The sequence below is a fragment of the Salvelinus alpinus genome, chromosome 33 (assembly GCF_045679555.1).
Source record: "Salvelinus alpinus chromosome 33, SLU_Salpinus.1, whole genome shotgun sequence".
Lineage (NCBI taxonomy): Eukaryota > Metazoa > Chordata > Actinopteri > Salmoniformes > Salmonidae > Salvelinus > Salvelinus alpinus.
In genome coordinates, this window is record NC_092118.1 from 30,172,464 (window position 1) to 30,316,642 (window position 144,179).

The window sequence follows — 144,179 nt, forward strand, 5'->3', positions numbered from 1 at the left end:
GTAAGGTCTATTACAGCTGTTGTATTCGGCGCATGTGACAAATACGATTTGATAGGGAACAGAACGATCCTCATAGCTCTGTGCTGTACAGAGGGAGCATACTTCAATTCACACAGGATACCAGATAAGACAGGAGAATTACACCAGATATAACAGACTGACCCTAGCCCGCCGGCACATAGACTATTGCAGCATAAATACTGGAGGCTGAGACAGGGGTGGGTCGGGGGACACTATGGCCCCGTCCGACGATACCCCTGGACAGGGCCAACCAGGCAGGATATAACCCCACCCACTTTGCCAAAGCACAGCCACCACACCACTAAAGGGATATCAACAGTCTACAAAATTACTACCCTGAGACAAGGCTGAGTATAGCCCACAAAGATCTCCCCCACCGCATGAGCCCGAGGGAGAGCAAAACCGGACAGGAAGATCACATCTGTGACTCAACCCTCCTAAGGACGGCATGGAAGAGCACTAGTAAGGCAGTGACTCAGCCCCCTTAATAGGGTCAGAGGCAGAGAATCCCGGTGGAGAGGGCAGCCGGCCAGGCAGAGACAGCCTTCGCATCCCTGAGCCAGATTACACTCAACCATATGACCTACTGAAGAGATGAGTCTTCAGTAATGACTTAAAGGTTGAGACCGAGTCTGCGTCTCTCACATGGATAAAAATTGAGCTCTATAGGAGAAAGCCCTGCCTCCAGCTGTTTGTTTAGAAATTCTAGGGACAATAAGGAGGCTTGGGCCTTGTGACCGTAGCGTACGTGTACATATGTACCGCAGGACCAAATCGGAGAGCTAGGTAGGAACAAGCGTTGAAACCTTGAAATCAGCCCTAGCCTTAACAGGAAGCCAGTGTAGAGAGACTGGGGTAATGGAGTAATATGATCAAATATTTTGGTTCTAGTCAGGATTCTAGCAGCCGTGTTTTGCACTAACTGAAGTTATTTAGTCCATTATCCGGGTAGCCGGAGAGCAGAGCATTGCAGTAGTCTAATCTAGAAGTGGCAAAAGCATGGATTAGCTTTCCTGCATCAGTTTTGAGCAAAAAGTTTCAGATTTTTGCAATGTTACAAAGATGGAAAAAAAGCTGTCCTTGAAATATTATTGATATGTTTGTCAAAAGAGAGATCAGGGTTCAGAGTAAGGCAGAGGTGCTTCACAGTTTTATTTGAGACGACTGTACAACCATCAAGATTAATTGTCAGATTCAACATTCAATATCCTTGTTTCTTTGGACCTAGAACTAGCATATCTGTTTTGTCAGAGTTTAAAAGTTTTAAAAAATGCTGCCATCCACTTCCTTATTTTGGAAACACAGGCTTCCATGGTAGGTATTTTTTGGGCTTTACCATGTTTAATCGAAATGTACAGCTGTGTGTCATCCATATAGCAGTGAAAGACGACATGTTTCAGAATGACATCACCAAGAGGTAGAATATATAGTCAAAACAATAGTGGTCCTAAAACGGAACCTTGAGGAACGCCTAAACGTAAAATGATTTGTCAGAGGACAAACCATCCACAGAGACGAACTGATATCTTTCCAACAGATAAGAACTTGTCCGTGTAGACCATTTAGGGTTTCTAGTCTCTCCAAAAGAATGTGGTGATCGATGGTGTCAAAAACAGCACTAAGGTCTAGGAGCACAGAACAGATGCAGAGCCTTGATCTGACGCTATTAAAAGGTGATTTACCACCTTGACGAGTGCAGTCTCAGTGCTATGATGGTGTCTAAAACCAGACTGAAGCATTTCATATACATTATTTGTCTTCAGGGAGGCAGTGAGTTGCTGCGCAACAGATTTTTCAAAAAAGAGTTAGAGGAACGGGAGATCGTTTTTTACATTTTCCTGGTCAAGGTTTGGGTTTTTCATTGCTGCCACTTTAAGTGAGTTTGGATGAGTCTACAGTACACAAGACAGATGGATGGATGAGTCTACAGTACACAAGACAGATCTCTTACAGACCTCCGCTAAGTCTTCAGTAGTGAAAACTAGATAAGCTAAGGGAGCAGGTCTCCCCAGACAGATGGTAGTTGAGGGGGAAGGGACTTTAACAAGGCAAAGACATTGAGCGCATTGAACCGATTGGGAATTTAAACCGGTTTGTCAGCGCAGTTCAATACCTTGTTAGCCCTCTGAGCTAAAGCCTATAGGCATTCAACATGATTCTTACACTACTCATGAGAACACGCTATCTCCGTCTGTCTCTGATATGGCTAAGTGATTTCACACTGCATTTATCATTTGTTATTGTATTTCAAGCCGTACAACCCGCTGAAAGGCACCATACATACATGTACAAATCTAACAATAATGATATCCCCCACCTGCAGGATTCAGTGTAAGCTAAGCCTACAGGTACAATGTTAGTTGGCCTGGTCAGGGGGGGGACTTGGTCAGGCCAGCTCATCATTTAGACACACTGCCTGTAGACAGATCACACTGTGCTCTGAGGAAGCTGAACACTTCCTCATTCATCATGCTATCATCCCCGCACCCTCCCCCCCATCCTCGCCCGCCCGGTCTGACTCTCTCCCATTGCCAACGTTGCCTAAATGATGGATGAGGTGAACATCCACAAGCCTTACTCTCTCGTCAAAGGCCAAAAGACACAGAAAGAGAGTTCATGCCCAGGCAATGGGTCACTTTTTATTGCTGGCATTTATGTAAGTCAAGGTCTACACTACGTAGCTGCAGAACCTTTGTAAGGGGCTTTTCTGAAGGAAATTATATGCTGCTAGGTCCCACTTGACAGTAAGTGCCCTTAATACCTATGTGTTTTCATGGTAGTTACTATGGCAACTCATTCTTACACACTGTAATACTTTTAGGGTGAGATGTTCAGCCATCATTTTCAGTTTATCTACAAATCTAATGCACATGAAAAATGTCATATGAAATGTCAAAGGGAAATTACACAAACTGAAAATAGATACAGGGTCGTTCCATTTGACTTCAATCGCTTTTTGACCTTACCCTTTTTGATGAGAACCAAACTTTCCATACGCATTATATACATATTTTTACCTATGGTAGTGGTGGTCAAAAGTTACTTTTTACACCTGAATAGCAAAACATTTAGGAGATAGAGGTGCTAAAAGTGGACCCATTTTGCATACTCCACCCCACTATGAGACATCCATGTCACGTCGTGTATGTAGGTGGCAGGGAAGTCAAGCGCAGGAGAATTAAACTTGGTATAAACGGAGTATTTTAATAACTTAAAACATAAACTCCAAAACCAAAGTCCAAAATAAAATGAATGTGGGTACAAGAACCCGTCGCACACCAATCCATAGAACATGAACATAACAATAAACAATCTCTGACAAGGACATGAGGGGAAACAGAGGGTTAAATACACAACAATTAATGAATGGGATTGGAACCAGGTGTGTAAGAAGACCAGACAAAACCAATGGAAAATGAAACGTAGATCATTGATGGCTAGAAGACCGGTGACGTCGATCGCCGAGCACCGCCCGAACAAGGAGAGGCATCGACTTCGGCAGAAGTCGTGACACTTCATCACTAGAACATATAAACGGTTGAGGTTGATATCATTTAAAACCTTACAAACAGGGTCGTCTAATTATTGTATAATTTCTAGATTTATTTGTATTTAGAAAAATGATGTAATTCTTTAATTTATCCATAATTTATCTAAAAATGCGTAAACTCTTATTTATTTATTTATTTTGACATATATTGTAGCTTTGACTCAATTTTACATCATCTGAGGTGTTTGTGTTGTGTCCTCCATCAGATGAGATAATCTGAGGTGTTTGTGTTGTGTCCTCCATCAGATGAGATAATCTGAGGTGTTTGTGTTGTGTCCTCCATCAGATGAGATAATCTGAGGTGTTTGTGTTGTGTCCTCCATCAAATGAGATAATCTGAGGTGTTTGTGTTGTGTCCTCCATAAATTGAGACAATCTGAGGTGTTTGTGTTGTGTCCTCCATAAATTTAGATAATCTGAGGTGTTTGTGTTGTGTCCCCCATCAGATGAGATAATCTGAGGTGTTTGTGTTGTGTCCTCCATCAGATGAGATAATCTGAGGTGTTTGTGTTGTGTCCTCCATCAAATGAGATAATCTGAGGTGTTTGTGTTGTGTCCTCCATAAATTGAGACAATCTGAGGTGTTTGTGTTGTGTCCTCCATAAATTTAGATAATCTGAGGTGTTTGTGTTGTGTCCCCCATCAGATGAGATAATCTGAGGTGTTTGTGTCGTGTCCTCCATAAATTGAGACAATCTGAGGTGTTTGTGTTGAGTCCTCCATCAATTGAGATAATCTGAGGTGTTTGTGTTGTGTCCTCCATCAGATGAGATAATCTGAGGTGTTTGTGTTGTGTCCTCCATCAGATGAGATAATCTGAGGTGTTTGTGTTGTGTCCTCCATCAGTTGAGATAATCTGAGGTGTTTGTGTTGTGTCCTCCATCAGATGAGATAATCTGAGGTGTTTGTGTTGTGTCCTCCATCAGATGAGATAATCTGAGGTGTTTGTGTTGTGTCCTCCATCAGATGAGATAATCTGAGGTGTTTGTGTTGTGTCCTCCAAAAAATTTAGATAATCTGAGGTGTTTGTGTTGTGTCCCCCATCAGATGAGATAATCTGAGGTATTTGTGTTGTGTCCTCCATCAAATGAGATAATCTGAGGTATTTGTGTTGTGTCCTCCATCAATTGAGATAATCTGAGGTGTTTGTGTTGTGTCCTCCATCAAATGAGATAATCTGAGGTGTTTGTGTTGTGTCCTCCATCAATTGAGATAATCTGAGGTGTTTGTGTTGTGTCCTCCATCAGATGAGATAATCTGAGGTATTTGTGTTGTGTCCTCCATCAGATGAGATAATCTGAGGTGTTTGTGTTGTGTCCTCCATCAGTTGAGATAATCTGAGGTGTTTGTGTTGTGTCCTCCATCAGTTGAGATAATCTGAGGTGTTTGTGTTGTGTCCTCCATCAGATGAGATAATCTGAGGTGTTTGTGTTGTGTCCTCCATCAGTTGAGATAATCTGAGGTGTTTGTGTTGTGTCCTCCATCAGTTGAGATAATCTGAGGTGTTTGTGTTGTGTCCTCCATCAATTGAGATAATCTGAGGTGTTTGTGTTGTGTCCTCCATCAGTTGAGATAATCTGAGGTGTTTGTGTTGTGTCCTCCATCAGATGAGATAATCTGAGTTGTTTGTGTCGTGTCCTCCATCAAATGAGACCCAGAATGCTCTAGAATACAGGCCGGGTGTCATGTCAGTCATAGAAATATAATTCCTAGGATGGACATATCAAATCAAAATCAAATGAAATTGTATTTGTCACGTACGTCGCATACACAACGGGTGTAAACTTGACCGTGAAATTCTTGCTTAAGAGCCCTTCCCAACGCTGCAGAGTTAAAGAAATTATAATACAAATAAAAATAGTAACAAAAGAGGAAAATATTACACAAAAATGGAGCTACTGTATATACAGGAAGTACAAGTACCAGATCACTGTGCAGCTATATACAGGAAGTACCAGTACCAGACCACTGTGGAGCTATATACAGGAAGTACCAGTACCAGACCACTGTGGAGCTATATACAGGAAGTACCAGTACCAGATCAATGTGAAGCTATATACAGCAAGTACCAGTACCAGATCATAGTGTAGCTATATACAGGAAGTACCAGTACCAGACCACTGTGGAGCTATATACAGGGAGTACCAGTACCAGACCACTGTGGAGCTATATACAGGGAGTACCAGTACCAGATCAATGTGAAGCTATATACAGGAAGTACCAGTACCAGATCAATGTGGAGCTATATACAGGGACTACCAGTACCAGATCAATGTGCAGCTATATACAGGGAGTACCAGTACCAGATCAATGTGAAGCTATATACAGGAAGTACCAGTACCAGATCAATGTGGAGCTATATACAGGGAGTACCAGTACCAGATCAATGTGAAGCTATATACAGGAAGTACCAGTACCAGATCAATGTGGAGCTATATACAGGGAGTACCAGTACCAGATCAATTTGAAGCTATATACAGGGGGTACAGTGCATTTGGAAAGTATTCAGACCCCTTGACTTTTTCCACATTTTGTTACATTACAGCCCTATTCTAAAATGTATTAAATGTTTTTTTCCCCATCATCAATCTACAATACCCCATAATGACAAGGAATGTACAGGTTTTTAGAAATGGAAATATCACATTCACATAAGTATTCAGACCCTTTACTCAGTACTTTGTTGAAGCACCTTTTGCAGCGATTACTGCCTTGAGTCTTCTTGGGAATGACGCTACAATCTTGGCACACCTGTATTTGGGGAATTTCTCCCATTCTTCTCTGCAGATCCTCTCAATCTCTGTCAGGTTGGATGGGGAGCGTTGCTGCACAGCTATTTTCAGGTCTCTCCAGAGATGTTCGATCGGGTTCAAGTCCGGGCTCTAGCTGGGCCACTCAAGGACATTCAGAGACTCGTCCCGAAGCCACTCCAGGGTTGTCTTGGCTGTGTGCTTAGGGTCGTTGTCCTGTTGAAAGTTGAGCTGTTCTTGCCATAATATGGACTTTTACCAAATAGGGCTATCTTCTGTATACCGCCCCTACCTTGTCACAACACAACTGATTGGCTCAAACGCATTAAGAAGGAAAGAAATTCCACAAATTAACTTTTAGATGTGTAGATGTGTCCAAACTTTTGACTGGTACTGTACATGAAGGCAGGGTAAAGTGACTAGGCATCAGGATAGTTAATAATAAGAGTAAACTAAAGAACAGAGTAGCAGCAGCATATGATGAGTGTGAAGGTGTGTGTGTGTGTGTGTGTGTGTGTGTGTGTGTGTGTGTGTGTGTGTGTGTGTGTGTGTGTGTGTGTGTGTGTGTGTGTGTGTGTGTGTGTGTGTGTGTGTGTGTGTGTGTGTGTGTGTGTGTGTGTGTGTGTGTGTGTGTGTGTGTGGGGGGGTGTGGGTGTGGGTGTGGGTGTGGGTGTGGGTGTGTGTGTGTGTGTTTGTGTGTGGACCATGTCCTTAGTGATGTGGACGCCAAGGAACTTGAAGCTCCCTTCAGACCACTTCAATTTAGCTGGAACATCATTGACATTTAAATTGAATTGACATTTTTACTTTCAATTACTACTACAAAGATGGCCGCCGGTCCACCCAGCATCAAATGTCAACTTAAATAGGATGTCTACTCTATTATCTACAGTTGTGATTTCAATAGGTTTCCAATGGAAGATTGGCAGTCTAATGTAAAACCAATATTAGGAAGGTATTGATATTGATGTTCTTAGTCAAGACAACATTCTCTGACGTGTGGACCTCCAACCATCTTCGTGCCATCATTTGAAAGTTGACATTTCAATTATATAGCTGTTTTAGTACATTTATCAGCCAAAACATGACACCCAGCCTGTATTCAAGAGTATGCTGTGTCTCAACCGATGGTGGGCACAACACAAACACCTCAAATGATGTAAAATAGGGTCAAAGCTACAACATATGTGTGGGGGAAAAAATGTACTTTGCGTTTAAAAAAAAAAGATTCTGTTAAACTTTAAAATAAATATTGTTTGACAAACCTGTTTGTAAGGTTTTAAATGATATCAACCTCAACCGTTTATATTTTCTAGTGATGAAAACATGGATGTCAAAATGGGTCAACTTTGAGCACCTCTATCTCCTAAATGTTTTGTCATTTATGTCCAAAAATATACTTTCTGATCACTTCTACCACGGGCAAATATATATTGAACATTTGGTGGAAATCAAAAGGAGGGCAGTCAAAAAGTGATTGAAATCAATGGAATGAGCCTGTAATAGACAACACTGCAACACTGTCTGTCTCTACACTGTAATTACACTGCCTTTGTACCTGCCAGGTAAATACTCAAGTATTAGGGACATTTGTTAGTTAAAGTGGGACTCCTCTATGTTTTAATAGTGAACAGCTAAGAGTTTTATCAGATCATGTTTCCCATCACTCCAAGCTGAGTAATGACTGTGAAGAGTACTGTCCATCAACCAGTACTCTGAACTCTATCTTTATTCATTGACTTCTGACTTAACATGAAGGTAGCTTGAAATGTTCTCATTTAGCGGTGTTGAAAGGCCACTTCAATGAGAAATGACTCATTGTTTACAGTTGTTCACCCAGAAGCATGTGTCTGGACTGCTGCATTTGTTTTTGGAGTGAGACAGTTTTTTTTGTCAGGTTCATAATTTTAACTTAAAGATGGAATCCGCATTTGAGGAAACAGCAGCATGTTCGCCCCGGCGCCTTTGTTCAAGTTTTTGTTTTGATGATGTAACGGAGGAGAAACGGAGGAGAGGTACGTGATAAGCATGGTTACATACTCTGCTGTTCTATCGAGCGTGCAGTGATGTCCGAGGGGGGAAACTGTTTGTTGTCTCAGTAACTTATTTGTTGTTGTAATATCCCAAACGGACGTGCGGTTCCAACAAATAAGGATTGTAGCTGTAAGCAGCCGAAACAGCTATTATATGTAGTCAAATATTATATTATATTATATGTAGTCAAATTTTGAAGTGGTCAGATCTATCTGCAGTAAGCTATTCATTTTACAGTAAGCAAACCCAGCAGCAGCAGTTAACATTTCATCTTCATGTGTCAAACAGAGGTTGTCTAACTAAGTCTTTGACACAGTCGATGAGCAGCGGCCTCTGACACTAGTCCTGACACTAGCCAACTAGCCCTGACATTAGCCCACTATCCCTGACACTAGCCCTGACACTAGCCCACTAGCCCTGACATTAGCCAACTAGCCCTGACACTAGCCCACTATCCCTGACATTAGCCCTGACACTAGCCCACTAGCCCTGACACTAGCCCTGACACTAGTCCTGACACTAGCCCACTAGCCCTGATTTTAGCCCACTAGCCCTTTCATTAGCCAAGTAGCCCTTTCATTAGCCAAGTAGCCCTGACACTAGCCCACTAGCCCTGACGTTAGCCCACTAGCCCTGACACTAGCCCACTAGCCCTGACACTAGCCCTGACATTAGCCAACTAGTCTTGACCTTAGCCCACTAGCCCTGTCATTAGCCAACTAGTCTTGACCTTAGCCCACTAGCCCTGTCATTAACCCACTAGCCCTGACACTAGCCTTGACATTAGCCACTAGCCCTGAGACTAGCCCAACCTATCCACAGCATGGTTCTCTCCATACCGTTTGCATGAATTTTGTTTAATTCATTTTCTACTTCTATTTAGCCAGGGAGTCTTACCCATCAGCTAACTGAATAATATGAGCTCCACCTTTCCAGCTTGCAAATTTACTTAATTATCATAAGAGCCAAGCGAGTGGCATCCGTCCATTTTGGGCATTTGTGGCATCAGTCCATATGACAAGATAATGGTATGGGTGGAGATGTGAGGTATGAAGCCAAATATATGATCTCTCTGCAAATAGGCAGCAATGAATGGATGATAGTCTAGGTATGAATGGATGATAGTCTAGGTATGAATGGATGATAGTCTAGGTATGAATGGATGATAGTCTAGGTATGAATGGATGATAGTCTAGGTATGAACGGATGATAGTCTAGGTATGAACGGATGATAGTCTAGGTATGAATGGATGATAGTCTAGGTATGAACGGATGATAGTCTAGGTATGAATGGATGATAGTCTAGGTATGAATGGATGATAGTCTAGGTATGAATGGATGATAGTCTAGGTATGAACGGATGATAGTCTAGGTATGAACGGATGATAGTCTAGGTATGAACGGATGATAGTCTAGGTATGAACGGATGATAGTCTAGGTATGAATGGATGATAGTCTAGGTATGAACGGATGATAGTCTAGGTATGAATGGATGATAGTCTAGGTATTGAAACTACAGCTTTACAACACCAGTTGCATTGTCCCCTGGAGTATCTGTAAACAGTTGTGTTCCTCAGCAACAATCTAGTGGAATCAATGAGACCAGATTCAAGGCCAAATGCTAAAACTGTATCTAAAAATACAGTCTCAAAGAGAAAGCCAACGGTATGAACGGTGTTGGTTATTAACACCGACTGTTTCAGTGTGCTTTTTGTGCTACACCAACTATAAGACTTCACATCCCTCTAGTGCTTCTGTGCCGGCCTTCTTGTTGATTTCACGATTTTGTGCTGATCCGCGTATTGATTGGCTGGTCCCGGGAGCAGCAGAGGCAGGCAGGTTGGTGGGCGCGTGGGCGTTTTATGATCTGTCCTCATCCTCTTTCCATCCTGTAAAGTGCTTAACAACAATCAATCTTTACTCCGCTCTTCAGAGATAGTGTTGGCTGTGAGGGCTGGTATTGATCAACAAAGTCTCCAGGTAATCTTTACTCAAAATACAAACTTCACCTTTTCCCTGACTGAGGAGAAAGCAATGTAAAAAGAGCTGCATAACAATCCGATGCAATAATATGTACAAGACCTCCATATTCTACCACCATCTCTGGTTAGGTCCTCTTAGTGGAGTATCAGACCTCGACCACCTGTAAGAGTCAAGGCCTGTATCATCACTCTACCAACAATAAGCAACGCTATCAACAGAGTGTTAGGCCTTCAAGGTGAAATGCTGATTTCAGATCAGTAGTGAGATGACCTTTCTTTGTTGCCTCCCTTTGTTTTCCTCTCCTTTGTGTTGAATAAAGGTCAAAGTTCAGTTCAGTAGTGAGATGACCTTTCTTTGTTCCGTACCTTTGTTTTCCACTGCTCTGTGTTGAAGAGAGGTCAAAGTTCAGTTCAGTAGTGAGATGACCTTTCTTTGTTGCCTCCCTTTGTTTTCCTCTCCTTTGTGTTGAATAAAGGTCAAAGTTCAGTTCAGTAGTGAGATGACCTTTCTTTGTTCCCTCCCTTTATTTTCCTCTCCTTTGTGTTGAATAAAGGTCAAAGTTCAGTTCAGTAGTGAGATGACCTTTCTTTTTTCCGTACCTTTGTTTTCCACTGCTCTGTGTTGAAGAGAGGTCAAAGAACAGAGATCATTGCTAGATGAAACCTGACAGACAGGACGAGTCCATTCCGGGTTCAGGAAGGCCTTGGGGTGACAGCCACTGACAGACGTCGGGATAAGTGTCAGGTCTAACGGAGACCTGCTTTTCTTCTGTTTGACATCCTCCACCAAACTGACAGGAATGCTGAGGTCGTCCTATAACTTGTCATCCTCCACCAAACTGACAGGAATGCTGAGGTCGTCCTATAACTTGTCATCTTCCACCAAACTGACAGGAACGCTAAGGTCATCCTATAACTTGTCATCCTCCACCAAACTGACAGGAATGCTGAGGTCGTCCTATAACTTGTCATCCTCCACCAAACTGACAGGAATGCTGAGGTCGTCCTATAACTTGTCATCCTCCACCAAACTGACAGGAACGCTGAGGTCATCCTATAACTTGTCATCCTCCACCAAACTGACAGGAACGCTGAGGTCATCCTATAACTTGTCATCTTCCACCAAACTGACAGGAACGCTGAGGTCGTCCTATAACTTGTCATCCTCCACCAAACTGACAGGAACGCTGAGGTCGTCCTATAACTTGTCATCCTCCACCAAACTGACAGGAACGCTGAGGTCGTCCTATAACTTGTCATCCTCCACCAAACTGACAGGAACGCTGAGGTCGTCCTATAACTTGTCATCCTCCACCAAACTGACAGGAACGCTGAGGTCGTCCTATAACTTGTCATCCTCCACCAAACTGACAGGAACGCTGAGGTCGTCCTATAACTTCCCTCCTCTGTCATCACGGCCCTGAAGCATGAACACTCATCTTCACCGCTCTGTCGTTTGATTTTGCGTGCAGCAAGTTCAAGTAGGATGGCAATGGAATGAAACTGGAGGAACTTAGCCAGAGGTGGGCGAAACATGCCAACCCAAATCACAGAAGTAGTACAACTCATAGTGTACAACAGGGAGAGCCTCTCTTCTTCTTCTCTCTCTTCATGTTTATGCTAATGAGCCTCATTACCATGCTTTGTAGAAATCTGGGGCTGTACTGGAAGTCATGTGATCAGCACTCAGTACAGTTTTTGGAGGTCATTCAAATCCAATGGGGATCCAGTGCAATTAATCAAAATAATGTATTCGGGAAAAACAACGCAGTAGGACAGCAAAGTTCACCGTCGATGGGAGGTGGAGTGTATTTGACGGCGCGCCAGGTATCCATATTGGCATGGAGACAGAGGGAGTTTTGGATAATTCTTCATGTACATTGTTTGACTTCTCCTTGCCTATCCCAGAGAGGCCAAGAGAAGAGTAAAACAATTCAGATGCTGGAATACTTAATCTTAAAGAGTATTTTCATGTTGTCTGGATATTGCCTGTGTGTTGAAGAGTGAAGTGATTGAGTGGAAAATATGTAGAAAGCACAGGATGTTGGGTCATTGAATGAGGGCCTGGGGTGTCTTTGTGAGTTACAGCGGCTGTCATGTAGTCTGGCTGACACGAGCTCTCAAAGTCTTCTTGCTGTGTAGTCACGTGGGTCGGGCGTCAGTCAGGCTAGATGTCATGAAGCTTAGTGCAAATAATGATAAGGATTCTGTTTAGGAATAACAAGCAAATGAGGATAAGAATTCTGTGTAGGAATAACAAGTAAATGATGATAAGGATTCTGTTTATGAATAACAAACAAATTATAATGATTCTGTTGAGGAATAACAAGTAAATGATAATAAGGATTCTGTTGAGGAATAACAAGCAAATGAGAGCTATTTAACCTTTTTTTTACTGATATGCTCAAGAAAGACGCAAGCTGAAGGATGACACGTGCTCAATGATGACAAGGTGCTTTACATCCAATATGTGGGTTTTGTATAGGACAAGGGCCTCAGCCTGAAGTATCGGTGTGTTCAGTGGAACAGGAAACTGGAGAGTGAATAAGTGTCTACCCATCAAGTCAGTTTAATTCCTACTTAATTGCCAATAAGTCATGTTTGATTATTAAATATACAGTGGGGAGAACAAGTATTTGATACACTGCCGATTTTGCAGGTTTTCCTACTTACAAAGCATGTAGAGGTCTGTAATTTTTATCATAGGTACACTTCAACTATGAGAGACGGAATCTAAAACAAAAATCCAGAAAATCACATTGTATGATTTTTAAGTAATTAATTTGCATTTTATTGCATGACATAAGTATTTGATACATCAGAAAAGCAGAACTTAATATTTGGTACAGAAACCTTTGTTTGCAATTACAGAGATCATACGTTTCCTGTAGTTCTTGACTAGGTTTGCACACACTGCAGCAGGGATTTTGGCCCACTCCTCCCTACAGATCTTCTCCAGATCCTTCAGGTTTCGGGGCTGTCGCTGGGCAATACGGACTTTCAGCTCCCTCCAAAGATTTTCTATTGGGTTCAGGTCTGGAGACTGGCTAGGCCACTCCAGGACCTTGAGATGCTTCTTACGGAGCCACTCCTTAGTTGCCCTGGCTGTGTGTTTTGGGTCGTTGTCATGCTGGAAGACCCAGCCACGACCCATCTTCAATGCTCTTACTGAGGGAAGGAGGTTGTTGGCCAAGATCTCGCGATACATGGCCCCATCCATCCTCCCCTCAATACGGTGCAGTCGTCCTGTCCCCTTTGCAGAAAAACATCCCCAAAGAATGATGTTTCCACCTCCATGCTTCACGGTTGGGATGGTGTTCTTGGGGTTGTACTCATCCTTCTTCTTCCTCCAAACACGGCGAGTGGAGTTTAGACCAAAAAGCTCTATTTTTGTCTCATCAGACCACATGACCTTCTCCCATTCCTCCTCTGGATCATCCAGATGGTCATTCGCAAACTTCAGACGGGCCTGGACATGCGCTGGCTTGAGCAGGGGGACCTTGCGTGCGCTGCAGGATTTTAATCCATGACGGCGTAGTGTGTTACTAATGGTTTTCTTTGAGACTGTGGTCCCAACTCTCTTCAGGTCATTGACCAGGTCCTTCCCGTGTAGTTCTGGGCTGATCCCTCACCTTCCTCATGATCATTGATGCCCCACGAGGTGAGATCTTGCATGGAGCCCCAGACCGAGGGTGATTGACCGTCATCTTGAACTTCTTCCATTTTCTAATAATTGCGCCAACAGTTGTTGCCTTCTCACCAAGCTGCTTGCCTATTGTCCTGTAGCCCGTCCCAGCCTTGTGCAGGTCTACAATTTTATCCCTGATGTCCTTACACAGCTCTCTGGTCTTGGCCATTGTGGAGAGTTTGGAGTCTGTTTGATTGAGTGTGTGGACAGGTGTCTTTTATACAGGTAACAAGTTCAAACAGGTGCAGTTAATACAGGTAATGAGTGGAGAACAGGAGGGCTTCTTAAAGAAAAACTAACAGGTCTGTGAGAGCCGGAATTCTTACTGGTTGGTAGGTGATCAAATACTTATGTCATGCAATAAAATGCAAATTAATTACTTAAAAATCATACAATGTGATTTTCTGGATTTTTGTTTTAGATTCAGTCTCTCACAGTTGATGTGTACCTATGATAAAAATTACAGACCTCTACATGCTTTGTAAGTAGGAAAACCTGCAAAATCGGCAGTGTATCAAATACTTGTTCTCCCCACTGTATATCCTCTATTAAGGCCACAGCTGAAATGGTAAAGTAAATGAAAGGGTAAATATGCTATTATGTTTCTACTTTTATACTAAGGCTGTAAAACGACTAAAACATATTGAGTTCATTGCATGATTTGCTCTGATTATCGGGATTAATCTCAAATTCAGAATTTGCTCGAATTGAGCTGTAATTTTAAGATTTTTTTTATACAGAAAAAGCATTATAAGAATATTGACGTCTTGATTTTGTCCAAACTCAAGTAACGGTTCGCAAAATCTAGTAAATTTATAAAGCACCCTTTCTTTAACTTCAATGTCAACTTGTTTTGATAATGCATGGTGTTTTACCTGTAATGAGTATGTACTGTATTATGGATGTTTTCAGTGTATTCTGAATGCTTTCAGACAATGTGACGAATCACGATATAGAAAGAATTGTGCACTAAAATGACAAAAAGTGAATTTAAATTGACTGATGAACTCTTGACAGCCCTACGTTATACACTACTGGTCAGTGGATTCAACTGCTTTGTCCTGTAGACTCATAGATTACACTTAATGAGTTTTTCTGTTATCTTTCTGGGTTTTGCATCCTTTCAAACCACTAAATAGTTTAAAACCACCACAAACTCTGACAGAAATAGGCATCGCCCTACTTCAGGGACATGGAGGCGCAGACACTCTCCACATTACCTGGGACATGGTAATAGCGCCGCATCGCTCCTCCCTCCTAAGAGAATTTAGCCCAGATGTGACAGGCATACTCTGCAGTTGTGTTGAAAGGCTCGGGTTCGTCTTCTGCTGGGACTCAGGGAGAGGAGTTGATGCCGACTCAGCCTTTAGTCTCTGCATGGGCCTCATCTTATGGATCTCTTATGTTGGGGGTGGCCACTTAATATTCAATCAAGGCTGGGAGAACAAGTGCATTGGGGGTAGCCATCTTAATAATTGAAGGACAGCCTTGGTACAGTAGCTATGGAAAATCCTTGGAAGTTTTTTTTTTTCTGGCTCTTGAAGTTTGTCCCAGAAAGCTGTGAGACTTGTTTTTTCAAGACAGCTGATCCCAAACTCCCTATAGGCAGATATAGAAAGAGATGAAGGAGGAAGAAACAGACAATGCATTGGCCAACAGCAAATGCAGTGTGACCGTGCAGGGGCTGTGGGCCAAACTGAAGGAGATTACCCAACGGAAGGCATCTTTCCTCAGGGATTTGTTAACACTTTAACTTGCCGCTTTCCTCCGTGTCCTTCCATTTATTTTGGCAGTTTACTGCTTCAGGTATTTAAAGGTTCTGAAAATTACAGTTGGCTAACTTCCAGGAAGTTTGAAAAGACAGGCTGAGTGGGCGGGGAGCTTATATTCATGAGCTCGCCTTGACTGACAGCTCTTTGAAAACACCTATTTCAAGCAACTTGGATGCAGTGAGCAGTGTTACACTTAAATCATCTCAAGTTAATTTGGTGAAACACAAAGCAACTCAAACAACATTAAAATTGCATCAATGATATCCATTTTGTTTTTAATGAATCTCCCATTTGGCAGGTCTCTTGTGACGCGGTTCACAGCACCACTGACTGATGTGTTGACTTGACATCTGCGTCTGCGTTTTGAATAACCCATCGCCCCTTTTGTTCCACGCTGGCTGAAGACCTAGCTAGCCAGCAACATGCTAACACCAGACGCAGATGAAAGGGGTGACATATAAATATATTTGCCATAGATGAATAGGGTAAACTTTGAATTATATTTGCTGACAACCTACAGTAACATTTGGGAACCCGTAGAGTTGCTGTCTATCCATATATACCACGCCCCTCTGCAGGCATGCCTTCTCCGATATTGGTTACAAGGCAGTACTTATTTAAATTAGGTAAGAGAATCACGTTACCATTGGTGTATTAAAATGAGCGTTAAGGTGATGTCACCTTGTCCCCTTAGTAATGAATCCAAGTTTTTGACATGGTGGAGACGACCAGTAACTTTATGATCAAACTTTATCAATGTAGAAGCAACAGTCATTTTTCATACTTTGGTCATCATACTTCGATCTGTTTTCATCAAAATATCATCAATTTCATCAAAGACTGTTCATGACCTTTTAACATGGTCATGATGTAACAGGCTTGTCATAGCGTCGAATGAACCACAGTTAATGATGAACTGACAAAGCAGATCCCCCCCCAAAATAAAAAGGTTGGGTGCTTGATGCCACGATGTGACCTAGAACACATTCCCATTTGGGTCCCAAACTAACGAAAACGTATTACATCTTTATAGAGCGTTCATAAAGTCTTCATAAGCACTACACAGATTATTTATACATACTTTAGAAGCAGTCACTGCCACTTGATAAAGCACATATAAGATCCATTAATGTAGGTTCTTTGGTACCCTAGCATGGATTTTGCCAAGACCCGTAAAGCCTCGTTAAAGCCGTATTAAAAGTTTTTTTTGTTTTTTAAATAGGAGCCAAATATTTCATGTTGGCTGTCATGTCAGGTGGAATTTCTATGGTGTTTAATTTGACCAAGTAACTAAATCAATGGAAGTATTCGGAGCAAAAACAGTTGACATGGAAGTAGCCTGTAGTTTTTATTACAGTGTTCTACTACAGTACTTAGGTGTATTCAGAAGAATACTTGCTGCAACTAATCACTTTTACAACGTCACATTTCATCCATCCCTCCCTTCAACCATCCCACTGATCGTTTTAGATTTATTTTCGGCTCTCAAAGACATCTCTCCGAATTTAAATTCATGTTTCATCAAAGCCTGCATAAAATGCTGATTATAGAAAATATATCAAAATGAATCCGCCGTGTCTGAAGATGAAAGTGTTCTAATCTTTCATGGTTATGTGACCATTACGTCATTAATGTTTTACATTAAAGGAAAGTACATACAATTATTACCACCTTAACATTGTTCTAAACACTTCTCTCCCGGCACGTGTTGATGAATCCAACTCACAGTATATTTATGACGTGTTGTGTAATCTAATCTAATACAATACTTGGTGAAATTAAATAGTGTTGGTTTGTGTGCTAGTTTTCAGCTTTTCCTTGTACGCCACCACTGAATCTAACCATTTAAACCGGTTGTGTGGACTCTTTGAAAAATGACATTGATCAGTAAGGCTAAGAAGAAAACATCATAATACTCTATCTAGTGCTTTAAGACTTTCCCTCTGTGTTGCTGGTACTCCCATAACTAGGCCTTCTATAAGATTGCCAGCCCTTTAATGTATTTTAATCTAACCATGCTGAGATCACGATCTCTTTCGCAGATGAGCCCTGCATCAACACATCAATAAACAATTAGTACACTATACATACCTATATAGACATAAATTACACAAAACACTAAAAGCAAAGCACAAGCATATATAACATCAGGCTTCTAGGCTCGGACTGGCTGCGCCTTAAACAGTCGCTGTCCACTGTCTTGCGGTGCTGAATTTCAAAATTCAGATTCCGTCGCTGTCCTTTTCAGTCGGTGCTGAATCGCCTGAACGCGTGTGCGTGTGCCCGCGCCTGCGCCTGTTTCTCTATGTGTTTGTGTCAGGTTACGATGATACATTTTCACTGCAACGATGAGCACCAAATGGTTTCTAGTGACAACGTAGAGCTGTTTTATATGTTGAATTGCATGTGGCCTAGACCAGAGCAATACATGTATTGTAAGTATGGCTCTGGCCTCTACTAGATCCATTCAACTCTACACAATACATTCAGTCAAACAGCCTACAGTCATTGCCGTCTCATTTCTATGAAGCTTCTCACAACGTGCCACTTGTCTGAGGTCACACCGGAATCGGACGTCCTGTTACACGCTCAGACATCCTTGTAAGTCACTGAAAAGGCAACTACCTATAATGTAAAAGGTGCAGATGCCGGTGATTAAATGACTTAAATGTAAATGTAAATTTAAAGACTACCGAAGCGTATCATTTTGATTAGGCAGGACACCCTGTGAAATGACGGATTATTGTCAATAGTTGAATTGAGAGGGGCAAACGCCTGTAGGTGGCAACCCTGCCTCATCAAGTAAACACACACACACACACACACACACACACACACACACACACACACACACACACACACACACACACACACACACACACACACACACACACACACACACACACACACACACACACACACACACACACACCATTCCCTCTGGCCTTTATGTGTTAATGCTATTGATCAGTCAATAATAATGAGTTCATAGAGATGTAACCCAAATGGAAGGTCGGTAGAATGAGACGATGGATTGTAGGCGAATACTAGAGAGGTTTCAGTCTTTAGCCTACCACACACACGGCAGTGGTATTTTTACATCGCTGAGCTCGGACCATGCAGTCTAATGAATTCCATGTGCTCCCTCCCTATTCGAGCCATGGACTGCAGCAAGCGCAAGAGCGATTAGAACCCAGTGGCTCCCCGGTGGATATGGAACACACGGAATGTTGATGGTGCTGATATTACACGGATCCCACAAATCCCCCTGACATCGCAAAAATTGTTATCAATAGTTACCCTTATGTTAACTAGGTAGCCTACCGGACTGCATCGAAAACCAGCTTCTGGTGGATATTTAGTAATTACAGAGCGCATATAGGCTACATTCCGCGCGCTCATATGCCATTGGTTTGCGTATTAGGCTCTGCGTTATTTCCCAGGGAATCAAGTTGATGGATTGGCTATGGATGCATTGAGTGGTTGTTTGACGAATCTGGATCAGAACCTTCGAATAAGAATGGCTGCGTCCTTTTGAGACATGTATGTATGTACACACCTCGACTGCATCCATGCATATACTTATATATTTTTTTGATTTTACGCTTGCTACATCGATCATGTTCGGGAATATTGCCTGGACATGTGACCCTCTATGGTAACTGACATTATACCTCTGCAAATCCTCCAGTAGGCTATCAGAGAGCTGCACCAATAAGGGATGAACATCAATCCAAATGTGGATAGTCCATTTCAATCTCGGGTTATGGCATTATTAACTGTGTACGCTCAAGAATAATTTCACAGAGAAATCCTATATAGGGCATCACGTTCAGTTCCACAGGAAAGGGCTATATGAAGAAATAGCCCCAGACTTATCGCTCTCTCACAAACTCGGCAGCATTTCCCCCCATCGGAATACAAAGTCAAAAGCTACCGGCACCCCGCGGGTTTTCTCTACTGTGGCCACAGGAATGGTGGATTCATCCCAATTTCATGCACCTCTTTTTGATCATTTGTAAGTTTTTTTATTGCGTTCGAGGTTCGTTTTCTTACGTTTTTGATTCTGCTGCTGCCGATGTAGACTACGTGTGGTTGCCTCGAATCCTTTCACATGGGTGAGGATTGTGCATCGGTCTTCCAGCCAATCCAATCGGATACCTTGGCCCTGGTGTGTTTGATTTTTTTGCTTCATTTTGAGCACAATCCCACATCTTCGAGAAAATGCGTAAGTCTGTTTTATTTGATTTATTCACCTCTTATATCTACATTAAGTTAGGCACTTTAATCTGTCTTATCCATCTCGGCTACTCTACACGACAGAGTGGTCATTTGGGTGTTCAACACGACACCGTTTTCCGCTATGGACTAATGTCGCTATAATGTCGCTATAATGTCGCTTTAGGCTACATGTACAATAGTTGATGTTAATTCACATTTTTTTAAGACACAATTAAACCATGTGAAGCTCTCTCTCGCGCGCGCGCGCGCGTGTGTATATGTGCATGTGTGTTTAAGAGAGAGAGAGGGAGAGAGAGAGAGAGAGAGAGAGAGAGAGAGAGAGAGAGAGAGAGAGAGAGAGTCCGAAAGAGACATAGTAAGTAGTTAGATAAATATATACGTAATAATAGGCTTTATTTATTTAATGATGGGGTATGGCCTAAACCGTTTGGTGAGACAGTGTGTTTAGGTAGATTCGGGATTCTGTAGATCCCTGTATAGCCATTATACCAATGTTGCTAGATACGTCATATGGTCATTCATATTCAGCTCAGGTGTGGTTCGTCATGCCGCTTAGTAATGACACATTTACAGCACGGGGGCCACCAGATTGACCCACCAAATTCCTCAGGTGAGTTCTACAATAGGGTTTCATAGATTTTGGATGTTTTGAGTAATATTTATCAACTGACTAGGCCCCCCAATTAGCTTTTATCCACTAACTCTGTATCCGTGCATGTTAAATCCACCGTGATATTTATGACGTTCAAAGCAATTGACTCGAGCGGAGTGTCAGCCCACATGAGACTGCTTGTGTCTCAACCCCAGTGCTCTTCCTGTGGCACAGCTGCTAATGGAATGTGATGGAGGTGCATTAGTGTTGATTTCCCCCAATCGGATTCCCGAGCACTGTTGACCAGAAGGGAGCATGATGTCTAACCAGGAGTTATGTCATTTGGTGCTGATTCAGATTCTAACTAGTGGGTGTTATATTATAGCTGCGGTGCCTCAACGGGGCGTCACGCTTGGGTGAGTTAATACAGTTCCGGTGTTGATGTGAGCTGTCCATTGGAAGGCGGTGCTGAAAATCCTACCCGCGTTAGGTTACTGGAGGGCGATACCTTGTTAGGCCTCCTATATAGATTTACCCGAGCATGAAAGCATATTACTCAGAACATGAAAGCACATTTCTTTAGATAGTAATACTGTGTTGATGTAAGTTTCTCCATTATAAATAACCATGAACCTGTCGGCCATGTTCATTAGCAGGTTTTAAGGCAACTGTGCATTGGGAAAACATGAATGTTCAAATTGGCATGGACTTTCATTTCAATGGTTTCTCACTGGAAACATTGTTTCTTCCGAAACATTCATTCAAATATGCATGAAGTATATTATCTCTTCACATGTTGTTGCATATTCAACATTTGCCAAAAGACCAGCAGCTCAAGAAGAATGATATTTACTCTTTGGCTTATGCTGGAAATTGGAAACCCCTATCATGTTTTGCCAAAGGCACACATTACCTTAAATCCCATTTATATTTCTTTCAATAATGGCATGTCTGCTATATGCGTAATATACCACTTTAAATTAGTCATGTTTAACTAATCACTATGATGTAAGCTGTTTGGTCTTCTGCTTGTATTACTTCAACCTGAAACTGACTGTTACTATGCCACAGCACTGAATATGTTTAGCAGTGCAGATCATGGAAGCAGATTGCACTCATGGTGTGAAGTGGCACGTCTGTTGGGTCCTGTGAGCATGGAATCAATACAATGTTACATTTCACAGTCTAATGCCTTGATTTATCGACTTAGATCACAGTCTGAGTTTCTCACTGACTTCTGGCCTAAAGCATCTTCAAATATATGAAGTATCAAGGTCTGGCTTGAATGACTTGCCAAGAGTTTGGTTTGGATGACATAGAAGTTCATATAAATGTTGTGTGATGTTCTTATTTCTCAAAAGCGTTCTCATGTCGAGCTGAGTTGGTATTCCACACCGCCTGTGGCCTAGATCACATGATATTCATTTAGAGAAATGTCCAAGCCTCAATCCTAAATGAGTCAGAAAGATTGATAGCATCTAATAATGTGGTGCCAATCTTCCCCATTCATTTGTTATTGAAAGGATGAACTTTCTCTTAAAGGTCATTCATAAACATTGGGCTAACATCAGTGTCCTCCAGTGGAGGCTTGTGAAGATCTTGGTCAGCATTGTTCAGTGAATAATACTGTAGATTACATGGGGGGGCTATATTCACACTGGGGGGGGGGGGGGGGTTAAATTCACACTGGGGGGGCTGTGTCAGAATGTAACTATTACCTACAGTTTACTGAAGGTATTTTTACAGTATTGTACTAACAATACTGCATGCTGTTTAGAAAAATATATGCACTAAGTACAATATGACCATGCTATGTCTCATTCATACTGAGGAGTTGAACTAAGAGGAAGTGGACACATGGGCCTCCACTGCCTCATACTTCTACTGTAGTTGATACACTGCCTCATACTTCTACTGTAGTCGATACACTGCCTCATACTTCTACTGTAGTCGATACACTGCCTCATACTTCTACTGTAGTCGATACACTGCCTCATACTTCTACTGTAGTCGATACACTGCCTCATACTTCTACTGTAGTCGATACACTGCATCATACTTCTACTGTAGTTGATACACTGCCTCATACTTCAAATGTAGTCGATACACTGCCTCATACTTCTACTGTAGTCGATACACTGCCTCATACTTCTACTGTAGTCGATACACTGCCTCATACTTCTACTGTAGTCGATACACTGCCTCATACTTCTACTGTAGTCGATACACTGCATCATACTTCTACTGTAGTCGATACACTGCATCATACTTCTACTGTAGTTGATACACTGCCTCATACTTCAAATGTAGTCCATACACTGCCTCATACTTCAAATGTAGTCCATACACTGCCTCATACTTCTATTGTAGTTGATACACTGCCTCATACTTCTAATGTAGTTGATACACTGCCTCATACTTCGAATGTAGTCGATACACTGCCTCATACTTCAAATATAGTCGATACACTGCCTCATACTTCTACTGTAGTTGATACACTGCCTCATACTTCTAATGTAGTTGATACACTGCCTCATATTCTACTGTAGTTGATACACTGCCTCATACTTCTACTGTAGTTGATACACTGCCTCATATTCTACTGTAGTCCATACACTGCCTCATACTTCTACTGTAGTTGATACACTGCCTCATATTCTACTGTAGTCAATACACTGCCTCATATTCTACTGCAGTCCATACACTGCCTCATACTTCTGCTGCAGTTGATACACTGCCTCATATTCTACTGTAGTTGATACATTGACTGTTACTTTTATTGTAGTCGATGCATTGCCTCATGCTTGTACTATAGTCAATATACTGCCTCATACTTCTACTGTAGTCGATATACTGTCTCATACTTCTACTGTAGTCCATGCCTTTGAGATTATTAATTTATTTTTGTTTTCACATCATTTTAACATTCTGTCATAAAAAATGTCATTCATTCTGTCGTTAACTTCTTCGGGATCGATATCCCTTCCACAGGACGGTTGAGCTAACGTAGACTAATGGGATTAGCATAAGGTTGTAAGTAACAAGAACATTTCCTAGGACATAGACATATATGATATTGGCAGAAAGCTTAAATTCTTGTTAATCTAACTGCACTGTCCAATTTACAGTAGTATTACAGTGAAAGAATACCATGTTATTGTTTGAGGAGAGTGCACAATTTTCAACATGAAAAGTTATTAATAAACAAACTAGGCACATTTGGGCAGTCTTGATACAACATTTTGAACAGAATTGCAATGGTTCATTGGATCAGTCTAACACGTTGCGCATACACTGCTGCCATCTAGTGGCCAAAATCTAAATTGCACCTGGGCTGGAATAATACATTATGACCTTTCTCTTGAATTTCAAAGATGATGGTACAAAAAAATACAAAAGAACGTTTGGTTTTTTCTTTGTATTATCTTTTACCAGATCTATTGTGTTATATTCTCCTACATCTCTTTCACATTTCCACAAACTTCAAAGTGTTTCCTTTTAAATGATACCAAGAATATGCATATTCTTGCTTCAGGGCCTGAGCTACAGGCAGTTAGATTTGGGTATGTCATTTTAGGTGAAAATTGAAAAAAAAGGGGCGTAACAATTTTTTATGTTAAAAAAATAGTTTCCCTATCTCAAGAGGTTAAATAAAAATGACTATAGTAAGTGCCTATTAAGTGCCAAATAAAGTAACAGTGTTGACCGTAACAGAGTTGACGATTTCATCTTTAATCAGCCATAAATCCCACTGTGACAGGATGAATGGAAGCTTGTAACAAAAAAAGAAAGAAATTGTAGATTTTGTTTTGCCTGTCTGTCTATGAGTAATAGGGTTGCTGTGTTATGCTCGACCCATTCAGTTTGCCACCAGAAAATGGTGCTCACCAGGTTTTACACACCATTTGACTATTAGATGTTCAATATTTCTCTTGAAAAGAAATTATTTAAAAAGGAATAGTTTCACCATATTAAAACGAGAGTTCAGTTTACAGAACAGGGTTGACCTTAAAATGAGGGCCGGATTGTTGTTTTTAACCTTCAAATTAGTCACTAATCACATGAAATACAGTGAGCTCCAAAACTACTGGGGCAGTGACACATTTGTTGTTGTTTTGGCTCTGTACTCCACCACTTTGGATGATACAATATATGCTAACCTCCCCTGTTATTGTAATGGTGAGAGGTTAGCATGTCTTGGGGGTATGATTTAAAATGTTAACCTCCCCTGTTATTGTAATGGTGAGAGGTTAGCATGTCTTGGGGGTATGATTTAAAATGCTAACCTCCCCTGTTATTGTAATGGTGAGAGGTTAGCATATCTTGGGGGTATGATAAAAAATGCTAACCTCCCCTGTTATTGTAATGGTGAGAGGTTAGCATGTCTTGGGGGTATGATTTAAAATGCTAACCTCCCCTGTTATTGTAATGGTGAGAGGTTAGCATGTCTTGGGGGTATGATTTAAAAAGCTAACCTCCCCTGTTATTGTAATGGTGAGAGGTTAGCATGTCTTGGGGGTATGATTTAAAAAGCTAACCTCCCCTGTTATTGTAATGGTGAGAGGTTAGCATGTCTTGGGGGTATGATTTAAAAAGCTAACCTCCCCTGTAATTGTAATGGTGAGAGGTTAGCATGTCTTGGGGGTATGATTTAAAAAGCGAACCTCCCCTGTAATTGTAATGGTGAGAGGTTAGCATGTCTTGGGGTTATGATTTAAAAAGCTAACCTCCCCTGTAATTGTAATGGTGAGAGGTTAGCATGTCTTGGGGGTATGATTTAAAAAGCTGACCTCCCCTGTAATTGTAATGGTGAGAGGTTAGCATGTCTTGGGGGTATGATTTAAAAAGCTAACCTCCCCTGTTATTGTAATGGTGAGAGGTTAGCATGTCTTGGGGTTATGATTTAAAAAGCTAACCTCCCCTGTAATTGTAATGGTGAGAGGTTAGCATGTCTTGGGGTTATGATTTAAAAAGCTAACCTCCCCTGTAATTGTAATGGTGAGAGGTTAGCATGTCTTGGGGGTATGATTTAAAATGCTAACCTCCCCTGTTATTGTAATGGTGAGAGGTTAGCATGTCTTGGAGGCATGATATTTGTGCCTCTAACTTTCTCAATCATCATTATTCACGATTCATTCAGGACTATCCGTAATCATAGTAGCATCCACATTCATGTAGAAATGTTTAGAAACATGTTATATTCTTATTTACAATAAATGTGACTCCAAAATTACACAAAACATTATTTAACATTAATTTCTATTGGGCACAACATTTTCTGAAACCCAACCAAAACTAACAGTAAATGCATCCAACAAGTTTGTGGAGTGACAAGCTTGATGTAGTCAATGCATGCTAGGAATATGTGAACAAATTCAACATTTTTGACTACTTAAATACACATACTGTATAAGTGAATTTGTCCCAATACTTTTAGTCCCCTAAAATGGGGGAACTATGTACATAAAGTGCTGTAATTTCAAAACGGTTCCCCTGATATGGATGAAAATACCCTCAAATGAAAGCTGACAGTCTGCACAGTCATTGTACCATTTCAAATCCAAAGTGCTGGAGTACATAGACAAACCAAAACATGTCACGGTCCCAATACTTCTGGAGCTCACTGTAAATAATAATCTTCGGAAATTACTTTATCAAAGCAACAAAATAACTAGGCTTTACCATGATGGTGAAAACTTGGAGATATGTTATGGTTAAGTAGGTTACAATCTTTCTGGAAGTTACAGAGGGTGCATGGAGGGACATTTCAAAATGCAGAATTTTGCCACATTAGCAAGTCTTTATTCATATAAAAAAAGTCAGATTTATTAAATTCTCCATGTGGTGTTCATTAAAGGGCACTTAATTGAATATAACAGGCTTTTCAAATCCAACATTGGTGCACAATTTCTACTTAAAATATCAAAGGGATGCAAAGGGCATTCATTTAGTGGAACGACCCAGTAGAGAAAGTGCCTTTGGTTCCATCTTGCTCGAATAAAAGATCATACATTTTTTGAGCGTGTCAATCCTGCAACAATCAGCCCACTAACAGTGCCCATCCAGTGCATGTCCGGAATACAAGGTATCGTATCTGCCCCCTACAATTTGACAAGGCATATATTGACAATCTTTCTAAATGAATCATCTATATTCATCTTATAAAAATGGTGCATATGTTGATATAGCCATGCATGGTTACAGTATATGAGCCTTGCTGTCAGACAGCCACTGTTAGGGTCCTTTAATGTGAAAACAAACACTGCTGATTTCCATTGTTCCCCTCTAATCAGGAACAGATTTAGACCTGGGACACCAGGACACTAGGTGAGTGCAATTAATTATCAGGTAGATAAGACAACCAGCAGTACATCGGATCTCCAGGCTCGGATTTAAATACCTTTGACTTGGATAAACCTTTGGTGACTATATTGACTAGCCTGTTTAAACCACACTGGAATGCTGCAGTGTTCAGTGGTGTAACCAGGCTAGCAATTGACATGCATCACTCAAATGTCTCCCAACTCTGCTTCCAGTAGGCAGCTGCTGCCTGCTTCCATTGAGTGTTATACGACTGCAAGCCGAGGAAATAAAATGTTCATGAATGTTCATTTCTGACTGTCTTGGACTTTTGTCAATGGCAAAAATGCTGATCCATTTGTGCAGATCATTAACTTTTCTGTTGGACTCGTACTGTACAGAATTGATGTTGAATAATGTTTCAGTGGAGGGATCTACTGAAGAGAAATTCCACAGTGTGTGTGTGCGTGAGTGTGTGTCTGTGCATGTTTATGAGTGTCTGTGTATCTGTGTGTGTCTGTTTGTCTGTGTCCCTCCTTTCTAGTAAACAACGATCTCCCTCACCTTGTGTCTCCTGCTCAAACCCTAATCAACCGTTCTGTCCTTCTGAAGTGGGGCTTCCCCAATATCACAGAGCACTGACCCTGATTTAGCCCCTAACCTCCTGCCCATCCAGTCTTGGTGGATGGTTACTGAACCACCCTCCCCCTGATGAAACATATGTCTGTGTCTGGTCTGGAGACAGCTAGCCACATCTGGATGAAGTTGACTGCTTGTGAATGAGTTGGACCAACGTATCAGCCGGCCAGACCGATGCAACTCTTCTCAGTATTCCAGCCACTGTGGCAGTCAGGATCGTCATGGTTTCGTGCTCTTGAAAGAGGATTATTCAGCCAGTTCCGCAACCTGTCACTCTGCAATCCTGACATTTAAATCAAAGTTAGCATGCTAAACGTGAAGAAGCCAGGCCTGTCTCGTTGTCTGTGATGTTAGCTTTCTGTCTAATGTGGTTTAAACTTTACAGATGGCTTCTTATCCCAGAGAGGGACACAGTTCAGAGGGTTGTTGACAAGGACCGGAAAATACTATGGTAAAACTTTACGTAGAACCAACCGGTAGATTGTATGTCATAATGCGTTGAGACTTTTCACAGGAACGTAGTATATGAACCAGGATATAGAATGAGACTTTTCACAGGAACGTAGTATATGAACCAGGATATAGAATGAGACTTTTCACAGGAACGTAGTATATGAACCAGGATATAGAATGAGACTTTTCACAGGAACGTAGTATATGAACCAGGATATAGAATGAGACTTTTCACAGGAAAGTAGTATATGAACCAGGATATAGAATGAGACTTTTCACAGGAACGTAGTATATGAACCAGGATATAGAATGAGACTTTTCACAGGAACGTAGTATATGAACCAGGATATAGAATGAGACTTTTCACAGGAACGTAGTATATGAACCAGGATATAGAATGAGACTTTTCACAGGAACGTAGTATATGAACCAGGATATAGAATGAGACTTTCACAGGAACGTAGTATATGAACCAGGATATAGAATGAGACTTTTCACAGGAACGTAGTATATGAACCAGGGTATAGAATGAGACTTTTCATAGGAACGTAGTATATGAACCAGGCTATAGAATGAGACTTCTCATAGGAACGTAGTATATGAACCAGGATATAGAATGAGACTTTTCACAGGAACGTAGTATATGAACCAGGTTATAGAATGAGACTTCTCATAGGAACGTAGTATATGAACCAGGCTATAGAATGAGACTTCTCATAGGAACGTAGTATATGAACCAGGATATAGAATGAGACTTTTCATAGGAACGTAGTATATGAACCAGGCTATAGAATGAGACTTCTCATAGGAACGTAGTATATGAACCAGGCTATAGAATGAGACTTCTCATAGGAACGTAGTATATGAACCAGGCTATAGAATGAGACTTCTCATAGGAACGTAGTATATGAACCAGGATATAGAATGAGACTTCTCATAGGAACGTAGTATATGAACCAGGCTATAGAATGAGACTTCTCATAGGAACGTAGTATATGAACCAGGATATAGAATGAGACTTCTCATAGGAACGTAGTATATGAACCAGGCTATAGAATGAGACTTCTCATAGGAACGTAGTATATGAACCAGGCTATAGAATGAGACTTCTCATAGGAACGTAGTATATGAACCAGGCTATAGAATGAGACTTTTCATAGGAACGTAGTATATGAACCAGGCTATAGAATGAGACTTCTCATAGGAACGTAGTATATGAACCAGGCTATAGAATGAGACTTCTCATAGGAACGTAGTATATGAACCAGGCTATAGAATGAGACTTCTCATAGGAACGTAGTATATGAACCAGGATATAGAATGAGACTTCTCATAGGAACGTAGTATATGAACCAGGCTATAGAATGAGACTTCTCATAGGAACGTAGTATATGAACCAGGATATAGAATGAGACTTCTCATAGGAACGTAGTATATGAACCAGGCTATAGAATGAGACTTCTCATAGGAACGTAGTATATGAACCAGGCTATAGAATGAGACTTCTCATAGGAACGTAGTATATGAACCAGGCTATAGAATGAGACTTTTCATAGGAACGTAGTATATGAACCAGGCTATAGAATGAGACTTCTCATAGGAACGTAGTATATGAACCAGGCTATAGAATGAGACTTCTCATAGGAACGTAGTATATGAACCAGGCTATAGAATGAGACTTCTCATAGGAACGTAGTATATGAACCAGGATATAGAATGAGGCTTCTCACAGGAACGTAGTATATGAACCAGGATATAGAATGAGACTTCTCACAGGAATGTAGTATATGAACCAGGATATAGAATGAGACTTTTCACAGGAACGTAGTATATGAACCAGGCTATAGAATGAGACTTCTCATAGGAACGTAGTATATGAACCAGGCTATAGAATGAGACTTTTCACAGGAACGTAGTATATGAACCAGGATATAGAATGAGACTTCTCATAGGAACGTAGTATATGAACCAGGCTATAGAATGAGACTTCTCATAGGAACGTAGTATATGAACCAGGCTATAGAATGAGACTTCTCATAGGAACGTAGTATATGAACCAGGTTATAGAATGAGACTTCTCATAGGAACGTAGTATATGAACCAGGCTATAGAATGAGACTTTTCATAGGAACGTAGTATATGAACCAGGATATAGAATGAGACTTCTCATAGGAACGTAGTATATGAACCAGGATATAGAATGAGACTTTTCACAGGAACGTAGTATATGAACCAGGCTATAGAATGAGACTTCTTATAGGAACGTAGTATATGAACCAGGCTATAGAATGAGACTTTTCACAGGAACGTAGTATATGAACCAGGATATAGAATGAGACTTTTCACAGGAACGTAGTATATGAACCAGGCTATAGAATGAGACTTTTCATAGGAACGTAGTATATGAACCAGGCTATAGAATGAGACTTCTCATAGGAACGTAGTATATGAACCAGGTTATAGAATGAGACTTCTCATAGGAACGTAGTATATGAACCAGGTTATAGAATGAGACTTCTCATAGGAACGTAGTATATGAACCAGGCTATAGAATGAGACTTCTCATAGGAACGTAGTATATGAACCAGGATATAGAATGAGACTTCTCATAGGAACGTAGTATATGAACCAGGATATAGAATGAGACTTTTCACAGGAACGTAGTATATGAACCAGGATATAGAATGCAAGCGTGTTTTGCGTCAGAACCGCCCCACGCCTCCAACCATTGATGTTTATTTTTGAGATTCTGGGAAAGTCTAGGTCAGAGAAACACTGAACTTCCTCCTCTCTCTCACTGATTCCGTGGATGGAATCTCAAGGGCTCATCTAATGAGTGCGTTCCAAAAACACAGAGTCTACAGTATGCAGGCCTGAGGAGTTTAGAAGATCATCATATTGATGTGCTTCCTGATACTTCAAACATTTCTCTAATTACTGCAAACATCTGATGTCCTGCGCAGACCTGCGCAGAATGTGTGCATCTGAAACGCACCCATTCACTGAGTCACTGCAGGTATAGAATCTTCCTCTGTATGGCAGAGCTTTGACCAATAGAGCGTAGCTACAGTGTAAATCAACCACCCACCAACAAGCCCTGGTTGGCACCTTTCTGCCTACCTAATCACACTCCTACACATGACAGAATCCAACAGTGCTCCAGATAAAATACAGCTATTTCAGTAGAAGATGCCTCTGATAAAATACAGCTATTTCAGTAGGAGATGCCTCTGATAAAATACAGCTATTTCAGTAGGAGATGCCTCTGATAAAATACAGCTATTTCAGTAGATGATGCCTCTGATAAAATACAGCTATTTCAGTAGGAGATGCCTCTGATAAAATACAGCTATTTCATTAGGAGATGCCTCTGATAAAATACAGCTATTTCAGTAGATGATGCCTCTGATAAAATACAGCTATTTCAGTAGGAGATGCCTCTGATAAAATACAGCTATTTCTGTAGGAGATGTCTCTGATAAAATACAGCTATTTCAGTAGATGATGCCTCTGATAAAATACAGCTATTTCAGTAGGAGATGCCTCTGATAAAATACAGCTATTTCATTAGGAGATGCCTCTGATAAAATACCGCTATTTTAGTAGGAGATCCCTCTGATAAAATACAGCTATTTCAGTAGAAGATGCCTCTGATAAAATACAGCTATTTCAGTAGGAGATGCCTCTGATAAAATACAGCTATTTCAGTAGGAGATGCCTCTGATAAAATACAACTATTTTAGTAGGAGATCCCTCTGATAAAATACAGCTATTTCAGTAGGAGATGCCTCTGATAACATACAGCTATTTCAGTAGGAGATGCCTCTGATAAAATACAGCTATTTTAGTAGGAGATGCCTCTGATAAAATACAGCTATTTCAGTAGGAGATGCCTCTGATAAAATACAGCTATTTCAGTAGATGATGCCTCTGATAAAATACAGCTATTTCAGTAGGAGATGCCTCTGATAAAATACAGCTATTTCATTAGGAGATGCCTCTGATAAAATACAGCTATTTCAGTAGATGATGCCTCTGATAAAATACAGCTATTTCAGTAGGAGATGCCTCTGATAAAATACAGCTATTTCAGTAGGAGATGTCTCTGATAAAATACAGCTATTTCAGTAGATGATGCCTCTGATAAAATACAGCTATTTCAGTAGGAGATGCCTCTGATAAAATACAGCTATTTCATTAGGAGATGCCTCTGATAAAATACCGCTATTTTAGTAGGAGATCCCTCTGATAAAATACAGCTATTTCAGTAGAAGATGCCTCTGATAAAATACAGCTATTTCAGTAGGAGATGCCTCTGATAAAATACAGCTATTTCAGTAGGAGATGCCTCTGATAAAATACAACTATTTTAGTAGGAGATCCCTCTGATAAAATACAGCTATTTCAGTAGGAGATGCCTCTGATAACATACAGCTATTTCAGTAGGAGATGCCTCTGATAAAATACAGCTATTTTAGTAGGAGATCCCTCTGATAAAATACAGCTATTTCAGTAGGAGATGCCTCTGATAACATACAGCTATTTCAGTAGGAGATGCCTCTGATAAAATACAGCTATTTCAGTTGGAGATGCCTCTGATAAAATACAGCTATTTTAGTAGGAGATGACTCTGATAAAATACAGCTATTTTAGTAGGAGATGACTCTGATAAAATACAGGTATTTTAGTAGGAGATGCCTCTGATAAAATACAGCTATTTCAGTAGGAGATGCCTCTGATAAAATACAGCTATTTTAGTAGGAGATGACTCTGATAAAATACAGCTATTTTAGTAGGAGATGACTCTGATAAAATACAGCTATTTCAGTAGGAGATGCCTCTGATAAAATACAGCTATTTTAGTTGGAGATGACTCTGATAAAATACAGCTATTTTAGTAGGAGATGACTCTGATAAAATACAGCTATTTCAGTAGGAGATGCCTCTGATAAAATACAGCTATTTTAGTAGGAGATGCCTCTGATAAAATACAGCTATTTTAGTAGGAGATGACTCTGATAAAATACAGCTATTTTAGTAGGAGATGCCTCTGCTTCAAAACTGCTAATGCTTAAGAGCTCCAAAAGGCTTTGCCACGAAGCGTCTGCATATCTCATCTGTTAATATCCGTAGGAAGCCTTTGAACACACTCCTTCTTACCAGGAAAATCCTTTAGAAATTCTTAGTAATAACTAAAGCGATGATAGATTGTCATGTTGATGGAGAAAGCTGATTTTCGTTCACTCACTCCTTTTATTTCACAAATCCCACCCCGCTTTCTTTACCTCTCTCTACTCTCTCCATCTCTTTTTCTCTCTCTCGTTTTATTGTCTGTTTGCCTAACTCTTAAAGAGATGGTCTTGATAACTCCACTCCAGTGAACATGCAGATATTCCCTCACAGTCATTCATCATGAGGAAATGGAGTCAGTCATTTGTGGTCTATAGTGACCAATCAAATGTGGAGTGAATTACTAACTTCATTCATGTATGTCCTCTGAACAGACCAATCCGACAGGTCTCACTGACATGCTTTGCATCTACTTAAAGATTCTACAAAATAAGTGTGAAAATCATTTTCTGACTAAAGAAATGGAGCTACTGTATGCTGCTTGAGCTGGTCTTGTCCTTGGAAGGTTACCTCATCAGTCGTATGGTTCTGTTCAGCGTAGGTTGGTTAGAAACTGCAGCAGTCTTGGCTTATGTTTCCTTTTGCTGTTTTATCTTGTGTGCTGATCTTACATTGTAGAATAATTCACGGTTGGATTAATTTAAATCTTTTAATACAATATTTACCATGTTATTTGAAACCAAGCTTTATTGCAGTCGGAAAAATGTTAGTCTTACCAGAAAACTTCCCGATGTCACTTTTGATTGAATAGTCTTGCAATCATATACATGCTGGTGTGTTTGCGTAGTATTTTGTTTGGCCAGGTATTCCTTTATGACATACTTAGCCCTCCACTCTGTTGCTCTGGAGTAGCTATGCTATGGTACACATGGCAGGTTGGAGTTCTGCCATCGTTCGGCTTCAGGACAGGGGTTGTGTGGAGAGCATCCTCAAATCAAACTGAGTTTTATTTGACACATGCTCTGAATACAGCAGAGACCTTATTGTGAAACGCTGATGGACGAGCCCTTAACCAACAATTTCCTCTCAAAAAAGTCAAATAAACTAAAGGAAAAATAGTAACACAATAAAAGAACAGTAACGAGACTATATACAGGGGGTACCGGGACTGAGTCAATGTACGGGGGTACAGGGTAGTCGAGGTCATTGAGGTAATATGTACTATGTAGGTAGGGGTAAAGTGACTACGCATAGATAATAAACAGAGAGTAACAGCTGTGTGTGTGTGTGTGTCAGTGTAGTATGTGTGTGTGTGTGTGTCAATGTGTGTCAGTGTGGTGTGTGTGTGAGTGTGTGGTTAGAGTCCAGTGAGTGTGTGGTTAGAGTCCAGTGAGTGTGTGTTTAGAGTCCAGTGAGTGCACATCGAGCCTTTGTACGAGGCCTGGATGAAGAGTGCATAGTATTGGTCAATACTGATCTAGCACGGTAGGTTTGGGAGACATGGATTGGTCAAGACTGATCAGCATGGTAGGTTTGGGAGACATGGATTGGTCAACACTGATCTAGCACGGTAGGTTTGGGAGACATGGATTGGTCAACACTGATCTAGCACGGTAGGTTTGGGAGACATGGATTGGTCAAGACTGATCAGCATGGTAGGTTTGGGAGACATGGATTGGTCAACACTGATCTAGTACGGTAGGTTTGGGAGACATGGATTGGTCAACACTGATCTAGCACGGTAGGTTTGGGAGACATGGATTGGTCAAGACTGATCAGCATGGTAGGTTTGGGAGACATGGATTGGTCAACACTGATCTAGCACGGTAGAATTTGGGAGACATGGATTGGTCAACACTGATCTAGCACGGTAGGTTTGGGAGACATGGATTGGTCAACACTGATCTAGCACGGTAGAATTTGGGAGACATGGATTGGTCAACACTGATCTAGCACGGTAGGTTTGGGAGACATGGATTGGTCAACACTGATCTAGCACGGTAGGTTTGGGAGACTCATTCCCTTGTCTGGTCATGAAAGGTCTTTATCATCATTAGATGACAGATAAACATGAATGCAATTAAAAGTAGACATGAAAAGGCACTGATTACAATGCATGTATACATACATATTGGATCTACCGTAGCAATAGCAAGTCAACAACACTGGTTGTGATCAGATTAATACACAGGAGAGAGAGAGAGAGAGAACCGGGCCTCATATCTAGAAAGCCACTAGCAGACGTTGACTAGATTGTTGATTACGGGGACTCCCAGTCCCGGCGATATCATATTCATGAGCCAAATGGTGCATGTTGTAATATGCATGAGCAAATTAGATGTGTGAAGAACAAGAGGGGGCTGCTCCAAATGCACCGGGATTCATAAACACTGCTTTGATTCTTTTTCTGCCATAATAAATTGATGCAAATGTTGTTTTCTTGTATCATTGATCCAGTTACTATGTTCCCTGCAGCAATGCAGTCACTTTCTCATTTAAGGGGATTTATCAGAGAAAAGGAAATGGACGGTCTCTTTGTGGGGCCATATTATCTGGGTCTTATTCATTAGGGAACACGTAGCCAATCTTTTTACAACAGAGAACAAAAAACTAGCATCTCTCATTGGACTGCTTCTGGTGTTCGCTTCCTGTTTCATTCCGTTTTCTTCCATTCGGTGCCAAATGAATACAACCCTGTTAGCCTGGGCTGGGGAACAGAAGGGTGTCTAATCAAACAGAGCCGTGTTTAAAGGTCCCTCTTCAGATGAGGCTGTGTTCATGACCCAGGATCAAGGAGACACGACAGGCCTTTTCTGCAACATGGAGCCAGTCAGTGCTGGACAGGGGGACGAGCAGCTATGAGGGCCACGAGGGACGTGTGCAGGAGGAAAGATGACTGTATCTTATAAAGATAACACTTGTGGGCGATGTCAGAGGAGAGAATACTTGTACACACACTTTATTGTTGCTGTGGTACGTAGGAATCTGCTTATGAAATTCTAATAAGTTGCAAATCAGGCATTTGTTGAGTGCTTGTCAAATATTACTGTAGCTAATACTTCATTCTTGTTATTCAACAAGCTTAAACTGCAATGCCGAATAAGGAACCTATAACCTCTGCAAATAGCATATAAGATGCATAGAAGTACATAAGTCATGTGGACGCTGAAAACGAAGGTGTTACATAAACATGGGCTTATTTCACACTTCATAGGCTAGGGGGCTTGGCTGCTGGGGGGCTTGGCTGCTGGGGGGCTTGGCTGCTGGGGCGCTCCAGCTTACAGTGCCTGCAGAAACCATTACACACCTCTTGACTTATTCCACATTTTGTTGTTACAGCCTGAATTTAAAATGTATTAAATATTTTATTTTCTCACCCATCTTCAAACAATACCCCATAATGACAAAGTGAAAACATGTTTTTAGAAATCTTAGTAAATGTATTGAAAAATAAATACAGAAATCTAATTGACATAAATATTCACACCCCTGAGTCAATACTTAGTAGAATCACCTTTGGTGGCTATTACAGCTTTGAGTCGTCTAGGGTATGTCTGGATCAGCTTTGAGTCGTCTAGGGGATGTCTGGATCAGCTTTGAGTCGTCTAGGGTATGTCTGGATCAGCTTTGAGTTGTCTAGGGGATGTCTGGATCAGCTTTGAGTCGTCTTGGGGATGTCTGGATCAGCTTTGAGTCATCTTGGGGATGTCTGTATCAGCTTTGAGTCGTCTAGGGGATGTCTGGATCAGCTTTGAGTCGTCTTGGGGATGTCTGGATCGGCTTTGAGTCATCTTGGGGATGTCTGGATCAGCTTTGAGTCGTCTAGGGGATGTCTGTATCAGCTTTGAGTCATCTTGGGGATGTCTGGATCAGCTTTGAGTCATCTTGGGGATGTCTGGATCAGCTTTGAGTCGTCTTGAGGATGTCTGGATCAGCTTTGAGTCGTCTAGGGTATGTCTGGATCAGCTTTGAGTCATCTTGGGGATGTCTGGATCAGCTTTGAGTCATCTTGGGGATGTCTGGATCCGCTTTGAGTCATCTAGGGGATGTATGTATCAGCTTTGAGTCATCTTGGGGATGTCTGGATCAGCTTTGAGTCGTCTTGGGGATGTATGTATCAGCTTTGAGTCATCTTGGGGATGTATGTATCAGCTTTGAGTCATCTTGGGGATGTATGTATCAGCTTTGAGTCATCTAGGGTATGTCTGGATCAGCTTTGAGTCGTCTTGGGGATGTATGTATCAGCTTTGAGTCGTCTAGGGGATGTATGTATCAGCTTTGAGTCATCTTGGGGATGTCTGGATCAGCTTTGAGTCGTCTTGAGGATGTCTGGATCAGCTTTGTCATCTTGGGGATGTCTGGATCAGCTTTGAGTCGTCTTGGGGATGTATGTATCAGCTTTGAGTCGTCTTGAGGATGTCTGGATCAGCTTTGAGTCATCTTGGGGATGTCTGGATCAGCTTTGCACATCTGGATTTGTGGATTTTCTCAAGCTCTGTTCAGTTAGATGGGGATCGGCAGTGAACAGCAATCTTGAAGTCTTTCCACAGATTTTCCATGGGATTCAAGTCTGGGCTTTGGCTGGGCCACTCAAGGACTTTCACATTCTTGATCTGAAGCCATTCCAGCGTTGCTTTGGCTGTATGCTTGGGGTCATTGTCCTGTTGGAATGTAAATCTTCTCCCCAGTCTGAGGACATTTGCACTCTGAAGCAGGTTCTCATCAAGGGGTTGCCTGTGTGTGGCACCATTCATTGTTCCCTCTATCCTTACCAGTCCCCCAGTCCCTGCCACTGAAGAGCATCAACATAACATGATGCTGCCACCACCATGCTTCACAGTAGGGATGGTGTTAGATGGGTGATGTGCTGTGCCTGTTTTTTCCAGGCACAGCGCTTTGCATTCTGGCCAAATAGTTCAATTTTTGTCTCATCACACCACAATATTTTGTCATATGCTCTGAGTCTTTCACGGGCCTTTTTGCAAACTCCAGGCATCCTGTAATGTGCCTTTTTCTCAGAAGTGGCTTCCGTCTGGCCACTCTCCCATAAAGCCCCGATTGGTGAAGTGCTATAGAGACTGTTGTCCTTCTGGCAGGTTCTCCCATCTCAGCCAAGGAGTTTCGTAGTTTTGTCAGAGTGGTCATTGGGTTCTTGGACACCAACGTCTTCCTTGCCGGGTTGCTCAGTTTGGTAGGACTGCCAGCTCTAGGCAGATTCGGGGTATTTCCATTATTGATTTATTTTCCCAATGATGGAGACCACTGTGCTCTTGGAAACGTTCAACACTCGAGAAATTGTTCCCCACCCTTCCCCAGATATATGCCTATCATCACAGTTCTCTCTCGGAGATCTACGGACAGTTTTTTGGACTTCATGGTCTAGTTTCTGCTCTGACATGCACTGTCAGCTGTGAGATCTTATAGTGGGACCATATATAGGCAGGTGTGTTTCTTTCTAAATCATGTCTAAACAAGGTGGACTTCAATCAAGTTGTGGTGACATCTCAAGGATAATCAAAATAAATTGGATGCACCTGAGCTCAATTTGGAGTGGCATAGCAAAGGGGTGTAAATAATTATGTAAATTAAATTTCTGTATTTCATTTTCAATAAATGTGCAAGCATTTCTAAAAACGTGTTTTTATGGGGTATTGTGTGTAGATGGGTGAGAGAAACAAAATCTATGTCATCCATTTTGAATTCAGGCTGTAACAACAACAGCATGTGGAATAAGTCAAGTGGTATGAATACTTTCTGAAGGCACTGTAGGGGCTTGGCATGGCAAGGCATTGGAGCTGGACTCTGGCCGCTCCAGCCACCAGCACGTCAGTGCATCTCAGCTCTTTACAAGATTGCTTGTGTAATGCCATCTGTATTCAGGGGATGAGCGCCTACATTTTGCACCCAGGCAAAGAGAGAGAGAGAGAGAGAGAGAGAGAGGGAGAGAGGGAGGGAGAGAGACAGACACGGAGAGAGAGAGAGAGAGCTCCTGTCCAGCAGCCATAACTCCACATTGCTTTTTCTCTGCTCTCACTCTACCTCTTGTCCTTCTCGTGAAGGAGAACAAATGCACCAATGTGATGTCACAGTGCAGATATGTGAATTTGGGTGAAGATTCAAAACAGAGAATCAATTCAACACCACGGAGAACCTCTCACTATGGTTGATTTTTCTTTTTTACATTTTCACACATAATTGTCAATCCTTCCATTTACAAGTGTTCACATTTATGAGTATTCATCTGGAAGTGCTGCTATATGCTAAATTAATCACAAAGTCTGAGGCTTGATTGCACTGATTGAAACAGCAATCTCTTTAGAATGATGTGAGAAAAATCCATTGTTACCTATAATAGCACTTTCCATTTTGGACCGAGCTGTGTTTTTAATTACTATACATGGTGAATTAGCTAATGAATAATGAATGGTATTCCACACGCTAAGTGCTCCGACTGCTAATGCACTGAACCTTTCTTTTTCTCTCCATCTCTCCTCGTCTCTCTCTGTCTCTCTCCCTCGCTCCTCCTCTCTCTCTGTCTCTCTCCCTCTCTCCCCCTCTCTCTCTGTCTCTCTCCCTCGCTCCTCCTCTCTCTCTGCCTCTCTCCCTCGCTCCTCCTCTCTCTCTGTCTCTCTCCCTCTCTCCCCCTCTCTCTCTGTCTCTCTCCCTCGCTCCTCCTCTCTCTCTGTCTCTCTATCTCTCTCCTCTTCTCTCTCTGTCTCTCTCCCTCGCTCCTCCTCTCTCTCTGCCTCTCTCCCTCGCTCCTCCTCTCTCTCTGTCTCTCTCCCTCACTCTCCCTCGCTCTCAGTTGATTAGGTTTCCCTCTGTAAGGCATTATCTAGTGTGTTGAAGAGATAGTTCCAGTCCCCCTTCTCTATCTATGTACCTTGTTTGTATTGAACAGTAATTTATGACTGGGCGGGCAGCAGCATAGACACAGCATGAGGTCCATCAGTATTGTGTAGATAGATGACATGTCAAAAGACAACATATGTAATCCTCCACCACTACAGAGATGACAACCTTTCTATTTTCCTAAATGAGAAGGGTTTAGTGCACACACACACACACACACACACACACACACACACACACACACACACACACACACACACACACACACACACACACACACACATGGTGTCACCCTCAAAGAGGTTTAATCTCTCTCCCGTCCCCCTGGACTTCCAGACCTCAATCGTCTTGCTTTAAGACCCCCCCCCCCCCCCCCCCCCCCCACTGAGCTTCATGTGTTTCCAGCAGAATTATCAAAGCAGATTACTATGAAGAAAGGAGAATAGAAAACTACAAATTCACACTGCTGAGACGTTCCTAATTCTTTATTTATTCAGCCCAAATATATTTGATGGTGCCTTGTTTAGTTTTTTTTTTTTTTTACAGATTCTTTAATCCTCTGTTCACCCTTCATAATAGTGAAGATAATTATAGTTGTCTGCTTGAGGTGAACTGAATTTCTTTGCTGAAAGTGATTGTAGGTCGTAGGTTGAGATGTGCTGGAAGACGATGAGGCTCGTGTCTGGGGTGGAGTGGAGATGTGCTGAGCTATAGTTTATAGCTAACAACGTCGTAGCCGTGGTGCTGACTGGTAATTTATGCATTGGAACATGGTGCACTAAGTTCAGCAAGGATTTTTTAATCACCTCATAATTACTTTTCGGTTTCTCAGGGAATCATTGTAACAAGTACTATGTGCCATTTGGTAACAAGCTGTTGTGATGAGTTATTCCTCTCTGGTAGACTACAGTACCAAGAGGTGGTTTTGATATCTCTACTCAAATCTGATATTCAGTATCCACATGGGGCAAACAACAGGGGCTATACATTTGATGTGATAATGCTATGTAGGTGGATATGTTTTCTCTCAGATATTGTATGAATGGAATCAAATTCCCCAGTACGCTTGGTAAGGATCCGATGTATAATGGCACTGTATCAGGCATTAACAAAAAATCCTACTGCAAATAGCATCTGTTTTCATTATCCTGCAGTCTAATGTTGGTTCATCACAGCACAGAGACAGAATGCTCCTGTCCTTTTCATCTCCCTGCACACCAATGGTCTGAATGCATAGCCAAACAGCTGTGACAGGGCAGAAGACAGGATACACCCTAGTGAACTAATCCCTCTCTCAAAATGTGCATTTTGCATGCTGTAGTCACTGGTATCCTGCCAAGATGGCTGCCGAGGCGCTAGCATTGTGCTGTTTGATTTTAATTTAGAATTTACCTCAACACCCTCTGACTGACTGATTGACTGACCCTCTGACTGACTGACTGACCCTCTGACTGACTGACTGACTGACTGACCCTCTGACTGACCCTCTGACTGACTGACCGACCCTCTGACTGACCCTCTGACTGACTGACTGACTGACCCTCTGACTGACTGACCCTCTGACTGACTGACTGACTGACCCTCTGACTGACCCTCTGACTGACCCTCTGACTGACTGACCGACCCTCTGACTGACCCTCTGACTGACTGACTGACCAACCCTCTGACTGACTGACTGACTGACTGACCGACCCTCTGACTGACTGACTGACTGACTGACCCTCTGACTGATTGACTGACTGACCGACCCTCTGACTGACTGACTGACTGACCCTCTGACTGACTGACTGACCGACCCTCTGACTGACTGACTGACTGACTGACCGACCCTCTGACTGACTGACTGACTGACTGACCGACCCTCTGACTGACTGACTGACTGACCCTCTGACTGATTGACTGACTGACCGACCCACTGACTGTCTGACCGACCCTCTGACTGTGAGACTGACCGACCCTCTGACTGTGAGACTGACCGACCCTCTGACTGACTGACTGACCCTCTGACTGATTGACTGACTGACCGACCCTCTGACCGACCCTCTGACTGACTGACTGACTGACCCTCTGACCGACCCTCTGACTGACTGACTGACCGACCCTCTGACTGACTGACTGACTGACCGACCCTCTCACTGACTGACCGACTGACTGACCCTCTGACTGACTGACTGACCAACCCTCTGACTGACTGACCAACCCTCTGAGTGACTGACTGACCGACCCTCTGACTGACTGACTGACCGACCCTCTGAGTGACTGACTGACTGACCAACCCTCTGACTGAGTGACCGAACCTCTGAGTGACTGACTGACCGACCCTCTGACTGACTGACTGACTGACTGACCGACCCTCTGACTGACTGACTGACTGACCAACCCTCTGACTGATTGACTGACTGACTGACCCTCTGATTGACTGAGTGACCGACCCTCTGACTGACCCTCTGACTGACTGACTGACCGACTCTCTGACTGACTGACTGACCGACCCTCTGACTGACTGACTGACCGACCCTCTGACTGACCGACCCTCTGACTGACTGACTGACTGACCAACCCTCTGACTGATTGACTGACTGACTGACCCTCTGACTGATTGACTGACTGACCAACCCTCTGACTGATTGACTGACTGACCAACCCTCTGACTGACTGACTGACTGACTGACTGACTGACTGACCGACCCTCTGACTGACTGACTGACCGACTCTCTGACTGACTGACTGACCGACCCTCTGACTGACTGACCAACCCTCTGACTGACTGACCGCCCCTCTGACTGACTGACTAACCGACCCTCTGACTGACTGACTGACCAACCCTCTGAGTGACTGACTGACTGACCGACCCTCTGACTGACTGACTGACTGACCCTCTGACCGACCCACTGACTGACTTACCGACCCTCTGACTGACTGACTGACTGACCGACCCTCTGACTGACTGACTGACTGACCGACCCTCTGACTGACTGACTGACTGACCCTCTGACCGACCCACTGACTGACTTACCGACCCTCTGACTGACTGACTGAACGACCCTCTGACTGACTGACTGACCGACCCTCTGACTGACTGACTGACCAACCCTCTGACTGACCCTCTGACTGACTGACTGACCGACCCTCTGACTGACTGACTGACCGACCCTCTGACTGACTGACTGACCGACCCTCTGACAGACTGACTGACCGACCCTCTGACTGACTGACTGACCAACCCTCTGACTGACTGACTGACCGACCCTCTGACTGACTGACTGACCGACCCTCTGACTGACTGACTGACCGACCCTCTGAATGACTGACTGACTGACCGACCCTCTGACTGACTGACTGACCGACCCTCTGACTGACTGACTGACCGACCCTCTGACTGACTGACTGACCGACCCTCTGACTGACTGACTGACCGACCCTCTGACTGACTGACTGACCGACCCTCTGACTGACTGACTGACCGACCCTCTGACTGACTGACTGACCGACCCTCTGACTGACTGACTGACTGACCCTCTGACTGACTGACTGACCGACCCTCTGACTGACTGACTGACCGACCCTCTGACTGACTGACTGACCGACCCTCTGACTGACTGACTGACCGACCCTCTGACTGACTGACTGACCGACCCTCTGACTGACTGACTGACCAACCCTCTGACAGACTGACTGACCGACCCTCTGACTGACTGACTGACCGACCCTCTGACTGACTGACTGACCGACCCTCTGACTGACTGACTGACCGACCCTCTGACTGACTGACTGACCGACCCTCTGACTGACTGACTGACTGACCGACCCTCTGACTGACTGACTGACCGACCCTCTGACTGACTGACTGACCGACCCTCTGACTGACTGACTGACCGACCCTCTGACTGACTGACTGACCGACCCTCTGACTGACTGACTGACCGACCCTCTGACTGACTGACTGACCGACCCTCTGACTGACTGACTGACCGACCCTCTGACTGATTGACTGACCGACTGACCGACTGACTGACGAACCGACTGGCCGACATGGTGCTTGGGAAACGTGGTGAAGTCAGATTCTCAATTTTTAAATCGATGAATTAAAGGGGCTTTTCATTACCAGTCATTAAATGTTAACAAGTCCCTCCTCTCTGACGTCATCAAGCTTTCTGTTAAGACAGATGTGTCGGTCACTCTTCAAATCAGTTGCAGGTCAGAAAGTTTGCATAAAGCATTTGTAAATCCTTCACAGTGATGATGTGCCGGATATGTAAAAGTCCTTCATATTGTCTTACTGAAGATACACTTAGCAAGAGGTCACCATAAACAATCTGCCATCACTGCCATCGTCATCATTGGCTCATCCCAGAGTGGGTGTGGGGATAGCCAATCATGTCAGTCCTAGAATATTTGCATATTGCTGATGTTGCTGTCTGGAAGTGGAAGGTTGACCTGTTGTTTATGAGGATGTCACCTTGCTGAATGTATATATCTTTTTTCAAGCCAGATGAGACTGCACTATGTAAGACACTATTCTAACCATGGTGTTGCACCACAAGGTTTTTATCTGGTCATTCGATGTAATTTACACACACTTTACTATTCCGTAGTAAAATACCAGGAGCTAATGAATCGTTTAGCCTAGAATGCTAATAGGTTGCATCCTTAGATACACAGATGATTCATGCAGTGCTTTATCATACCCTACTCTTGGGTTCAAGTGTGATCTGTTCAGTAGCAGTCATGTGGTGGGAGTAGATCTGTGTTGCTCTGACCTGTGACTAGAATATTAACGCTTCTCCAACATTCAGACACAGAAACAGCCAACCCAGCCCGCCCCTCCCCCCCACCCAGGGCGTACTGTCTGATCCCACTACACACACACACACACACACACACACACACACACACACACACACACACACACACACACACACACACACACACACACACACACACACACACACACACACACACACACACACACACACACACACACACACACACACACACACACACACACACACACACACACACACACACACACACACTCTGATGCCCCCACAGGGACAGAGACAGCCCCCCAAACACAGAGAGATCTCAGCAGATTATTTATCCATACAATTATCCTAATGGAGCAGTGGCATTAGGTAATACGTGGCCAGATTGAATTATCACTGTGAGCTGTGAGTCTCCCTTTATCTCAGTCTTATTCAACACTAGAACACTGAAAGAACCGACTTCCACACAGAACAATGTACCAAACCAAACACTGTAGTACACGTATCTCTGTCCTTGAGCTTGTCTATTCATGTTCTGTATTATGTGATGTTTCATGTTTTGATTGGACGCCAGGAAGAGTAGCTGCTGCATGAGAAGCAGCTAATGGGGATCCTAATAAATTAAATAATAAAGAAATATCATTCTGTATCACAGTACAACACCAGCATACAGTGGGAGCATCCTTTATGCAGCAACACGCGCACAACATGAGCTAATGCACTGTGGCTGTGAACGTGCCACTTCCAAGCCATTATCTTGCCATTGATGAGGTCTGGCTGGGATGAACTTGAAGGGAAACTCCTAGTGCAGGCTACAGTGGGAAGTTGAGCTCGCTTCATTGTGACCTTTACAGTGTTTTACCCATTGTCTGAGTTTCTGCTGTGACCTATATCAAATGATGGCTGTTGGAATTTGCCCTCGTTGCCGTCCTCTATTTCAACGCGATTACAGATTCTGGTTTGATTGCACTTCGTTTTAGGTCATCCAAAAATATTGTGATAATTTCCTAAGCTAATACGCTTACGCCATCTGGGATTGGTTTAGTCTGCCTTAGGATGGGTACATGCCAGGTCTGGTCAGAGAATCAATCCGTACACTACCACCCAGCAATAAACTGATGATGTTTACCATGTGACCAACGATGGATCTCATTGCTGAGGGTGAGCCTAGTTCATCATAATGAGTCTTATCAGCCCAGTTCACAGAAGAACAAAGAGATCTCACAAAAAAAATGACTCTCATCTTACTGAGGGAATGACAGTGCTTCACTTACTGTCTGGAAAAGAATGGAGTCTTACAGTACATTTTTCATAGCTTTTTCAGCATTTGCCTTTCCTCAGAATGATCACCTGAATACAGAGAAATAGCTAACGTGCTAAATGTGCTAACGCTTCAGTCTGCCGAGCTTCAGCACGACATATGTGGCAAAGAATTCACATCCATCTTGTTCAGTTATAAATGCTTTGCAGATCCATCCTCCTGAACAGGTCACTGGACTAAAACGGTAGCATGCAAGCAAGTTGTGTGTTTTGTAATGTTTCTGCCTGAGGTTAATGACTGTCTAACAGTTACGCAAGCCTTTATTTGATTTATTTCTTATTCAGATTTATTTTTTTAGACTATATTTTCCCCTAACCCCCTAACCCCTCCCCTAATTGGAATAAACTAATTAAATATATTTTCCTTGTTAATTATTTTCCCCTAACCCTACTACCCCTCCCCTAATTTGAATAAACTAATTAAATATATTTTCCTTGTTAATTATTTTCCCCTAACCCTACTACCCCTCCCCTAATTGGAATAAACAAATTAAATATATATTTCCTTGTTAATTATTTTCCCCTAACCCCCTAACCCCTCCCCTAATTGGAATAAACTAATTAAATATATTTTCCTTGTTAATTATTTTCCCCATAACCCTACTACCCCTCCCCTAATTGGAATAAACTCATTAAATATATTTTCCTTGTTAATTATTTCCCCTAACCCTACTACCCCTCCCCTAATTGGAATAAACTAATTAAATATATATTTCCTTGTTCATTATTTTCCCCTAACCCCCTAACCCCTCCCCTAATTGGAGTAAACTAATGGATAACAATACGTAGGCTTCCAATTCCAGCTTCTACATACTACATACATTTACAGGACACGGTGACCCAAGCCTTAGCATAGTGCTCACATTGATTTACCTAGCATACTGGTCTACTCTCCGGTCCTGGAGGGTTGCTGGGTGATTTAACTAGCACACTGGTCTACACTCCGGTCCTGGAGGGTTGCTGGGTGATTTAACTAGCACGCTGGTCTACTCTCTGGTCCTGGAGGGTGGCTGGGTGATTTAACTAGCACACTGGTCTACACTCCGGTCCTGGAGGGTTGCTGGGTGATTTAACTAGCACACTGGTCTACACTCCGGTCCTGGAGGGTTGCTGGGTGATTTAACTAGCACGCTGGTCTACTCTCTGGTCCTGGAGGGTGGCTGGGTGATTTAACTAGCACACTGGTCTACACTCCGGTCCTGGAGGGTTGCTGGGTGATTTAACTAGCACACTGGTCTACTCTCTGGTCCTGGAGAGTTGCTGGGTGATTTAACTAGCACGCTGGTCTACTCTCCGGTCCTGGAGAGTTGCTGGGTGATTTAACTAGCACGCTGGTCTACTCTCTGGTCCTGGAGAGTTGCTGAGTGATTTAACTAGCACACTGGTCTACTCTCTGGTCCTGGAGGGTTGCTGGGTGATTTAACTAGCACGCTGGTCTACTCTCCGGTCCTGGAGAGTTGCTGGGTGATTTAACTAGCACGCTGGTCTACTCTCTGGTCCTGGAGGGTTGCTGGGTGATTTAACTAGCACACTGGTCTACTCTCTGGTCCTGGAGGGTTGCTGGGTGATTTAACTAGCACACTGGTCTACTCTCTGGTCCTGGAGAGTTGCTGGGTGATTTAACTAGCACGCTGGTCTACTCTCTGGTCCTGTAGAGTTGCTGGGTGATTTAACTAGCACACTGGTCTACTCTCCGGTCCTGGAGGGTTGCTGGGTGATTTAACTAGCATGCTGGTCTACTCTCTGGTCCTGTAGAGTTGCTGGGTGATTTAACTAGCACACTGGTCTACTCTCTGGTCCTGGAGGGTTGCTGGGTGATTTAACTAGCACGCTGGTCTACTCTCCGGTCCTGGAGAGTTGCTGGGTGATTTAACTAGCACGCTGGTCTACTCTCTGGTCCTAGAGAGTTGCTGAGTGATTTAACTAGCACACTGGTCTACTCTCTGGTCCTGGAGGGTTGCTGGGTGATTTAACTAGCACGCTGGTCTACTCTCCGGTCCTGGAGAGTTGCTGGGTGATTTAACTAGCACGCTGGTCTACTCTCTGGTCCTGGAGGGTTGCTGGGTGATTTAACTAGCACACTGGTCTACTCTCTGGTCCTGGAGGGTTGCTGGGTGATTTAACTAGCACGCTGGTCTACTCTCTGGTCCTGGAGGGTTGCTGAGTGATTTAACTAGCACACTGGTCTACTCTCTGGTCCTGGAGAGTTGCTGGGTGATTTAACTAGCACACTGGTCTACTCTCCGGTCCTGGAGGGTTGCTGAGTGATTTAACTAGCACACTGGTCTACTCTCCGGTCCTGGAGGGTTGCTGGGTGATTTAACTAGCACACTGGTCTACTCTCCGGTCCTGGAGGGTTGCTGGGTGATTTAACTAGCACACTGGTCTACTCTCTGGTCCTGGAGGGTTGCTGAGTGATTTAACTAGCACACTGGTCTACTCTCTGGTCCTGGAGAGTTGCTGGGTGATTTAACTAGCACACCGGTCTACACTCTGGTCCTGGAGGGTTGCTGGGTGATTTAACTAGCACGCTGGTCTAATCTCCGGTCCTGGAGAGTTGCTGAGTGATTTAACTAGCACGCTGGTCTACTCTCTGGTCCTGGAGGGTTGCTGGGTGATTTAACTAGCACACTGGTCTACTCTCTGGTCCTGGAGAGTTGCTGAGTGATTTAACTAGCACACTGGTCTACTCTCTGGTCCTGGAGAGTTGCTGGGTGATTTAACTAGCACACTGGTCTACTCTCCGGTCCTGGAGAGTTGCTGAGTGATTTAACTAGCACACTGGTCTACTCTCTGGTCCTGGAGAGTTGCTGGGTGATTTAACTAGCACGCTGGTCTACTCTCTGGTCCTGGAGAGTTGCTGGGTGATTTAACTAGCACACTGGTCTACTCTCCGGTCCTGGAGAGTTGCTGGGTGATTTAACTAGCACACTGGTCTACTCTCCGGTCCTGGAGAGTTGCTGAGTGATTTAACTAGCACACTGGTCTACTCTCCGGTCCTGGAGAGTTGCTGAGTGATTTAACTAGCACACTGGTCTACTCTCCGGTCCTGGAGAGTTGCTGAGTGATTTAACTAGCACACTGGTCTACTCTCCGGTCCTGGAGAGTTGCTGAGTGATTTAACTAGCACACTGGTCTACTCTCCGGTCCTGGAGGGTTGTTGGGTGATTTAACTAGCACGCTGGTCTACTCTCCGGTCCTGGAGGGTTGTTGGGTGATTTAACTAGCACGCTGGTCTACTCTCCGGTCCTGGAGGGTTGCTGAGTGATTTAACTAGCACGCTGGTCTACTCTCCGGTCCTGGAGGGTTGTTGGGTGATTTAACTAGCATACTGGTCTACACTCCGGTCCTGTAGAGTAGCTGGGTGATTTAACTAGCACACTGGTCTACTCTCTGGTCCTGGAGGGTTGCTGGGTGATTTAACTAGCACGCTGGTCTACTCTCCGGTCCTGGAGGGTTGTTGGGTGATTTAACTAGCACGCTGGTCTACTCTCCGGTCCTGGAGGGTTGCTGAGTGATTTAACTAGCACGCTGGTCTACTCTCCGGTCCTGGAGGGTTGTTGGGTGATTTAACTAGCATACTGGTCTACACTCCGGTCCTGTAGAGTTGCTGGGTGATTTAACTAGCACACTGGTCTACTCTCTGGTCCTGGAGGGTTGCTGGGTGATTTAACTCGCACACTGGTCTACTCTCCGGTCCTGGAGGGTTGCTGGGTGATTTAACTAGCACACTGGTCTACTCTCCGGTCCTGGAGGGTTGCTGGGTGATTTAACTAGCACACTGGTCTACTCTCCGGTCCTGGAGGGTTGCTGGGTGATTTAACTAGCACACTGGTCTACTCTCCGGTCCTGGAGGGTTGCTGGGTGATTTAACTAGCACACTGGTCTACTCTCCGGTCCTGGAGGGTTGCTGGGTAATTTAACTAGCACACTGGTCTACTCTCTGGTCCTGGAGAGTTGCTGGGTGATTTAACTAGCACACTGGTCTACTCTCCGGTCCTGGAGGGTTGCTGGGTGATTTAACTAGCACACCGGTCTACACTCTGGTCCTGGAGGGTTGCTGGGTGATTTAACTAGCACACTGGTCTACACTCCGGTCCTGGAGGGTTGCTGGGTGATTTAACTAGCACACTGGTCTACTCTCTGGTCCTGGAGGGTGGCTGGGTGATTTAACTAGCACACTGGTCTACACTCCGGTCCTGGAGGGTTGCTGGGTGATTTAACTAGCACACTGGTCTACTCTCTGGTCCTGGAGGGTGGCTGGGTGATTTAACTAGCACACTGGTCTACTCTCCGGTCCTGGAGGGTTGTTGGGTGATTTAACTAGCATACTGGTCTACACTCCGGTCCTGTAGAGTTGCTGGGTGATTTAACTAGCACACTGGTCTACTCTCTGGTCCTGGAGGGTTGCTGGGTGATTTAACTCGCACACTGGTCTACTCTCCGGTCCTGGAGGGTTGCTGGGTGATTTAACTAGCACACTGGTCTACTCTCCGGTCCTGGAGGGTTGCTGGGTGATTTAACTAGCACACTGGTCTACTCTCCGGTCCTGGAGGGTTGCTGGGTGATTTAACTAGCACACTAGTCTACTCTCCGGTCCTGGAGGGTTGCTGGGTGATTTAACTAGCACACTAGTCTACTCTCCGGTCCTGGAGGGTTGCTGGGTGATTTAACTAGCACACTGGTCTACTCTCCGGTCCTGGAGGGTTGCTGGGTAATTTAACTAGCACACTGGTCTACTCTCTGGTCCTGGAGAGTTGCTGGGTGATTTAACTAGCACACTGGTCTACTCTCCGGTCCTGGAGGGTTGCTGGGTGATTTAACTAGCACACCGGTCTACACTCTGGTCCTGGAGGGTTGCTGGGTGATTTAACTAGCACACTGGTCTACACTCCGGTCCTGGAGGGTTGCTGGGTGATTTAACTAGCACACTGGTCTACTCTCTGGTCCTGGAGGGTGGCTGGGTGATTTAACTAGCACACTGGTCTACACTCTGGTCCTGGAGGGTTGCTGGGTGATTTAACTAGCACACTGGTCTACTCTCTGGTCCTGGAGGGTGGCTGGGTGATTTAACTAGCACACTGGTCTACTCTCCGGTCCTGGAGGGTTGCTGGGTGATTTAACTAGCACACTGGTCTACTCTCCGGTCCTGGAGAGTTGCTGGGTGATTTAACTAGCACACTGGTCTACTCTCTGGTCCTGGAGAGTTGCTGGGTGATTTAACTAGCACGCTGGTCTACACTCCGGTCCTGGAGGGTTGCTGGGTGATTTAACTAGCACGCTGGTCTACTCTCCGGTCCTGGAGGGTGGCTGGGTGAGTTAACTAGCACGCTGGTCTACTCTCCGGTCCTGGAGGGTTGCTGAGTGATTTAACTAGCACGCTGGTCTACTCTCCGGTCCTGGAGGGTTGCTGGGTGATTTAACTAGCACGCTGGTCTACTCTCTGGTCCTGGAGGGTTGCTGGGTGATTTAACTAGCATACTGGTCTACTCTCCGGTCCTGGAGGGTGGCTGGGTGATTTAACTAGCACACTGGTCTACACTCCGGTCCTGGAGGGTTGCTGGGTTATTTAACTAGCACTCTGGTCTACTCTCCGGTCCTGGAGAGTTGCTGGGTGATTTAACTAGCACACTGGTCTACTCTCCGGTCCTGGAGGGTTGCTGGGTGATTTAACTAGCACGCTGGTCTACTCTCCGGTCCTGGAGGGTTGCTGGGTGATTTAACTAGCACACTGGTCTACTCTCCGGTCCTGGAGGGTTGCTGGGTGATTTAACTAGCACACTGGTCTACTCTCCGGTCCTGGAGGGTTGCTCGGTGATTTAACTAGCACACTGGTCTACTCTCCGGTCCTGGAGGGTTGCTGGGTGATTTAACTAGCACACTGGTCTACTCTCTGGTCCTGGAGAGTTGCTGGGTGATTTAACTAGCACACTGGTCTACACTCCGGTCCTGGAGGGTTGCTGGGTGATTTAACTAGCACACTGGTCTACTCTCCGGTCCTGGAGGGTTGCTGGGTGATTTAACTAGCACACTGGTCTACTCTCCGGTCCTGGAGGGTTGCTGGGTGATTTAACTAGCACGCTGGTCTACTCTCCGGTCCTGGAGAGTTGCTGGGTGATTTAACTAGCACACTGGTCTATTCTCCGGTCCTGGAGGGTTGCTGGGTGATTTAACTAGCACGCTGGTCTACTCTCCGGTCCTGGAGAGTTGCTGGGTGATTTAACTAGCACACTTGTCTACTCTCCGGTCCTGGAGGGTTGCTGGGTGATTTAACTAGCACACTGGTCTACTCTCAGGTTCTGGAGGGTTGCTGGGTGATTTAACTAGCACGCTGGTCTACTCTCCGGTTCTGGAGGGTTGCTGGGTGATTTAACTAGCACGCTGGTCTACTCTCCGGTCCTGGAGGGTTGCTGGGTGATTTAACTAGCACGCTGGTCTACTCTCTGGTCCTGGAGGGTTGCTGGGTGATTTAACTAGCACGCTGGTCTACTCTCCGGTCCTGGAGAGTTGCTGGGTGATTTAACTAGCACACTGGTCTACTCTCCAGTCCTGGAGGGTTGCTGGGTGATTTAACTAGCACACTGGTCTACTCTTCAGTCCTGGAGGGTTGTTGGGTGATTTAACTAGCACGCTGGTCTACTCTCCGGTCCTGGAGGGTTGCTGGGTGATTTAACTAGCACACTGGTCTACTCTCCGGTCCTGGAGAGTTGCTGGGTGTAAACCCTGTGTTTTTGTTGGTGAACATCAAGGTAAAGATGGAATATACTGTAGTTTGTTTATGATTAATCATGAAATGTGTTATAAAGTGAATGTTCCCTTATGAAAGATTCTCCAATATCCTAATGTGCTGGAGCTTGGGAACGATGTTGTTGTGCCATAAACATCCAGATTGATTGAGAGACTCTCTTGTTCAGCGTTATAGTATGGCTCCTACATGTGTTGAACCATATTTTTGGGGGGTCACTTCATTTCACAGACGCCCTTGGCAACCATGCCATAACGTCAGCAGAGGAGGCTGGTGGGAGGAGCTATAGGAGGACAGGCTCATTGTAATGGCTGGAATGGAATCAATGGAACGGTATCAGACACATCAAACATATGGAAACCACGTTTGACTCCGTTCCATTCCAGCTATTACAATGAGCCCATCCTCCTATAGCTCCTCCCACCAGCCTCCCCTGAACTCCAGAGAACTGTTTTCTTTTATCCACTTGTCCCCATACCCATGGCTGTCCCTGACTGGGAGAGTGCTAATCCGACATAGCCCAGATAATGCACTTCCCACTTGTTATAGAACAGGTTTCACACACTAAACCCCCCACAAAGATTACTCACTGTGATATTGATAAAAATGGTTTGTAAGGTGTTTTAAGGAATATTCTATATCATTTCTATCTTGAAACAGATTACACGGTAATCCAATCCAGTTTATCCTCTTACACGTTTAGAGAAACCACACTCTTAGTTCACCCATTAAGTTGCAATCGGCTGCAACATTCTTGGTTGATATCTTTGCTAGAGGGTCTCTTTTGACAGATATCCAGGATGTCAACCTTAGCCTCAGGCCCCAACCTTATCTGTTCTTCTACAATTGGAAAAATAGGTGCTTTTATGATGTAGATACAACACCATTGGAAGCAACTGCAAACAAAAGCGCTTAACCTAGTTCTATAACGTACAAGATGTGAAAATGATGTCCTTTATGATGTGGATGGACAAAGCAACCACAAACAGCACTCTTAACCTAGTTCTATGAAGCAGTGTGAAGCACATAAAGGTAAATTTTTTGTAATATTAATTTGTAATGTTTCAGACTGCAAGGGCATCGCGTACGGTATTTTAATCTAAAGAATTTCCCTAACAGATGCTCACGTAGTGCTCTTTAGTGAATGTTCAAGACGTTGAAATGTATTTTGATATTGCAAGCTTAAAGCACAGATCCAGCCTCTTACTGATGTCTATATTTAGGAGACTGGTGGGTCAGAACAGGACCAAAATGGGTATTGTAGTGCAGACCACACAGTAACCCTGAGGCCCCTATCACAACACTGCTTGACACAAGAGCACTGCATCTCTCTGAACACTACTCACTCACCGGTCCAGTTACCATGACACATCCCACACTTCCATCCATGTCTGAGCCCATTTGAGCTTCTCCTTCATTCCTTGTGAAATGAAATGAAAAACATGATTGATTTGGCGCATTAGCTCTTGTATTAGCAGACCGGGTCTTGCTACATGGTAGAAACAGGGATGCTATTGTCTGATAAAGCACGTATGTCTATCATTACCATCGAGACAAGAGGACTGTGTGTGTAGTGTACTTACACCTGAATGAAAATTAGACCATATTATACACTGAGTGGACAAAACATTAGGAACAGCTGCTTTTTCCATGACAGACAGGTGAAGGCTCTTATTGATGTCACTTGTTAAATCCACTTCAGTCAGTGTAGATGAAGGGGAGGAGACGGGTTGAAGAAGGATATTCAACCCTTGAGACAATTGAGACATGGATTGTGTATGTGTGCCATTCAGAGGGTGAATGGGCAAGACAAAATATTTAAGTGCCTTTGAACAGGGTATGGTAGTAGGTGCCAGGTGCACCGGTTTGCGTCAAGAACTGCAACGCAGCTGGGTTTTTCACGCTCAACAGTTTCCTGTGTGTATCAAGAATAGTCCACCACCCAGAGGACATCCAGCCAACTTGACTCAACCGTAGAAAGCATTGGAGTCAACATCCCTGTGGAACGCTTTCAGACACCTTGGTAGAGTCCATGCCCTGACCAATTGAGGCTGTTCTGAGGGCAAAAGGGGGCCAACTAATGTTCTGTACACTCAGTGTATACACACTATGATACATGAAACTTATCTGCCTTCATGTTGGTATAAATTATGCTAATGTGGATGTAGATTCTACTGAAGTTAGTTTGTAGTAATGAAAAGTCAGGCGATAACTGTAAGCTTTTCTGAGAGACAGTGATATTTTCACAGAATCCCACCACATATATATCATCAGATTTTCCTTATCTAGGATGTTGTGTTTTACCCAATCCATCTAGAGTCCTGTGTTTTACCCAATCCATCTAGAGTCCTGTGTTTTACCCAATCCATCTAGAGTCCTGTGTTTTACCCAATCCGTCTAGAGTCCTGTGTTTTACACAATCCGTCTAGAGTCCTGTGTTTTACCCAATCCATCTAGAGTCCTGTGTTTTACCCAATCCATCTAGAGTCCTGTGTTTTACCCAATCCATCTAGAGTCCTGTGTTTTACACAATCCATCTAGAGTCCTGTGTTTTACCCAATCCGTCTAGAGTCCTGTGTTTTACACAATCCGTCTAGAGTCCTGTGTTTTACCCAATCCATCTAGAGTCCTGTGTTTTACCCAATCCATCTAGAGTCCTGTGTTTTACCCAATCCATCTAGAGTCCTGTGTTTTACACAATCCATCTAGAGTCCTGTGTTTTACCCAATCCATCTAGAGTCCTGTGTTTTACACAATCCATCTAGAGTCCTGTGTTTTACCCAATCCATCTAGAGTCCTGTGTTTTACCCAATCCATCTAGAGTCCTGTGTTTTACACAATCCATCTAGGGTCCTGTGTTTTACCCAATCCATCTAGAGTCCTGTGTTTTACACAATCCATCTAGAGTCCTGTGTTTTACCCAATCCATCTAGAGTCCTGTGTTTTACCCAATCCATCTAGAGTCCTGTGTTTTACCCAATCCATCTAGAGTCCTGTGTTTTACACAATCCGTCTAGGGTCCTGTGTTTTACACAATCCATCTAGAGTCCTGTGTTTTACCCAATCCATCTAGAGTCCTGTGTTTTACACAATCCGTCTAGAGTCCTGTGTTTTACCCAATCCATCTAGAGTCCTGTGTTTTACCCAATCCATCTAGAGTCCTGTGTTTTACCCAATCCATCTAGAGTCCTGTGTTTTACCCAATCCATCTAGAGTCCTGTGTTTTACACAATCCATCCAGAGTCCTGTGTTTTACACAATCCATCTAGTGTCCTGTGTTTTACCCAATCCATCTAGAGTCCTGTGTTTTACCCAATCCATCTACTGTCCTGTGTTTTACCCAATCCATCTAGAGTCCTGTGTTTTACACAATCCATCTAGAGACCTGTGTTTTACCCAATCCATCTAGAGTCCTGTGTTTTACCCAATCCATCTAGAGTCCTGTGTTTTACACAATCCATCTACTGTCCTGTGTTTTACACAATCCATCTAGTCCTGTGTTTTACCCAATCCATCTAGGGTCCTGTGTTTTACCCAATCCATCTAGAGTCCTGTGTTTTACCCAATCCATCTAGAGTCCTGTGTTTTACACAATCCATCTAGGGTCCTGTGTTTTACACAATCCATCTAGGGTCCTGTGTTTTACCCAATCCATCTAGAGTCCTGTGTTTTACACAATCCATCTAGGGTCCTGTGTTTTACACAATCCATCTAGAGTCCTGTGTTCTACCCAATCCATTTAGAGACCTGTGTTTTACCCAATCCATCTAGAGTCCTGTGTTTTACACAATCCATCTAGGGTCCTGTGTTTTACCCAATCCATCTAGGGTCCTGTGTTTTACACAATCCGTCTAGAGACCTGTGTTTTACCCAATCCATCTAGAGTCCTGTGTTTATTTTCGCTCAATCGTGTAAAATAGCAAGATGTTATCCTGTATTTTAAGCCTTATCCAGAATGAGAATTACACCAAAAATGAAATACATTGTCTGAGGATTATGTTGCACTATCTGACATAAAACAATAAGGGGACAGTTTGATGAAAAAGCTTCAAATAAAGGTTAAAATACATGATTACGCCAAACACATCATTATTTCAATCATTGTTGGCATTGTGTACGGTCTCTAATGTGGCACATTGCTTATCTTGTTTCATGCGTCAAATTAGTCTCAATCAGACAATCACATTATATTATTCACGCATATGAGAGCTGATTGCTCCTTTTTTATGCTCTTGTGATCACAGCATCTTAAAATAGATCTCTTGTATACATGACATGATCATGAGTACATTCCGCTACTTGTCTACAGCAGTTCGCTAACTGAATCTAGTTGATCCCTGATCTACAGTCTGAGATCATGTACTGACGGCCCTCGGGCTGAATCTAGTTGATCCCTGGTCTACAGTCTGAGATCATGTCCTGAAGCCCCTCGGGCTGAATCTAGTTGATCCCTGGTCTACAGTCTGAGATCATGTACTGACGGCCCTCGGGCTGAATCTAGTTGATCCCTGGTCTACAGTCTGAGATCATGTACTGACGGCCCTCGGGCTGAATCTAGTTGATCCCTGGTCTACAGTCTGAGATCATGTCCTGACGGCCCTCGGGCTGAATCTAGTTGATCCCTGGTCTACAGTCTGAGATCATGTCCTGACGGCCCTCGGGCTGAATCTAGTTGATCCGTGGTCTACAGTCTGAGATCATGTACTGTATGGTCTCGCAGTGATGTTTTGGGTTTCACATTGATTACATTGCTGAACTTTTGACCTTGCTTGCTATGCCAAAGAAATATTGTATATAGGTCTGTATTTGAGGTCATGCACACAAGTGAATCCTTTGACTGTAGATGTACACAGATGTACTATCTCAATTTAACCAGTTTCTCACAGCAGGAAAATAATCCTGCATCAACAGGAAATAGCAGTTGTTATGTGGATTATTATTCAGGGATATTTTTGTAAAGGTTGATACATTTTTAGTTAGCATAAATAAAGTCGGATACTTTAAAGTGGAAATTACAAACTTTAGAAGCCGTTTTTAAATCTGGAATTTGCATTTCCTGTTGCTCAGTGACAACACAGTGATCAAATGAAGAGAGCACTTCTCTATCAGACCATGTACTTTCATCACAGCATCTTAAAATAGATCTCCTTACCTCCCGACCCGACGAGCATAAAGAAAACACCTGTTCCTAGCTAAATGTTCAGTGTTTTTCAATTCATTATTAGAAAAATGGTAAAACCTATCAGAGCTTTCAAGGGATTCACTGTTTTCATGCACGGAAATATACAGTGGAGTCCAAAATGATTGGATCCCTTGGATATAGATGATAAAATTAGACTGTATGTCACGCCCTGACCATAGAGATCTTTTTATTCTCTATGTTTGGTTGGTCAGGGTGTGACTCGGGTGGGAAACTCTATGTTCTTTGTTTCTATGTTTTGGCCGGGTATGGTTCTCAATCAGGGACAGCTGTCTATCGTTGTCTCTGATTGGGAATCATACTTAGGCAGCCTTTTTTCCTTTTGTATTTGTGGGTAGTTGTCTTTGTTAGTGGCATTATAGCCTAAGTAAGCTTCACGGTCGTTTCCTTGTTCTTTGTTTTGTTGGCGACATTTATCAATAAAAGAAATGTACGCTCACCATGCTGCACCTTGGTCCGGTCATTTCCACGACGACAGCGATCGTGACACTGTATGAATTAAATTATACGAATACTGAGCTACACTACATGGCCAAAAGTATGTGGATTCAACTACACCTGTTGCTGACAGTGTATAAAATCGAGCACACAGCCATGCAATCTCCATAGACAAAAAATTGGAAGTTGAATGGCCTGTGCTGAAGAGCTCAGTGACTTTCAACGTGGCACCGTCATAGGATGCCACCTTTCCAACAAGTCAGTTTGTCAAATTTCTGCCCTGCTAGAACTACCCCGGTCAACTGTAAGTGCTGTTATTATGAAGTGGAAATGTCTAGAAGCAACAACGTCTAAGCTGTGAAGCGGTAGGAAACACAAGCTCACAGAATGGGACCGCCGAGTGCTGAAGCGCGTAAAAACCGTCTGTCCTGGGTTGCAACACTTACTACCGATTTCCAAACTATCTCTGGAAGCAACTTCAGCACAATAACTGTTTGTCGGGAGCAATGTTCCCTCTGATTCTTTCCAGCATTGAGCAAATTTCAGGTCTGCTGAGTGCAAACTTCTAGCTAGCATTTACTGTGAACACTGAGGCTGTCCCCGCTTTATGTTACAGTAGCCATGTAGCCATGTAGGCTACTGTGGCTATTTGATCATAATGTAGGCCTACCAGAATGGCCTACCATCAAAAACAATTGAGAAAATGAATCCCATAACATTTTAACATGGAAATAGCAGTTCTATCATTCAGCCTACAGTAGCACCCAATGAGTTTTGTTCAATGTAGGCCTACATTCCATGAGACTTTAAAAAAACCTGCAGAGCTTGACATTAACCTGTTTATCAACTTGTCCTTCAGTAGCAGCAGCTTGTATGTGAGTGGGTGTGCGTAGTGTCAGTGTAAATGTATGTGCATATTATGTGTGAGTGAGAAAATGATGGAGTGCGTGTTTGTGTGTATGTTGGAGTGACAGTGTGTGTGTGTGTGAGTGTGTAGGGCCCTGTGAGTGTGCATAGAGTCAGTGCAAATACTGAAATAAAACGTAAATTAAGATATAAGGTAAACTTCTGTTGTTCGATGCAAGAAACCCCTTCACAAAATAAAATACATTATTATTCTCATACCATTATTAGAGAGAATCAGACAAATGATGCTACCCTCTGTCTATTGGCCACTTAGCTTATCCGAGCCTGTCTCAAAATGCAACACTGCCCCTTTAAGACAAAAAAAAGCTCTTTACCTGACTCACTTTTCAAATATGTCTAGAAATGTATACATTTTTTGATCTTGTAGGAAGCAATCACTCCCCTATTGCTGACTACAAATGATCTATAACTGGGCTAATAACTAACTAACTAGCAAAGGATATCAACAAAATGTGTAGTTGTGGCTACATTCAGCTCTCGTGTTGATCGGGAAAAAAAGAGCATCTACTCATGACTGCTCATGCTGTAAACACAGTCCAGTTCAAAGTAAATGGCACAGATTCAAATATGGCAATGGTCTATTTGCATATAGGCCTACTGCAGGTCTGATTGTTTATGCCGCGCTGGTCTGTGAAGAGTGCGGGCTGAGTAGTGCGTGTCAATGTAATAGAATCCTACTCCGATACGTTCTGCCTATGTTACACCCCTGAAAAAGGGTAGAAAGAATCACGATAGTGATACGGAATGTTTACTCATTGAACGTTTAGTGCAATCATTGTACATAAATAACACATTTTACAGAACAACAGATCTACAGGAACGATAGGTTTTGTAGGGTACGAGGCTTATTCAAATCATAACAGTATACACTGTACATCACTGAAACAAATACTGTTTTCAATATAACTGTCAAGCAAAGCTTTAACTCAGTAAACCATAACACAATTCATCAACAGGCAACAAAGTGTTTGAAAAACAACCACACAAATAACGCCGCAAAACATCTTACCAACAGCGCACACGTTCATTCACAATCGACATAAAATGGCAGCTACGTAGCAGTACCTAGCAGTACGAAGCTAGCTGCAACCGAGCACGGCTCACATTACTCTCTGCAAACCCAACCAACTTCCTCAACATGTTACTAAACAAACCTTAAACACTCTTGACATGTTATCAAGTTATTACATTTAAATTACTCTTTTTAATCATCAATAATGTACCTGAAAAAGGGTAGAAAGAATCACGATAGTGATACGGAATGTTTACTCATTGAACGTTTAGTGCAATGAGAAAAAGACCGCGAATTCTCCGTGAACTTGAGTGGAGACCAGAGCAATCGATCTCAGGCTCATAGATTAAGAGCATTTAGTAGATCACAGATTAGCACTTTTATCCACGACAACATAAAGGAATCAACATAACGTTTACACATTCCTCTCACAATTCGTACCCTTTGTATGCTTGACGGATTTTAACAGAATTATATAAATGTTATCAATCTATCAACTAATACTGACTGCATGATCTTCTTAACCTTAGATGTTTTAAGATCCTCACATACTATGAATTTACTAATACTTTTTAATGTATAACAGGCTATTAGTATTTCCTTTAACCTGTCACACTCTCCCAGACAAAATAAATGTTGTCCCAACATTACCAACATTGTCTTCTTCAACAGTCTGTATGCACTGGACCTAGAAAATCCTCTTCTGTAAGGTAGTACTTGAGCAGAGGTCAAGGGTCACAGTTCAAATATAACTAACAAGTTATTCACAGTCCATATCTGTTGACCAGCTGTATAACATAAACAGTCCTTTCTCATACTATTGATCAACAGTCCATCAATTTTGATGATCTAAATGCATAGTCTGCAAATTGTCTCTTGTGACAGTCTGTGAAATCAGTCAGTAGTCCATGGTCAAACATGTCAACTCTGTAGCCTCATGTTTGCTGAAGCCCATACATGTAAGGTGGCTGAAAGTAACATTGCTGTAGTAATGGCAGCCATGGAACCAGTCCTGGTGCAGAGTAGACAGGGAACAACTGTGGCTGTGGCTGTATACTCTAGCAGGAAGGGATACCAAGCTGATCATAGGTGATACGTCTTGGAGGCTGTCTCTCTCTTTGTGGCAGCTGGTAGGCTGGTTCCTCAGGTTCAGCAGCATCAGTTAATGAAGGAAAGGCACTTGGTGGACGATCATCACGCAAATTTTCAGCAGGCAAGTTCATCTCCTCAGCAGGCAGGTCTTGAACTGTTGTTGTCTCCTCCAGCCGCTTTTCAACAAGAGGCTGTGCTGGTAGCGTATCAGGGACTGGCACCGCAACTGTCTGTTTCACTGGTGGGGGCCTGTGTTCCCACCCTCTCGCTGGTTCAGCATTCCTCTCCTCAGGTACTGTAGGAGATGTGGGAACCTGTAGCGGCTCATGAAGGTCATATTCATCCCCGCTGTCTTCATCAGAATCTAGAGGATGTGATGCAGGCTGATGTCTCCTTTTTTTCTGACTTTTGTCATCTTTGGTCATTTCTGGTTGCGTCTCAAAAGGTAAGTGGTCACAGGACATGAGCAGGTTTCTGTGCAGGACCCTGGAGCGTCCCCTACCCTTTTCTGGTCTCAATTCATAAATCGGCAGGTCTGAACCCATTTGTCTCACTACTGTGTGAATTGTATCTTCCCAATAGTTACGGAGTTTGCCTGGTCCTCCTCTTGGTGTCAGGTTTTTAATCAGAACTCGCTCACCAGGCTGTAGCACTGAACTCCTAACTTTAGTGTCATATTACTTCTTACTTCTTTCAGCAGCTTTCTGAGCATTTTCATTTGCAATGGCGTATGCTTCTTCCATCCCTCGTTTCCAGTTCTCCACGTAGTCTCGATGGTTACTGGAACCTGCCTCTGTGCACAATCCAAAGAGCATATCAACTGGAAGCCTGGGTGATCTCCCAAACAGAAGATAAAATGGTGAATAGCCAGTCACTTCGCAACGGGTGCAGTTATAGGCATAAACCAGTTTGTTCAGAGACTCCTTCCAATTTGACTTTTGTGTCTCAGTTAGTGTCTTTAACATTTGCAACAATGTTCTGTTCATGCGTTCCACTTGACCGTTCCCCATCGGGTGGTAGGGTGTTGTTCTGGACCCCGCCATGCCACTGAGTTTCTTTAACTGATGGAACAACTGATTTTCAAATTCTCCCCCTTGGTCATGGTGGATGCGGGACGGGAACCCAAACTTCAGGGCAAAGTCATTGAAGATGAGATTTGCAGCAGTTTTACCTGACTTTGATGTGGTGGCGTAGGCTTGAGTGAAACATGTAAAATGATCAACAATCACGAGGATGTACTCATATCCCCCTTTGCATCTGTCGAGATGAAGGAAGTCTATACATACCAGTTCAAATGGCTGTGTTGTCACAATGTTTGTCAGAGGAGCTCTTGCTTCATGGGCTGGCTTTTTCTGCTTGACACAGCTACAAGTTTTAGTCACATAGTGCTCGATGTCAGATTGCATATATGGCCAGAAGAAGCGGTCACGTACTAGTGATACAGTGCGGTCAGTACCTTGGTGTCCCATGTTATTGTGCAACTCTTCCATCACTTTACCTTTGTACTGCTCTGGTAGAACTAACTGCTTGCGGGCTGTAGTGATTCTGTACAGAATGCCATCACTGTCTATTGTCAATTTGTCCCATTCTCTGAATAGGCATTTTGTCTTTGGACTGAATTCCTTTTGCTCTTTAACTGGTGGTTTGGAACCAGACAATTTGAAATTGAGCACAGGACGGATGACCGGATCAGATTCTTGTGCTTCTCTTATCCCATCTTTTGGGATCGAGCTGGTTGTTGCAGTGGTTGTCTCACCTTCAGCTGACACTGACATAGCTGCAGCTGAAAGTGACCAAGGTACAACAGCCTCTTTCTGTACCTCAACTGCTTGTATCGTGGCGGCAATGGTGTCTGGTGGAAGCTCCTCAGAACATTCTCTCATCAGTGACTCTACATCCAGTGGCATCCTTGACAACGCATCTGCATCACCGTTCTCTCTGCCTGGCCTGTACTTTATTGTAAAGTGGAAATCAGCCAATTCTGAAACCCACCTGGAAGTGGTTGCGTTCAGTTTCGCAGTAGACAGAATGTAGCTGAGCGGGTTGTTATCGCTGTATACAGTGAAGGACGGAGCATAGTACAAATAATCATGGAACTTATCAGTGATTGCCCATTTTAGAGCTAGAAATTCTAGCTTGCCCGAGTGGTAGTGATAGTTCTTCTCAGCTGCTGTTAAGGTTCGAGAGCCATAAGCAATGACCCTAAGCTTCCCATCTTGCTTTTGGTAAAGAACTGCTCCCAAGCCTTGGTGTGACGCATCAGTGTGTACAACAAATGGCTGAGTGAAATCAGGGAAACCTAAGACTGGTGGGTGAAGCAAGCACTCAATCAGCTGTTCAAGAGCCTGTTGATGCTGGTCAGTCCACAGGATTGGCTTGTTTGAGGGCACCACATGACTTAGTTTCTTTGTTTTTGTTTTCCGTGGGTGGTCAGGTAATTTCTTTGAATCTGCTTTCAGGAGGTCATACAGGCAGCTGGCCCTCCTAGAAAAGTCTTTGATGTACTGTCTGTAGTAAGTGAGTAAACCAAGCATTTGTCTGAGCTGGCCCACAGTCCCTGGTCTGATTTCTTTCAATGCTCTTACTGCTTCAAAATCAGCTGGGTCAACTCGGCTGCCCTCTGCAGACACTACTCTGCCCAAATAACGGACCTGGGGTTTAAAGAGATCACACTTACTTGGTTTGAGTTTAATGCCATACTCTCTGAGACGCTGCAAAACTTTTCGCACATCATTCACATGGCTGTCGAAAGTTTTACTGAAAACAAGCGTGTCATCCAGATAAGGAATGCAGATGTCATCCCGGAGCCCTTCCAAACACTCCTCCATACACCGCTGAAAAGCTGCAGGAGCGTTCATGAGGCCGAATGGCATCCATATCCACTCATAGAGTCCCCACGGGGTCACAAATGCTGTCAGTGGTCTGCTTTCTTCAGAGATGAACCCCTGGTGATAAGCTTTTCCCTGATCTAAGAGGGAGAACCAGGAATTACCACCTAAACTGTCCATGATGTCTTGGACCCGAGGGATGGGCTGGCGGTCGGGATGTGTCTTTCTGTTCAGGTCTCTGTAATCTATACACAATCGGAGGGTCCCATCCTTCTTACGAACACACACGACAGGTGAAGAATATGAAGAGTTTGACTTCCTAACCCAGCCCTGGGCTATGAGGTCATAAAGGTAACCCTTCATCTCCTGATACAGTGGCCTGGGCACTGACATGTATGTGCGCTTGACTGGTTCAGAGTCCTTTAGAGAAATAGTCATTTTCAATCGTTCAATGCAGCCAATGTCATTGTCTGATCTGGAGAAGGAGTGACACTCTTCTCTAAGCATTTGCCTAACAACCTCTCTCTGCTCTTCGGTTAGGTGAGTTAAGCCTACTGGTGGATCCCACTGTTCAGTAGCAGTACATGGGGTTCGAACGCTGGTGTGATTCACTGTGGCTGGGGTGACTGTTTTTTCAAAGACTTGGGCAGGTAACACAGTCATAATGGTTTGTACTGTACCGATTATTGTGCGTCCTAGCAGGGCAATGTCGTGGTCAGTGGGGTTAGAGACATCAAGCCTGATAACTGGAAAAGCACCTTTCCTGACTCTGACTAGTGTGTCAAAGAACTCAAGGTCGTCTGGCCACTGCGGGTTCAGGTCTGGCTGGAAAAGCATTGTCATGTCCTCTTTGAAAGGCTGGGAAGCTACACGGCACTCAATCTGAATGCTACTGTGTTTTGGTACAGCAACCTTCTCTTTCTTGGTTTTCACTGCGTATTCATCTGTCTGTTCTGCGCTAACAGCCTGTATAAAAGCACTCACCTTGTTTCTTTTGAGGCTTGGGAAAGCTGTTTTTATTGTACTGTATCGTTTAGTCTTTTCGGTCATTGTCAGGATGTGCTCGATAACATTGAAACCTATGATGGGATGAGATAGGTGACAGCCTTTCATTACCAGCACTGGGATGATCAGTTCCTTTGTTTCGTCAGTTTCAGAGGCTAGCCGAAAAGTTGTTTCAATCCATCCCAGGTACGGCATTTCAGTCCCATTTGCTGCAGTCAACCTTAGATCAGCAGGTGAGTCCAGGATTTCTGAAACATCTCTCAGCCTTGCGTTTGGGAGAGATTCCTCTTTCCATCGTTCATCAATGACCGATACCTGAGAGCCTGTGTCCCATAGAGCTTGGAGGTGGTGGCGATTCAGGTGACACTCAATAAGGCACTGTCTGCCGACTAGCGAGGTGACCTTACGGGGGTAGCGACCTTGAGCTAGGGATGGTAAGGAGTGGGCATTTTCCTCTGTGCAGGAAAACCTTTCACTGGTAGAGTTAATTTTCAGGTGAGTGCATTTTTCCTTATGTTTAATCCAATGTTGGTTTTGACATACTTTGGAACAGTACAGTGTCTCTTTACATGATGAACATTGTTTCAGGTTCTCAAATGAATCTTCTCTGGCACAATTTGCACATTTCTGGGACTTATTGGTAGCTACGGTTAACACTCGTCCCTCAGCGGTAACCTTTCCCCGTTTAAATGGGCCTCCCTTGATGGTCTGACTCCCCGGATTTTACATCCAGCTTGAAAATGTTCTCCACTCCCACATCGGAAGCAGTGTGTGCAGCGTGCATCTGTTCTGGCCTGCTGGCAGACAAAACACCTCCTTGGAGCTTGAGCAGAGCGGTTGGCATACCGGTTAGGTGCATATTGATGCTGCGCAGGGTCAGGTGCTTGGGACTGGCTGTAGTTGCTGTAATACTGCTGCTGGGACACAGGTGGCTGGGGGTCCCTATCTGGCCTCCTAACTGGAGGTGGGGCATAGGCACAAGGCGGTGACCGAAACATAGGCTGCTGTAATGTCTCCTTAATCTGAGCAATCTCTGCACTGAGACCTTTTAGAGAAGCTACACCTGTCTTAAGTTCAGCTAACTCTGTTAACAGTTCTGCGGGTATCTTAGCTTTGGCTTCCTTCACAGGACACTTTGTGGATGGCGTATCTTCAAACTGGACTACACTTACAGTTGTAGCAGGCTGTGGGGCATGAAACCGCTTTTTGTTTCGTCTTTCTATCTCATTAGCACAAGCAATGTTAAGCTTCTCTAGCAAAACCTCATCTGATGTTTCGCTATCTAGCAGGAGAGGCTGCATGTCTATCCTGATACTGTCACTCTGGAGACCTGTAAGGACTGTGTGTAAACACATGCGCTGGACTAGAGCAGGGTCATACTTAAGCCCTGATTCTGACTCCTGGGATGCAAACAGTACTTTTTGCCTCAAATCTAAGATGCGCATCAGGAAGCTTTGAGGGGTCTCTTTGCTATGCTGTGCTTCTGAAGCTAGCTGTTTGTAAAGCTCTGTTGCACTCTTCTCTTGGAAGTGGGAACGCAGGATACATCTAAGTGTGGTAAGAGTTAGCTGGGGTTTACCTTCCAAGTAACTGCGTAGCTGTGAGCCTGGAGAAATAGCCCTGACTACTGCATCTACTATTTCTACCTCAGGATAGCCTCTGTTAAGTCCATTCTCGATCTGATGGGCAAGGCTGGAAAAAATCAGTTTATCTTTCTGGCCCGGTTCACCTATCTGACCAGAAATTTTAAACTCTTTGCGCCAGAATGAGCTGGGCTGTGCATTGGGTGAGAGCGGCACTCTCCCCTGAAGATTGGCATGGGGTTGGGGCTGACGCAGAGAATCACTGGCTTTGGCTGCAGTAATCTGCTCAGTTCCCACCCTTTGTTGTGGGGTTACAGTTCTCAGTTCCTCTATTCTGTGATGTATTCCGTCTGTTTCAATATCATGGTCAGTTTGCCATGTTTTGTTATCTTTGCCACTTATCTCTGTCATTGTCTCTTTAAGTAGCAACAATTCCGACATGCCGCCATCTTCTAACTCCGCAACTTCCTCTCTTTCAAGGAACCTCATAATGTGAGTCATCAATGATATGCGGGATTTGTCTTGAACATCTCTTCTCTGTTCGCCTGATATGTCAAGGAAATCACATATCTCTAGTAACTTATCTTTAGTCAGGGTGTGCAATTCTCCTACTACCTCTTCCTGTAGTTCTTCCAAGGCGGTTGTCATGTTGACAGAACAGGAGGAACTTTTACTGTGCAGGAGTTGACTCTGAATTAGATGGTCCTTACTGTCTCTGATGGTCGATCAATGGCCTCAGTTGACACGTACTTAACCACCAACTTCCAGCTCTCCTCGAACAGCAACACTTTCCTCACTGCAGCCTGCCTGAGTTATTATGTGGGGATTTAGCTGGCTCGGAATTCAGCAACCAGGATGTGGAAACTGGACATCTGAGCAGCTATCTCAGCGGAGCCTCCAAAAATGTTACACCCCTGAAAAAGGGTAGAAAGAATCACGATAGTGATACGGAATGTTTACTCATTGAACGTTTAGTGCAATCATTGTACATAAATAACACATTTTACAGAACAACAGATCTACAGGAACGATAGGTTTTGTAGGGTACAAGGCTTATTCAAATCATAACAGTATACACTGTACATCACTGAAACAAATACTGTTTTCAATATAACTGTCAAGCAAAGCTTTAACTCAGTAAACCATAACACAATTCATCAACAGGCAACAAAGTGTTTGAAAAACAACCACACAAATAACGCCGCAAAACATCTTACCAACAGCGCACACGTTCATTCACAATCGACATAAAATGGCAGCTACGTAGCAGTACCTAGCAGTACGAAGCTAGCTGCAACCGAGCACGGCTCACATTACTCTCTGCAAACCCAACCAACTTCCTCAACATGTTACTAAACAAACCTTAAACACTCTTGACATGTTATCAAGTTATTACATTTAAATTACTCTTTTTAATCATCAATAATGTACCTGAAAAGGGTAGAAAGAATCACGATAGTGATACGGAATGTTTACTCATTGAACGTTTAGTGCAATGAGAAAAAGACCGCGAATTCTCCGTGAACTTGAGTGGAGACCAGAGCAATCGATCTCAGGCTCATAGATTAAGAGCATTTAGTAGATCACAGATTAGCACTTTTATCCACGACAACATAAAGGAATCAACATAACGTTTACACATTCCTCTCACAATTCGTACCCTTTGTATGCTTGACGGATTTTAACAGAATTATATAAATGTTATCAATCTATCAACTAATACTGACTGCATGATCTTCTTAACCTTAGATGTTTTAAGATCCTCACATACTATGAATTTACTAATACTTTTTAATGTATAACAGGCTATTAGTATTTCCTTTAACCTGTCACACCTACAACAAAATCTTTGTTTTGTTTCGGTATGTTGCATTGAAAGTGGTTAATAGTGTATTGATTCGATCACAATTGCCACAGTAAAAGGAAATGTTGATAGTGTTAACAGGGAAATCTCTAGAACAATGGTCACCAACCTTTTCTGAGTCAAGATCACTTTCTGAGTCAAAATGCAAGCCGAGAACTACCGCTCAGATTTTTTTTTAACATGACTTAAAAAACGTAAGCCTCCCAAGTGGTGCAGTGGTCTAAGGCACTGCATCACTACAGACCCAGGTTCGATCCCAGGCGGTGTCAACCGGGAGATCCATGAGGTGGCGCACAATTGGCCCAGCGTCGTCAGGGTTAGGGGAGGGTTTGGTTGGCTGGGATTTCCTTGTCCCATCTTGCTCTAGCGACTCCTTGTGGCGGGCCGGGCGCTTGCAAGCTGACTTCCGCTCACTGTACAGTGTTTCTTCCAACTCATTGGTGCGGCTGGTTTCCTGGTTAAGCGACCAGTGTGCCAAGAAGCAGTGCGGCTTGGCAGGGTCATGTTTCATGGGACGCATGTCTCTTGATTTTCGCCTCTCCCGAGTCCGTAGGGGAGTTGCAGCGATGGGACAAGACTGTAACTACCAATTGGATATCACGAAAAAGTACTCAAAATATATATATTAAAAAAACAAGTTGTAAGCCTATGCACATTAACCAATTAAAAATTGAATTGTAGCAATGAGGTTTGTGCAGTAAACTATAGGCCCAAAACATTATCACCGCATATTAACTTTGCTTGAATTGCCCTGCTAACGCATTGTTGTTCAAGCCATTTAAAAAAATATATATTTGGATTATATTGAAGGCTATATGATCACACTGGTAATAGATCTGTTTGTTGTATTACTTGGGAGGCACAGCTGAGTGAGCATACATTTAAATAATTAGCTTTTTATTTTTTATTTCACTGGGCTGATGGTGCCTGCATCTGATGTTCAGTCTCAGCGGAGGGAGAGAGCAGCAGACTGAGGGTCGCCTCTCAACATCCCTCCGCTCTCCCTTCCCTCCACTGACACTGACCAAAAAGAGACACCGTGTTACAGCTGATGGCGTAACTCGAGTCGCACCGCATTATTTCTGCCTCATGCACAAATTCATGTTGTTACTCCTATGAACAGAGAAAGTGAAATATTCCTCTACATTAAAAAAGACCCAAGCCGCTAATAATAACAACAACGCTAGCCTATAGATACACTTTCCTACTCGTTCATTACTGCTGCAGTGCTTGTTGTGGCGCTGAGTGGAAATAGGAAGAACACACATTTTATGGCTTATAAAAGTGTTGAATACAAAGTGTTGACATTGCTGAATAACATCTTAAACATGACGTCAGTCATAAAAACAGCAGCTCTTTGCTGTACTCAGAGTCTCGTGGTTTTAAACAGTTTGAAATGTCACAGTATCAACTTTGCTGTAGCTTTCTTTTATGCCTCCTACGTTACTGCAGACATGGTAATCTGAGCCATCCGATTGGCCAGCGGTAGGCCTATAGTGCACTTGATTTGCTCTCTGGGCCCCCGGGAAGACAGAGTTTGTACCTTCAGCCCGAGACAAATAAAAAATATTGGAACACAAGGCTTTATCGTTTAGTTTTCTACAGAAATGTTTGTCGATCAACTAGGAATGCCTTGGTGACCACTGCTCTAGAAAGTTGAGTGTAGTTCAATCTTGTGCTTCACTCTGTGGGCTGATATTTCTGTGAGGTAGTCTTTTAGAGGGAACTTTGGTCACGAGCTTCATGAAGTGGGTTTCCATGGCTGGAGTGGTATGAAGCTCGCTGGAGCAGTGGAGACGTGTTCTCTGGAGCCTCACCATCTGGCAGTCCGATTTGGTCAGGAGCTTCATGAAATGGGTATCCATGGCTGGAGTGGTATGAAGCTCGCTGGAGCAGTGGAGACGTGTTCTCTGGAGCCTCACCATCTGGCAGTCCGATTTGGTCAGGAGCTTCATGAAATGGGTATCCATGGCTGGAGTGGTATGAAGCTCGCTGGAGCAGTGGAGACGTGTTCTCTGGAGCCTCACCATCTGGCAGTCCGATTTGGTCAGGAGCTTCATGAAATGGGTATCCATGGCTGGAGTGGTATGAAGCTCGCTGGAGCAGTGGAGACGTGTTCTCTGGAGCCTCACCATCTGGCAGTCCGATTTGGTCAGGAGCTTCATGAAATGGGTATCCATGGCTGGAGTGGTATGAAGCTCGCTGGAGCAGTGGAGACGTGTTCTCTGGAGCCTCACCATCTGGCAGTCCGATTTGGTCAGGAGCTTCATGAAATGGGTATCCATGGCTGGAGTGGTATGAAGCTCGCTGGAGCAGTGGAGACGTGTTCTCTGGAGCCTCACCATCTGGCAGTCCGATTTGGTCAGGAGCTTCATGAAATGGGTATCCATGGCTGGAGTGGTATGAAGCTCGCTGGAGCAGTGGAGACGTGTTCTCTGGAGCCTCACCATCTGGCAGTCCGATTTGGTCAGGAGCTTCATGAAATGGGTATCCATGGCTGGAGTGGTATGAAGCTCGCTGGAGCAGTGGAGACGTGTTCTCTGGAGCCTCACCATCTGGCAGTCCGATTTGGTCAGGAGCTTCATGAAATGGGTATCCATGGCTGGAGTGGTATGAAGCTCGCTGGAGCAGTGGAGACGTGTTCTCTGGAGCCTCACCATCTGGCAGTCCGATTTGGTCAGGAGCTTCATGAAATGGGTATCCATGGCTGGAGTGGTATGAAGCTCGCTGGAGCAGTGGAGACGTGTTCTCTGGAGCCTCACCATCTGGCAGTCCGATTTGGTCAGGAGCTTCATGAAATGGGTATCCATGGCTGGAGTGGTATGAAGCTCGCTGGAGCAGTGGAGACGTGTTCTCTGGAGCCTCACCATCTGGTAGTCCGATTTGGTCAGGAGCTTCATGAAATGGGTATCCATGGCTGGAGTGGTATGAAGCTCGCTGGAGCAGTGGAGACGTGTTCTCTAGAGCCTCACCATCTGGCAGTCCGATTTGGTCAGGAGCTTCATGAAATGGGTATCCATGGCTGGAGTGGTATGAAGCTCGCTGGAGCAGTGGAGACGTGTTCTCTGGAGCCTCACCATCTGGCAGTCCGATTTGGTCAGGAGCTTCATGAAATGGGTATCCATGGCTGGAGTGGTATGAAGCTCGCTGGAGCAGTGGAGACGTGTTCTCTGGAGCCTCACCATCTGGCAGTCCGATTTGGTCAGGAGCTTCATGAAATGGGTATCCATGGCTGGAGTGGTATGAAGCTCGCTGGAGCAGTGGAGACGTGTTCTCTGGAGCCCCACCATCTGGCAGTCCGATGGACAAATCTGTGTTTGGCGGATGCCAGAAGAATGCTACCTGCCCCAATACATAATGCCAACTGTAAAGTTTGGTGGAGGAGGAATAATGGTCTGGAGCTGTTTTTCATGGTTTGAGTTAGGCCCCTTGGTTCTTTCCAGAGAAAGGATTTTTTAACGCTACAGCATACAATGACATTCTAGATAATTCTGTGCTTTCAACTTTGTGGCTACAGTTTGGGTAAGGCCTTTCCTGTTTCAGCATGACAATGCCCTCATGCACAACACGAGATCCATACAGAAATTTACCAAGTACCAGGACATTTTAGCCAAGGAGGCTGAAACTTGGCCGCAAGTGGATCTTCCAGCAAGACAATAACCCCAAGCACACATCAAAATCCACTAAGAAATTGCCTATTGACCACAAAATCAACATTTTGCAATGGCCGTCTCAGTGTTCGGACATGAACCCGATTGAAAACCTTGGTTTGATTTGAACAGGGCAGTCCGTAAGCGCAGACGAAGGATATCAAGGATCTGGAAAGATTCTATATGGAGGAATGTCTACGATCCCTCCCAACGTGTTTACTAATCTCACAAAACATTTTCGAAAAGGATCAGTGTGGTTATCCTCACAAGGAGAGGGTGCTGGAGTATTGAAAACAGGGGAGGATGGTTTGATGAGCATGACAATGAAAACCATATTCCCTGGCCGTCTCAGTCACCAGATCTCAACCCAATGGAACACTTCTGGGAGATTCTGGAACGGCGTCTGACACAGCGGTTTCCACCACCATCAACAAAACACCAAATGATGGAAGTTCTCGAAGAATGGTGTCGCATCCCTCCAATAGAGTTCCAGACTCCTGTAGAATCTATGACAAGGCGCATTGAAGCGGTTCCGGCAGCTCCTGGTGGCCCAACTCCCTATTATTTGAAGACACTTTATGTTGGTTGTTTATTTTATTTTGGCAGTTACCTGTATATTATTACCCAACAGAAACTATTCTGAGTCAATGCTTTTGTCTCCATTCAGGTTTTTCCATAGGCTGTCCTCCCTGCAATCAGCCATTAAAGCGATGAGGCTGCTATGCAGAGTGGTTGTAGCGTAATGCCGGCTTGACGAAACGAACCCCTGGCTGATTCTGTCTGACATGCAGTTAACAAAACACCATAGCATCAACATAACAACCTGCATTGTTACCCAACAGAAACTGTTCTGCGTCAATGCTTTTGTCACTATTTGTGTTTTTCCATAGGCCTCCCTCCTTGCAATCAGCCATTAAAGCGATGAGGCTGCTATGCAGAGTGGTTGTAGCGTAATGCCGGCTTGACAAAACGAACCCCTGCTAGGCCGTGGCCTGATTCCGTCTGACGCCCCCAGTGGAAGTGTCTCTTGGCGGGCTTCTCACACCGCTCTGGAGTGGCATCTCTGCTGGTGCTAACCACTTTCACAGGGGCATATTTAGAGATTCATTTCTCACTGATTAAATCACCCACTCGGCCACGCTGGAAAACGCATTTCCACATCGCTTCACAATTTTCACCGTTTAGAAAACACCTGTCAAAACAGAGTCGTTTTCTTTGCCTCCGGGTCCCTCTGAAAGAGACGATTGCTGATATGACTTGAGTTAGAGAAGCTGAGGAGAGATGAGAATGTTTAAGGGCCTTGAAAAATCTTGTTCACTTTTACATTTGACATAACGAGCATCGCTCGTGTATTGTGAGCAGAAACATGTTTGGTATGTGCTAATATCTTTTACTCTACATCTCTATCTATTATATTACACATTTTACTCTCTCATGGTAAATGATGCTGTTATATCAGGAGAATATTAGACATAGTTTCTTATGGTGAAAAACAGTGTATTTGGAAAGTATTCAGACCCCTTGACTTTTTCCACATTTTGTTACGTTACAGACTTATTCTAAAATGGATTAAATCGTTTTTTCCCCTCATCAATCTAAACACAATACCCATAATGACATAGTGAAAACAGTTTAGACATTTTTGCAAATTTTATTTAAAAAGAAAACCGAAATATTACATTTATGTAAGTATTCAGACCCTGTACGCAGTACGTTGTTGAAGCACCTTTGGCAGCGATTACAGCCTTGAGTCTTCTTGGGTATGATGCTACAAGCTTGGCACACCTGTATTTGGGGAGTTTCTCCCATTCTCTGCAGATCCTCTCATGCTCTGTCAGGTTGGATGGGGAGTGTTGCTGCACAGCTATTTTCAGGTCTCTCCAGAGATGTTCGATCGGGTTCAAGTTCGGGCTCTGGCTGGGCCACTCAAGGACATTCAGAGACTCGTCCCGAAGCCACTCCTGTGTTGTCTTGGCCGTGTGCTTAGGGTTGTTATCCCGTTAGAAGGTGAACCTTCGCCCGTGTCTGAGGTCCTGAGCGCTCTGGATCAGGTTTTCGTCAAGGGTCTCTATGTACTTTGCTCCGTTCATCTTTCCCTCAATCAGACAGCATACTCTCCCAGTCCCTGCAGCTGAAAAACATACTCTCCCAGTCCCTGCAGCTGAAAAACATCCCCACAGCATGATGCTGCCACCACCATGCTTCACTGTAGGGATGGTGCCAGGTTTCTTCCAGATGTGAGGCTTGGGATTCAGGGCAAAGAGTTCAATCTTGGTTTCATCAGACCAGATAATCTTGTTTCTCATGGTCCTTTAGGTGCCTTTTGGCAAACTCCAAGCGGGCTGTCATGTGCCTTTTACTGAGGAGTGGTTTCCGTCTGGCAACTCTACCATAAAGGTCTGATTGGTGGAGTGCTGCAGACATGGTTGTCCTTCTGGAAGGCTCTCCCATCTCCACAGAGGAACTCTGGAGCTCTGTCAGAGTGACAATTGGGTTTTTGGTCACCTCCCTGACCAAGGCCCTTCTTCCACGATTACTCAGTTTGGCCAGGCGGCCAGACTCTTCTAGGAAGAGTCTTGGTGGTTCCAAACTTCTTCGATGGAGGCCACTGTATTATTTGGGACCTTCAATGCTGCAAAAATATTTTGGTACCCTTCTACAGATCTGTTCCTCGACACAATCCTGTCTCGAAGCTCTACGGACAATTCCTTCGACCTCATGGCTTGCTCCTCAACACTGGGGCCCCACAAGGGTGCGTTCTGAGCCCTCTCCTGTACTCCCTGTTCACCCACGACTGCGTGGCCATGCATGCCTCCAACTCAATCATCAAGTTTGCAGACGACACTACAGTGGTAGGCTTGATTACCAACAACGACGAGACGGCCTACAGGGAGGAGGTGAGGGCCCTTGGAGTGTGGTGTCAGGAAAATAACCTCACACTCAACGTCAACAAAACAAAGGAGATGATCGTGGACTTCAGGAAACAGCAGAGGGAGCACCCCCCTATCCACATCGACGGGACAGTAGTGGAGAGGGTAGGAAGTTTTAAGTTCCTCGGTGTACACATCACATACAAACTGAATTGGTCCACCCACACAGACAGCGTGGTGAAGAAGGCGCAGCAGCGCCTCTTCAACCTCAGGAGGCTGAAGAAATTTGGCTTGTCACCAAAAGCACTCACAAACTTTTACAGATGCACAATCGAGAGCATCCTGTCGGGCTGTATCACCGCCTGGTACGGCAACTGCTCCGCCCACAACCGTAAGGCTCTCCAGAGGGTTGTGAGGTCTGCACAACGCATCACCGGGGGCAAACTACCTGCCCTCCAGGACACCTACACCACCCGATGTCACAGGAAGGCCATAAAGATCATCAAGGACAACAACCACCCGAGCCACTGCCTGTTCACCCCGCTATCATCCAGAAGGAGAGGTCAGTACAGGTGCATCAAAGCAGGGACCGAGAGACTGAAAAACAGCTTCTATCTCAAGGCCATCAGACTGTTAAACAGCCACCACTAACATTGAGTGGCTGCTGCCAACATACTGACTCAACTCCAGCCACTTTAATAATGTAAAAATTGATGTAAAAAATGTATCACTAGCCACTTTAAACAATGCCACTTTTATATGTGTACATACCCTACATTACTCATCTCATATGTATATACTGTACTCGATACCATCTACTGCATTGTGCCTATGCCGTTCTGTACCATCACTCATTCATATATTTTTATGTACATATTCTTCATTCCTTTACACTGTGTGTATAAGGTAGTTGTTGTGAAATTGTTAGGTTAGATTACTCGTTGGTTATTACTGCATTGTCAGAACTAGAAGCACAAGCATTTCGCTACACTCGCATTAACATCTGCTAACCATGTGTATGTGACAAATAAGATTTGATTTGATTTGATTTAGTTCTTGCTGTGACGTGCACTGCCAACTATGGGACCTTATATAGACAGACAGGTGTGTGCCTTTGCAAATCATGTCCAATCAATTCAATTTCCTACAGATGGACTCCAATCAAGTTGTAGAAACATCTTAAGGATGATCAATGGAAACGGGAAGCACCTGAGCTCAATTTTGAGTCTCATAGTTAAGAATTTGAATACTTATGTAAATAAGGTATTTCTGCTATTTTATTTTTACACATTTGCAAAAATGTCTTAGAACCTGTTTTTGCATTGTCATTTAGGGTATTGTGTATAGATTGAGGAATTGATTGAGGAAAAAAATATAATTTAATCAATTTTAGAATAAGGCTGTAACGTAACAAAATGTGGAAAAAGGGAAGGGGTCTGAATACTTTCCGAATGCACCGTTTGTTGTTATATCAGAATAATATTAGACATTGTTTCAACACCTTCTCTGTTGTTCATTTATTTCTAAGCTGGTAGACACGTCCTCCTCTGAAAACACTTATTGTGAGAAGTGAAATTCATCTACGTTTTGAGACTGAAAAAACAGTCCGTTTTGTGACCAGTTTGTTACAGCACTTTGTGACAAATCAATTTATGAATTGAAGTATACAATAAGAGAAATTGACTGGCTGGTTTTATTTTCTTATTGCAGATGTACAGATGAATAATTAACTTCCCGGGTTAGGACCTGAATGACAACCATTTGTATTTATTTATTGATGAGAGAGGAAAGTTCATATGGGAGTTAGATGCTGAGTTTTCAGTTCTGTTGCCCCCAGTCATGAAGCCTGTCCTGGGGAGTCCTGATATCTCTGACTGCTCTAATGCTCCACAGATGGACAGTGTTTATGATGACTATCTAGGATGACTGAACATCCATCCATCCCAATGATAAGGAAACTACATTTCACCATCTCTCTTCCTCATGTAGGTCATTATCCCAGGCATGTGCATTGAGCACAGACAGTATGGTGTCCCTTCAATAGACTTTATACACATAAAAAGAAGTGGCATTACCCATAATTACCTTCTGTTCTACATCTAGTTTTCTTTGCTTGTCTTATATTGTTCCACTGCCTAATCTGTACTTTTCTCTCTTCTCTTTACAATATTTCAGAGAGGACCACCAGCCACTGAACTATGAATGCTGATCACAATGATCTCCTCCCTCCAGCGCCAGACAATGAGAGATCCTAGGCTGAGGGGGGCTCGGTCCTATCCCCTCTTTGTGCTGCTGTTGGCCCTCCAGATCCTGGCGGTGGCCGGCCTGGTGCGTGCCCAGACCTGCCCCTCTGTCTGCTCCTGCAGCAACCAGTTCAGCAAGGTGATCTGCACCCGCCGGAGCCTGCGCGATGTCCCCGACGGCATCTCAACCAACACACGTTACCTGAACCTGCAGGACAACCTCATCCAGGTGATCAAGGTGGACAGCTTCAAGCATCTACGGCACCTGGAAATCCTGCAGCTGAGCAAGAACCACATTCGCAACATCGAGATTGGCGCCTTCAACGGCCTGGCCAGTCTCAACACCCTGGAGCTGTTCGACAACCGTCTCACCACCATCCCTAATGGGGCCTTCGAGTACCTCTCCAAGCTCAAGGAGCTGTGGCTGAGGAACAACCCCATTGAGAGCATCCCGTCGTACGCCTTCAACCGGGTCCCCTCGCTGCGAAGACTGGACCTGGGAGAGCTCAAGCGGCTCTCCTACATCTCAGATGGAGCCTTCCAGGACCTCAGCAACCTGCGCTACCTGAACCTGGGCATGTGCAACCTCAAGGAGATCCCCAACATCCTACCCTTGGTCAGGCTGGAGGAGCTAGAGATGTCAGGGAACCAGATCTCTGTCATAGGGCCTGGCTCTTTCGCAGGGCTGGCGAACTTGCAGAAGTTGTGGATGATGCACGCTCAGATCCAGACCATCGAGAGGAACTCCTTTGACGACCTCCAGTCCCTGGTGGAGCTCAACCTGGCCCACAACAACCTCACCCTGCTGCCCCATGACCTCTTCACCCCCCTGCACCGCCTGGAGAGAGTCCATCTTCACCATAACCCCTGGAACTGTAACTGTGACATCCTGTGGCTTAGCTGGTGGCTGAAGGAGACAGTGCCTGCCAACACCAGCTGCTGTGCCCGCTGCCACACCCCAGCCAGCTACAGGGGTCGCTACATCGGCGAGCTAGAGCACAGCTACTTCCAGTGCGATGTGCCTGTCATCGTGGAGCCGCCGGCGGACCGCAACGTCACAGAGGGCATGGCGGCTGAGCTCAAGTGCAGAACGAGCTCGTTGACCTCGGTAAGCTGGCTCACCCCCAACGGGTCTCTGGTGACCCACGGGGCGTACAAGGTGCGCCTGGCTGTCCTCAACGACGGGACGTTGAACTTCACCACTGTCACCATGCAGGACACGGGGACTTACACCTGCATGGTGAGCAACACGGCGGGCAACATCTCCGCCTCTGCCGTCCTCAACGTCACCTCGGTGGAGAACAGCGGCGTCACCTACTTCACCACAGTCACCGTGGAGACCACAGAGACAGTAGACGACAGCCAGACTCCTGCTCTTCCACCGATTGGCTGGGTATCATCTTCGACCACAAGGGGGCCTCCGGTCCAGACCAGGACCACAGAGCGGACCTACACCGTCTCTGTTCTGGACCTGGACGGGGAGGGGGACCGCGGCTTGGAGGAGGTGATGAAGACCACCAAGATCATCATCGGCTGCTTCGTGGCCATCACGCTCATGGCCGCCGTCTTGCTGGTTATTTTCTACAAGATGAGGAAGCAGAACCACCAGCAGGACCCCGATGGCCCCGCCTCCTCCATGGAGGTCATCACAGTGGAGGAGGAGCTCGCTGGTGTCGCTGCCATGGAGGCCCACTTACACCTGCCCCCATTGGAGCATTACAACCATTACAACACTTACAGGAGCACCTACCACCACTCCCACACACAGGAACCTTTACTGATTCAAGCCAGCTCCAAAGACAATGTGCAAGAGACCCAAATTTGATTGAGATTCATTAGAGGAATCCGATATCAGCTATCTCATACAGGAAGTATCATGGACAGAATGGTAAGGATTAGTGTGGGAATGACTTGACACTGACTTGACTGATGATGTTAACGATCAAATGGATCAACATCTTTCAAAATGGGTGTGCTATTTGAAAAAGTGTCTTTAAAAAACAGAAATTATTTATTTAAAAAAATATATGTCTAGTGGCTAAATCAAGAAAAACAAATCTGAATGAGCTTTTTAGCTCCAATTTTATTTCACCTCTGTGTGATGTTGGGGGAAGAATGGTTCACTGTAAACTCATCTGGTCAAATGAATTCTCTACATTCAAACCATGTTCGGACCGTTTCCAAATATGAGTGCAGCAACAGAATAGATTAACACAGCTTCCATTTGACCATAGGGCCATTTCAGATGAAAATATAATACTGCCTTGTTTGAGAATTTTTATCAAAATGTTTGAAGGTCATTATAATATCCCAGATGACCTGGTGTTTCCTTATTCCTTTGGATATATTCACAGCCCTTGAATATTATCACAGCTACATTACATAAAACTGATGAAGAGGGAGGATCCTCATATTACACTGTACCCTTCCTGTCACTCAAATTAGATGAGATACAGATGTTCCCATGACTTGGCTGTTAATGAAATGAGCAATGAGGCCAACATGCCTCGGGAACCAGACGGCCAAATGACTGAACATGCATTTTCCCGGCTCCTAATCAACAACTATACATCCTTCACTTAAATTAAGATGAAGGTCTCTCTCCCCCCTCCCTCCCTCCTTCCCCTCTCCTATCACCCTCTCGCTCTTTTCTCTCTCTCCCTCCTCTCACGCTGTATCTCTTTCACTCTATCACTCTCCCCCTCCTACCTCCCCTCTCTCTTTTCTCCCCTTGCTCGCTCTCTCTCTCTCTCGCTCTCATTCTTCCAACCCCTCTCCTTCACCTCTCATCCTACTCTCTCCCTCCCCCTTTCTCCTTTGCTCATCCTCCTCTCTTACACTCTCCTCTCTCTTCTCCTCTCTCTCTCTCTCTTTCTCTGGCACATTCATCTCTCCTCTCGACATATCTCATTTGTCTCTCTTTAGACATGAGGGGAATGGCAGTGCAGCAGAAGATGTGGGAGAATGAAGGGGAGGCTCCACGGCCCTACGGTAATGTGTTAATGATCTAGATCAGCAGCACTGGCGCGTTACCTTGGTATCACCCTAGGGTCACAGACGGTCGGGGGCTGATAGCCCGTCTGTTAGCGCAAATAAAGCTCGCATGTAATTCAGCGTGACCCTGGTCGGCCAACACAGGGGGCTAACCGTCTGTACTGTCAGTCTGTAGTAAACAGGGAGGTGTAATTGCTCATTAAACTGCATCAGCAGTCCATTTGTAGGCTTCTAGATGAGCTAGAGGAGAAGTTGATTCAGAAAACAGCTTGAAAACTCCAACCCGTATCCCTTTACACAGCAGCTAATGGAGGAACTAGTCTTCTGATTTCTGAGAGGCTCCTACTCTGATCTTCTCGGCCGTGTTTGTCAGGGAAAATACACAACCCAAGGCCTTTTGATGGCGCCTCTCTCATCGTCCATCTATCACAACACCGCCTTGTCTTTTCTCTACTCTGTTTACACGGCGCATTTCATTTGGTAGTTGAGTGAAGGAGGAAGGAAGGGAGGGAATGAGGAAAGGAGGGAGGGGTTTGGCCCATGATGGCCATGGGGGCAGATATTGAAGATGTGACGCAATAGCGGTGAAAAACAGATAAGGAATGAGGAGCGCAGAAATAGCCGACGGACAGTCGCCATGGAAACACGGACCTTGTGTGGAGCGTGAGGAGGAGCAGATATGCCAGGGCTGTTGTCCCGGAGCTAACAACTGCCGCTTAACTTTACAACACAACTCCCCAAAATCCACTATTAGATTGCAGGCTAAAGTGTCTCGTTGAATTACAGAGGCACGGAGTTATGCTTAAGTTGGATCCACTAAGTTAACACAACTCCGTTGACGGAGAGAATGTTTGGTACGACAGGCAGCACTATACCAAAGCGGCTACTTAGGGACACATTTGGTTTGCATCATAGCAGGGCACAGCCAGCTGTCATTAGCTGACATACAGTAAGCTGCCATGACTGCTTGTGTCATGCTTATGACAATACGAAGATAAAGAAAGTCTCACACTCCATATTATGCTCCCGACAATTGAATGGGTAAACATGACCTTTTCAATATCAGGTGGTGCTGTGGCTCAGGCACTAGAGTACGGCGCTCGCAACACACCAGGGTTCTAAGTTTGATTCTCGCTGGTGCCACCCATATGTAAAATGTATGCAAGTCCCTTTGGATAAAAGTGTCTGCTAAATGGCATATATTACTATTGTGTTAGTATCTCCAACTGGCATCCAAATAGACTGGATTGACTCAATACAGACATTAGTGCTCAGTGTGAAAGTCATAGACATTTGATTTATGGGTATATGAACCTGTTTTTAGTATGTACTGAGCATACAGTTGTTCATAATAAAGAAATTGCATATACAGAAGCATTCATTCAGCACTTAAGCATCCATATCCATGAAACATGTATCTCTGACAAGGCCACTCTGATCTATTCACTAGTTATATCTGTATATAACTTGTTGCTTGGGGTGGTCAAACAGCACATGGATACAGCAGCAGTAGCTTCTGTTCCGGTCCGGTCCGGTCCGGTCCAGTCCAGTCTCACTGGAGGTTGACCATTCTTTCCCCTTCTAGTGATTCCTTTTCAATGCTTTCAATTATTTTTCAATGCTTTCAATTATTTTTCAATGCTTTAGGTGGCTGAATGCTTGACCTTAGACAGTATAGTCTACAGCCAATAAGGCTGTGAGAGATTCATTTCTATGTGGAGCTGGTGATTGGTTTATTGTGTGTTGTTCTGCCAACTGTCCATCTATGGGAGGTTACTGTATTGGGGGTTTTGGCCCTTCTCTCATTTTCTGAGAGAATGCTCCTCAAGTGGTACATTTATACGAGACGTATTTTCAAAATAACATGCAAAAAAAAAAAGATTTTCACGTCGAAATTTTACATGTGCTTCTGGATTTCAATGTAAAGAGAGAGAATGTGAGAGACTGAGGAGTCAAACGAATATCTCCGTTGGCATCCTTCCCATACCTCTCGAGGAATACAGCGTACATTTATTGATACCAGAGATTGTAGTTCATACATAAACACCAATAAAACATTGCTGTTTTTCCAGTATCTTGTGCAGTGCTTTTCATCATATTTTGCACTGTAAAGGAAAGTGTATACTGTTGCTACCTCACATTCCAACCAAGGTGCATGGAAACTGGACTGGAAACTGTACTGTGGGAGGTATTCAGACACTTCGAGAACAATGGATGTTCAATGGGGAATGATTCTGTATTGTCAGAAATCAACACAGCAGTACAGCTTTCATCAGGGTACGTGTTGTGTATTGTTAAACCACCCTGCTAAAGGCTGTGATGCAGAAAGACAAACATTTTCTACTGAACTTCCATTGTCCTTCAAGGAGGGGCTGAATATCTGTCACACACCCATGATATGCCTTGACACAGGCAAATCAGCTTCTCTCTCTCTTTCTATCTTTCTCTCTTCACTCTCCCTCCCTCCCTCTCTCTCTCACACACACACACACACACACACACACACACACACACACACACACACACACACACACACACACACACACACACACACACACACACACACACACACACACACACACACACACACACACACACACACACACACACACACACACACACACACACACACACACACACACTCACACACAAACACACATTTTTAATTTGCAGCTCATTGAATTTGGTCGATTTATAGTAGAGCGTGCTGATGCAGAATTTAATTAGAGAAAAATGAATTGGAAAGAATAATTCCTCGCACCGGAGGAGCTTGTTTTATGAGGTCACAGGAAGGATGCAGATCTTATTAATAGAAAGAGGAAGTGCTCTTTTGACAGTGTTGCCAAATATAGACGCTTTCACTCCCTCCATTGGCTAATTCTTCTCAATCTGAGAGGCAAATTCTCTTGTAACTGGCTGACTATTTCTTCACTCTGCACACTATAGAATACTTCTCCGGTGGGCGTTGCTATGTTCTATTTATGCAGATACACTTCGGCCACACACAGTATTACTATAGGTCTGATGTACTATAGGTCTGATGTACTATAGGTCTGATGTACTGCTGCTTTGATGAGGGTGAGTATTGCTAAAGTGGGATACTTTATGAAAATGTGCTTTCCCGGAAAACACTGTGCAACGCATTTGGTAATAAGACACTGAATATCCTTGCTTAGTCTTTTTCAAAACCTTTAAAGGTCCTGCACAGTCATCCTATTTCCCATGTTAAAATAGCCTTTGAATGACAAAAACATCCACCGTAATATTTTTAGGCTATTAAACTGCTTAGAACTGAAGAAATTGGACCTTTTCTCTCATCTACAGCTATTAGAAAGCCTGAAAGAACAGGCTGAGTGGGCGGGGAGCTTACATTCATGAGCTCGCCTTGACTGACAGCTATTTAAAACACCGGTGCGGTCGTTGCCAGGTAACAAGGTAAACAATGGACCACATGTCATTGATGACAAGGTAGACAATGGGCCATGTCATTCCAAGCTGAAAAAGGTATGTCTCAACCCATTTCCTCTGCAAAATGCTCTCATGGTCAACAGAGCTGATGGACTGTTGGATGTCAGAGAAAACAACAACAACACAACTGTATTTCTGTCGTTGTGTAACTAATTACACAATACAGTTGACTGCTACACTTCTGCACAAGACTGAGTAAAGCCTGAGTCACCTTAGAAGCTTAGACAATGACGGAATGTACTGGACAATTTATTGGTGCCTCTGCATTAGCAATGACAATATGTTCACAACTGTAGGTATTGATCATACATTTATTTGATCATTTACAATAGACCAGCATAGCCAGAATACTGATCAACATGAACAGTCATGAGAAATTAAGGTGAGAAATAATGGTGAGACATCAATTTACCCAGCAAATATATTAGAGCCATAAGCCTAATATAGGCATCCGGCCACCATCCGGTGTGCAGGACCCACTGATATGTACAATTTGTAACACTCATCTCCCGTCCGAATGCTGAAAAAAACTATACATACAAAGTAACAACGTGATGTCATATCATATAAAAGTGAATTACTTAGTCGAGGAAACGCAACCAACTACAGAGAACGTAATTATACAGTCGTGTCCAAAAGTTTTGAGAATGACACAAATATACATTTTCACAAAGTCTGCTGCCTCAGTTTGTATGATGGCAATTTGCATATATTCCAGAAAGTTATGAAGAGTGTCAGATGAACTGAATACCAAAAAAACATTTCCACTGCATTTCAGCCCTGCCACAAAAGGAATAGCTGACATCATGTCAGTGATTCTCTCGTTAACACAGGTGTGAGTGTTGACAAGGACAAGGCTGGAGATCACTCTGTCATGCTGATTGAGTTCAAATAACAGACTGGAAACTTCAAAAGAAGGGTGGTGCTTGGAAACATTGTTCTTCCTCTGTCAGCCATGGTTACCTGCACGGAAACACGTGCCGTCATCATTGCTTTGCACAAAAAGGGCTTCACAGGCAAGGATATTGCTGCCAGTAAGATTGCACCTAAATCAACCATTTATCGGATCATCAAGAACTTCAAGGAGAGCAGTTCTATTGTTGTGAAGAAGGCTTCAGGGCGCCCAAGAAAGTCCAGCAAGCGCCAGGACCGTCTCCTAAAGTTGATTCAGCTGCGGGATCGGGGCACCACCAGTACAAAGCTTGCTCAGGAATGGCAGCAGGCAGGTGTGAGTGCATCTGTACGCACAGTGAGGTGAAGACTTTTGGAGGAAGGCCTGGTGTCAAGAAGGGCAGCAAAGAAGCGACTTCTCTCCAGGAAAAACATCAGGGACAGACTGATATTCTGCAAAAGGCACAGGGATTGGACTGCTGAGGACTGGGGTAAAGTCATTTTCTCTGATGAATCCCCTTTCCGATTGTTTGGGACATCCGGAAAAAAGCTTGTCCGGAGAAGACAAGAGGAGCGCTACCATCAGTCCTGTGTCATGCCAACAGTAAAGCATCCTGAGACAATTCATATGTGTGGTTGCTTCTCAGCCAAGGGAGTGGGCTCACTCACAATTTTGTCTAAGAACACAGCCATGAGTAAAGAATGGTACCAACACATCCTCCGAGAGCAACTTCTCCCAACCATCCAGGAACAGTTTGGTGACGAACAATGCCTTTTCCAGCATGATGGAGCACCTTGCCATAAGGCAAAAGTGATAACTAAGTGGTTCGGGGAACAAAACATTGATATTTTGGGTCCATGGCCAGGACTCCCCAGACCTTAATCCCATTGAGAACTTGTGGTCAATCATCAAGAGGCGGGTGGACAAACAAAAACCCACAAATTCTGACAAACTCCAAGCATTGATTATGCAAGAATGGGCTGCCATCAGTCAGGGTGTGGCCCAGAAGTTAATTGACAGCATACCAGGGCTGATTGCAGAGGTCTTGAAAAAGAAGGGTCAACACTGCAAATATTGACTCTTTGCATCAACTTCATGTAATTATCAATAAAAGCCTTTGACACTTATGAAATGCTTGTAATTATACTTCAGTATTCCATAGTAACATCTGATAAAAATATCTAAAGACAATGAAGCAGCAAACTTTGTGAAAATGTATACTTGTGTCATTCTCAGAAGGTTTGGCCACGACTGTATATGTAAAAACAATTGCAAAGCATGCTGAGTATTATTCCAATACGCTACACCCCAAAACAAGGCCAATAATAACACTCAGTGTGTTTTGTAGTTCATTTAAGTATATTCATTTTTACATACACTACCGTTCAAAAGTTTGGTGTAACTTAGAAATGTCCTGTTTTTGAAAGAAAAGCACATTTTTTGTCCATTAAAATAACATCAAATTGATCAGAAATACAGTGTAGACATTGTTAAGAAACGGCAGATTTTTATGGAATATCTACATAGGCGTACAAAGGCCCATTTTCAGCAACCATCAGTTCTGTGTTCCAATGGCACGTTGTGTTTATCATTTTAGGACCAGTGAGGCGTCTGTTTCTCAAACTAGACACTCTAATGTACTTGTCCTCTTGCTCAGTTGTGCACCGGGGCCTCCCACTCCTTTTTCTATTCTGGTTAGAGCCAGTTTGCGCTGTTCTGTGAAGGGAGTAGTACACAGCGTTGTACGAGATCTTCAGTTTCATGGCAATTTCTCACATGGAATAGCCTTCATTTCTCAGAACAAGAATAGACTGATGAGTTTCAAAATAAAGGTCTTTGTTTCTGGCCATTTTGAGCCTGTAATCGAACCCACAAATGCTGATGCTCCAGATACTCAACTAGACTAAAGCAGGACAGTTTTATTGCTTCTTTAATCAGGACAACAGTTTTCAGCTGTGCTAACATAATTGCAAAAAGGTTTTCTAATTATCAATTAGCCTTTTAAAATTATACACTTGGATTAGCTAACACAACATGTCATTGGAACACAGAACTGATGGTTGCTGATAATGGGCCTCTGTGCGCCTATGTAGATATTCCATAAAAATCGGCCGTTTCCAGCTACAATAGTCATTTACAACATTAACAATGTCTACACTGTATTTCTGATCAATTTTACATTATTTTAATGGACAAAAAATGTGCTTTTCTTTCAAAAACAAGGACAATTCTAAATGATTATTAAGGGTGGGTTATCTAGGGGAATTATATACCTATGTTGGCCTGATGGTTCCCAATCAGAGGCAGCTGTTTATCGTTGTCTCTGATTGGGGATCATATTTAGGTAGCCATTTCCCCATTGTGATTTGTGGGATCTTGACTATGTATAGTCCTCTGTGTTCACTATTATTAGCGTCAGGTTTCGTTTGTTCGTTTTATTGTTTTTGTTCTTTGAGTTTTTTCTGTTCCTATTAAAAGAGATGGAAACATACCACGCTGCATCTTGCTCCACTCCTTATAACGAACGTGACACACATACTTGCAAATGTATTTTTGTAATTTAATATTACATTAATACTTAATTTTTTAGAATTTTTTATTTGAATGAAATACATATAAAAATATTATTATTTTGTAGTTTGTTTTGATACATTGATCTTTATGATATTTTTCATTGTATTTTGTCATTTTTGCCCATCCCATAGCGAGAGAGGAGGTGGACCTATGTACCCCGACTTCAATCAAGCAGGTTTTAGTCACCCACTTGGTTTCAGTCACCCACTTGGTTTCAGTCACCCACTTGGTTTCAGTCACCCACTTGGTTTCAGTCACCCACTTGGTTTCAGTCACCCACTTGGTTTCAGTCACCCACTTGGTTTCAGTCACCCACTTGGTTTCAGTCACCCACTTGGCTTCAGTCACCCACTTGGCTTCAGTCACCCACTTGGCTTCAGTCACCCACTTGGTTTCAGTCACCCACTTGGCTTCAGTCACCCACTTGGTTTCAGTCACCCACTTGGTTTCAGTCACCCACTTGGTTTCAGTCACCCACTTGGCTTCAGTCACCCACTTGGTTTCAGTCACCCACTTGGCTTCAGTCACCCCCAAGATTGAAGCAGGAGACAAATCCAGCTATGGCCTCCTTGCCAGGCCTCTCTCACTAGGCAGACAGGGGTCCTGGGATGGACAGACCTTTCTCACTGGGCACAGGGGTCCTGGGATGGACAGACCAGGCCTCTCTCACTGGGCAGACAGGGGTCCTGGGATGGACAGACCTTTCTCACTGGGCAAAGGGGTCCTGGGATGGACAGACCAGGCCTCTCTCACTGGGCAGACAGGGGTCCTGGGATGGACAGACCTTTCTCACTGGGCAAAGGGGTCCTGGGATGGACAGACCAGGCCTCTCTCACTGGGCAGACAGGGGTCCTGGGATGGTTAGACCTTTCTCACTGGGCAAAGGGGTCCTGGGATGGACAGACCAGGCCTCTCTCACTGGGCACAGGGTCCTGAGATGGACAGCTCAGGCTTCTCTCACTGGGCACAGGGTCCTGAGATGGATAGCTCACACTGCTTCCCTTCATATAGCGCTGGATCAAGGGTGCCTTCATTGAAGGGGAGATCCTGTCTGAGTAGCGTATAATGTTTTTTGAAAAGGGAAATGTGTATTTAATGTTCTGAGTTATGACAGTACCAATCCCTTGATGTAGTGATCTACACATTCTACAGAGTGTTTTCTGGTGTTTTTGAAGTACTCAATTTGAAATATGCACTATTTGGTCCTGTGCTTTTTTGTATGTCGATAGTTTGTGAGCCTGAAATTCTCAATTGACGCAGATTTGAAGTGAATAACTATGACATACAGTATGTTGTATCTGTCTTCACAGGCTTCACAGCATATCCCCTCTTCTTTGTCTTGGGAAAGCTGATTTTGTATCACAGCATTCCTGCTGTGGTAGTTGCCTGGGAAGCTGTGCAGACAGTAGATGTTGAATTTTCTAAAATGTCTATCATTACTGCTTGATGATAGTGGAAAGATGAAAGGGGATGGAATGTGAAATGATAATAATCATCATGATTAGCCCCAATGACACAAGCTACATCTACTGTAAGACAAAAGCCCACACACAATGGAATGGCGGAATAGGATTTTCAGAGGTAAATTACAAATACAATGAACACCGCAACTCCTTTTGTGGACAACGTTCCTCCGTGCTAGCCGTGCTCTGGCAGCTCTCAGACTCAACGTAGGGGGCTTAGTGATGGAAGAACAACCATATAGTGACTACCAGGTGTGTTACAGAACATGTACCGTTCACAAGTCAAAGCATCCACATTATCTAACGTTAGCCCCCCCCCTCCCCGATCCCCCCCAAAATGTTGGCTACCGTGTCAGACTCATCCAATTCTGATATTATGGTCAGCGCTTGCAAGATCCACTGTCAATGAAGTTACAGCATCTGTCTTCAGGATTAGCTTCCTGGCAAGACCCATCGAATGTTCTCCCCAATTGATAAAACAACTTCACCTGAAATGTGCACTGAAAACTTGATCCATGTACCAGCTACAGTCGCTTTTCAAGCTTGGGTCACCCTACTTTGAACTGATTTCATTCAAATATTATCCAATTTGATGAAAACCATGATTTTCACTGTTCGGGAACTTTAACATTGTTTATCTCGGGAAGGCTATGTCATTTTGACTTATCATTATGCCTCGCCCACAATTATGTTATTTTGACTGTCATTACCTGCCATGCCCACAATGATGACGTCATACCCATTAGAAAGCTTAAATGTCCATCAAGGTTTGTACACACCTACTTATTCAAGGGTTTTTCTTTATTTTTACTATTTTCTACATTGTAGAATAACAGCGAAGACATCAAAACTATGAAATAGCACATATGAAATCATGTACTAAGCAAAAAAGGGGGAACACTCCAACACTCAGACGTCATTTACAGATAGCCAGGGGAACACACCAACACTCAGACATCATTTACAGATAGCCAGGGGAACACACCAACACTCAGACATCATTTACAGATAGCCAGGGGAACACTCCAACACTCAGACATCATTTACAGATAGCCAGTGGAACACTCCAACACTCAGACATCATTTACAGATAGCCAGGGGAACACACCAACACTCAGACATCATTTACAGATAGCCAGTGGAACACTCCAACACTCAGACATCATTTACAGATAGCCAGGGGCACACTCCAACACTCAGACATCATTTACAGATAGCCAGGGGAACACACCAACACTCAGACATCATTTACAGATAGCCAGGGGAACACACCAACACGCAGACATCATTTACAGATAGCCAGGGGAACACACCAACACGCAGACATCATTTACAGATAGCCAGGGGAACACTCCAACACTCAGACATAATTTACAGATAGCCAGTGGAACACTCCAACACTCAGACATCATTTACAGATAGCCGGGGGAACACTCCAACACTCAGACATCATTTACAGATAGCCAGGGGAACACTCCAACACTCAGACATCATTACAGATAGCCAGGGGAACACACCAACACGCAGACATCATTTACAGATAGCCAGGGGAACACTCCAACACTCAGACATCATTTACAGATAGCCAGTGGAACACTCCAACACTCAGACATAATTTACAGATAGCCAGGGGAACACTCCAACACTCAGACATTATTTACAGATAGCCAGGGGAACACTCCAACACTCAGACATCATTTACAGATAGCCAGTGGAACACTCCAATACTCAGACATCATTTACAAATGTAACGCGTGTTTAGTGAGTCCGCCAGATCAGAGGCAGTAGGGATGACCAGGGATGTTCTCTTGTTAAGTCTGTGTATTGGACCATTTTTCTGTCCTGCTAAGTGTTTAAAATGTAACTTTTGGTTGTCAGGAAAATGTATGGAGTAAAAAGTATATTTTTCTTTAGGAATGTAGTGAAGTAAAAGTAAAAGTAGTCAAAAATATAAATTGTTAAGTAAAGTACACATCCCCCAAAAAACGATTTAAGTAGTACTTTAAAGTATTTTTACTTAGGTCCTTTACACCAGTGTATGGGTCAGGGTCAATTTAACCCGTCTTTTCAGGATATTGACCCCATTGATGTTGGACGGGGTATGAAAAACCATAAGTGTCACGATCGTGTGGAAGAGATTCGGACCAAAACGCAGCATGAGGAAAATAAGCCATCTTCTTTTAATTAAATGAACGAAGATGAACATGAAACGAAAACACTATACAAACAAACAAAACAACAAATGATCGTGAAGCTAAATAACGCAAGTGCACAGACAAGCAACAAACGTTAAACAAGACAACTACCCACAAAAGCCTACTGCCTATGGCTACCTTAAATATGGCTCCCAATCAGAGACAAATGAATGACAGCTGTCTCTGATTGAGACCCAATCTAGGCAGCCATAGACATAACTAGACAACCTAACAATACTCTATCCCATACACATACAACACCCATAGACTAACCAAAACACACACAACATACAATGCCCACCCCAACTCACGCCCTGACCAACTAAACATAATCAAAATAACATAAAAATAGGTCAGGAACGTGACATAACCCCCCCCCTCAAGGTGCGTACTCCGAACGCACCACCAAAAGTCTAGGGGAGGGTCTGGGTGGGCATCTGTCCACGGTGGTGGCTCCGGCTCTGGACGCTGTCCCCACACCACCATAGTCACTCCCCGCTTCCGTATCCCCCCCCCAATGACCACCCTCCAACTAAACCCACCTAACTGAAGGGGCAGCATCGGGATAAGGGGCAGCACCGGGATAAGGGGCAACACCGGGCTGAGGGACGGCAGCTCCGGGCTGAGGGACGGCAGCTCCGGGCTGAGGGACGGCAGCTCCGGGCTGAGGGACGGCAGCTCCGGACTGAGGGACGGCAGCTCCGGACTGGCTGGCGGATCCTGGCTGGCTGGCTCTGGCTGGTCATGGCTGGCTGACGGCTCTGGCTGGTCATGGCTGGCTGACGGCTCTGGCTGGTCATGGCTGGCTGAAGGCTCTGGCTGGTCATGGCTGGCTGAAGGCTCTGGCTGATCCGGTCTGGCGGAAGGCTCTGGCTGATCCGGTCTGGCGGAAGGCTCTGGCTGATCCGATCTGGCGGAAGGCTCTGGCTGATCCGGTCTGGCGGAAGGCTCTGGCTGATCCGGTCTGGCGGAAGGCTCTGGCTGATCCGGTCTGGCGGAAGGCTCTGGCTGATCCGGTCTGGCGGACGGCTCTGTAGGCTCATGGCAGACGGGCGGCTTTGCAGGCTCATGGCAGACGGGCGGCTTTGCAGGCTCATGGCAGTCGGACAGTTCAGACGCCGCTGGGCAGACGGGCAGTTCAGGCGCCGCTGGGCAGACGGGCAGTTCAGGCGCCGCTGGGCAGACGGGCAGTTCAGGCGCCGCTGGGCAGACGGGCAGTTCAGGCGCCGCTGGGCAGACGGCAGACTCTGGCCGGCTGAGACGCACTATAGGCCTGGTGCGTGGTACCGGAACTGGAGGTACCGGGCTAAGGACACGCACCTCAGGGCGAGTGCGGGGAGAAGGAACAGTGCGTCCAGGGCTCTGGAGACGCACAGGAGGCTTGGTGCGTGGTGCCGGAACTGGAGGCACTGGGCTGGAGACACGCACCATAGGGAGAGTGCGTGGAAGAGGAACAGGGCTCTGGAGATGCACTGGAAGCCTGGTGCGTGGTGTAGGCACTGGTGGTCCTGGACTGGGGTGGGAAGGTGGCGCCGGATATACCGGACCGTGAAAGAGGACACGTGCTCTTGAGCACCGAGCCTCCCCAACCTTACCAGGTTGAATGATCCCCGTAGCCCTGCCAGTGCGGCGAGGTGGAATAGCCCGCACTGGGCTATGCAGGCGAACCGGGGACACCACCTGCAAGGCTGGTGCCATGTACACCGGCCCGAGGAGACGTACTGGAGGCCAGATACGTTGGGCCGGCTTCATGGCATCCGGCTCGATGCCCAACCTAGCCCTCCCAGTGCGGCAAGGTGGAATAGCCCGCACTGGGCTAAGCACGCGTACTGGGGACACCGTGCGCTTTACCGCATAACACGGTGTCTGACCAGTACGACGCCCTCTTACTCCACGGTAAGCCCGGGGAGTTGGCTCAGGTATCCAACCCGGCTTCGCCACACTCCCCTTTAGCCCCCCCCCCCCCCCCAAGAAATTTTTGGGTGAGCCTCTCGGGCTTCCAGCCTCTCCTACGTGCTGCCTCCTCATACCAGCGCTCCTGGGCTGTGGCTGCCTTCTTCTCCTCCCGCAAGCGGCGATTCACACCAACCTTAGCCCAGGGTCCTTCTCCATTGAAAATTTGCTCCCAACTCCATTCCTCTTCTCTCCATTGCTTTAGTTCCTTTTCTCCTTCCTCAATCCGCTTGGTCCTGTTGTGGTGGGTAGTTCTGTCACGATCGTGTGGAAGAGATTCGGACCAAAACGCAGCATGAGGAAAATAAGCCATCTTCTTTTAATTAAATGAACGAAGATGAACATGAAACGAAAACACTATACAAACAAACAAAACAACAAATGATCGTGAAGCTAAATAACGCAAGTGCACAGACAAGCAACAAACGTTAAACAAGACAACTACCCACAAAAGCCTACTGCCTATGGCTACCTTAAATATGGCTCCCAATCAGAGACAAATGAATGACAGCTGTCTCTGATTGAGACCCAATCTAGGCAGCCATAGACATAACTAGACAACCTAACAATACTCTATCCCATACACATACAACACCCATAGACTAACCAAAACACACACAACATACAATGCCCACCCCAACTCACGCCCTGACCAACTAAACATAATCAAAATAACATAAAAATAGGTCAGGAACGTGACAATAAGAGATTGATTACCATGTTCTTCATTGTTCACATTAAGTTCACAACTGCAAATCTATCTGAAAACGATCATTTCTGAAGGCCTATATGTACCCTGATATCTCAAAAAGCATCTGTTACTCATGCCAAATGACACAACATGATATAAAGCAAACCAAGGCTAGGAGGAAAAGACAGCCTACTTTCCTCTCTGGTACCACTTCCCATGGTTGTACAGGATATGCTACCAGGCAGTCCTAACCTGCTTTATATTACCTGATGACAAGATTACAATATTAATACAGTATCCATGAAAGCATTTTGAATTATGATGGATATCAAATGGAATTGGTTTCTCGGTATTAATCTTCCCATGAAGCTGTGTGTCATTGGAAGACATACAGCAGGCAGGTATTCAAAGCCAGATTCTAAACCAATTCCTCAGACCATTCTTCTACCCTCTGGAAGATCTGAAAAGGGGGGACAAGACAGTGGTAAGGAATATGGTAGACGGTGATGTTATTTCCATATGGCTGTCACCAGCCAGAGGGCCTCAACAAGGACCTACCTAATGTATAGCGGAGATGAATTGGTTTGGAATCGTGCCCACGTTAGAGGGAGGGCTTGCAACATGTGCTTTCCTTTCCTAGAACTTGTAATAAGCACTTTGCTTGTTGTGTTAGATTATGGAAACAAGCCAAGCTTTAACCAATAACCTCAATCACCTTGTGAAAGGATTACATGCATGCATTCTGGCGCCTGGATATGCCAGTAAAAGGGTTTTTGAAATACAATTGCCACCAATAGGAAAGACAGTATTGGTTTTCAGGATTTTAAGTCTAATCAATGCAATTAGCTGCACAGGTCTGATACAATAACTAGGTTTGTTTTATTACGGTGAAAATGGTATTCCATTATTCCATTAGATATGATTTTCCAGATATCAAAGTAAAACCTGTTAACTACTGTATATAGTATCAAAACGGTCTATTCTCGTTTGAGATGAATCCATACTGAACTTTGGACGACTAGGCTACTCCTGAAATGGTCAAGCTGAACTTTGTAAGGCTACTCCTGAGATGGTCAAACTGAACTTTGGAAGACTAGGCTACTCCTGAGATGGTCAAGCTGAACTTTGGACGACTTGGCTACTCCTGAGATGGTCAAACTGAGCTTTGTAAGGCTACTCCTGAGATGGTCAAGCTGAACTTTGGACGACTAGGCTACTCCTGAGATGGTCAAGCTGAACTTTGTAAGGCTACTCCTGAGATGGTCAAGCTGAACTTTGTAAGGCTACTCCTGAGATGGTCAAGCTGAACTTTGGACGACTTGGCTACTCCTGAGATGGTCAAACTGAGCTTTGTAAGGCTACTCCTGAGATGGTCAAGCTGAACTTTGGACGACTTGGCTACTCCTGAGATGGTCAAACTGAGCTTTGTAAGGCTACTCCTGAGATGGTCAAACTGAACTTTGGACGACTTGGCTACTCCTGAGATGGTCAAACTGAACTTTGGAAGACTAGGCTACTCCTGAGATGGTCAAACTGAACTTTGGAAGACTAGGCTACTCCTGAGATGGTCAAACTGAACTTTGGACGACTTGGCTACTCCTGAGATGGTCAAACTGAACTTTGGACGACTTGGCTACTCCTGAGATGGTCAAACTGAGCTTTGTAAGGCTACTCCTGAGATGGTCAAACTGAACTTTGGACGACTTGGCTACTCCTGAGATGGTCAAACTGAACTTTGGAAGGCTACTCCTGAGATGGTCAAACTGAACTTTGGACGACTTGGCTACTCCTGAGATGGTCAAACTGAACTTTGTAAGGCTACTCCTGAGATGGTCAAACTGAACTTTGGACGACTTGGCTACTCCTGAGACCATCAATCCATTTCTTAATTTTATTATGTCAATCAATATTTTTTATTTGTTACATTTTTTTTGAACAACTTTATTGATCCCTCATGTTATGCTATTATTGATCCTCTGAGCCCTCACAGGAAATATACAGTCTCTACTCTACACACGGCTGCCTGCACAACTCTAGACTTTGCTTCTCATCATTTTCAAGAGCTCATAATCGTTTATTTCATGTAATATCCTTAGTCTACTTAGTTTCAATTAAAGGGAAATTACTTTCATAAGAAATAAATGTGGTGTTATTGTACTTGTTAACCACGGAGTTAGTCACAGCTGTTACATTTTCACATCCAGGTAATATATTCACCAAGCAATGCTGGAATGCAATCTTCCCTTCTTTCAAAGGTAATAGAGCATCTAAATGAATAGTTAAATTGATGCGTTGGCATGGAGACCCACACACTGCCAAATGAGGGAAAAACGCAAATTCACATGCATTCATCTGACCACATAATACCCCAGTCACTCTCTTGGTGTAAACAAGGTGTTTTTCTGAGCCAACATACCAGCTCAAATAAGGCTAGAATAAATAGAATGGAACATCAGTGTAACAAAAGGTAGTTTTGAGTGTAGACAAGTGGATAACAATTTACTTGATAAAGGCTGCAGGCAGTGTCCGAAATTAACTTTTTGGCTCACCTGCCAAGGGGACTGGTAGATGAAAAAATCCACCAGCCAAGCATATTTTTTACCGGCCAAAATAACAAATTGTCTTTTTGTTTCACATATACATTCATTTCAGTACATTTCATTGAGATAATAAGGTATTAATTCTCAAACTATAAATATGATCATGAACCTGAACCCAACCTGACTGCCCTGTAATACAAAACATAAAGTAACCTGCTGCTGCATCTCCTGACTCTGGCCAGTTGGTGAAGCTGACCAGCTTGGTGGCACACAGGACCCCTACACTGGTGTCCTGGAACATGTCAGTCATACTCTCCACTAGCCTGTCAAGCATTTTGTCCTGTGAGGTGACGAGGGTCTTGCTTTCACCTCTGGTCAGTGAAATTCCCTCATATCTGTTGGCCATTATGGCCTTCATCATGGGCCCTTCTCTGATGATAAAAAGCTAATTTTACCATCCTTTCAGAATTTTCCATTACAACACACTCTCACTCACTCTCTCTCCCTCCCTTATTGACGTAATCCTTTCTCTTAATTCTCTTAAGGTAAGTATTTCTTATTGCAGCTTAAATAAACATACCTGGTTTTGTACTTCTTAAGTACTGCCTGTGTTGAGCACAAGGAGCTGTGGGCTTCTGCTATGGTGATGGTGGACCTCTGCAGACAGGCGAACAGGTTGCTCAGGTGTGTTAGTGTGTCATGCAGGAAGCCACAGAAGCCGATAACAACAGCCTCCCTCACTGTAGTATTTCCTGGCCTTGGCCTGCTGGACACCTCAGACATTATGGACATCAGCAGATTGAATCTGAAATACATAAAGAACAAAGACATACAAATAGACAATTAATTGCTGTCCAAAAAACACTATATTAGATATGACACATTTTGTCAGTGCATAAAGCATTGAAACATGATGTTACCATTGTAACTGTGTAGTTATTTACTGGACATTACATATTGATGACTTCTGGAGACTTAGCAATCTACAGTCACTACCTGTTCCAAGTGCTGGACACGTCCCTGGTAACCTCACAGGAAGTGGTCCAGTTCAGGCAATAGGTGTCCTACCCATCAGGTCCTGCCAATTCTGGTGGGCACCAGTGTTGTGTGCCTTAGAGCCTGGAAGCTGTTTACCAGGTTTACCCTGTTCAGTGGACTGGTGTGGTAGATGGAAGCTGTTTACCAGGTTTACCCTGTTCAGTGGACTGGTGTGGTAGATGGAAGCTGTTTACCAGGTTTACCCTGTTCAGTGGACTGGTGTGGTAGAAGGTGTAGAGACCACTGAGGAGGTCTTCTACTTTCTGAAACATCCCGTTGGACCGGATGGCATCAGAAAAGGTCAGTTCAAGGCGGTGTGCCATACAGTAGATGCTGATGATGTAGGCCCTGTCTGTAGGCCCTGTCTGTAGGCCCTGTCTGTATGCCCTGACCCCCTTCAGCCGGCTGACCACACCATTCTTGGCTCCGATCACCACAGCAGCTCCATCTGTTCCCAGAGCGACCAACTTGCTCCCCCACTCATCACACACTCCCTCCATGATGGCACTGATGGCGTTGCTTATGTGTGCCGCGTCTGCCTTCTCCACCGACTTGATGCCAACAAACTTCGACTCGATCTTTCCCTTGTGACAGAATCTGACATAAACTAACTCCTCCTCTTTCACAGAACTGTCTGTGGAGCCATCTCACATGGAGAGTTTTTTTCAGATTCTCTCTGATGTTGTTTCTCTCCACATCTGCAATATGGTGCATAAACTCTTTGGCCTGCTTCTCATTTCTATATGTTGAGCCCACAGCGATTCCTTTTTTCCCCCATCCAAACAGCAAAAATAAAACATTCAAATTAATTCAATAATAATTAAATATACAATCATGTCATCCAATATAGCTGGCAGTTGATTGTGCTAAATTAGCCTTCTACACTATAAGGCAGGTAAAGTCAATTGTGTCACAATGCTTTAGAATGTAAACAGCATCTGGAGACAAACATTACAATACAATGTTACAGAGCCATAGGAAAGCATGGAGATCATGTCAGCATCAGTAGGCCTATAATGTTATGGTATTTATACACTATTCTGAGGTGAACTGAAACTTATCAAGAGGTGAGAAATAACCTCCAGTGACTGGACCACGACTGTTAAATAGACTTGTAAAAACTGGCTACAAAAGTACTAGTCAAGCTACAAGAGTAACAACATTTTCACTTACTCACACATCCACTCCAAGTCAGAAAGTGGTCTCTCCTTCTTGCCAGTGGCATGTACAGTCCTAAACAGTATCTTCATCTTCGTGCTGGTCTGCTCTGACATTGCCATTAGCGCGGTCACAGAGGGTGTCAAGAGGAGAGGCTCCGATTGTGTCCGGGACACAGACACGCAGACAATGTGACTCTTGCTGTGTTCATGGTCACGAATGTCCTCCAGCTTCATCGTTTTATTTCCGATGACAAATGAGTTGTTTCTGACTAGGTGAACCCCAGCCAACTAGGTGAAAACTCTGTCAACGTGCTCTTGAGAAAGGCAGTTAGCTCTAGTTGCTCTAGATAAGAGCATCTGCTAAATGATGTAGATGTATGATACCTTTATGTCATTGTCTTATGATCATCTCTTAATGATCTGGACAGAATAACAGCCATTTTGAGTCTTATGATAACTGTTCCCCGGTAGGCCGTCATTGTAAATAAGAATTTGTTCTTAAACTGACTTGCCTTGTTAAATAAAGGTTTGTGAAAAATTGAAAGTGTTACCTACAAGTGCTTTTGGCAGCGATAGGAAACGTCCATGTGAAAGTGTGAGAACTGAAGTCCTTCTTCTCCACATTGATTATATGAGGGCGGTGAGGGAAAATGGCCGCCTAACTGACCTACAACATTTTGATCTCACGTCGCAAAGACAGAGTTTATTTTCAGCACTTCCCCTTGAGTTATGGGCTGTGGCAGCAGCTAATCCATGGGCCTGCCGTTGTCACCTCTAGTGGAGGCCCAGACACTGGAGTCTGCTGTAATTTATGGCACCATTGCATTGTGTGTGTGTTCCCTGGTGATGGATGAAGCATGGACCGTAACGGATAGAAGTCCATCAGTTAATTAATTTAGCCTGGGAGACGCCCTCCACCCATCAGAAGAGGACTGCCAAGGTCCTGGTACTAGTGATTCTTCTGCACCATGGAAACCATCTGGTTGAATATATATATATAGTAAAGTTAACCATCAGTTTTATTATATATAGTGAAGGTAATCATCTGTTCTAATATGCAGTGCATTCGGAAAGTATTCTGACCCCTGAACTTTTTCCACATTTTGTTATGTTGCAGCCTTGTCCTAAAATTGATTAAATTGTTTTTTCCCCTCATCAATCTACACACAATATCTCATAATGACAAAGCAAAAACAAGTTTTAAGAAATTTTTGCAAATGTATTAAAAAACTAACTGAAATAACATATTTACAATAGTTTTCAGACCCTTTACTCAGTACTTTATTGAAGCACCTTTGGCGATTACAGCCTCAAGTCTTCTTGGGTATGATCCTACAAGCTCAGCAAACCTGTATTTGGGGAGTTTCACCCATTCTTCTCTGCAGATCCTCTCAAGCTCTGTCAGGTTGGATGGGGAGCGTCGCTGCACAGCTATTTTCAAGTCTCTGCAGAGATGTTCGTTCGGGTTCAAGTCTGGGCTGTGGCTGGGCCTCTCAAGGACATTCAGAAACTTGTCCCGAAGCAACTCCTGACTTATCTTGGCTGTGTGCTTAGGGTCGTTGTCCTGTTGAAAGGTGAACCTTCGCTCTGGAGCAGGTTTTCATCAAGGACATCTCTGTACTTTGCTCCATTCATCTTTCCCTCGATCCTGACTAGTCTCCCAGTCCCCAAAGCATGACGCTACCACCACCATGATTTGCGGTAGAGATGGTGCCAGGTTTCCTCCAGACGTGACGCTTAGCATTCAGGCCAAAGAGTTCCATCTTGGATTCATCAGACCAGATCATCTTGTTTATCATGGTCTGAGTACTTTAGGTGCCTTTTGGCAAACTCCAAGCGGGCTGTCATGTGCATTTTACTGAGGAGTAACTTCTGTCTGGCAACTCTACCATAAAGGCCTGATTGGTGGAGTGCTGCAGAGATGGTTGTCCTTCTGGAAGGTTTCCCCATCTCCACAGCGGAACTCTGGAGCTCTGTCAGAGAGACCATCGAGTTCTTGGTCACCTCCCTGACCAAGGCCCTTCTCCCCTGATTGCTCAGTTTGGCCGGGCGGCCAGCTCTAGGAAGATTCTTGGTGGTTCCAAACTTCTTCCATTTATAAATGATGGAGGCTACTGTGTTCTTGGGGACCTTTCATGCTGCAGAACATTTTTGGTACCCTTCCCCAGGCGTGTTCCTTGACACAATCCCGTCTCAGAGCTCTATGGACAATTCCTTCGACCTCATGGCTTGGTTTTTGCTCTGACATGCACTGTCAACTGTGGAGCCTTATATAGACAAATGTGTTATTACATACAGCCGGGAAGAACTATTGGATATAAAAGCGATGTCAACTTACCATCATTATGACCAGGAATACGTCTTTCCCCAAGCGGATCCTTTGTTCTGAGTTGCCTTCCAGAGAGACATCAGAGATTGAACATTCTCTGTTTCATGGAAACATGGCTCACTCGGATATGTTGTCAGAGTCGGTACAGCCACCCGTTTTCTTTCCGTTTTCGGTACAGCCACGCATCGCTCTGACAGAAACAAACATATCTCACCTAAAAAGAAGGGCGGGGGTGTATGCCTTATGATTAACTGGCTCATGGTGTAATCACAACAACATACAACGCTGGTCTGACCAATCGTATTCCACGCTTCAAGATTGCTTCGATCACGTGTACTGGGATATGTTCCGGATAGCCTCAGACAACAGCATTGATGTATACTGTACGCTGACTCTGTGAGCGGGTTTATTAGCAAGTGCATTGGAGATGTCGTACCCTCTGTGACTATTAAAACCTTCCCTAACCAGAAACCGTGGATTGATGGCAGCATTTGCGCAAAGCTGAAAGCGCAAACCACCACTTTTAATCATGGCAAGGTGACCGGAAACATGACTGAATACAAACAGTGTAGCTATTCCCTCCGCAAGGCAATCAAACAAGCAAAGCGCCAGTATAGAGACAAAGTAGAGTCGCAATTCAACGGCTCAAACACGAGACGAATGTGGCAGGGTCTACAGTCAATCACGGATTACAAAAAGAAAACAAGCCCCGTCGCGGACATCAACGTCTTGCTCCCAGACAAATTAAACAACTTCTTTGCTCGCTTTGAGGACAATACAGTGCCACTGACACAGCCAGCTACCAAAGCCTGTGGGCTCTCCTTCTCCGTGGCCAAGGTGAGTAAAACATTTAAACATGTTAACCCTCGCAAGGCTGCCGGCCCAGACGGCATCCCTAGCTACGTCCTCAAAGCATGCGCAGATCAGCTGGCTGGTGTGTTTACGGACATATTCAACCAATCCCTATCCCCGTGTGTTGTCCCCACATGCTTCAAGACGGCCACCATTGTTACTGTTCCCAAGAAAGCTAAGGTAACTGAACTAAATGACTATCGCCCCATTGCACTCACTTCTGTCATCATGAAGTGCTTTGAGAGACTAGTCAAGGATCATATCACCTCCAACCTACCTGATACCCTAGACCCACTCCAACCTCAGGAGGCTGAAGAAATGTGTCTTTTCATCTAAAACAGTCACAAACTTTTACAGATGCACAATCCTGTCGGGCTGTATCACCCAGTATATGGCAATTGCACCACCCTCAACCGCAAGGCTCTCCAGAGGGTAGTGCAGTCTGCACAACACATCACCGGGGGCAAACTACCTGCCCTCCAGGACCCCTACAGCACCCGATGTCACAAGAAAGACAAAAAGATAATCAAGGACAACAAACAACAGCCACTGCCTGTTCACCCGCTATCATCCAGAAGGCGAGGTGAGTACAGATGCATCAAAGCTGGGACCCGAGAGACTGAAAAACAGCTTCTATCTCAAGACCAGCAGACTGTTAAACAGTCATCACTAACATAGAGAGGCTGCTGCCAACATACAGACTCAAATCTCTGGCCATTTAAATAAATTGATTAAATAAAGGTATCACTAGTCACTTTAAATAACGCCACTTTAATAATGTTTACATATCCTACATTACTCATCTCATATGTATATACTGTATTCTACACCATCTACTGCATCTTGCCTATGCTGCAGGCCATCGCTCACCCATATATTTATATGTACATATTCTTATTCATACCTTTACAATTGTGTGTATTTGTGTGTATAAGGTAGTTGTTGTGAATTTGTTAGATTACTTGTTAGATATTACTGCATAGTCGGAACTAGAAGCACAAGCATTGCACTACACTCGCATTAACATCTGCTAACCATGTGTATGTGACCAATAAAATTTGATTTGATTTGATTTTTGTATGGCTTTCCAAATCGTGTCCAATAAAATTTAATTTACCACAGGTGGACTCCAATCCAGTTGTAGAAACTTCTCAAGGATGATCAAAGCAAACAGGATGCACATGAGCTAAATTTTGAGTCTCATACTGTAGCAAAGGGTCTGAATACTTATGTAAAAAAGGTATTTTTTTCTAAAAACCTGTTTTCGCTTTGTCATTACAGGGTATTGTGTTTAGATTTATGAGATTTTTTATTTCATTTAATCCATTTTACACGAAGGTTATTGTTGCTCCTAGACATTTCCACTTCACAATAACAGCACTTACAGTTGACCAGGGCAGATCTAGCAGGGCAGAAATTTTACAAACTGACTTGCTGGAAAGGTCAAGGTGGCATCCTATGACGGTGCCACGTTGAAAGTCACTGAGCTCTTCAGTACCAGCCATTCTACTGTCAATGTTTGTCTATGGAGATTGAATGGCTGTGTGCTCGATTTTATACACCTGTCATCAACGGATGTGACTGAAATAGCCGGATCCATCTAATTTGAAGGGGTGTCCACATACAGTGTGCATATATAGTGAAGGTAACCATCTGTTCTAATATACACAACTGTTCAAAAGTTTGGGGTCACTTAGAAATGTCCTTGTTTTGAAAGAAAAGCAACAAAAAAATGTCCATTAAAATAACATTAAATTGATCCGAAATACAGTGTAGACATTGTTAATGTTGTAAATGACTATTGTAGCTGGAAACGGCAGATTTTTTATGGAATATCTACATAGGCGCACAGAGGCCCATTATCAGCAACCATCACTCCTGTGTTCCCGCAGCTAAATCAACTCTAGGAGACGGTCCTGAAACTTGCTGGACTTTCTTGGGCACCCTGAAGCCTTCTTCACAACATTTGAACCGCTCTCCTTGAAGTTCTTGATGATCCGATAAAAGGTTGATTTAGGTGCAATCTACTGGCAGCAATATCCTTGCCTGTGAAGACGTTTTTGTGCAAAGCAATGATGATGGCACGTGTTTCCTTGCAGGTAACCATGGTTGACAAAGGAAGAACAATGATTCCAAGCACCCTCCTTTTGAAGCTTCCAGTCTGTTATTCGAACTCAATCAGCATGACAGAGTGATCTCCAGCTTTGTCCTTGTCAACACTCACACCTGTGTTAACGAGAGAATCACTGAGATGATGTCAGCTGGTCCTTTTGTGGCAGGGCTGAAATGCAGTGGAAATGTTTTTGGGGGATTCAGTTCATTTGCATGGCAAAGAGGGACTTAATTGCAATTCATCTGATCACTTTTCATAACATTCTGGAGTACATGCAAATTGCCATCATACAAACTGAGGCAGCAGACTTTGTAAAAATGAATATTTGTGTCATTCTCAAAACTTTTGGCCACGACTGTAGTAAATGCAGTATTGTATATTTAGTAGCAAATAGCAGCATTATTACCTCTTATAGCGCTCAATCGATAAGATTACTATAAGCTGGCTAAAAGGCCTTAGATGTACCAGTTCACTTTCAGTTGTGTTTGCTGGCGCTGGCAATGATTATTTCCTAAAAATTATTTGGCAATCATTTCTTATATAGTCAACTGTTAAATGTACAGTTCACATCCCTTTACAAGGGCTTAATAGCAATGCCAACACATAAGCCAATTGTACAACTGTATGTATGTGTATGTTATGGGGCAACAGTGGGCTTTATTTGGTAGCATTTCCTGTGCAGAAGCAGAGATAAGAAACGATTATCTGCCAGTGATTCACAGATGAATCAGAATCCCTATACTACATTTGTGACATGTTTTTTGTTTGCAATGGCGCAATACCGTAGCTAAAGATTTTTTATACATTTTCTGTGTTCTATGGAGGTAAGACACCCCATCTACTGGTCAAGGAGCAAAAGTAACATCACCCACGATATACAGATGAATTAGACTAATCACGTTAATGAGGGGGGGTTGTGATGAAAGGTGAAAAGCTTGATTTGGGCTCAGTATTTAGCCTGTGGCTTTTAGTAGTAACTCACGTCTCTATGTCTATAGTTTCCCATCACTCCAAAAGCCTGGTTATGCTTTCTGGATTCACCCTGTCTCTTATCTGGAGTCCCCTCATCTTTATGTGAGTTTAATTAAGCGCTAACATGAGACGTCTGTCTGCAGCTAAACTGTAATTATCATCCGTATTACGCCAAAAGGGCGTTCGGCGTAATTAGCATCCCCCCACACTGCAGTCTTTCAGAAAAGAAAGGAGCGTACTCCGATTCGTCTTCAAATGCACAGAGGAAGTCAACGTGAGCCGGCATCGGTACATACAAAACCAACGGTAAGTTATGGCGAATGGAAAAGGTTTTGTTGACATCTGAAACTGGAGCACCAATATGTACAACAGCATTAATCTACAGACAGGATGTGTCACAGGCTCAGGTATGATGGCACTTACTTGAGGAGTCCCCTAAGTCCCCTTGAAGAGTCCCCTAGTTGACTCTACACATCCCATAATAAGCAGAACGGTGTTATTCTAGGGAATAAAGCCTCTGTCTGAGGCTGCATAATACCCTGATCAGTGCTTTGACAGTGTTGTATTTCACTGCTATCATAATCTGCTATAGCTTCACTAAGACATGACGTGAGACCATAAGGCATAGTAATACTACAGACATGACGTGAGACCATAAGGCATAGTAATACTACAGACATGACGTGAGACCATAAGGCATAGTAATACTACAGACATGACGTGAGACCATAAGGCATAGTAATACTACAGACATGACGTGAGACCATAAGGCATAGTAATACTACAGACATGACGTGAGACCATAAGGCATAGTAATACTACAGACATGACGTGAGACCATAAGGCATAGTAATACTACAGACATGACGTGAGACCATAAGGCATAGTAATACTACAGACATGACGTGAGACCATAAGGCATAGTAATACTACAGACATGACGTGAGACCATAAGGCATAGTAATACTACAGACATGACGTGAGACCATAAGGCATAGTAATACTACAGACATGACGTGAGACCATAAGGCATAGTAATACTACAGACATGACGTGAGACCATAAGGCATAGTAATACTACAGACATGACGTGAGACCATAAGGCATAGTAATACTACAGACATGACGTGAGACCATAAGGCATAGTAATACTACAGACATGACGTGAGACCATAAGGCATAGTAATACTACAGACATGACGTGAGACCATAAGGCATAGTAATACTACAGACATGACGTGAGACCATAAGGCATAGTAATACTACAGACATGACGTGAGACCATAAGGCATAGTAATACTACAGACATGACGTGAGACCATAAGGCATAGTAATACTACAGACATGACGTGAGACCATAAGGCATAGTAATACTACAGACATGACGTGAGACCATAAGGCATAGTAATACTACAGACATGACGTGAGACCATAAGGCATAGTAATACTACAGACATGACGTGAGACCATAAGGCATAGTAATACTACAGACATGACGTGAGACCATAAGGCATAGTAATACTACAGACATGACGTGAGACCATAAGGCATAGTAATACTACAGACATGACGTGAGACCATAAGGCATAGTAATACTACAGACATGACGTGAGACCATAAGGCATAGTAATACTACAGACATGACGTGAGACCATAAGGCATAGTAATACTACAGACATGACGTGAGACCATAAGGCATAGTAATACTACAGACATGACGTGAGACCATAAGGCATAGTAATACTACAGACATGACGTGAGACCATAAGGCATAGTAATACTACAGACATGACGTGAGACCATAAGGCATAGTAATACTACAGACATGACGTGAGACCATAAGGCATAGTAATACTACAGACATGACGTGAGACCATAAGGCATAGTAATACTACAGACATGACGTGAGACCATAAGGCATAGTAATACTACAGACATGACGTGAGACCATAAGGCATAGTAATACTACAGACATGACGTGAGACCATAAGGCATAGTAATACTACAGACATGACGTGAGACCATAAGGCATAGTAATACTACAGACATGACGTGAGACCATAAGGCATAGTAATACTACAGACATGACGTGAGACCATAAGGCATAGTAATACTACAGACATGACGTGAGACCATAAGGCATAGTAATACTACAGACATGACGTGAGACCATAAGGCATAGTAATACTACAGACATGACGTGAGACCATAAGGCATAGTAATACTACAGACATGACGTGAGACCATAAGGCATAGTAATACTACAGACATGACGTGAGACCATAAGGCATAGTAATACTACAGACATGACGTGAGACCATAAGGCATAGTAATACTACAGACATGACGTGAGACCATAAGGCATAGTAATACTACAGACATGACGTGAGACCATAAGGCATAGTAATACTACAGACATGACGTGAGACCATAAGGCATAGTAATACTACAGACATGACGTGAGACCATAAGGCATAGTAATACTACAGACATGACGTGAGACCATAAGGCATAGTAATACTACAGACATGACGTGAGACCATAAGGCATAGTAATACTACAGACATGACGTGAGACCATAAGGCATAGTAATACTACAGACATGACGTGAGACCATAAGGCATAGTAATACTACAGACATGACGTGAGACCATAAGGCATAGTAATACTACAGACATGACGTGAGACCATAAGGCATAGTAATACTACAGACAAGACGTGAGACCATAAGGCATAGTAATACTACAGACATGACGTGAGACCATAAGGCATAGTAATACTACAGACATGACGTGAGACCATAAGGCATAGTAATACTACAGACATGACGTGAGACCATAAGGCATAGTAATACTACAGACATGACGTGAGACCATAAGGCATAGTAATACTACAGACATGACGTGAGACCATAAGGCATAGTAATACTACAGACATGACGTGAGACCATAAGGCATAGTAATACTACAGACATGACGTGAGACCATAAGGCATAGTAATACTACAGACATGACGTGAGACCATAAGGCATAGTAATACTACAGACATGACGTGAGACCATAAGGCATAGTAATACTACAGACATGACGTGAGACCATAAGGCATAGTAATACTACAGACATGACGTGAGACCATAAGGCATAGTAATACTACAGACATGACGTGAGACCATAAGGCATAGTAATACTACAGACATGACGTGAGACCATAAGGCATAGTAATACTACAGACATGACGTGAGACCATAAGGCATAGTAATACTACAGACATGACGTGAGACCATAAGGCATAGTAATACTACAGACATGACGTGAGACCATAAGGCATAGTAATACTACAGACATGACGTGAGACCATAAGGCATAGTAATACTACAGACATGACGTGAGACCATAAGGCATAGTAATACTACAGACATGACGTGAGACCATAAGGCATAGTAATACTACAGACATGACGTGAGACCATAAGGCATAGTAATACTACAGACATGACGTGAGACCATAAGGCATAGTAATACTACAGACATGACGTGAGACCATAAGGCATAGTAATACTACAGACATGACGTGAGACCATAAGGCATAGTAATACTACAGACATGACGTGAGACCATAAGGCATAGTAATACTACAGACATGACGTGAGACCATAAGGCATAGTAATACTACAGACATGACGTGAGACCATAAGGCATAGTAATACTACAGACATGACGTGAGACCATAAGGCATAGTAATACTACAGACATGACGTGAGACCATAAGGCATAGTAATACTACAGACATGACGTGAGACCATAAGGCATAGTAATACTACAGACATGACGTGAGACCATAAGGCATAGTAATACTACAGACATGACGTGAGACCATAAGGCATAGTAATACTACAGACATGACGTGAGACCATAAGGCATAGTAATACTACAGACATGACGTGAGACCATAAGGCATAGTAATACTACAGACATGACGTGAGACCATAAGGCATAGTAATACTACAGACATGACGTGAGACCATAAGGCATAGTAATACTACAGACATGACGTGAGACCATAAGGCATAGTAATACTACAGACATGACGTGAGAGCATAAGGCATAGTAATACTACAGACATGACGTGAGACCATAAGGCATAGTAATACTACAGACATGACGTGAGACCATAAGGCATAGTATTACTACAGACATGACGTGAGACCATAAGGCATAGTAATACTACAGACATGACGTGAGACCATAAGGCATAGTAATACTACAGACATGACGTGAGACCATAAGGCATAGTAATACTACAGACATGACGTGAGACCATAAGGCATAGTAATACTACAGACATGACGTGAGACCATAAGGCATAGTAATACTACAGACATGACGTGAGACCATAAGGCATAGTAATACTACAGACATGACGTGAGACCATAAGGCATAGTAATACTACAGACATGACGTGAGACCATAAGGCATAGTAATACTACAGACATGACGTGAGACCATAAGGCATAGTAATACTACAGACATGACGTGAGACCATAAGGCATAGTAATACTACAGACATGACGTGAGACCATAAGGCATAGTAATACTACAGACATGACGTGAGACCATAAGGCATAGTAATACTACAGACATGACGTGAGACCATAAGGCATAGTAATACTACAGACATGACGTGAGACCATAAGGCATAGTAATACTACAGACATGACGTGAGACCATAAGGCATAGTAATACTACAGACATGACGTGAGACCATAAGGCATAGTAATACTACAGACATGACGTGAGACCATAAGGCATAGTAATACTACAGACATGACGTGAGACCATAAGGCATAGTAATACTACAGACATGACGTGAGACCATAAGGCATAGTAATACTACAGACATGACGTGAGACCATAAGGCATAGTAATACTACAGACATGACGTGAGACCATAAGGCATAGTAATACTACAGACATGACGTGAGACCATAAGGCATAGTAATACTACAGACATGACGTGAGACCATAAGGCATAGTAATACTACAGACATGACGTGAGACCATAAGGCATAGTAATACTACAGACATGACGTGAGACCATAAGGCATAGTAATACTACAGACATGACGTGAGACCATAAGGCATAGTAATACTACAGACATGACGTGAGACCATAAGGCATAGTAATACTACAGACATGACGTGAGACCATAAGGCATAGTAATACTACAGACATGACGTGAGACCATAAGGCATAGTAATACTACAGACATGACGTGAGACCATAAGGCATAGTAATACTACAGACATGACGTGAGACCATAAGGCATAGTAATACTACAGACATGACGTGAGACCATAAGGCATAGTAATACTACAGACATGACGTGAGACCATAAGGCATAGTAATACTAGACATGACGTGAGACCATAAGGCATAGTAATACTACAGACATGACGTGAGACCATAAGGCATAGTAATACTACAGACATGACGTGAGACCATAAGGCATAGTAATACTACAGACATGACGTGAGACCATAAGGCATAGTAATACTAGACATGACGTGAGACCATAAGGCATAGTAATACTACAGACATGACGTGAGACCATAAGGCATAGTAATACTACAGACATGACGTGAGACCATAAGGCATAGTAATACTACAGACATGACGTGAGACCATAAGGCATAGTAATACTACAGACATGACGTGAGACCATAAGGCATAGTAATACTACAGACATGACGTGAGACCATAAGGCATAGTAATACTACAGACATGACGTGAGACCATAAGGCATAGTAATACTACAGACATGACGTGAGACCATAAGGCATAGTAATACTACAGACATGACGTGAGACCATAAGGCATAGTAATACTACAGACATGACGTGAGACCATAAGGCATAGTAATACTAGACATGACGTGAGACCATAAGGCATAGTAATACTACAGACATGACGTGAGACCATAAGGCATAGTAATACTACAGACATGACGTGAGACCATAAGGCATAGTAATACTACAGACATGACGTGAGACCATAAGGCATAGTAATACTACAGACATGACGTGAGACCATAAGGCATAGTAATACTACAGACATGACGTGAGACCATAAGGCATAGTAATACTACAGACATGACGTGAGACCATAAGGCATAGTAATACTACAGACATGACGTGAGACCATAAGGCATAGTAATACTACAGACATGACGTGAGACCATAAGGCATAGTAATACTACAGACATGACGTGAGACCATAAGGCATAGTAATACTACAGACATGACGTGAGACCATAAGGCATAGTAATACTACAGACATGACGTGAGACCATAAGGCATAGTAATACTACAGACATGACGTGAGACCATAAGGCATAGTAATACTACAGACATGACGTGAGACCATAAGGCATAGTAATACTACAGACATGACGTGAGACCATAAGGCATAGTAATACTACAGACATGACGTGAGACCATAAGGCATAGTAATACTACAGACATGACGTGAGACCATAAGGCATAGTAATACTACAGACATGACGTGAGACCATAAGGCATAGTAATACTACAGACATGACGTGAGACCATAAGGCATAGTAATACTACAGACATGACGTGAGACCATAAGGCATAGTAATACTACAGACATGACGTGAGACCATAAGGCATAGTAATACTACAGACATGACGTGAGACCATAAGGCATAGTAATACTACAGACATGACGTGAGACCATAAGGCATAGTAATACTACAGACATGACGTGAGACCATAAGGCATAGTAATACTACAGACATGACGTGAGACCATAAGGCATAGTAATACTACAGACATGACGTGAGACCATAAGGCATAGTAATACTACAGACATGACGTGAGACCATAAGGCATAGTAATACTACAGACATGACGTGAGACCATAAGGCATAGTAATACTACAGACATGACGTGAGACCATAAGGCATAGTAATACTACAGACATGACGTGAGACCATAAGGCATAGTAATACTACAGACATGACGTGAGACCATAAGGCATAGTAATACTAGACATGACGTGAGACCATAAGGCATAGTAATACTACAGACATGACGTGAGACCATAAGGCATAGTAATACTACAGACATGACGTGAGACCATAAGGCATAGTAATACTACAGACATGACGTGAGACCATAAGGCATAGTAATACTACAGACATGACGTGAGACCATAAGGCATAGTAATACTAGACATGACGTGAGACCATAAGGCATAGTAATACTACAGACATGACGTGAGACCATAAGGCATAGTAATACTACAGACATGACGTGAGACCATAAGGCATAGTAATACTACAGACATGACGTGAGACCATAAGGCATAGTAATACTACAGACATGACGTGAGACCATAAGGCATAGTAATACTACAGACATGACGTGAGACCATAAGGCATAGTAATACTACAGACATGACGTGAGACCATAAGGCATAGTAATACTACAGACATGACGTGAGACCATAAGGCATAGTAATACTACAGACATGACGTGAGACCATAAGGCATAGTAATACTACAGACATGACGTGAGACCATAAGGCATAGTAATACTAGACATGACGTGAGACCATAAGGCATAGTAATACTACAGACATGACGTGAGACCATAAGGCATAGTAATACTACAGACATGACGTGAGACCATAAGGCATAGTAATACTACAGACATGACGTGAGACCATAAGGCATAGTAATACTACAGACATGACGTGAGACCATAAGGCATAGTAATACTAGACATGACGTGAGACCATAAGGCATAGTAATACTACAGACATGACGTGAGACCATAAGGCATAGTAATACTAGACATGACGTGAGACCATAAGGCATAGTAATACTAGACATGACGTGAGACCATAAGGCATAGTAATACTACAGACATGACGTGAGACCATAAGGCATAGTAATACTACAGACATGACGTGAGACCATAAGGCATAGTAATACTACAGACATGACGTGAGACCATAAGGCATAGTAATACTACAGACATGACGTGAGACCATAAGGCATAGTAATACTACAGACATGACGTGAGACCATAAGGCATAGTAATACTACAGACATGACGTGAGACCATAAGGCATAGTAATACTACAGACATGACGTGAGACCATAAGGCATAGTAATACTACAGACATGACGTGAGACCATAAGGCATAGTAATACTACAGACATGACGTGAGACCATAAGGCATAGTAATACTACAGACATGACGTGAGACCATAAGGCATAGTAATACTACAGACATGACGTGAGACCATAAGGCATAGTAATACTACAGACATGACGTGAGACCATAAGGCATAGTAATACTACAGACATGACGTGAGACCATAAGGCATAGTAATACTAGACATGACGTGAGACCATAAGGCATAGTAATACTACAGACATGACGTGAGACCATAAGGCATAGTAATACTAGACATGACGTGAGACCATAAGGCATAGTAATACTACAGACATGACGTGAGACCATAAGGCATAGTAATACTACAGACATGACGTGAGACCATAAGGCATAGTAATACTACAGACATGACGTGAGACCATAAGGCATAGTAATACTAGACATGACGTGAGACCATAAGGCATAGTAATACTACAGACATGACGTGAGACCATAAGGCATAGTAATACTAGACATGACGTGAGACCATAAGGCATAGTAATACTACAGACATGACGTGAGACCATAAGGCATAGTAATACTACAGACATGACGTGAGACCATAAGGCATAGTAATACTACAGACATGACGTGAGACCATAAGGCATAGTAATACTAGACATGACGTGAGACCATAAGGCATAGTAATACTACAGACATGACGTGAGACCATAAGGCATAGTAATACTAGACATGACGTGAGACCATAAGGCATAGTAATACTACAGACATGACGTGAGACCATAAGGCATAGTAATACTACAGACATGACGTGAGACCATAAGGCATAGTAATACTACAGACATGACGTGAGACCATAAGGCATAGTAATACTACAGACATGACGTGAGACCATAAGGCATAGTAATACTACAGACATGACGTGAGACCATAAGGCATAGTAATACTACAGACATGACGTGAGACCATAAGGCATAGTAATACTAGACATGACGTGAGACCATAAGGCATAGTAATACTACAGACATGACGTGAGACCATAAGGCATAGTAATACTACAGACATGACGTGAGACCATAAGGCATAGTAATACTACAGACATGACGTGAGACCATAAGGCATAGTAATACTACAGACATGACGTGAGACCATAAGGCATAGTAATACTACAGACATGACGTGAGACCATAAGGCATAGTAATACTACAGACATGACGTGAGACCATAAGGCATAGTAATACTACTAGACATGACGTGAGACCATAAGGCATAGTAATACTACAGACATGACGTGAGACCATAAGGCATAGTAATACTACAGACATGACGTGAGACCATAAGGCATAGTAATACTACAGACATGACGTGAGACCATAAGGCATAGTAATACTACAGACATGACGTGAGACCATAAGGCATAGTAATACTACAGACATGACGTGAGACCATAAGGCATAGTAATACTACAGACATGACGTGAGACCATAAGGCATAGTAATACTACAGACATGACGTGAGACCATAAGGCATAGTAATACTACAGACATGACGTGAGACCATAAGGCATAGTAATACTACAGACATGACGTGAGACCATAAGGCATAGTAATACTACAGACATGACGTGAGACCATAAGGCATAGTAATACTACAGACATGACGTGAGACCATAAGGCATAGTAATACTACAGACATGACGTGAGACCATAAGGCATAGTAATACTACAGACATGACGTGAGACCATAAGGCATAGTAATACTACAGACATGACGTGAGACCATAAGGCATAGTAATACTACAGACATGACGTGAGACCATAAGGCATAGTAATACTACAGACATGACGTGAGACCATAAGGCATAGTAATACTACAGACATGACGTGAGACCATAAGGCATAGTAATACTACAGACATGACGTGAGACCATAAGGCATAGTAATACTACAGACATGACGTGAGACCATAAGGCATAGTAATACTACAGACATGACGTGAGACCATAAGGCATAGTAATACTACAGACATGACGTGAGACCATAAGGCATAGTAATACTAGACATGACGTGAGACCATAAGGCATAGTAATACTACAGACATGACGTGAGACCATAAGGCATAGTAATACTAGACATGACGTGAGACCATAAGGCATAGTAATACTACAGACATGACGTGAGACCATAAGGCATAGTAATACTACAGACATGACGTGAGACCATAAGGCATAGTAATACTAGACATGACGTGAGACCATAAGGCATAGTAATACTACAGACATGACGTGAGACCATAAGGCATAGTAATACTACAGACATGACGTGAGACCATAAGGCATAGTAATACTACAGACATGACGTGAGACCATAAGGCATAGTAATACTACAGACATGACGTGAGACCATAAGGCATAGTAATACTACAGACATGACGTGAGACCATAAGGCATAGTAATACTACAGACATGACGTGAGACCATAAGGCATAGTAATACTACAGACATGACGTGAGACCATAAGGCATAGTAATACTACAGACATGACGTGAGACCATAAGGCATAGTAATACTACAGACATGACGTGAGACCATAAGGCATAGTAATACTACAGACATGACGTGAGACCATAAGGCATAGTAATACTACAGACATGACGTGAGACCATAAGGCATAGTAATACTACAGACATGACGTGAGACCATAAGGCATAGTAATACTACAGACATGACGTGAGACCATAAGGCATAGTAATACTACAGACATGACGTGAGACCATAAGGCATAGTAATACTACAGACATGACGTGAGACCATAAGGCATAGTAATACTACAGACATGACGTGAGACCATAAGGCATAGTAATACTACAGACATGACGTGAGACCATAAGGCATAGTAATACTACAGACATGACGTGAGACCATAAGGCATAGTAATACTACAGACATGACGTGAGACCATAAGGCATAGTAATACTACAGACATGACGTGAGACCATAAGGCATAGTAATACTACAGACATGACGTGAGACCATAAGGCATAGTAATACTACTAGACATGACGTGCTTATTAGTCTTTCTACCAGATTAGATGTTCATGTTCACAAACTCATCAAACGTGGGACCTGACCGTACAGTTGTTTCTGCTTATTATTAGCATCAGCTAATTAATAGGAGACACATATTTTATGTCAAATAAAAGAGGTGCCTAATTAGTGAACATGCATTCATAACAACTACAAATCTTGACATTTTTATTAATTTTGTTTCCAATCTATATTTTGCCACAGAACATTAGATATTATTCATTTGTTTACAACCATTTAAAAAAACATACAACGGACAACAATATCCCAGTGTATGCTCACGCCCATCACTAACGGAACAAAGGGACCATCCTAAATCCTGCATGACCCAACCATGATTACATTTTCAATCGCATTTGTGATTTACATAAGCACCTCTGTTGTTCTCCCATAATACTGTTGGTTTTCATGACCCTGATCGACTTAACCATGTACAATGTTTCCTTCATAGTGGTCCTGGGCACCCAACGTGGGCACACAGTTTAGTTTTTACCCTAGCACTACACACCTGATTTAAATCATCAATGCTTGAGGATTAGTTGATCACTTGAATCAGCTGTTTAGTGACAGGACAAAAACTCAAATGTGCGCCCCTTTGTGTCCCCAGGACCAGGATTAAGAAACATTGAGAACACAACCGGGTTGAAATGGCAGTGAACATACATAGTGTGTTCTGTTGTAATGGAGTGTGTGTGAAAACAAAGGGGACCCATTGACTCAGGAGGGACAGAACCTCTATCATTAGTATCAACACTAACAGTCATGGCAGTAGACTCCAGGGTGCAATATTTATCCATTACACCACTGAGGGGTCCAACGTAATGTAGCTCCTCTCTGAGTTGAATAGAACATAAAACGTAGAACATAATTGATTTATAATTGATATATGATTGATGTATCTTCACTCCTGAAACCTTCAGTGAAAATGAAACACTATGAGTCAACATGTCATTTAATCCCTCATGACAACGTGACACTGCTACGAGAAAATGTAGAGGGAAAATAAGTAAGGTCTAGTTACTGCTACTGTTTGTTATCTCACGTTGTTAGTTATCTCACAATGTTAGTTATCTCACACTGTTAGTTATCTCACACTGTTATCTCACTCTGTCTGTTATCTCACTCTTTGTTAGTTATCTCACTCTGTTAGTTATCTCACTCTGTTAGTTATCTCACTCTGTTAGTTATCTCACGCTTTGTTAGTTATCTCACGCTTTGTTAGTTATCTCACTCTGCAGTTCTCACTCTGTTATCTCATTATATTTGCCGTTATCTCACTCTGTTAGTTATCTCACTCTGTTAGTTATCTCACTCTTTGTTAGTTATCTCACTCTGTTAGTTATCTCACTCTGTTAGTTATCTCACTCTGTTAGTTATCTCACTCTGTTAGTTATCTCACACTGTTAGTTATCTCACTCTGTTAGTTATCTCACTCTGTTAGTTATCTCACTCTGTTAGTTATCTCACTCTTTGTTAGTTATCTCACTCTGTTTGTTATCTCACTCTGTTAGTTATCTCACTCTGTTAGTTATCTCACTCTTTGTTAGTTATCTCACTCTTTGTTAGTTATCTCACTCTGTTAGTTATCTCACTCTGTTAGTTATCTCACTCTGTTAGTTATCTCACTCTGTTAGTTATCTCACTCTTTGTTAGTTATCTCACTCTGTTAGTTATCTCACTCTGTTAGTTATCTCACTCTGTTTGTTATCTCACTCTGTTAGTTATCTCACTCTGTTAGTTATCTCACTCTGTTAGTTATCTCACTCTTTGTTAGTTATCTCACTCTGTTAGTTATCTCACTCTTTGATGGTTCTCACTCTTTGTTAGTTATCTCACTCTGCAGTTCTCACTCTGTTTGTTATCTCACTCTGTTAGTTATCTCACTCTGTTAGTTATCTCACTCTGTTTGTTATCTCACTCTGTTTGCTATCTCATTCTATTTGCCGTTATCTCACGTGTGCCATTGTATAAGTTAATATCTTTACCAGCAGGTGTTAATGTATCTATTCATTTAGAACTGGACATAAAATAAGCTACAGTGATAGTTTAAAACAGGACATGAACAAAGATATGACAACACCGTAGGATGGCTCAAATATGGTTTTGTATATATACACTGAGTATATAAAACATTAAGAACACCTGTTGTTTCCATGACATAGATTGGTCAGGTCAATCCAGGTGAAAGTGATGATTCCTTATTCATGTCACTTGTTAAATCAACTTCAATCAGTGTAGATAAAGGGGAGTAGACAGGTTAAAGCAGGATTTTTAAGCCTTGATACAATTGAGACATGGATTGTGTATGTGTGCCACTCAAAGGGTGAAAAATATTGAAATGCCTTTGAACAGGATATGGTAGTAGGTGCCAGGTGGACCAGTTTGACTGAGTCAAGAACTGTAACGCTGCTGAGTTTTTCACGCTCAACAGTTTCCTGTGTGTTTCAAGAATGGTTCACTACCCAAAGGACATCCAACTTGACACAACATGGACCAGCATCCCTGCGGAATGCCTTCGACACCTTGTAGAGGCCATGCCCTGACGAAATGAGGCTGTTCTGAGGTCAAATGGGGGGGGGGGAATCAATATGAAGAATGTGTTCCTAATGTCTGGTATACTCAGTGTATAGTACATGATTATTTAATCTCGCTCCAGTGTCTTATAAGCCCATGTGGGCTGGGCATCCTTGAAGATAATAAAATACATCAATTCAATCATATTTCTGTATTCTTGGCCTTGAACACCGTCTTTTCTTGTTGTTATTTCACAAATCTGATTCTTACACCCCACTTTCCTCTTCCGAGCAAATGTTCCACATTTAGGTGTTAATATTTCCTAACCACCGGGTGCTGGTGAGGTATATATGGGTTGTGTAAGAGAGACTGCAACTGCAATCTGTGGAGGCCGGGACACCTGCTGTTCCGCCAACGATTACTACAGAGCGCCAGCGTTACAGCCGTTTGAGAATGTCAGGTGTGAATATCATGTCGTTTAAATTCTAATTTGTCCTTCCAATCGCCTCATCTTCTTTTGTCAGGAAGAGAACTACAGTAAATTTTACACCACGGTAAGTTGTATCAATATTGTTTAATCAAATCAAATTGTATTTGTCACATGCTTCGCAAACAACAGGTGTAGACTAACAATGAAATGCTTACCTTCCGGCCCTTACCGAAAACGCAGAGAGAGAAATACATCTGAAATAATAGAAACATAATAACAGGAGGAATAAATACACAATGAGTAATGATAACTTGGCTACATACACAGGGTACCAGAACTGAAGTACTGAGTCCATGTGCATGGGGTACAAGGTAATTGAGGTAGATACAGTATGTACATATACTGTAGGGGTAAAGGGTATACTACATGTTGTACTTCCCTAACCAGGGTTTAATCAGGCTATACTACGTGTTGTACTTCCCTAACCAGGGTTTAATCAGGCTATACTACATGTTGTACTTCCCAAACCAGGGTTTAATCAGGCTATACTACGTGTTGTACTTCCCTAACCAGGGTTTAATCAGGCTATACTACATGTTGTACTTCCCAAACCAGGGTTTAATCAGGCTATACTACGTGTTCTACTTCCCTAACCAGGGTTTAATCAGGCTATACTACGTGTTCTACTTCCCTAACCAGGGTTTAATCAGGCTATACTACGTGTTCTACTTCCCTAACCAGGGTTTAATCAGGCTATACTACGTGTTCTACTTCCCTAACCAGGGTTTAATCAGTGTCACACCCTGGCCTTAGTAATCTTTGTTTCCTTTATTATTTTAGTTAGGTCAGGGTGTGACATGGGGGATGTATGTGTTTTTGTAGTGTCTAGGGTGGTTGTATGGTTTAGGGGGTTAAGTAGAGTAGATGGGTTTGTGTTTAGTGTAGGTGTCTAGCTGTGTCTATGGTTGCCTGAATGGTTCTCAATCAGAGACAGATGTCATTAATTGTCTCTGATTGGGAGCCATATTTAAGGCAGCCACAGGCACTAGGTTAATGTGGGTAATTGTCTATGTTGTACGTTTGTAGCCTGTGTATGCACTTACGTCTATAGCGTCACGATTCGTTTGTTATAGTGTTCGTTGCGTGTTTTTCCTTGCTCTATAATAAAAGAGAATGTATTTTGCACACGCTGTGCCTTGGTCCACTCTCTCTCAGCAAGACGATCGTGACAATCAGGCTATACACGTGTTGTACTTCCCATTGTGAAACATTTCAACCTCATTAAACTAAATTACTGATATAGATGGACATAAATGCCAAAGAGAACACTAGATTATACCGGAGGTATAGATGTTGACATTAGATAACTGTTGACATTAGAACCTCTGTCATTAGTACCAACACTAACAGTCATGGCAGTAGACTCCAGGGTGCAATATTTATCCATTACACCACTGAGGGGTCCAACTTAATGTAGCTGCTCTTTGAGTTGAATAGAACATCATTGATTTATGATTAATGATTAATGTATCTTCACTCCTGAAACCTTCAGTGAAAATGAAACACTATGAGTCAACATGTCATTTAATCCCTCATGACAATGTGACACTGCTACGAGAAAATGTAGAGGGAAAATAAGTAAGGTCTAGTTACTGCTACTGTTTGTTATCTCACGTTGTTAGTTATCTCACTCTGTTAGTTATCTCACACTGTTAGTTATCTCACACTGTTATCTCACTCTGTTTGTTATCTCACTCTTTGTTAGTTATCTCACTCTGTTAGTTATCTCACTCTGTTAGTTATCTCACGCTTTGTTAGTTATCTCACACTTTGTTAGTTATCTCACGCTTTGTTAGTTATCTCACTCTGCAGTTCTCACTCTGTTATCTCATTATATTTGCCGTTATCTCACTCTGTTAGTTATCTCACTCTGTTAGTTATCTCACGCTTTGTTAGTTATCTCACACTTTGTTAGTTATCTCACTCTGTTAGTTATCTCACTCTGTTAGTTATCTCACTCTGTTAGTTATCTCACTCTGTTAGTTATCTCACTCTGTTAGTTATCTCACGCTTTGTTAGTTATCTCACACTTTGTTAGTTATCTCACTCTGTTAGTTATCTCACTCTGTTAGTTATCTCACTCTGTTAGTTATCTCACGCTTTGTTAGTTATCTCACACTTTGTTAGTTATCTCACTCTGTTAGTTATCTCACTCTGTTAGTTATCTCACTCTGTTAGTTATCTCACTCTGTTAGTTATCTCACTCTGTTAGTTATCTCACTCTGTTAGTTATCTCACGCTTTGTTAGTTATCTCACTCTGTTAGTTATCTCACTCTGTTAGTTATCTCACTCTGTTAGTTATCTCACTCTGTTAGTTATCTCACGCTTTGTTAGTTATCTCACACTTTGTTAGTTATCTCACTCTGTTAGTTATCTCACTCTGTTAGTTATCTCACTCTGTTAGTTATCTCACGCTTTGTTAGTTATCTCACACTTTGTTAGTTATCTCACTCTGTTAGTTATCTCACTCTGTTAGTTATCTCACTCTGTTAGTTATCTCACTCTGTTATCTCATTCTATTTGCCGATAAAGAGAACAATAGATTACCACGGAGTTATAGATGTTGACATTTAGATAACTGATAAAGAGAACAATAGATTACCACGGAGGTATAGATGTTGACATTTAGATAACTGATAAAGAGAACAATAGATTACCACGGAGGTATAGATGTTGACAGAAAGATAACTGATAAAGAGAACAATAGATTATCACCGGGTTATAGATGTTGACATTTAGATAACTGATAAAGAGAACAATAGATTATCACCGGGTTATAGATGTTGACATTTAGATAACTGATAAAGAGAACAATAGATTACCACGGAGGTATAGATGTTGACATTTAGATAACTGATAAAGAGAACAATAGATTACCACGGAGGTATAGATGTTGACATTTAGATAACTGATAAAGAGAACAATAGATTACCACGGAGGTATAGATGTTGACATTTAGATAACTGATAAAGAGAACAATAGATTACCACGGAGGTATAGATGTTGACATTTAGATAATTGATAAAGAGAACAATAGATTATTACGGAGGTATAGATGTTGACATAAATAAAACAAGTCATCTATCATTTAAAATGATCATGGATTATGATCACCTTAGTGTAGGTGAACAGTTGGACATCTATTGATGTACAAGCATTTCACTACACTACAAGCATTTCACTACACTACAAGCATTTCACTACAAGCATTTACTACACTACAAGCATTTCACTACAAGCATTTCACTACTCTACAAGCATTTCACTACACTACAAGCATTTCACTACACTACAAGCATTTCACTACACTACAAGCATTTAACTACACTACAAGCATTTAACTACACTACAAGCATTTCACTACAAGCATTTAACTACACTACAAGCATTTAACTACACTACAAGCATTTCACTACAAGCATTTAACTACACTACAAGCATTTAACTACACTACAAGCATTTCACTACACTACAAGCATTTCACTACACTACAAGCATTTCACTACACTACAAGCATTTCACTACTCTACAAGCATTTAACTACACTACAAGCATTTCACTACACTACAAGCATTTCACTACACTACAAGCATTTCACTACACTACAAGCATTTAACTACACTACAAGCATTTAACTACACTACAAGCATTTCACTACAAGCATTTCACTACACTACAAGCATTTCACTACAAGCATTTCACTACAAGCATTTCACTACACTACAAGCATTTCACTACAAGCATTTAACTACACTACAAGCATTTCACTACAAGCATTTCACTACACTACAAGCATTTCACTACAAGCATTTCACTACAAGCATTTCACTACACTACAAGCATTTCACTACAAGCATTTCACTACTCTACAAGCATTTCACCACTCTACAAGCATTTCACTACTCTACAAGCATTTAACTACACTACAAGCATTTCACTACACTACAAGCATTTAACTACACTACAAGCATTTCACTACACTACAAGCATTTACTACACTACAAGCATTTCACTACACTACAAGCATTTACTACACTACAAGCATTTAACTACACTACAAGCATTTCACTACACTACAAGCATTTACTACACTACAAGCATTTCACTACACTACAAGCATTTACTACACTACAAGCATTTAACTACACTACAAGCATTTACTACACTACAAGCATTTCACTACTCTACAAGCATAACACTACAAGCATTTACTACACTACAAGCATTTTACTACACTACAAGCATTTAACTACTCTACAAGCATTTCACTACACTACAAGCATTTCACTACACTACAAGCATTTCACTACAAGCATTTCACTACTCTACAAGCATTTCACTACTCTACAAGCATTTCACTACACTACAAGCATTTCACTACAAGCTTTTCACTACACTACAAGCATTTCACTACTCTACAAGCATTTCACTACACTACAAGCATTTCACTACAAGCTTTTCACTACACTACAAGCATTTCACTACTCTACAAGCATTTCACTACACTACAAGCATTTCACTACACTACAAGCATTTCACTACTCTACAAGCATTTCACTACACTACAAGCATTTCACTACAAGCATTTCACTACAAGCTTTTCACTACACTACAAGCATTTCACTACAAGCATTTCACTACAAGCTTTTCACTACTCTACAAGCATTTCACTACACTACAAGCATTTCACTACACTACAAGCATTTACTACACTACAAGCATTTCACTACTCTACAAGCATTTCACTACACTACAAGCATTTCACTACAAGCTTTTCACTACACTACAAGCATTTCACTACTCTACAAGCATTTCACTACTCTACAAGCATTTCACTACAAGCATTTCACTACTCTACAAGCATTTCACTACTCTACAAGCATTTCACTACAAGCATTTCACTACACTACAAGCATTTCACTACAAGCTTTTCACTACACTACAAGCATTTCACTACACTACAAGCATTTCACTACTCTACAAGCATTTCACTACACTACAAGCATTTCACTACAAGCTTTTCACTACACTACAAGCATTTCACTACTCTACAAGCATTTCACTACTCTACAAGCATTTCACTACAAGCATTTCACTACACTACAAGCATTTCACTACTCTACAAGCATTTCACTACTCTACAAGCATTTCACTACAAGCATTTCACTACTCTACAAGCTTTTCACTACACTACAAGCATTTCACTACTCTACAAGCATTTCACTACAAGCTTTTCACTACACTACAAGCATTTCACTACAAGCATTTCACTACACTACAAGCATTTACTACACTACAAGCATTTTACTATACTACAAGCATTTCACTACAAGCATTTCACTACACTACAAGCATTTCACTACACTACAAGCATTTTACTATATTACAAGCATTTCACTACAAGCATTTCGCTACACTACAAGCATTTCACTACTCTACAAGCATTTTACTACACTACAAGCATTTCACTACACTACAAGCATTTCACTACTCTACAAGCACTTTACTACACTACAAGCATTTCACTACACTACAAGCATTTCACTACTCTACAAGCATTTCACTACACTACAAGCATTTCACTACTCTACAAGCATTTCACTACACTACAAGCATTTCACTACTCTACAAGCATTTCACTACTCTACAAGCATTTCACTACAAGCATTTCACTACACTACAAGCATTTCACTACAAGCATTTACTACACTACAAGCATTTCACTACACTACAAGCATTTCACTACACTACAAGCATTTCACTACACTACAAGTATTTCACTACACTACAAGCATTTAACTACTCTACAAGCATTTCACTACACTACAAGCATTTACTACTCTACAAGCATTTTACTACACTACAAGCATTTCACTACTCTACAAGCATTTCACTACTCTACAAGCATTTCACTACACTACAAGCATTTCACTACAAGCATTTCACTACACTACAAGCATTTACTACACTACAAGCATTTTACTACACTACAAGCATTTCACTACTCTACAAGCATTTCACTACTCTACAAGCATTTCACTACACTACAAGCATTTCACTACAAGCATTTCACTACACTACAAGCATTTCACTACACTACAAGCATTTCACTACAATACAAGCATTTTACTACACTACAAGCATTTCACTACTCTACAAGCATTTCACTACACTACAAGCATTTCACTACTCTACAAGCATTTCACTACACTACAAGCATTTCACTACTCTACAAGCATTTCACTACACTACAAGCATTTCACTACACTACAAGCATTTCACTACAATACAAGCATTTCACTACTCTACAAGCATTTCACTACTCTACAAGCATTTCACTACTCTACAAGCATTTCACTACTCTACAAGCATTTCACTACTCTACAAGCATTTCACTACTCTACAAGCATTTCACTACTCTACAAGCATTTCACTACTCTACAAGCATTTCACTACTCTACAAGCATTTCACTATACTACAAGCATTTCACTACTCTACAAGCATTTCACTACACTACAAGCATTTCACTACACGACAAGCATTTCACTACTCTACAAGCATTTCACTACAAGCATTTCACTACTCTACAAGCATTTCACTACACTACAAGCATTTCACTATACTACAAGCATTTCACTACTCTACAAGCATTTCACTACACTACAAGCATTTCACTATACTACAAGCATTTCACTACTCTACAAGCATTTCACTACACTACAAGCATTTCACTATACTACAAGCATTTCACTACTCTACAAGCATTTCACTACACTACAAGCATTTCACTACACGACAAGCATTTCACTACTCTTCAAGCATTTACTACTCTACAAGCATTTCACTACAAGCATTTCACTACTCTACAAGTATTTCACTACACTACAAGCATTTCACTACAAGCATTTCACTACAAGCATTTTACTACACTACAAGCATTTCACTACAATACAAGCATTTCACTACTCTACAAGCATTTCACTACACTACAAGCATTTCACTACAAGCATTTCACTACACTACAATCATTTCACTACTCTACAAGCATTTCACTACACTACAAGCATTTACTACACTACAAGCATTTCACTACAAGCATTTCACTACACTACAAGCATTTCACTATACTACAATCATTTCACTACTCTACAAGCATTTCACTACACTACAAGCATTTACTACACTACAAGCATTTAACTACTCTACAAGCATTTCACTACACTACAAGCATAACACTACAAGCATTTACTACACTACAATCATTTACTACACTACAAGCATTTCACTACACTACAAGCATTTCACTACACTACAAGCATTTCACTACAAGCATTTCACTACTCTACAAGCATTTCACTACAAGCATTTCACTACTCTACAAGCATTTCACTACACTACAAGCATTTCACTACACTACAAGCATTTCACTACAAGCATTTCACTACTCTACAAGCATTTCACTACAAGCATTTCACTATACTACAAGCATTTCACTACTCTACAAGCATTTCACTACACTACAAGCATTTCACTACAAGCATTTCACTACAAGCATTTCACTACACTACAAGCATTTCACTACAAGCATTTCACTACAAGCATTTCACTACTCTACAAGCATTTCACTACAAGCATTTCACTACACTACAAGCATTTCACTACAAGCATTTCACTACTCTACAAGCATTTCACTACAAGCATTTCACTATACTACAAGCATTTCACTACTCTACAAGCATTTCACTACTCTACAAGCATTTCACTACAAGCATTTCACTATACTACAAGCATTTCACTACTCTACAAGCATTTCACTACACTACAAGCATAACACTACAAGCATTTACTACACTACAAGCATTTTACTACACTACAAGCATTTCACTACTCTACAAGCATTTCACTACTCTACAAGCATTTCACTACACTACAAGCATTTCACTACAAGCATTTCACTACACTCACAATATCATCTGCTAACCAGATGTATGTGACCAATAAAATGTTATTTGATTTGATAACTGATAATGGATTACTGATAAAGGAGTATATGACTGATGGTTTAGGAAGGGTTGAAGGACAGAAGATGAACACAATGGAGTATTATGTTATGGCAGACACATAGCAACCAGAGTGGAGGTAGATTGCCATTGGAACAATGTTTAATGTGGAACAAGTCAGAAAATCAAATCAAATGTTATTTGTCACATGCTTCATAAAACAAAAGGTGTAGTCTAACATTGAAATGCTTATTTACAGGCCCTTCCCAACAATGCAGGAACGATGATCCTGTCATGTCCCATACATATTTCATACAACCTAAATGACTACAAAGGCCTTCATTTCCATTGCCGTGAGAACAGTCTCGGACATGAATCTATTTGACAGGTTTTCCCTTTTCCTAGATGTTAGCAGCGTGCTTTGGCTTTCAATCCAGGTTCTAATTTTCAAGGCAAGATTATAATGTTTCACTGCACAACAATGTAACAAAGGGTGCTACAGAGGGTTGTGCGTACGGCCCAGTACATCACTTGGGCGAAGCTTCCTGCCATCCAGAACCTATATACTAGGCGGTGTCAGAGGAAAGCCCCCCAAAAATTGTCAGACTCCAGTCACTTATTATCTATGCATAGTCACTTCACTCCTACCTACATGTACAAATTACCTTGACTAACCTGTACCCCCACACATTGATTCGGTACAAGTACCCCCTGTATAAAGCCTCGTTATTGTTATTTTATTGTATTATTTTTTACTTTAGTTTATTTGGTAAATATTTTCTTAACTTTTTCTTTAACTGCACTGTTGGTTAAGGGCTTGTCAGTCAGCATTTCACTGTAAGGTACATTTGTATTCAGCGCATGTGATGAATAAAGTTCTAATAAAGGGGATCTGATCGGGCAGACGGGCCCCAGTCCAGGGAGCAGTTTTGTACCCAGGAACAGAGCATGGAGATGACTATAGAGATGTAGAGAGACAGGGGGAGTAATCCTAGGCATCCAGATATGCTCTCTCACTACAGAATCACACCCTGTTCAAGGAGGCTCTCTGTATCAGTTATTTTAGAGGGATACCCACAAATAATAATTTTTCTACATTTTCTAAATAACAGATCATGAAATACTGTTTAGGTTTACGGTCTTATCATGAATGGATTTTGAATAGATCCTTCGAAAAGAACACAAACGTTGAAGCACTGTGCTATAGCAATGAACTGCACTGTACCATATTGCACATGACATAAAGGAAATTGGTCACACTGACAGGCACAATGACAGCTATGTTCTATTAGCGACCGTAGCCTTCCGTTTCCTGACAGGTTGGAGACAAAAATGGCAACAAAGACCAGTGACATCCAATGTTGAAACAGGGAACATGCAAATGCATCTTCCTCCAGACATTTCCCACAGGATAAAATGGAGGTCCCCGACTGAGACACAATGATGGCTCTGTCACCGGGCCGTTCCTCGCCATTCATAGCTCAGAGGATTGACAAGGGGGTTGACAAACGGCAGGGTTCTGATTAATAGGCAGCCCAGGCTGTAGACATGCATCACTCCATATTTAGACGGAGTTGGAGCTATCATTTATCAGCTGGGGAAACAATGTGAACGTCAGGTGAGGAGGAGAGTCAACGAAACACCACTGTTATCTTCCTCTATGGGCCGTACCACTGTTACCTTCCCCTCTGGGCCGTACCCGTGTACCTTCCCCTCTGGGCCGTACCACTGTTACCTTCCCCTTTGGGCCGTACCACTGTTACCTTCCCCTTTGGGCCGTACCACTGTTACATTTTACATTTACATTTACATTTAAGTCATTTAGCAGACGCTCTTATCCAGAGCGACTTACAAATTGGTGCATTCACCTTATGATATCCAGTGGAACAACCACTTTACAATAGTGCATCTAACTCTTTTAAGGGGGGGGGGTTAGAAGGATTACTTTATCCTATCCTAGGTATTCCTTAAAGAGGTGGGGTTTCAGGTGTCTCCGGAAGGTGGTGATTGACTCCGCTGACCTGGCGTCGTGAGGGAGTTTGTTCCACCATTGGGGTGCCAGAGCAGCGAACAGTTATTACATGTCTAGCGAACAGCTAGACATGTAGACATCAAAACAAATCCCTCCTCAGAGATCATCAAGCACTCTCCAGACATAAACTCTCCAAACATAACCTCTCCAAAAATAAACTCTCCAAACATAAACTCTCCAAACATAAACTCTCCAAACATAAACTCTCCAAACATAAACTCTCCAAACATAAACTCTCCAAACATAAACTCTCCAAACATAAACTCTCCAAACATAACCTCTCCAAACATAACCTCTCCAAACATAAACTCTCCAAACATAACCTCTCCAAACATAAACTCTCCAAACATAACCTCTCCAAACATAACCTCTCCAAACATAACCTCTCCAAACATAAACTCTCCAAACATAACCTCTCCAAACATAAACTCTCCAAACATAAACTCTCCAAACATAAACTCTCCAGACATAAACTCTCCAAACATAACCTCTCCAAACATAAACTCTCCAAACATAAACTCTCCAAACATAAACTCTCCAAACATAAACTCTCCAAACATAAACGGCCCAACGTTGCAGATGCCTTTTGGAGCCCAAAAGACACAAGCCTCAACTGGTACGGCCCAAAGGGGAAGGTAACAGTGGTACGGCCCAAAGGGGAAGGTGACAGTGGTACGGCCCAAAGGGGAAGGTAACAGTGGTACGGCCCAAAGGGGAAGGTGACAGTGGTACGGCCCAAAGGGGAAGGTGACAGTGGTACGGCCCAAAGGGGAAGGTAGCAGTGGTACGGCCCAAAGGGGAAGGTAACAGTGGTACGGCCCAAAGGGGAAGGTGACAGTGGTACGGCCCAAAGGGGAAGGTAATAGTGGTACGGCCCAAAGGGGAAGGTAACAGTGGTACTGCCCAAAGGGGAAGGTAACTGTGGTACGGCCCAAAGGGGAAGGTAACAGTCCCCTCTGTCCCCTCTGTTTTGTTTTGTCTTGTGTCCCCTCTGGGCCGTACCACTGTTACCTTCCCCTTTGGGCCGTACCACTGTTACCTTCCCCTTTGGGCAGTACCACTGTTACCTTCCCCTTTGGGCCGTACCGCTGTTACCTTCCCCTCTGGGCCGTACCACTGTTACCTTCCCCTTTGGGCCGTACCACTGTTACCTTCCCCTTTGGGCCGTACCACTGTTACCTTCCCCTTTGGGCCGTACCACTGTCACCTTCCCCTTTGGGCCGTACCACTGTTACCTTCCCCTCTGGGCCGTACCACTGTTACCTTCCCCTCTGGGCCGTACCACTGTTACCTTCCCCTTTGGGCCGTACCACTGTCACCTTCCCCTTTGGGCCGTACCACTGTTACCTTCCCCTCTGGGCCGTACCCGTGTACCTTCCCCTCTGGGCCGTACCACTGTTACCTTCCCCTTTGGGCCATACCACTGTTACCTTCCCCTTTGGGCCGTACCACTGTTACCTTCCCCTTTGGGCCGTACCACTGTTACCTTCCCCTTTGGGCCGTACCGCTGTTACCTTCCCCTCTGGGCCGTACCACTGTTACCTTCCCCTTTGGGCCGTACCACTGTCACCTTCCCCTTTGGGCCGTACCACTGTTACCTTCCCCTCTGGGCCGTACCCGTGTACCTTCCCCTCTGGGCCGTACCACTGTTACCTTCCCCTTTGGGCCATACCACTGTTACCTTCCCCTCTGGGCCGCACCACTGTTACCTTCCCCTCTGGGCCGTACCACTGTTACCTTCCCCTCTGGGCCGTACCACTGTTACCTTCCCCTTTGGGCCGTACCACTGTCACCTTCCCCTTTGGGCCGTACCACTGTTACCTTCCCCTCTGGGCCGTACCCGTGTACCTTCCCCTCTGGGCCGTACCACTGTTACCTTCCCCTTTGGGCCATACCACTGTTACCTTCCCCTTTGGGCCGTACCACTGTTACCTTCCCCTTTGGGCCGTACCACTGTTACCTTCCCCTTTGGGCCGTACCTGTGTACCTTCCCCTCTGGGCCGTACCCGTGTACCTTCCCCTCTGGGCCGTACCACTGTTACCTTCCCCTCTGGGCCGTACCACTGTTACCTTCCCCTTTGGGCCGTACCACTGTTACCTTCCCCTCTGGGCCGTACCACTGTTACCTTCCCCTTTGGGCCGTACCACTGTCACCTTCCCCTCTGGGCCGTACCACTGTTACCTTCCCCTCTGGGCCGTACCACTGTTACCTTCCCCTTTGGGCCGTACCACTATTACCTTCCCCTCTGGGCCGCACCACTGTTACCTTCCCCTTTGGGCCGTACCACTGTTACCTTCCCCTTTGGGCCGTACCACTGTTACCCTCCCCTTTGGGCCGTACCACTGTTACCTTCCCCTTTGGGCCGTACCACAGTTACCTTCCCCTTTGGGCCGTACCACTGTCACCTTCCCCTTTGGGCAGTACCACTGTTACCTTCCCCTTTGGGCCGTACCACTATTACCTTCCCCTTTGGGCCGTACCACTGTCACCTTCCCCTTTGGGCCGTACCACTGTTACCTTCCCCTTTGGGCCGTACCACTGCTACCTTCCCCTTTGGGCCGTACCACTGTTACCTTCCCCTCTGGGCCGTACCACTGTTACCTTCCCCTCTGGGCCGTACCACTGTTACCTTCCCCTTTGGGCCGTACCACTGTTACCTTCCCCTCTGGGCCGTACCACTGTTACCTTCCCCTTTGGGCCGTACCACTGTCACCTTCCCCTCTGGGCCGTACCACTGTTACCTTCCCCTCTGGGCCGTACCACTGTTACCTTCCCCTTTGGGCCGTACCACTATTACCTTCCCCTCTGGGCCGCACCACTGTTACCTTCCCCTTTGGGCCGTACCACTGTTACCTTCCCCTTTGGGCCGTACCACTGTTACCTTCCCCTTTGGGCCGTACCACTGTTACCTTCCCCTTTGGGCCGTACCACAGTTACCTTCCCCTTTGGGCCGTACCACTGTCACCTTCCCCTTTGGGCAGTACCACTGTTACCTTCCCCTTTGGGCCGTACCACTATTACCTTCCCCTTTGGGCCGTACCACTGTCACCTTCCCCTTTGGGCCGTACCACTGTTACCTTCCCCTTTGGGCCGTACCACTGCTACCTTCCCCTTTGGGCCGTACCACTGTCACCTTCCCCTTTGGGCCGTACCACTGTTACCTTCCCCTTTGGGCCGTACCACTGTTACCTTCCCCTTTGGGCCGTACCACTGTCACCTTCCCCTTTGGGCCGTACCACTGTTACCTTCCCCTTTGGGCCGTACCACTGTTACCTTCCCCTTTGGGCCGTACCACTGTCACCTTCCCCTTTGGGCCGTACCACTGTTACCTTCCCCTTTGGGCCGTACCAGTTGAGGCTTGTGTCTTTTGGGCTCCAAAAGGCATCTGCAACGTTGGGCCGTTTATGTTTGGAGAGTTTATGTTTGGAGAGTTTATGTTTGGAGAGTTTATGTTTGGAGAGGTTATGTTTGGAGAGTTTATGTCTGGAGAGTTTATGTTTGGAGAGTTTATGTTTGGAGAGGTTATGTTTGGAGAGGTTATGTTTGGAGAGTTTATGTCTGGAGAGTGCTTGATGATCTCTGAGGAGGGATTTGTTTTGATGTCTACATGTCTAGTCTCCTGATAAACAACACCATCTACAAGACTTCTGTTTTAGCCAAACTCATGTCGAACCTGAAGAAGAGTCACTTTTTTAAAACTTTGCAATAAGTGTGACAGTCAATTGTTGTTTATTTTTCTGTAAGGAATGCAGGATGCTTCATGGGTTATGGGTAACTTGGCAGGTTGTTTGGTTTGAGCTTCTGTCCTACAAATTAGGCAGTTTAAACAAGAAGAGGCCGTTTTTCAAAAACCACTAGAAACTCTGCAGCTCACCATTACGGCTTTGTCATGCTGTTTACTTAATGTCTGCGTATAGGAAGGTTTTGGGGACATCCCACTAGATGATTATGTTCTTCAAGCACAATTTGAGTCTGCTTTAAGAAGAACAATATATAGCCCTGTGTGGTTGAAGCTGTGACAGTGCTAATGATCTGTGGAATCCTAATAGTGCTCTTGTCAGTATTCAGACCTCTTTCTCAAAAGAACCTCTTTTAGCTGCTCTGGGTTGCTATGCCCCCTTATATAGGGGTGGAATGTTGGGAACGGCTGACTTCCAGAAAGTGAATGGCATAAACTCCAAGCCAGAAAATGTGATTTCATGGTGAGGGTGAAATGAGGGGAATGCGATTAAGCCTCACTGAGGTACCTGTCTCTCAGAAGACCACAGTGACTTACTGAGGTAACTGTCTCTCAGAATAACACAGTGACTTACTGAGGAACCTGTCTCTCAGAATAACACAGTGACTTACTGAGGAACCTGTCTCTCAGAAGACCACAGTGACTTACTGAGGAACCTGTCTCTCAGAATAACACAGTGACTTACTGAGGTACCTGTCTCTCAGAATACCACAGTGACTTACTGAGGAACCTGTCTCTCAGAATAACACAGTGACTTACTGAGGAACCTGTCTCTCAGAATAACACAGTGACTTACTGAGGTACCTGTCTCTCAGAATAACACAGTGACTTACTGAGGTACCTGTCTCTCAGAATACCACAGTGACTTACTGAGGTACCTGTCTCTCAGAATAACACAGTGACTTACTGAGGAACCTGTCTCTCAGAAGACCACAGTGACTTACTGAGGTACCTGTCTCTCAGAATAACACGGTGACTTACTGAGGTACCTGTCTCTCAGAATAACACAGTGACTTACTGAGGTACCTGTCTCTCAGAATAACACAGTGACTTACTGAGGAACCTGTCTCTCAGAATAACACAATGACTTACTGAGGAACCTGTCTCTCAGAATAACACAGTGACTTACTGAGGTACCTGTCTCTCAGAATAACACAGTGACTTACTGAGGTACCTGTCTCTCAGAATAACACAGTGACTTACTGAGGTACCTGTCTCTCAGAATAACACAGTGACTTACTGAGGAACCTGTCTCTCAGAATAACACAGTGACTTACTGAGGTACCTGTCTCTCAGAATAACACAATGACTTACTGAGGTACCTGTCTCTCAGAATAACACAGTGACTTACTGAGGAACCTGTCTCTCAGAATAACACAATGACTTACTGAGGAACCTGTCTCTCAGAATAACACAGTGACTTACTGAGGTACCTGTCTCTCAGAATAACACAGTGACTTACTGAGGTACCTGTCTCTCAGAATAACACAGTGACTTACTGAGGTACCTGTCTCTCAGAATAACACAGTGACTTACTGAGGTACCTGTCTCTCAGAATAACACAGTGACTTACTGAGGTACCTGTCTCTCAGATGACCACAGTGACTTACTGAGGTACCTGTCTCTCAGAATAACACAGTGACTTACTGAGGAACCTGTCTCTCAGAATAACACAGTGACTTACTGAGGAACCTGTCTCTCAGAATAACACAGTGACTTACTGAGGAACCTGTCTCTCAGAATAACACAGTGACTTACTGAGGTACCTGTCTCTCAGAAGACCACAGTGACTTACTGAGGTACCTGTCTCTCAGAATAACACAGTGACTTACTGAGGAACCTGTCTCTCAGAATAACACAGTGACTTACTGAGGAACCTGTCTCTCAGAAGACCACAGTGACTTACTGAGGAACCTGTCTCTCAGAATAACACAGTGACTTACTGAGGTACCTGTCTCTCAGAATACCACAGTGACTTACTGAGGAACCTGTCTCTCAGAATAACACAGTGACTTACTGAGGAACCTGTCTCTCAGAATAACACAGTGACTTACTGAGGTACCTGTCTCTCAGAATAACACAGTGACTTACTGAGGTACCTGTCTCTCAGAATAACACAGTGACTTACTGAGGTACCTGTCTCTCAGAATACCACAGTGACTTACTGAGGTACCTGTCTCTCAGAATAACACAGTGACTTACTGAGGTACCTGTCTCTCAGAAGACCACAGTGACTTACTGAGGTACCTGTCTCTCAGAATAACACAGTGACTTACTGAGGTACCTGTCTCTCAGAATAACACAGTGACTTACTGAGGTACCTGTCTCTCAGAATAATACAGTGACTTACTGAGGAACCTGTCTCTCAGAATAACACAATGACTTACTGAGGAACCTGTCTCTCAGAATAACACAGTGACTTACTGAGGTACCTGTCTCTCAGAAGACCACAGTGACTTACTGAGGAACCTGTCTCTCAGAAGACCACAGTGACTTACTGAGGTACCTGTCTCTCAGAATAACACAGTGACTTACTGAGGTACCTGTCTCTCAGAATAACACAGTGACTTACTGAGGTACCTGTCTCTCAGAATAACACAATGACTTACTGAGGTACCTGTCTCTCAGAATAACACAGTGACTTACTGAGGAACCTGTCTCTCAGAATAACACAATGACTTACTGAGGAACCTGTCTCTCAGAATAACACAGTGACTTACTGAGGTACCTGTCTCTCAGAATAACACAGTGACTTACTGAGGTACCTGTCTCTCAGAATAACACAATGACTTACTGAGGAACCTGTCTCTCAGAATAACACAGTGACTTACTGAGGTACCTGTCTCTCAGAATAACACAGTGACTTACTGAGGTACCTGTCTCTCAGAATAACACAGTGACTTACTGAGGTACCTGTCTCTCAGAATAACACAGTGACTTACTGAGGAACCTGTCTCTCAGAATAACACAGTGACTTACTGAGGAACCTGTCTCTCAGAATAACACAGTGACTTACTGAGGTACCTGTCTCTCGGAATAACACAGTGACTTACTGAGGTACCTGTCTCTCAGAATAACACAGTGACTTACTGAGGAACCTGTCTGTCACGTTCCTGACCTGTTTTCTCCTGTTTTCTCTTGCTTTGTATGTGTTTAGTTGGTCAGGGCGTGAGTTGGGATGGGCAGTCTATGTTTTCTGTTTCTATGTTGGTTAATGGGTACCTTCCGCCAGACCGGATCAGCCAGAGCCTTCCGCCAGACCGGATCAGCCAGAGCCTTCCGCCAGACCGGATCAGCCAGAGCCTTCCGCCAGACCGGATCAGCCAGAGCCGTCAGCGAGCCATGACCAGCCAGAGCCGTCAGCGAGCCATGACCAGCCAGAGCCGTCAGCGAGCCATGACCAGCCAGAGCCGTCAGCGAGCCATGACCAGCCAGAGCCGTCAGCGAGCCATGACCAGCCAGAGCCGTCATCCAGCCAGGATCCGCCAGAACCAGCCAGCCAGGATCCGCCAGCCAGCCAGGATCCGCCAGCCAGTCCGGTGTTAACCCTCAGTCCGGAGCTGCCGTCCCTCAGTCCGGAGCTGCCGTCCCTCAGTCCGGAGCTGCCGTCCCTCAGTCCGGAGCTGCCGTCCCTCAGTCCGGAGCTGCCCCTTGTCCCGCTGATGCCCCTTGTCCCGCTGATGCCTCTTATTTTAGGTGGGTGTATTTGGAGGGTGGTCAGTAGGAGGAGGCTACAAAAGCGGGGATTGATTATGGTGGGGTGGGAACCACGCCCAGAGCCTGAGCCGCCACCGTGGATTGATGCCCACCCAGACCCTCCCCTAGACTTTTTGGTGGTGCGTCCGGAGTTCGCACCTTGAGGGGGGGGTTATGTCACGTTCCTGACCTGTTTTCTCCTGTTTTCTCTTGTTTTGTATGTGTTTAGTTGGTCAGGGCGTGAGTTGGGATGGGCAGTCTGTGTTGTTTGTTCTATGTGGGAGTGTGTTGGTTAATTAGCCTTATATGGTTCTCAATCAGGGACAGGTGTTATTCATTTCCTCTGATTGAGAATCATATATAGGTAGGCTGTTTTACACTGTTAGTTTGTGGGTGATTGTCTTCCGTGTCTGTGTCTGCGCACCACACGGGACTGTTTTGGTTGTTCGTTTCATTTATTGTAGTCTGTTCCTGTTCGTGAGTTCTGCGTGTATTTATGTAAGTTCCATGATCAGGTCTGTCTACGTTGTTTGTTTGTTATTTTGTAAAAGTCAAGTATAGTTCGTGTCAGTCTTCGTCTTTCAATAAATTCATTATGTCAACATACCTCGCTGCGTATTGGTCCGACCCCTGCTTCTCCTCTTCGGATGAAGAGGAGGAGGAACGCCGTTACAATGTCTCTCAGAAGACCACAGTGACTTACTGAGGTACCTGTCTCTCAGAATAACACAGTGACTTACTGAGGAACCTGTCTCTCAGAATAACACAGTGACTTACTGAGGAACCTGTCTCTCAGAATAACACAGTGACTTACTGAGGTACCTGTCTCTCAGAAGACCACAGTGAATTACTGAGGTACCTGTCTCTCAGAAGACCACAGTGACTTACTGAGGTACCTGTCTCTCAGAAGGCCACAGTGACTTACTGAGGTACCTGTCTCTCAGAATAACACAGTGACTTACTGAGGTACCTGTCTCTCAGAAGACCGCAGTGACATACTGAGGTACCTGTCTCTCAGAAGACCACAGTGACTAACTGAGGTACCTGTCTCTCAGAAGACCACAGTGACTTACTGAGGTACCTGTCTCTCAGAAGAACACAATGACTTACTGAGGTACCTGTCTCTCAGAAGACCACAGTGACTTACTGAGGTACCTGTCTCTCAGAAGACCACAGTGACTTACTGAGGTACCTGTCTCTCAGAAGACCACAGTGACTTACTGAGGTACCTGTCTCTCAGATGACCACAGTGACTTACTGAGGTACCTGTCTCTCAGAATAACACAGTGACTTACTGAGGTACCTGTCTCTCAGAATACCACAGTCACTTACTGAGGAACCTGTCTCTCAGAAGACCACAGTGACTTACTGAGGAACCTGTCTCTCAGATGACCACAGTGACTTACTGAGGTACCTGTCTCTCAGAAGACCACAGTGACTTACTGAGGTACCTGTCTCTCAGAATACCACAGTCACTTACTGAGGAACCTGTCTCTCAGAAGACCACAGTGACTTACTGAGGTACCTGTCTCTCAGAATAACACAGTGACTTACTGAGGAACCTGTCTCTCAGAAGACCACAGTGACTTACTGAGGTACCTGTCTCTCAGAATAACACAGTGACTTACTGAGGTACCTGTCTCTCAGAAGACCACAGTGACTTACTGAGGAACCTGTCTCTCAGAAGGCCACAGTGACTTACTGAGGTACCTGTCTCTCAGAAGACCACAGTGACTTACTGAGGTACCTGTCTCTCAGAAGACCACAGTGACTTACTGAGGAACCTGTCTCTCAGAATAACACAGTGACTTACTGAGGTACCTGTCTCTCAGAAGACCACAGTGACTTACTGAGGAACCTGTCTCTCAGAAGACCACAGTGACTTACTGAGGAACCTGTCTCTCAGAATAACACAGTGACTTACTGAGGAACCTGTCTCTCAGAATAACACAGTGACTTACTGAGGAACCTGTCTCTCAGAATAACACAGTGACTTACTGAGGAACCTGTCTCTCAGAAGACCACAGTGACTTACTGAGGTACCTGTCTCTCAGAAGACCACAGTGACTTACTGAGGAACCTGTCTCTCAGAATAACACAGTGACTTACTGAGGAACCTGTCTCTCAGAAGGCCACAGTGACTTACTGAGGTACCTGTCTCTCAGAAGACCACAGTGACTTACTGAGGAACCTGTCTCTCAGAAGGCCACAGTGACTTACTGAGGTACCTGTCTCTCAGAAGACCACAGTGACTTACTGAGGTACCTGTCTCTCAGAATAACACAGTGACTTACTGAGTAACCTGTCTCTCAGAATAACACAGTGACTTACTGAGGTACCTGTCTCTCAGAATAACACAGTGACTTACTGAGGAACCTGTCTCTCAGAATAACACAGTGACTTACTGAGGTACCTGTCTCTCAGAAGGCCACAGTGACTTACTGAGGAACCTGTCTCTCAGAAGACCACAGTGACTTACTGAGGTACCTGTCTCTCAGAATAACACAGTGACTTACTGAGGAACCTGTCTCTCAGAAGGCCACAGTGACTTACTGAGGTACCTGTCTCTCAGAAGACCACAGTGACTTACTGAGGTACCTGTCTCTCAGAATAACACAGTGACTTACTGAGTAACCTGTCTCTCAGAATAACACAGTGACTTACTGAGGTACCTGTCTCTCAGAATAACACAGTGACTTACTGAGGTACCTGTCTCTCAGAATAACACAGTGACTTACTGAGGAACCTGTCTCTCAGAATAACACAATGACTTACTGAGGTACCTGTCTCTCAGAATAACACAGTGACTTACTGAGGAACCTGTCTCTCAGAATAACACAATAACTTACTGAGGAACCTGTCTCTCAGAATAACACAATGACTTACTGAGGAACCTGTCTCTCAGAATAACACAATGACTTACTGAGGAACCTGTCTCTCAGAATAACACTGTGACTTACTGAGGAACCTGTCTCTCAGAAGACCACAGTGACTTACTGAGGTACCTGTCTCTCAGAATAACACAGTGACTTACTGAGGTACCTGTCTCTCAGAATAACACAGTGACTTACTGAGGTACCTGTCTCTCAGAATAACACAGTGACTTACTGAGGAACCTGTCTCTCAGAATAACACAGTGACTTACTGAGGAACCTGTCTCTCAGAATAACACAGTGACTTACTGAGGTACCTGTCTCTCGGAATAACACAGTGACTTACTGAGGTACCTGTCTCTCAGAATAACACAGTGACTTACTGAGGTACCTGTCTCTCAGAATAACACAGTGACTTACTGAGGAACCTGTCTCTCAGAATAACACAGTGACTTACTGAGGTACCTGTCTCTCAGAAGGCCACAGTGACTTACTGAGGAACCTGTCTCTCAGAAGACCACAGTGACTTACTGAGGTACCTGTCTCTCAGAATAACACAGTGACTTACTGAGGAACCTGTCTCTCAGAAGACCACAGTGACTTACTGAGGTACACTATATAAACAAAAGTATGTGGACATCCCTTCAAATTTGTGTATTTGGCTATTTCAGCCACACCTGTTGCTGACAGGTGTATAAAATTGAGCACACAGCCATGCAATCTCCATACACAAACATTGGTAGTAGAATGGCCTTACTGAAGAGCTCAGTCACTTTCAACGTGTCACCATCATAGGATGCCACCTTGCCAACAAGAGCTTTCCCGGTCAACTGCAAGTGCTGTTATTGTGAAAAAAGTCGAGGAGCGACTACGGCTCAGCTGCCAAGTTGTAGGCCACACAAGCTCACAGAACGGGACCGCCGAGTGCTGTTATTGTGAAGTGGAAACGTCTAGGAGAAACTACGGCTCAGCTGCCAAGTTGTAGGCCACACAAGCTCACAGAACGGGACCGCCGAGTGCTGTTATTGTGAAGTGGAAACGTCTAGGAGCGACTACGGCTCAGCTGCCAAGTTGTAGGCCACACAAGCTCACAGAACGGGACCGCCGAGTGCTGAAGCCTTTAAAGCGTTATTATCGTTTATTCTTGTTTGCAACAATCACTTTCGAGTTCCATATTGCCTCTGGAAGCAACGTCGACACAAGAACTGTTCATTGGGAGCTTCATTAAATGGGTTTTCATGGGCAAGCAGCCGCACAAAAGCCTAAGATCACCAATGCCAAGCGTTGGCTGGAGTGGAGTAAAGTTCGCCGCCATTGGACTCTGGAGCAGTAGAAACGCATTCTCTGGAGTGATGAATCATGCTTCACCATCTGGCGAATCTGGGTTTGGCGGATGCCAGTAGAACACTACCTGCCCCAATGCATAGTGCCAACTGTAAAGTTTGGTGGAGGAAGAATAATGGTCTGGGGCTGTTTTTCATGGTTCTGGATAGGCCTCTTAGTTCCGGTGAAGGGAGATCTTCACGCTTCAGCATACAATGATATTCTAGACGATGCTGTGCTTCCAAGACAGGCAGCACTTAAAGGAGAAATAAATAAAACATGCACACATGCCCCATTCTCTTCCATTGATTTAAGACTACATTGACTAGTTTCAGGGTGAAAAAACAAGTTGTAAAACCCTGAACTCCCCTTTAAGACTACATTGACTAGTTTCAGGGAGGAAAAACAAGTTGTAGAACCCTGAACTCCCCTTTATGACTACATTGACTAGTTTCAGGGTGAAAAAACAAGTTGTAAAACCCTGAACTCCCCTTTAAGACTACATTGACTAGTTTCAGGGTGAAAAAACAAGTTGTAAAACCCTGAACTCCCCTTTAAGACTAATGGTTTAAGCCTCTTCAATGACTAAATGTAGTCTTCATGGAAGGAAAAGAACAAGGTTGTGTTCCTCTGCTCAGATGTGGCTGACTCATGCCAGATCTTACAATGCCTGGATAGGTATTTGACCTATCAGCTAATCACATCATACTGTCTGTAATAGCAATCACAGTCAATGACATGGCACGCAACCATTGGTTAATGCATGCCATATCTGAGCAGGGGAACAGGACCAATGAAGAGTGGCTGGTGTGATCTATGTTGTCTCTGCTCAAGTGACAGTCCCTGGTCTCATTGGTGGCATTCCTGCCTGACTACATTGCAGACGTTGCATTGCATCAATCAAGGTTGTGGGCCACGTCTTGGACTGCACAGTGGGCCGTCAGATTGCTAAATCATAAGATGTGGTTAGTTGATATGTTGAACACGTATCCAAGCGAGATCTGGCAGGCGTCTAAAATGTAGTCAGGCTGGAAGGCCATCTTGTTCAACCTGTCAGCTGGGAGGGGTTTGGGGAGTCCTACTTACAGGAGTGGATTGATAGGAGCACACAATTACATAGAACAGAAATAGTGATGATGAATTGGTAATTATTCATTAATAGTCAAATATAAGTATCTCTATGGATGGGAGCACCTTCCCTGGTTGTGTCTCTGGACTGCCTCTGTTACAGTAGTCCTGCTGCCATCATGGTTGGGGGTTGGGATACAAATAAAACATGGTTGATTGATTTGATTGATTAATGGGTTGTGATCTTTTGGTCATTTCCTGCAGGGTGCCGGATTGGACACAGCTGGTGTTGGTGACATAGAGGCAGGGTTGGGGACTAACTGATTACATCTCATCTGATTTTTTAAAAACTGCAACTGTAATCAGTTACGTTACCAGCAAAAATATTGTAATCAGATTGCAGACACTTTAAACAAATTTGACGATTACTTCTTGGGTTACTTTTAAATTCAGAAAGGATGTTTTCGACATTACATTATGACACCTATCTGTTTCCTCAATGAAAAATTTGACTACATTATTATGACGATGCAAAACGCATCATATGATTCAAAACGCATCATATGAATCAAAACGCATCATATGATTCAAAACGCATCATATGATTCAAAACGCATCATATGATTCAAAACGCATCATATGATTCAAAACGCATCATATGAATCAAAACGCATCATATGATTCAAAACGCATCATATGATTCCAAACGCATCATATGATTCAAAACGCATCATATGATTCAAAACGCATCATATGAATCAAAACACATCATATGATTCAAAACGCATCATATGATTCAAAACGCATCATATGATTCAAAACGCATCATATGGATCAAAATGCATCATATGATTCAAAACGCATCATATGTTTCAAAACGCATCGTCACGGTGATGTGGCAAGTTACAATTCACTTTTTGAAGGTCCTATATCTTGAAAACTTGATCGCTGACATGCAAAACATTTTTGGACTGCATCAGCAGTGGACTACTGAAAAAAATATATATATATATTGTTTTTGAGTGGGTTGTACCTATAAAGGGACTGTCCTGAACCCAAGTTACTAGAACTCAAATTCTAACTATAAACTATGTTCTATACTGAGTCATATAAACCATTTTCTCAACACATCAAACCACCAAATCTCTTTCTAGGGTTCCAAACGAAGAAAAAAAAACGCCAAGGGGATGAATACTTTTGCAAGGCACTGTACGCTTCGCGGAGCAGAGCAGAGCTGTTGTCAAGGAAGTGAGTTTCTGTTTATACAGGTCCTTCCGCCCCCACCAACCATCAACCAATCATGTCACTGCGGAGCTATACGGAGCCCTCCGCATTGTTAAAACATTTGAGAGGCGCACCGTGATGCGGTATGGAACTTGATTGATTTGGCCTCTGCATGCCTCCGGAGGCTCCGTATGGAGGGTGTGAAACAATTACGACGCCTCCGGAGGCATGCAGAGGCCAAATCAATCAACCGCCATACCACCTCTCAAATTTTGTAACAATGCAGAGTGCTCCGTATTGGATTACTTTTAAATTCAGAAAGGATGTTTTCGGAAAAATACATTACGAAACCTTTCTGTTTCCTCAATGAAAATGTATTTACTACCTGCACCTCTTGTATAACATTGGCTCTAAAATATGATGAGTACCGGCACCTAAATATAAAGAGCACCAGCACACAACGTGAGTTCCAGCATCTACTTCAAGCCCTGAAGGGTGAAAGGAGAGGGATGAGAGAGATAGGAGAGAAGGAGGAGAGAGAGAGGAGTGAAAGATGAGGAGAAAGAGAGAGGGGGAGAGAGAGGGGGGGGTGAAAGTTGAAGAGAGAGGGAGGAGAGAGAGAGGGGTGAAAGGTGAAGAGAGAGGAGAGAGGGGGGAGAGAGAGAGGGGGTGAAAGGTGAGGAGAGAGGGAGGAGAGAGAGGGGGGTGAAAGGTGAGGAGAGAGGGAGGAGAAAGGGAGGGGGGTGAAAGTTGAATAGAGAGGGAGGAGAGAGAGGGGTGAAAGGTGAGGAGAGAGAGAGAGAGGGAGGAGAGAGAGAGGGGGTGAAAGGTGAGGAGAGAGGAGAGAGGGAGGAGAGAGGGGGTGAAAGGTGAGGAGAGAGGGGGAGAGAGAGAGAGGGGGGTGAAATGTGAGGAGAGAGAGAGGAGAGAGAGAGGGGGTGAAAGGTGAGGAGAGAGGGAGGAGAGAGAGAGGGGGGTGAAAGGTGAGGAGAGAGGGAGGAGAGAGGGGGGGTGAAAGGTGAGGAGAGAGGGAGGAGAGAGAGAAGGGGGTGAAAGGTGAGGAGAGAGGGAGGAGAGAGAGAGGGGGTGAAAGGTGAGGAGAGAGGGAGGAGAGAGAGAGGGGGGTGAAAGGTGAGGAGAGAGGGAGGAGAGAGAGAGGGGGGGTGAAATGTGAGGAGAGAGAGAGGAGAGAGAGAGGGGGTGAAA

At 43.6% G+C, this 144,179-nt stretch overlaps 1 protein-coding gene across 1 annotated transcript; it reads left to right on the plus strand.

Moving 5' to 3' along the window:
- The first annotated feature begins 18,801 nt into the window (after positions 1-18,801).
- LOC139563013 (leucine-rich repeat-containing protein 4C-like) lies at positions 18,802-82,556 on the plus strand. The gene is made up of 2 exons (XM_071381246.1): positions 18,802-20,025; positions 77,421-82,556. The coding sequence occupies exon 2, from the start codon at positions 77,448-77,450 to the stop codon at positions 79,311-79,313; it is 1,866 nt and encodes a 621-aa protein (XP_071237347.1). The 5' UTR covers positions 18,802-20,025; positions 77,421-77,447; the 3' UTR covers positions 79,314-82,556.
- Positions 82,557-144,179: the final 61,623 nt, after the last annotated feature.

Bases quoted from the DNA above. Each gene is read 5' to 3' on its own strand.
- LOC139563013 (XM_071381246.1), top strand. From the start codon at position 77,448: ATGCTGATCACAATGATCTCCTCCCTCCAGCGCCAGACAATGAGAGAT.